General features: G+C 42.3%; 1 protein-coding gene across 2 annotated transcripts; it reads left to right on the top strand.

Moving 5' to 3' along the window:
* Positions 1–67,625: 67,625 nt before the first annotated feature.
* Tbc1d4 (TBC1 domain family member 4) lies at positions 67,626–130,826 on the top strand. 2 transcript variants are annotated; one of them, XM_051160914.1, is made up of 19 exons: positions 67,626–68,253; positions 70,005–70,094; positions 73,447–73,551; positions 78,616–78,748; positions 82,939–83,030; positions 83,252–83,362; positions 85,491–85,610; positions 93,754–93,828; positions 95,109–95,335; positions 102,235–102,258; positions 108,252–108,412; positions 110,505–110,714; positions 114,101–114,259; positions 114,837–114,995; positions 117,875–118,119; positions 120,555–120,714; positions 123,704–123,873; positions 125,260–125,436; positions 129,457–130,826. In XM_051160914.1, exons 1-19 carry the CDS (start codon positions 67,696–67,698, stop codon positions 129,688–129,690), a joined length of 3,210 nt encoding a protein of 1,069 aa, XP_051016871.1. In that variant the 5' UTR covers positions 67,626–67,695; the 3' UTR covers positions 129,691–130,826. The 2 variants fall into 2 exon arrangements, with proteins under 2 accessions (XP_051016871.1, XP_051016870.1); XM_051160913.1 differs by lacking the exon at positions 102,235–102,258 and adding an exon at positions 98,430–98,594.
* Positions 130,827–144,179: the final 13,353 nt, after the last annotated feature.

The following is a 144,179-nucleotide window of genomic DNA, read 5'->3' as shown; positions in this document are numbered from 1 at the left end:
ATTTGCAACTAATAAAGACGGGCCATTACTACAGTAGGAAATTACTATAAATTTAGAGCAACACAAGTCTGTCACCTTACAGTGTTGGAGGTCACACACCTGAAATAGGTCTTACGGTGCCAAAGGCAGTGTGTTGGCAGGACTGCCTTCCTTCTGGATGCTTCAGGGGAGAATCTGTTCCTTGCTTTTCAAAGCTCCTGGAGGTTACATGCACTCCTTGGCTCATGGCCTTCTAGAAATTGCGTCACTTCGACATCTGTGTCAGGGGTCGTAGCTCTTTCCTTGCCTCCTCATGTAAGGATTCTGTGATTGCACTCGGTTTGCTGGGAGTATCTGGGATCTCCCCTGCTTTATGACCCTTCATTTATCCATGCCCATAACGTTCTTTTGCCATGTGATTTATCAGTAATTAGGACATGAAGCTCAGTGTGGTTTCTCACTACTGTATCCTGACACTTTGGAAGTGGAGGCAGGAGACTAGGAGTTCAGGATCATCTTTAGCTGCACAGCAATTTAATGCCAACCCAGGCTACAGGGAATTCTGTTTCAAAAAACCAAAAGCAAACCAAAACTGAACTAGGTAGGTCATGAACATCTTTGGAGGGGACATTAATTCATCAACTCTATGGATTAAATTTATTTTTTTATTTTTTATTTTTTTAAATTTATTTTTTTTTATTTTTTATTTTATTATTAATTTATTCTTGTTACATCTCAATGTTTATCCCATCCCTTGTATCCTCCCATTCCTCCCCCCCCACCCCCATTTTCCCATTATTCCCCTCCCCTATGACTGTTCCTGAGGGGGATTACGTCCCCCTGTATATTCTCATAGGGTATCAAGTCTCTTCTTGGCTACTTGCTGTCCTTCCTCTGAGTGCCACCTGTTTTCCTACACTGACTGTAACACCAAATTAGGAATTGAGAAGAAAACCAAAACAAGACAACCAACCAACCAAATAAGAGAACCCCATAACACAGACTATAGCATGTTCTGTATGTAAGTGTGAGTGAAGTATTTATTTCCATAGAAATTTGGACGTTGCTAGTGGTAGGATACTCTCCATGTGGAGAAATCTCACCACCTTGTATAATTAAAAGTTGCCAGGCAGTGGTGGTGCACGCCTTTAATCTCAGAACACACACCCACCCACACACACACACGTATATATATGTGTGTGTGTGTTCATATATATCATAATCAAAGAAATAGAGGTCTTCAGTTTGAGTGGGAAAGGAGTGGCACCTTGGGAGGGATTGGAGGGAGTAAAGGGAAGAGGAGAAGTCATGTGATTGTATTTTAATTAAAATATGCCAAATAAAACAATATGAAAAGATAGTCAACAGAATACTGTACAAAACATTTGATATTCAAAATATGTAGCTTTCCACCTAACTCCTCTTAAACTGTAAATGCTTTTATCTTGTGTCATATGTCTTTTTATTGTGTAGGTACAAAACTGTGGGAAACTAGGGTTTCTAAAATAGGAATCTCGGGTACATGGATTAGTCACCTTTTATCTTGAGAGGATGAAGTTGACTTTAAATTGCCACACAGGATAATTGAAAAGACATCCCACTTTTCTGGGTGAAAACCATCATATTTTAAGTTTATGCTAGGGTAATGCTTGTACTCTGGATTCTCACACCCATGCTCTTTTAGCGTGCTGCATCGGTACAGGACTCAGGCACAGGACTGTGACTGTGCTTCCCAGGAGGCTGTGTGCTCCGGAGGACACTGTAATAGGACACTGATGGTGTTAGCTCCCTTTTGAGCATCTTTGAGGGAGCTCTTTTCAGCTCTCCATTCTTAGGTGTTTACAGCAACATTTAGGCCTGTGTTAAGATAGGCAGTTCATTTGTAGATTATAGAAATGGAATGTTCTAGCAGAGCTTGCACATGTGCTCAAAAGAATCTCTTGGAATCATTGAGACAGCATGATTAAGTTAACAGAGCTGCTTATCTTCTTTGTTTTTCATCAGTTACAAGTTTTTAGGAATAATGCTTACAAGAAGAGGGCTATTCTTCAAGAAGGAAGTGTATGAGGATTTACAAGGTAAATAAAAGTTGTTTGTTGAAAGACTAATTCACCACCCTGTAATTACTAGGTCTAGCAGAGTGAGAAAAAGGTTGTGCCATGTTGGAAAATGAGAGTGTGGTGGAGAAATCCGTGTCCTGGGCTATGTCTCTTAAGCTAAGAACGTTTCCCTACTCGGTCATAGCTTTGCATAAATGTTCCCTAAAAGTTGTTAGAATCGACTTAAAAGAACTGGATTTATTAAATGTACTGAGCGCACTCTGCTGTTCATGTAGGAACTCTTCTTCTAGCAGTCAAACGTGGGGTGCCCTCTGGTAGCCCACAGTGATGGCAGCACTTCTCACTGGGAAGTTGGGCTACTTAGCAGCTGGCTCAGTTTCACAGAGGAATTAGCTGTTCTCTGGGAAGTAGCTGCTGTGACAGTCACTTACCCACTGCAGAGCTGCCAGAGTTTTGACATCAGTTACTCTTTAGGAGATTAGATTTAAAAAGGGTGTGGGCTAGTACTTTCTGGAGGAGCTAGGAATAACCTTACCTTACAAAGTATTTATGAGACTAGCTGTCAAGGAAAGTGCTCCACGAGAGCAGGTTTCCTTTGTAGGCCGTGTGAATACTGTGTGCAGCTTTGCTTTGTTTTAAAATAAGCTTGGACATATAGCAAGATTCAAAGAACACTACAAGGCAATATTTTTTTTTCTAACTTGAATGAAGTTTCATGTTTGCTAACATTTTCACCAAATTTACCTTTTGAACCCCAGACTTTTAGTTTTCTCTCTCTCTCTCTCTTTTTTTTTTTTTTTTTTTTTTTTTTTTTGTTTTTTCGAGACAGGGTTTCTCTGTGTAGCCTTGGCCATCCTGGACTCACTTTGTAGACCAGGCTGGCCTCAAACTCACAGCGATCTGCCTGCCTCTGCCTCCCGAGTGCTGGGATTAAAGGCGTGCGCCACCACGCCCGGCTAGTTTTCTCTTTTAATTTTGAATAGTACCAGTTAATTCTGCACAGGCATTTTCAGGTGCCTCTGCCTTGGGTTTCAATTGGGCCCTTCCTGTTTCATTAGTGAAGTAAACTGCTGTCTTCGCTGTGCTTAGTTGCTTGCTGACTGTCCATGATGGAAGACTCATCCTGAGCAGGTCAGCTGCTTGCTCTGCTGCTTCTTTGCAGTCTCCTGATGATGTCTGATGCCCCATGATCCCAGCCAGACTGCCAAGGCTTAAGCCTCAGTTGGACGTGCCAGGAATGCCAGCTGAGTACAGAGCTAGCTTGACAGTGCCATGTGGATATGCAAATGCGTAGTGAGTGAATCATTAAGGGCCCGTGGGGTGGTTCAGTGGGTCAAGGTGCGTCCTGCTCAACCATACAAGCCTGATGACCCGAGTCCCATTCCTGGAACCCACATAAAGGTAGAAGGAAGAGAGCCCACTCCATAAAGTTGTCGTCTGTCCCCTGTGTGTGTGTGCCTGACCCATCCTCCTACGTAATACATAAAATAAAATTTAAAGAAGAATGAGATAGGACATTTTCTTATGGCCCAAACTAGTTACATTAGCATACTTTAATCCCTCCCCTCCCCCCCTTTTTTTTATAATGGTCTTGGGAAAAAGAATCCAAGGTCTCATGCATGCCAAGTTCATACTTTCCCACTGAACTGTGGACTCCTTTTCCTGTTCTCTGCTGTTTCATCTCTTTCCCCCACTTTCTTCTTCTCCCCTCTTCATATTCAACTCAGGGCTTCATAGCACTAGGCAAGTACTCTGCATAGTGCTACATCTCAAGCCAGCATCTCATGTGTTTGAAGTTATTAGCAGAATCAAGGTGATGTAATAAAGATTATCATTTGCAGCTGGGCGGTGGTGGCGCACGCCTTTAATCCCAGCACTCCGGGAGGCAGAGGCAGGTGAATCGCTGTGAGTTCGAGGCCAGCCTGGTCTACAAATCGAGTCCAGGATAGCCAAGACAACATAGAGAAACCTTCTGTCTCGAAAAAACAAACAACAACAGCAACAAAAAGATTATCATTTGCTTTAGTACTTTAGTACCTAGTATTTGCATAGACAAAATTAGCAACTTGGCCATTTATTACTGCTCTTCCTTTGAAGGGATGCAGAATGAATCATAGCCTGTCTGTTCAGAAGCACTTTTAAGTCCATCTTGCCTCAAAGTGCTTTCTTCTGTTGTTACTTGTATGGCTTGGTTGACCTCTCCTTCTCTTCCTTCCCCTAATACAGTGGATATAATTGGGAGCAATGAAAACCACTGTTTCTAGGTCTGTGAAATTCTTACAGCCCCCTTTTGCCTGATAGATTTAAATATATACAAGTGTATTCCTTGCTTGGTTGGGCTTACATTATTAAAATATTTACAAATCTTATATATTGGACAAAGAAATGGCTCAGTAGGTGGCATGCTTGCCCCCAGGCATGATGACTGGAGTTCATAATGTAGAACCCATTGTGGAGGGAAAGAACCAACCCTTGAAAGTTGTCCTCTCGTATCCACATGTGTCCAGTGCACATCTGCACTTACACATGCATGCACATAATAGTACTAACTGAAATACAAATGAAAAGTTCCCTACTCAGGAAACACTTTTAACAATATGAAGCTTATTAGTTTGTCGCCAAATCTCTTTTATTTTTTGTATGAGTTAAAATTTGCTATCATGTGAGTTTTATGGGTAGTGACATCGAGGAATCAGTTATGTTAGGAAGGTCTTTTGTCTCCTGGTGATTTATGTAAGGCTCACCAGTACGCGTTGCCTACACTCATTTGCCTCAGCACCTACAATAAGAAAACGTGGCTTACATGGTTAGTCCTTAACAAAGGGAGGCGTGTTGTTCTCATTTTATGACTTTTATGTTCTCTGGGTCTTGATGCTTTGAGTATAAAGGAGCAGATGATTGTGTGAAGAACCCACTGGCTCCGGAATATTCTGACAGAGGTGGCTTGAGAGAGGAAAAGCTGACATTAGTGTATGGGTTACGTTGGGTCACACTCTATCGCAATGAGGAAGACAAAGTGGAATGTGTGTGTGTGTGTGTGTGTGTGTGTGTGTGTGTGTGTGTGTGTGTGAGAGAGAGAGAGAGAGAGAGAGAGAGAGAGAGAGAGAGAGAGAGAGAGAGAGAGAGAGAGATATTACATGACAGCAGGCAGAGGTCACAGGTTGGAACTTGGGGCATGTTTAACCTCCAAAAGCTGGATCCTAGTGCCTTACTTCTGCCCTACTTTGGAAAGGTGCCACAACCTTCAAATTAGTACCACAAGGTGAGGACCAGTGCTCAAAGCATGCACCTTGTGGGGAGCTGTTTCATACCCAAAGCCTAACAGCCCCCTCAAAAGTCATCCTGCCACATACACTCAGAGAGTGATAGGTGAGTCAGAGAACTGTTAACCGAAGTGGACAAGAGTAAGTTCTGTGCTTTCTAATGTGTAGTAAGACTGCACTGTGCTGTGGATGCTGGAGCCAGATCTTCAAGTGGGTGACACTCTGATGTGGGTCACATGGCTTGTTTGTAGTAGATACTCAGTGTTTGTGGGATAGTCAGTGTGACCTGAGGCAAGGTGTGCAAGGCAAGGAGGGACTGTGTTGTCTTCCAGTTCTCTGTCCTGCTCTTTCTGAGAGGCAGGGATGATTGGTCCTAAGATGGGGAAGGTTTTAGTGGCATAGCTGCTTACGTGATTCTCAGTTTACTTATCTACAAGATGAGGATGGTGCTGTCATCTAGGAGTGTCATCTAGGTGCTGTCATCTATAGGAAGGCCAGATACACAGACACATCAGTTGTTATTTTCTGATCCTTCATTTGAAGGTGATATGACCTACGCAGTCTGCATTGCCACAGCTCTCTAGTGATGTGGTACCTTCCCATCAGTGCCAGCAGGTGCTGTCTCCTCACTCCTCAAGAAGCCTTACCCTCTTTCCATCCAGGCATGGTGTTGCTTTCTCTGGGTGGCTGTTGCTGCTGCATTGCGGACCTTACTGTTTTAGCTGCTTAGGACTACACTGTGCCTCAGGGAACTACAGTCTCAGGGAACAATCATGGGGTTCTGTGTAACTTCTGTAGACATTCATCCATGGCCCTGGCCCTTACTGCGTTGCCTCAGTGCTGGCGTGGACATGGAGCAGACTTGATAGACCTACTCCCTTGATGGTTTATTCTTGATCCACTCTATGGTTACCGAGCTGTAAAGATGCTGATTCCAGCTGTCTGTACAGCCAACTCTACACCGGCTCTTTGATTACAGGGAATCAAATACTCTTCCTTTCTTTACTCTTGTTGGGTTCAGTGTCTGTTACTTCTCACTTAAGTATGGACTTGTCAGGACCTTCCTTTTTGCCCATTAACTCATTCCTCTAGGCTCAGCTTCAGCAAAAGTCCATGCTTGTCCCTTAGACCAGAGTGAGCTTTCTTTCTCTTTCTCTCATTCAACGCTTTGTTTTAACCTGTAACATACCGATAATTTTAAGGTTTCTTTGTAAGCCTGTGTTTCTCACCACATTTGACTTCTTGATTTTCAAGGGTATAACTTCATGGTATCTGCACAGATCCGGTGCATTATATTCAGTGGTGGCTCAACACATGGAAACGACAAGGCAGTGGTTCGCATCCTCCTGAACTACATTTGGTGCCAATGGTTCCTTAGTAAAGGTCGTGAGTTAGTGGAACAATGCCTCAAATTTCCCTTTTGTCATTATATTCTTCTTCAACTCTGTTCCTTAAATTGGTATAGATTGTTTAGAAAGTATAGACTGCAAAAGAAACTTGTACAGCAATACTTTGAAAAATTTATGGTATGCGTTTTCTCAAAATTCTCAAGAATGAAGATCTCGGCGGGGGGGGGGGGGGTAGCCAGAAGTCATACTGCCATGCTAGTTCCCACAGATCAATCAGCAGAATGTATGAACTCTCATTTTAAGGCAATCTCTGCATCTGATTCTTTACGAAGGAATTTAGTAAAGCTGTCACAAAGCTCACTTCTCACTCTGATGTCCCCTTTGTTTGTTGTCTCTGAGATACCTCCAGAAATAGCCTAGCTTAAACGTGTCGTGCTGTCCGTTTGCTGGGAGTCCCTGAGGAACTGAGTTTAAGTCCAAGTCACTAGCAGCAAGGATAGTCGTCTCAGTTCTGGGCGGAGCAGTCTGGAAGTCCAGAGCATGAATAGGTGCAGTGTGAATGGAATTTACCTTATTCTGTGGAAGGGTCTGGCAGGGTGACAACAAGAAGCCCTAATTTCATACAGAAAAGCCTTAGGGGAGCAACAGTCCATGCCAATACAGATGAAGTAGAAAGGAGAAGAATGAAAGATTCCAAACAGAAATAGCCATCTGCACAGGTAATAACTATTTGGTGAAGGGCGACTTCCCCATCTGTCTCTCCCCCTAGTTCCCCCCTCCCCCCGCCCCCCTCTGCCGTGAGCCTGGAGCACTAAGTTGGTCTAAAGCAAAGACACAGGAGACACCCAGCGGCACCTTCCCTGTCATGCCAGCTTCCCATTCTGCCCTATAAATGGTAGTGACCTTCTTTCTGGTCATGTTTGAGAACAAGAGACATTAAGAAAGAAGACATCTTTCGGAGTGTAGACTTGGAAGGGTGTGGGGGAGTGGCGTGGACTATTTAATTTAGAATTCAGAGAATAGCCTTTGCTTACTTTTTCAAAGAAATGGAACAACAATCCCCCCCCCCCCCCAGAGTAGGAGCCTCTAAAGCTCTGTGTTTGTTTCATGGCGAGAAAGTCTCTAATTGTCACATTCTCATTTACAGAGCGAAAGCAATAATTTTCCACCACAGAATGAGTCTCTGAAGAGACACAGCTGTATTCAGTGGAGCTGTGGAGGCTCAGCTGACAAACATATGTCAAACTTTGCTTTCTTTTCCTTTGTCTTCACTTTCACCTTCACAATGAACTTCACAGTCAACTGTCCTGATTGACTCTCCTTGTCGGGAAGTTTAGGGTGAAGTATGACTCTCTAATCTTGTTTAAATGCGGATGCTATGAAACTATGGAGTTTCCCTCTTCCAGATGGCTGTTTTGGGGGTGCATTATCATGTAGATTGTGAAATATATCTAAAGATCTCTTTATTCAAGTCTTTCAGGAATCTTCTCTGCTCCAGTAATTGCACAGTTTTTTGTTTTAAATTTCTTTCCACATTCCAGTGTCCTAAGGGTTTCCTGGGAGAAGATCTCATGAGCATTTTCTGTTTTTTATCAACTCTCCCATAGCTTTTATTTATTAGTTTCTATCCAATCTTTTTCAATGTGTTTTGTTTTTCTTCTTCATCCCATCCACCCTTCAGTGGTGTTTGTTATACATAAATCTAAAACATACATATTTTTTACATTCTTTAAGTGATACCTCTTGTTTTGTTTGATTAAACAGAGTGTGTGGTCGTGCTCAACAGTGGGTGTTTTGGCAGGTTTTCTTTTGGTAGAAAAATTGTACAGGCTTTTGCATCCAACAGGGATATTCACGTGCAGGTGGATAATACCATTTTTCAGGTTTTGAAGCCTTGATGTTGCCTTCAGAGCAGAAGACCCAGGCAACTTTAGGTCAACCAGAATCACTGTTTTGTCAATACACCCCAAAATCTCTTTTCCGTATTAGGACTTCAGTATATTAGCTGACCCTTGGAGGTGGACACTTTATGATTACAAAATAAAAATTATTTTCAATGACGGAATGAAGAAGAGGAAGTTTGCTTTGCCTTCAGGTGCCTGCACCTTTCTTTTTTCTATTCTTTTCTTTCTTTTTTTAAAAATGGAAAGTAGAGTCTTCTCTCTTACAATACATTTCAGCCACAGTTTCCCTTCCCTCCACTCCTCCTATCTCATCCCACTTCTCCCCTCCCAGATCTACTCTTTCTATTTTCTCTTCAGAAAAGAGCAGGCCCTCAAGAGACAACAACCAAACAGGACATAAGAAGATACAATAGGGCATGGCAACCCAATAGGAGGAAAAGAGTCTCAAGGTCAGGCAAAAGAATCAGAGATACACGCACTCCTGGTGTTAGGAGTTTCACAAGAGCACCAAGCCAACAGCCATAATATCTACACAGGGCACCTTGGTGCAGAAAGGCCCATGCTTTCTGTTTCGGTCTCTGTGAGCTACTCAGGCCCTGCTTACTTGATGCAATAGGCCACGTTGTCCTGGTGTCCTCTATCTCCTCTGACTCTTAAAGTCTTTCCTCCCCTTCTTCCGTAGCATTGGTTCTTCGATCTCCAGGTAGAAGGACCTGACTGAGACCTCTGACTTGAGCCTGCTCATTTTCATACTGCCTTACCTGTAGAGTAGGATAAAACTTTCATGAACTAATTAGTGTTCTTGCTATGTTACTTGAAAGGGGAAATCATTATGCAAATTCATGTCATGTACATGAATTATTAATGTTATTTTTGATTATCACGCTTGACCCCTTAACTGCTTGTGCCATGTGGTATCCCAGTGTGTTGCTGTGGTTTCCTTTATGGATGGGTATGGAATAACAGTTTAACATTTGCTGTGTCTTTGTTAAAATTGGTGTACGTTTGTTTGATGGACTGTGTCATTTCTAATTGAAAGAAGAAAGTTGAAATAGTGGCTGATACTTTTGGGTTGGGTTTCTAAAGCACTTCATGCCATGTCATGTGACAGTCATAGATGTTGGCTAAGTACTCAAGGCAGGTGTCTTGATCCCAACTTTATATATGTTAAAATCAACAGGTAGGCATCATGGTAAAGACCACACAGCACCTTTACTAATAAGACTGAGCTAGAGCCAGGAAACAAGTCTGATCTTTGTTGCTACAAGCTGTGTTCCTTCTACAGTGGAGACCATTGATTTCATAGAATGCCAGAGAAATTCACAATAGATTGGAAAAAGCATTTCCTTAAGGTATCAGCATCATAAGCCTTGGTAACCTCATTTATCTTCACTATCACCATTTTAAAAAAATTATTTATCTTTATTTCATGTGCATTTGTGTTTTGCCTGCATGTGTGTCTGTGTGAAGGTGTTAGTTCTTGGAGTTACAAACAGTTGTAAACTGCCATGTGGTTGGTGGGAATTGAACTCGGGTCCTTTGGAAGAGCAGTCAGTGCTCTTAACAGCTGAGCCATCTCTCCAACCCCATCAGTGTCACCATTTTTACACTGGTGTTTCAGAGGCAGAGTTGGCAGGTATTGTTCTGCAGTAGTTACAGGGTTGCCTGGAAAATGAGTCCTTGAGACGGGAAATGCCATTGTGTCTGTCTCAGCTCCTGACCTAGTGAAAACAGGCTGGAAGATCATGATTGAAGGCTCAGTTTGTCATCTGAATCTGCTCTGTGGCTTTGCGGCTGCATTCTTCCTCTTGAGAAGAACTGCCTTAGAATGCTTGTCCTGGACCAACAGTTCATTACTTACTAATTCCTTTAAAGGACATTTACTTTTTACCTAATAATTTTCTTAATTACTTCAATATTGCCACTTAGTTTTTTTTAGTATGTATGTATGTATGTATGTATGTACTTTTGCATGTATGTATTTAAGAGTGTGATAATATGTGTATGATATATGTGCACTTGTGTGTGTGGGGTATGTGCATGTGAGTATATACAGAGGAGAGAGGAAGATGGTGTGTGCTCTGCTCTATACTCTCTGATTTAGTTCCACGAGACAGTCTTTCATTGAACTTGGAGTGAGGTAGGCAATCAACAAAATCAACAAGCTAGCATGTTGTGTCTTTTCCCAAGCTCTGGGACATGCCTGGCCTTTTTTTTTAAATTCTTCTCTCCTACAGTCATCCAGACCTCAGCCTTCCATCCTCTCACTCCTCTCAGTCATCCTCCCACCTCCCCTCGCTCTCTCAGATCCACTCCTCCTCTATTTCCCTTCAGATAAGAGCAGGCCTCCCATGGATATCAACTAAAAATAGACAACAAGCTACTATAAGACTAGGCACACCCTCATATCAAGGTTGAGGGATGAAACTCAGTAGGAGTAGAAGGACCCCAGGAGTAGGCCAAAGAGTCAAAGACAGCCTCCCATTCCCACTGTTAGGAGTTCCACAAGAACAGGGAGATATGCAACTGTGGCCTATATGCGGAGGACCTAGGTTGGACCCATGCAGGTTCCATGACTGTCGCTTCAGTTTCTGTAAGTCCTTATGAGCTCTGCTTAGTTGATTCTGTGGGCTATGTTCTTGTGATGTCCTTTGACCCCTCTGAGTCCTACAATCCTTCCTCTCCCTCTCGCTCCGGGCTCCCTGAACTTTGCCTAGTGTTTGGCTGTGGGTCTCTGCATCTGCTCCCATTGGTTGCTGGATGAAGCCTCTCTGATGACAATTGAGGTAGGCACTGATCTGTGTGTATAGCAGAATGTGATTAGCAATCCTATTTTGTTGACTTTGCTTGTTTGTTTGTTTTTTGTTAGTTGTATTTGGTTCTATCCTAGGTCTCTGAGGTAGCCAGAGTCTGGGTCAAATACTTCTATAATGATATTTATTTATAATTTAAAAAATTAAATTCATATAATGCATCCTGGCTACTCTTTCCATCCACCTCCCCAATCTTCCTTCCATCCTTTTCTTCTCCACTAGTTTCCCTACCAGCCCTTTCCCCACATTCATAACTTTGATTTCATTTTGTGGCTTATTTGGGTAAACCAGGGATCAAACTCACACGGTCATGTTTGTGACACCAACACTTTGCCTACGGAGCCATCTCTCTAGCCCACAAGACTCATGGATTTAAGTAAGGGCACTGTGGTGTCATCATTGCATAAAGACTGGATCATGACAGGGCGGCGGGGGCAGGATATAGACCACAAGAAGTGTGTGACAAGGACACTACAGTCCCCTGTATACTTGTGCTCTGTGTTAGTTTAGGACAAACCTCTGACCAAAAAGGCAATAGTTTCTCCAGCTTTGCCTCAGGTGAAGATGAGTCAGTCCATTTCAAAAAGCCATTGAGATGAGATAATATAGAGAGAACTATGTGGCCAACATCCATCTGAAAGAAGGTTGTTTTTCATTTCTCGTGTGTTCTGTTACTGGCTTTATACATAGCACAATGTACCTTAGGAATATTGTTTCCACTTGGAAGAGCTAAAGGAAGTCTTTGATATTAAATCTAGATTTGTTTTTGTGGAAAACAGTAGTAAAATCTCATATCATTAAGTATCATGCTGGCTTGCCAATACTTATTGTGTTTGTAATTTTTTTTTTTTTAAAAGTAAAGGTAGAATAAGAAATACACTGGGAGGGTATATTAAAACATGAGCAGTTCCCAGGAAAGCTTTCAATTTGTTGTTTTTCTTAAAAAGTCTTATTTGGCATTTCACATGAGACAAACCGAGAATTGTACAAAAACAGGTAAGTGATTCAGCAGGTCTCATGAGTACCGTGGAGTTTGAGAAAATTCTCTCGAATCCCTCTGCTCTCCCCGATGCCCCCAAACCAATTGCAAAGCACAGTCATGGTCTTACCTCATATTCTAGTTCCCAGAGAGCACAGATGTCTACCTTTGTTTCTGTGTTCTTACCCTTTAACAGCTGGTTCCGTATTTCAGTCTTTATTTGTTCAAGAGAAACAGAGAATCAGAAGTCAAGATAAATCTCACAAAATAAATTAATGAAAAAGGGAGCACTTTTCTTTTGTCCTTGTAAGCCATACAGAGCAAGAAGACAGAAATAGACTTTAAAGATTGTTCACTTGAACAATGAGTGATACAACGAAAGTGCACGGGGTGCAGGGTGAGGGTCCAGCCCTACCAGAATTGATGTCTAGAGGAGAGAGTCACAGGTGTGGTGAACTTGAGAATGAATTCAGGAGTCATGGGAAATGCTAATGACATCTATGTGCAGTGAAGCCTCTGGCTTCAAGATGGCGCCGCCTCAGTGGTGTGACTATAACTCCCTGCTCTGAAAGTTAAGTCTTAATGATATTGTTAATATTCACAGGTCTGTAAAAAGAAGTGTCTTATGTCTGGTCACTCATTTATTTCTGTTGGAAGATTTTTTTGGGGGGGCGGTGGTGTTAGGGAGGGCGGGGACAGGATCTGGGGATGTCTTTCTATTTCCTTTAGCTTTTGGTATCTTTATCCTTTTGGGATTGACAAGTATTGGCTCATACAAGTTCGATTCCAGACATCTGTAGGTATTTGTGGGTAAGTCGGTGAGGTAGAAATGAATGGATCTTAGGTTCTCATATCAATTGCCAGGAAATACATTAAAATGTGAGGTGAATAAGATCAAGCATTATTCAGTTTCACTCCAATCACTGTAGCATGTCTTGAACCGTAAGCATGGACAGAGCCAATTACCACACTAAGAATAGTCATCGTCTTTTCCAGCTGAGTTCAAGTTTCCTGTGAAATCACTTAGTAACTTCTCAGTTACTATTTTAGATTATGGGAACTTGAATTGTCCCTTCAGCAGTACAAAGAGTGGTTTTTCTTCCCTTCTCACTGTTTTGTCATTGGTTATCACTGACCCTTCTGGGATTGATACACTGACAAGTCTGAGACCATCTCTCATTGTTCTTCTAATTTCATTTCTATGTTGCTCGATTCATGGTGCTAGACCGTTTAAAGTAAGCCCTGCCCGTTCTGTGTGTTAATGACTTGCTGTTTTAAGAAATGTTTATTCAACTCCTCTGTGCATCCTGGAAGTGGTTCTTTCATTGAGTTTTTTCTTACATCAGTTTGGATCTCATCAGAGGTGTGGTCCGCAAATATGTTTGCCATGGCTATCTCTTGGGTCTGTTGGGTGCTTCTTTGGCTGTGTAAAAGCATTTTAGTTTCATGTAGTTTCTGCAATCTGCTTTTACTCTTGATTCCTTGATTTTGGGTTCCAGGAAAAAGAGGCAGCAATCTTATGCCACTAACATTTTACTGGTACCTTGGCATAAAGGCCTGTATAGATGCTGTCCAGATGGATTCTATATTGTGAAGTACTGAATTTTTGAAAGCATTTTCCCTCTAATAAAATTGTTGTAGTAGAAATTCTCCAAAGTGAAATTAGGCTTCTACACTGAGTTTGTAGCTTAGGGCACAACATTTGGCTTAGCATATATGAAACCTCACACTTTAATCTACACTACCATGACATGGTTTTCCATTTTTCTATTATTCAAACTATGTCTAATTTTCCATTTTTTTTCTAGTGAATGGATTTTTGCCTGACACCAAGACAATGCAGCTAATCAAAGAGTTTTCTGTCAGAGATAATTGAGCCAATATCTGTATGTGTGTGTCTGTGTCTCTGTGAGTGCATCCCCTCCACTCTCCTATCTCCGTGAATTGGTATGTGTGTTTTATCTCAGTTGTGAAGAAGGAACACTTTGGATTTGCTTCCCTGACGTGGTCCTTGAGCAGAGGTTTCCTGAGTTGTGGCCTGAAGTATTTTATTTATGTATTTTTTCTTTCATATCCTGAGATTCAGCACTGTGTGTTTTAGGAGCAGCCAGAGAACTCAGCTGTATTTAGGGCAAAATGAGTTCATCTTTGCTCAATATTTTACAATGTGGGACAACTACATTAGCTTCTTGGACTAAAAACTACATTATAGCAGTGTAACATTCAAAACAGTACTCTGAATGCATTAAATGTGCATTTGTGTGTTCTACCTTTGCACACACAGCTAGGGACAAAATGTCTGTAGAACGTTGGTGAAAATGGAAGGACAAAGACCATCAATAATTGATTTATCCCAACATCAATAATTAAGTCACTGTAAGTGACTTGAAAACAAATGTCTTTTAAAGACCTCCAGTGTAGTTATATTTTTAATGAAAGCTGTTACTTTTTAAACTATTCACTTCTTTTTAGTGGTAGAGGAAGGGAGAGAGAGGTGCATTTTTAAGCCTAAAATAGTAGTTGTTGGTTTGTTTTTATTTCTGTTTTTTTGTTTTTTTGTTTTTCGAGACAGAGTTTTTCTGTGTAGTCCTGGCTGTTCTGGACTTTCTTTGTAGACCAGGCTGGCCTCAAACTCACAGAGATCTACCTGCCTCTGCCTCCCCGAGGGCTGCGACTACAGTTGCGTGCCGCTGCACCTGGCTACCATAAAATAGCTGAAGCCTTACTTGATTGGAGGCGTTTTCTCCAAAGACTCTAAAATATGCTGACTCATGTGTTTTTCTTCCAAGACGCACACAACTGTAGGTGTCCCTTTGAAGTTTAATTGTTCTTAGCAAAAATAATTATATTTTGGAGTTCTTGCTCTGGAACATTTTGTTACAGGAAAGAGTGTATAAATATACTCCCAGGAAAAAACTTAGCAACCAAGATCCTAATCCAGCTGATTTTCCAGGAGCCCTCTCTCGCCCAGGCTGGAGGGATAGGAAAGATGAGTGCAACTCAATTTATCATCCATAGCTTTGGTGAACTAAAGTGAGGACTAAGAATGCGGAGGGATACTGTAAGGAGAGAGGGAGAGATCAAAGCCAAGAGCATCCAGTGGGAGAGCGTGTATGGCCCAAAGGACTAGATCAGCCTTCTCAAGAGGGTGATTTACTTATTTGCTTATTTGTGTCTTGTCTCTGCCCTGAAGTGATATATGTGCCCTGGGCAGCACGCTGAAGGTTCTCCAACACTTGAGTCACAGCCACTGGCTCCATTTCCAGGTGGTTACTCGTTGTTCTCAAAAGAACATGGGAGTAATTCAGGCTCTACAGGCACTTGTGGGCCCTGGTGAGTTAGCTCTGTTGGTCTTCTTATGGAGCTCTGTCACCTCCAGGTTCTTCTATCCATACACATCCCCCTGCCCCCCCCCCCCCCATACACACACACTTTTCTACTAGACTCCCTATGCTTTGCCAAATGTTTGGCCGTGAGTCGCAGCATCTGTTTCCAAACGCTGTTCAGTGGAGCCTCTCAGAGGACAACTCTGATAAGCTCCTATCTGCAAGCATAGCAGAGCATCCTTAATAGTGTTAGGAGTTGGATCTCCCCCATGGGGTGGGTCAAGGACCATGCAATTCGTGGACTGGACATAGGTCCTTTACATAGATGCAGCCAATGGGCAGCTCAGGTTTCATGTCGGGGATGGGGTGGGGACGGTGGGGGTAGGAGGGTGGGCGAGTGGGGAGGGGCTGTCTCAGCCATGAACTCTCTTGCCTGCTTTTCCATTACTTGCTCCTTGCCAGGCCACAGAGGAAGAGGACATGCTCAGTCCTGATGTGACTTGATGAGCTGGGGTGGGTAGGGAAGGGGCTCCCCTTTTTGGAGGAATACGGGAGGGGGTGGGACTGGGAGGAGAGGAGGGAGGGGGCTATGACTGGGATGTAAAGTGAATAAATACATAATAATATCTAAAGCAAAACAAAACCAACCAACCAAAACCAAAAAGAACATGGGAGTAGAAGTGGTAGGGCCACAGAGACTCAAAGTATGTGTATGTTGAGCTTCCTTGGATAAGCGATCCACTGCACTTTAAGAGACTGTTTCCTCTGTTCATTGCCCGAGGTTGACATGCTAATTTGTGTGTGTGTGTGTGTGTGTGTGTGCTTCCCTGTCTGCAAGTTTACCACCACATCCCTTCTTCTTCTTCTTCTTCCTTTTTTTCCTTCTTATTTTTTTAGTTAATTCGTTTTTTACATACACTACTTATATTATCACACACACACACTAAACTTACATGCAGCAAGAAGAAGCATGAAATAATCAGGGATTATATATATGTTACGGTCACAGTATTTTGGCTATTTGTATTTGGCAACCTTGAAGAAAACATCTTTCCTATCTTGGTGAGTCTACAATTCTGAAGGCAATCAATATCTATCATATCTCATCTCTATCAACTTAAAACATCCATCTAAATCTAAAAACATCTTAACCCTAAACAACTAAGCTTAATTGTAAAACTAAATTATCTGGTCTTCAACCTCATCAGAGACATGAGAAGGAAGAAAATTAATTACCTGAGTGAACAGGAAGTGCAGGTTAGCAGCTTCCAAAGTGAAAAAATAAAAAATTGACAGAGACAGTTTGCTGCCTGGAACAGTCACCCAAAACTCTCTATAACGTTGGAGCACTCCCATACATTCAAGTGCACAAGACACCATGCACACAGCAAATAAAAACTGAAAAAAAAGGAAGGATACACCTGTACATTTTGCCTGTGGGACACTGTAAAAAGAAATTCAATGATGCTGACCCAGTACGTAAGCTTGATGTACCATAATTTACCCCAGAAGGTTTTTAATTTTTAATTTTAAAATTTTGGCTATTTTCACTGCCCTTTAAATTCTTTAAATTGAAGATGGCATGGAGTTACCACTGGTAGATGGCCCTCATTCATTGGGACTTCGCCAGGGCCCTGTGTCCTTTGTGAAGAAGACTCTTTTACTTTCTCGTTTCCACCACTCTGGGCAGTGTGTCAGCCCTCTCTCTCCCCTTCCAGAGTATGCACCTTCTAGCCTTTTCATCCGACACTGAAGGATTTACCCAACAAGGCTTTATATCATAATCTTACCTCTTCGCTTTGTACCAAAATGTGTTATTCACCATTCTTCAAATTCCTTCCTCCCCTCTCTCATGCATAAAGTGTTCCCACGTCTGCCAAGTAAAATCTTGCTCTTCTAATCTGGCCCGAGCACCTCTTCCTGCACGGCCTTTCTGATCCTTCCATAAACTATAATCTGTGCTAGGGGCATGGTGTTTTCCAGAGCTTATCATGCTAGATAGCCTACTGTGTTATTTGCATCTATCTTACCAGAGGAGAGATATCGTATCACATAGTTTATTTTCATGTTTCCATAGCTTGGAGCAGGGCACCATGCGCACACTGAGTCCTCGGTGCAGAGTTCTGTATTGAGTGAAATGTGTGACTGCGAAGGTGCGGTGATGAGCCAAGTGCTGTCAGCGCGACTGCAGCTAAAGGACAGCAGACATTTTCTCCCCAGCTTTTGGAAGACGGAATTGCTGGACTCAGGGTGGTGCTGCATATTTTTAACTCATATTCTGCTGTGATTTAAGAAACGTGCCTGTCAGACTAGCTGGAAGGAGCTTTCCCTCATTTAACATTATTTCAGCGATGTTTTCCATGTAATTTTACATTTCTTTTTTTTAAATTAATTTATTCAGATTACAACTCAATTGATAATCCATCACTTGTATCCTCCCATTCTTCCCTCCCACTTTCACCCTATTTCTCTCCCCTAAGTCCAAGACTGAGGACGACCTCCTCCCCCACTATGTGGTCATAGGCTATCAAATCTCATCTTGGTAGCCTGCTTATTCTTTCTTTGAGTGCCATCAGGCCTCCCAACCAAGAGGAGGTGGTCAAATGTGGGGCACCAGAGTTTGTGTCGGAGTCAGTCCCTACTATCCACAGAACACATCAAACCCCTATTCTGATCTAGCTAATAATTTTACATTTCTTAAAGCTGTGAATAGGATACTAACATTGAAAAGGTGGGACCTCTGCCCTCTTAGTATGTTTCTCCTTACACAGACATCAGGGAATAAGTGAGAAGGTTGCACAACACTTCAGCGGTGTTTTGATTTTCCCTTCAACCCTGGAATGGGAAGAGGGCAGAGCTATAAAGAGACCAAGGCATTGCTTAACAGCTTGTTTTAGATTGCAACACAACTGTACCAGCATCACAAATACCAGCCAAATTGTCTCAAGCAGTTATTCAAGAAATTGCAGAGAACAGTAGCACCCAGTAGAGGGACTGACTACTGTCCTATTTATATAGTGCTTTGGGTTACATGATCTCCACTTGTGGAGAGAAAGTGTAAAAAAGATGAGAGACACAGAGAGATAGAGAGGGACAGAGACAGAGAAAGAGAGAGAGGAATTAATGTACAAGGGACAAATGAACCTGTGACCCTAGGCTTTCTGTAGCTGTAAATCTATGTCATCCTGCTTGTGGCCTGATCAATTGGATAATGGGTCCTCACTATAGGCAACAGGAAGAATGAGCATTGCCTCTGTAGTAGGAGCAGGGTGTATGTGTATTTTGGGCTTTGGTGGGGTTGGGATTGAGCCGAGAGCAGAGAGTGAATGAGTGAATAAAGTAATTAAAATACAGAGCTTGGGATATAAAAGCAATATGGCTGTGACTTCTGTCACACTGTTGCTCATTGGTGTTGATTGGACAATCTAGCTGGCTAGACAGGTAGCCGTTTCTCCTGCGGCTCTATGTGTATGTATATCTGCCTTGAAGCTACGTGCTAGATAGAAGATGCCCTTCCTTGCTAAGGGAGGACCATTCTTTTTATTTTTTATTTTTTATTAATTTATTCTTGTTACATCTCAATGTTTATCCCATCCCTTGTATCCTCCCATTCTTCCCTACCTCCCCATTTGCCATTATTCCCCGCCCCTATGACTGTTCTGAGGGGGATTACCTCCCCCTGTCTATGCTCATAGGGTATCAAGTCTCTTCTTGGTAGCCTGCTGTCCTTCCTTTGAGTGCCACCAGGTCTCCCCCTCCAGGGGACATGGTCAAATGTGAGGCACCAGAGTACGTGAGAAAGTCATATCCCACTCTCCACTCAACTGTGGAGAATGTTCTGACCATTGGCTAAATCTGGGTAGGGGTTTAAAGTTTATCGCCTGTATTGTCCTTGGCTGGTGCCTTAGTTTGAGTGGAACCCCTGGGCCCAAATCTGCTTATCATAATGTTCTACTTGTAGGTTTCTAGGACCCTCTGGATCCTTCTACTTTGCTATTCTCCCTTGCTTCTCTCATTTAAAGTTCCAATAGGATAGGAGGACCATTCTTAAATCAAATTTAGGAGCAGTTGTGTCCCTGCCGCTTGCCCCACTAGACACTACAGTCAAGCTTTCAAGTATAGCCTTGGAAGTCTTAGAATATCTGGATTTTGGGGATGGAGGTGGGTGTCAGGGAGATCACTCAATATGTAGATATGCTTATCTGAGTAGAAACCTACTGTGGGAGGCCAGACTCAATGACTGAAAGCTGTCCTGTGACCTCCATAGGCACATGGTGGTACACACACCACCTCCATAAGGAGGATGCTTTAAATGACGGAGGGATGAGGCTGTAGACCATAGTTTGAAATGCTATTAAATATGTACGTAGATGATAAGTATTGTAGCCCATCTTTTATCACATCTTACTTGTTTCTTTTGTGTGGCCATGGCTTGCATGTGGAGACCAGAGGACAACTCATGGATGTCAATTTGCTCCTTCCACCTTGTGGGTCTTGGGGATCAAACTGAAGTCATTGGATTGGCAAATGCCTTTCCCACTGAGCCATTTTGTCCATCTCTTTGTTTGTCTTAGACGATGCAGGTTTCTGTGCTGGAAAGATGGCTTAGTGGTTAAGATCTGTGTCGTTTGTTCCATGTCAGGTGGCTCACAACTACTTCTAACTCAACTCAAGGGCTTCTAAACCCCTGTGAGTACCTGCACTCACCAGCAGATATCGCCCCCCAACCAACATACACACATAAGTTAAAATATTGTTTAAAATGCAGGTTTTCTTGGAATGCTTAACCAGCCTATGCTTGGGTTAGTTAGCTGGGTTGTGGCCCGATAGTCCGGTGGATAGCTGCCCTGTACACCTGGGCTTAGTTTACTAGAGCCTCATGTTCCATGTACCTGTTTCAAATCCATCCCTTTTCCAGCATGGGGAATGATTACATCCACCCGGATTCTCTGATTTAGACAGCCATATCATTTCGTTGATTATGAATTTTCCTACCATTCTCATGTCCGTGTAGAATCTAAAGATAAATGCTCAAATATTCCATTTCTGGAATCATTGCTGTTGGCTCTCAGAAAATAAATATATATGGGTAAGATGGAAAGACTTTGGAAATTATACCCGAGCTCTAAGTGAGTCCTACCAGGCTTTTAAATCAGTCTTTGGCAGGTCTGATATTTTTATGATGCCTGGAGATGTGTTTCAGAGTCTCATCAATAATAGTGCTAGTGATGCTAATATATGGTTGTCAACCATGCTGGCTAGTTTTATGTTAACTTAGCACAAGCTAAAATCATCTGAAGGGGGAGGGTCTCGATTGAGAAAATGATCCTGCTATAGGATGTTTTCTTCATTAGTGCTTGACAGGGTTGGGGCGCACAGCTCATGGTACTATCCTTTAGCTGCTTGGCCCTGGGTTCTATAGGAAAGCGGGCTGAGGAAGCCATGAGGAGCAAGTCAGTAAGCAGCACCCCTCCATGGCCTTTAGCTCCTGCCTCCAGGTTCCTGGCCTGTTTGAGTTGCTGTCCTGACTTCCTTGGTAGTGAACAGTGATATGGAAGCATAAAACAAATAAACCCTTTCCTCCCCAAGTTAATTTTGGTCATGATGTTTCATCACAGCAACAGTAACCCTAACTAGGGCATCTATATAAGTGGGGAATTTATTATGCTCCACCTAATGCAGTTTACACCCAGTTTCTCAGACGTTTAACAAAAACCTTGTGGGGGTTGTGTGTAGAACATTGAGAAACATGGATTAGATTATGTGAATTTTTTTGGATGCTTTTTGGACTGTGTCTTTATTAAGAGTACCTCATATTGTAGACAGAAGAACCATGAATCAACAGTTAAGATTATTATTATCATTTTGGGTGGTTTTGTATGAAACTATAAAACATCAGAAGGTGAGGAAGTAACTTTTTTTTATAAAGATTTATTTATTAAGTATACAGTGTTGTCTGCTTGTAGGCTAGAAGAGGGCATCAGGTTACATTATAGATGGTTGTGACCCACCATGTGGTTGCTGAGAATTGAACTCAGGACCTTTGGAAGAGCAAGCGGTGCTCTTGACCACTGAGCCATCTCTCCAGCTCGAAGTAACAATTTTTTAATCCTGATTATTTTTCCCCTAAGTACAGTTCAGTGTTTATGTCCTCAATTCAAAGCAATTGTGTGGCCTCTTTATAAAGTTTTTTCCTCACAATGGAAAAGCTTGTCCACATGCCACATACATAAATAATTGGCCACACAAAGACCTCAAATAAGTTCAAGCAATGAAATGAGTTTTATTTTAGTGTAACTTTAAAGAAAAAAAAAAGTGTATGTGTGTTTTGATCGTATGCATATCTGTGTACCTTGTGTGTATGCCTGGCCCCAGCAGAGGCCAGAAGAGGTCATGTGATCCCCTGGAATAGGAGTTACAGGAAGCTGAGATCCGACATGTGGGTGTTGAGAGTCAGACCCAGGTTCTGGAAGAGAGCAGCTAGTGCTGTTCACTGCGGAGTGAGCAGTCTTCTCAGGCACGGGCCTGCACAAACTTGGCCTGAGAAGCCTGTTGTCGCTGAGGATTTACATAATGGGAATCTCACTTGTCAGTCACTTTTCTGCTGTCACTTGGTCTCAGAACATTGCACAGCAGGTCTTTGCAGCTGGCTAGATACCAGTGTAGATGTCTATACATGGATGTCTTTTGTCAGTCCTGCCTCTATTTCTAAAACAGGTTCATTTTAGGCAGGCATGGAGTCACGTGCCTGTAATCCCAGCACTTGCGGATGCAGAGGCAGGCAGCTCTCTGTGAGTTCAAGGCCAACCTGGCCTACAAAGTGAGTCTAGGACAGCCAAGGCTACACAGAGAAATCCTGTCTCAAAAAACCACCACCAACAACAACCAAAAAAAAAAAAAAAAAAAAAACCAGGACACACAAAAAACGAATAGCAGACTCATCTTGTAAAGGCTGAGACTCCCATTTCAGTGTATAAAAATAAATTTAGGGGCTTATCCTTAAATTTCATACTTTACCTTTGACTTTTCTTTCTTTCCACCTCTGTGTTCAAGCCAGTTCCACGTTACTATTTTTGACCGACCCTGGCGTGCATTCTTTCCCACTTTTCCTTCCCACTCAGCTTAAGTCTGGATAATATACCTGGATTATTGATACATCTTAACTAGTTCACCTTCTTCAGTCTTAGTCCCCTGGCACAGATATGCAAATACACATACCATAGACATACTCCTGAATGGAAATCCAAAAATGAGAAGCTTGTTCTTTCCTTTGCTTCAGCAGCAGCAGCAGCAGAGGCAGCGATGGCAGCAACGGCAGCAATAGCGTTCCATCACCACCACCACAAACCACTACCACTGCCACCCCAGCTACCATACTCAACACACACCTTTAACTATTCTAAGTTAGGATCAGATCACTCAGCCTGAATATCTCCCATCATTTCTGCATACCGCAACACCTCAGGGGATGGTTCCTCATGGTCATAGGATGTGGTCTGAGCACAGTCAAACTGAAGATGGTTTACCCGTTAGTTCCCTTTGTGAATTCGTCCCCTCCCATGCCCTGGGTTTCTGTATGTAGGACAGTTGTGTGTCCTTTTATTAAAGACTAGCCTAGTAATGCACTCATTAAAAAATATAGTGTGGTCCAGAACCCACTTGGGACTGTGCAAGGCTAAGGACTACAGTCTTCTCTCAGTCATGGTGAAGACGGAAATGAACATGACTGTGTAAATGTACTGAACACCACCACACAGACCAGAACACTCTCGGTTGCTCGCTGGGGGCAGGGAGGCATGAGGAGGAAAACCATTCCACGGGCCATGGGATGTTTAAGGAATTACATTTTTCTTCACCCTAAACACAATCTCTTTGGATATCATGGGTACCCCCATTGAGAACCCAACTCTATATACGCTCTAGAAGAACCACATTCTATACACCCACAGATCTTGCAGAAATGGTAGGTTTGGAAATAGAATTTCCGTAAGCCTGAATCTCAATTAGTATTAATGTTTGATAAATTTCCAGTGTTTTGTTTGATCCAGGTTTTGTATCCCTCTGTTAATATTGCTGGTACACAAGATCAACTTGCCTGTTGGCTAACGAGAGTGTTGTCTGTCACTGTGGCTGTCTTGTCAGTCTGATCAGCCACACAAATTCACCCAATACTAAGATATCCTTAGCTGAGTGTATGGACGTAATGGGCCCTATCTGTGGACTTTGTTTACCATCAGCATTCCCGACATCATTATGCATAGAATTTCAAGTACTTAGGGTTGATATTTACCCTTAAAATACATAAAATACAAACCGCTCTCTTTGGACACCAACTATGTTTATCTATAGTTAAAAATTGACAGCTTTAAGTAGTCAATAATTTTTGAGCAGCTTTGGTGCTTTCTGTGACCCCCTCTCCCATGTTCTGTGATAACACCTTTATTACCTCTGCAGTGTCATGTGTCACACTGAACTATATAGCCACCCATTTCCTCTCTGTGTTCCCTGCTGCATTCTAACCTCAGTGGTGTCAGTGGACCATTACTCATCATCGTACCCTTTAGTGCAGTGCTTCTTAGCCTGTGCGACACAGAATAGATGTTGGTGGATTGAACGAGCATTGTAACTACATCTCCTATTTAATTATTGTGTTATTTACTTGTGCAGTATGACAGCTGCTTTCTTTGTCCCAGCAAGTTGGGAAGTGGGTGTACTCATAAGATGGGAGTTAATCCCAAAACTTATATTACTTGCTGAACTTATATGTTGTGAATCATTAACATTTTTTTTTTTCTGAGAACGACATGAGAAGGCCAATGGCTTACGAGAATTAAGAAAGGATTACTAAACTCTGTGTTAGAAATGGAGCCAGTGCTGTTGCAGCTCTCAGAGCCCTGAAAGGCTAAGTGTCCCGTGGCTCCGCCGCTGGTGTTGTCACTGGAGCTTTATACAATATCAGTATTGTTCTTTTGAAATACTTTTTGCCGACAAGTTCCTAAGTCTGGGAGAAGTCCTTCCCTTCAAATCTTAGCGGATGTGAAAGTGGTCCCACAGGCCCACAGGACAGGCATATAGGAAAAGTATGCATTGGGTTCTGTTGAGCCCTCCTGTTTTTCACTATGTGGTACTAGCTCCATTTTATTATGCTGCACTGAGAATGGAAGGGATGGTATATATCTTTCTCCTATCTGCACTGGAATTTGGACTGTGCACGTAGTTCCCACATACTGGCCTCTTAGGTCCAGTAAGCAAAGGCTCTGTTGCAGAGACGAGCACTGAGCCATTTGTTGCAGAACATTTGGAGGGGAACTCAGCATCTTTACATCTGTCCTGAGAAAGCCATCGGAGTTTTGTGTACATGAAGGGTTGGAGATGGAAAATTGGCTGAAATACTTTGTATCAGTGCTTAGAATGTAAGTTATGCGTATTACCTGTAGGTCCTTCTGCAGAAGTAATTTTCACCTTTAGTTTCTATCTCATGAGCTATCTCTAAAACAAATGAGATGGATTTAATAGAGGTCTCCTTTCAGGTACAAAGGCACGGATTTGACGTAGTGTGCTATGACCACCTTCTTAAACCGTTCTGGCCATGTGTGTGGTTTATTTATAATTTGAGCTCTTGTTATTGTTGGCTTCTTCTACTTTATTTGGGGCATAATTTATTAGGGTCAGCTGAGGAGTAGAAGACAGAAAAAGAAACACCATCCTAACCGTTGTGTGCTGCTGAGACCTGTCCTGCTTGGGATCAGCCATGCATGGTAATAGCCATGGTTCAGGTAGGTCAGAGTGGAGGGCAGACTGGAAGTACAGGATCTTGTGGCTCAGGGCAGACATTTGCTCTTCAGAAAAGATTGTGAGACCCAACAAAAAATGTGTCAAATATTAACAGTTGTAGATATCATTTGTTGAATGATTATCCTAAGTGCATACTATGCCTAGGATACCACCCACAGACCATGGGCTTGGAACAGTACATTCAGAGAGATGATGGCAGAATAATAACTCACAGGGCTGGATTGGTGTTTTTGTTATTTAACACTGTACTTAATATTTAGCCGGGCATGGTGGTGCGTGTTTTTAATTCCAGCCCTTGGGAGGCAGAGGCAGGCAGATCATTGTGAGTTCGAGGCAAAGCCTGGTCTACAAAGAGAGTTCAGGACAGCCAAGATACCATAGAGAAACTCTGTCTCAAAACAAACAAACAAACAAACAAACAAAAAAACAAAAAAACCAAGCAAACAAAAAACCACCCCCAAACAAACCAACCAACCAACCAACCAACCAAGATTTTGATTGTGTGACACACCACAGCTTCCACAGTAGGTTGTTTTTGTTTTTGTTTTTGGTTTGTTTTATTTTTGAAATTCTATATGTATATTTGCTTATTTTATTTTATTTTTTGTTTCCTTTGGGGTAGATTTCAAGGACAGAGGGCAGTTATGGAGGAATGGGGAGAAAAGTGGGGTTGGGGTCATGATGTGAAATTCACAAAGCATCAATAAAAAGGAACAGTTTTGATTGCGTGATTGGGAAGCTTCCCCCAGGGTTATTCCAAATTAAATTCTGGAATAAACTAGATTGCTTTATAAAATATCAACAAGTACTTAATACTATAAATTATCTATTAGGGCATTTTAAAGCAGGGAATGAAAACACAAAGGAATTCCTGTAAATAAGCCCACTGTGGAAAGAATTAACTGTCAACCCAAAATGGACTGCTGAAATGGAGCAACAAAAATGGTGAAAGCACCCATTATTCCTCATCTATTAAGCTGAGATCTGAGCTTCCTGGGGGAAAAAAATGAGGATACATGATTTAAAATGGGTAAATTAATTGTGGAAAAAATTCAAAGTCAAATTGGGTAAAAAAGAAACAATTTACCCATAACTAGCCGTTACTGGGATTTGAACAACGTGCAGTACAATTTGAACAATACAAGATCAACATACTATAAGCAATTGTCTTTCCATAAACTAGCAGTAAATAAGTAAAAATTATATTATGGAAAATTCTACTGATACTAAAACATTTGAACAAATTTAACAAAGGAAGGGTAAAATTTATACATAAAAATAGAGATCATTGCAAACATTAAGAAAGATCTAAGTCAATGGAAAGGTTTTATGTGCTCATGGGTGGGGAGCAGTATGTTGATGTACACATTCAAGGCAGTTAACCACTTCTGAATCCGACCCGGCTTTCTTACACAGATGTACAAGCTAACCCATGAATTTACATGGAAAGAGGAGCTGTCAAAAACACTCTAAATAATCTGGAAGCCAGAGAAAGAGCTTGCACTTTCCACTCTCAAAACTTACCATAAAGTTACCATAAATAAGGTGATGTGATAGTTGAATCAGGATAGGCAAAAAATGATATTCCATCACATTTAGCATCCGTTGTTTCTCAGCAAGAGTGTCAAGAAAATTCTATAGGAAAATCAGCTGTCTAATAAGAAATGCCAAGGAAGCCAGATAAAACCCTGTTTTGAGATTTCTTGTTTTTCTTTAAACTGGTCCTCACCCCCCCCACTCCCCCCCCCCCCCAAGTTCCCGTACCTGCTCAGGTTGGAGTTCATGGCTCGTAGACTCTTGTTGGTGTATGGTCTTGTGCTAGGTGGGAACCTTGGAAGATTTCCTGAGTTTGAACTGCTCGGACTTTGCTGTAAGTCATCTTCCCAGGACCCGATGTCACCTGCTTGGCTCATATTGGCCTGCAGGTACTCATTGTGAGTTCTGTTGAGTGATCCACATCAGTCAACAGCTGGTTTCTGGCTCCACCAGGCAACTGCTATTTTCCTTTGCTTCATTTTTCTCAGCAATGCTGAGACTGTGCAAGTTCTAGGTGGTTGGCTCTGTGTGTGTGTGCGTGTGTGTGTATGTGTGTGTGTGTGTGTGTGTGTGTATGTGTGTGTGTTGTGCAAACCCACTTGTAGGTTTACATTCCAGAGGATTTTTTTTTAAGCCTAATTTTGTTGTGCACATTATTTGTGGGTTTTGATCCTGATCACAGTTGTTTTTGCATCTACATTTTGGGAAGATCCAGGATTTAGGCTACCATCCCTACTTCTGTATTTTGGACAATGGAGAATGGTATTTAAAAGGAAGGGGCTCAGTGACAACAAAGAATAACACAATGTCCTAGAAAACGTGTATCTTACTAACATTTTAAAATCCATCATCTGGCACAGGTCTTAGAATTAGTAAATCCCCACATAAACACTTGCTGACAAACAGATATGCTAGGAGGTGAGTAGCTGTCTGGGGAAGCATACTTGAACTCATAGCTTGACGCCTGTGACTGGAGTTTTCACTGACATATCAGAAATCTGCTTTCCACATCTTGGTGTCTCCAGAACTTCTGGAATGTAGCTACCATGTTGGGTTTCTGAGTTCATCTTATGTATGCCTTGCTAAGTGTGCTGTGGCCTTAGTTGACCTTGTTTTCTGTCTGTGTTTCAAATACCTAAAGCTTTACAATTTCCTTTTTATTTCCTGCGTAAACAAATCACTTACAGTCTAGTCATGCCAGAACTTCCAGCTTTGATGTGGCAGACGAAGGGAAACTGCCTGGGTGTTCCTGAGTTCTTTTTGTCTAATTACTTTTGTTTATTATACTCTCATAAAACACATGACTGTTAGTAAACAGAACCACACACTTGTGACAAGATACACTTTCCCAAAGCTCTGTACTTGGAAGCGACTTCCTTACGGCCTCGGGCCAGCAGAGGGATATGCTAAATCCACTTTGTTTCTTGTGTTCTCATCAACTCTTGCACAGTTTTATTTCCTTGGTCCTCTGGTTTTGTTTTATTTTCTTGGAGACAGTTGTGCAGAGGAAGAAATGAAGGAATGAAACATGAGGTGGGCTGTCTGTGCGGAGGATTTGCTGCTGCTGCTGCTGTGACAAAATCCAACAACACTTCAATTTTAAGTGAAGCTGGATGGGAAATGCAATGCCCCTGCCACCTTCCAAATGCAGGTGACACCCGGTGTTCTTGGCCATACGTCATGGGAGCAAATCATGAGATGACATGGAAATTGTCCTCATTGGCTTCTGAATGTGTCTGAAGATGTTTACTGTACTTTTCTGGCTTGGACACTTGGATATGTGTCTTAACAGAGTCCATGGAGGCATAGGTGGACGCAGTCAGCTTGTTAACATGAGAAACAGGGATTCCTCACAGTTGGATGCATTGAAAAGCTTCATGAAAGGCCTGAGTGACCTTGGCAGTGATTGTGAGTCCTCTCTCTCCCATAGTAGAGTTCGTCATGACCTCCTTCCTAAAGTAACGTGGCTGTGTGAAGGAGCAGTGTGAGGAACATGGATAGTTACATTCTCAGTTGAAGAGGAAAAAAAAAAAAAAACCATACAAAAATGGCATAGAAAAAAAAGGTGAATGAAGAATGAGACTTAGTATGCCATGCTGAGGTTATTGAAATGTTTTCTGTTTCAGTATAATCATGAGAATTGTTGCATACAAACACATACATGTGAACATATGTCATTGCTAACTTAATTTTAAATTGAAGTTTTTGCATATATCTTCCTATATACTTACGACCCTTTTAAAAAAGATTTATTTGTTTATTACATATACATGTATGCCTATACACCAGAATAGAGCACCAGATCTCATTATAGATGGCTGTGAGTCACCATGTGACTGCTGGGAATTGAACTGAGGACCTCTGGAAGAACAGACAGTGTTCTTAGCCACTGAGCCATCTCTCCAGCCCTATTTATGACCTTTTACAAATAAAAGGTGATACTGGTAAAGTACATACAATATAATATATAAAAAGAAACAAACCTCCATGCTACTTCTTTTCTAGTATTTGTCCTTCTTAGGAATTATATACCCATATTATGATATGCAGATTATACATTTTTGTGAAGACTCGATCACTATATTTACTACAATGAACTGAAAGCATTTTTTTGGTGTCTGATGGTTTTGTTTCCAAATTGATGGGATTTAATGTGTCCCATCGGACCGAGGATGGCCACGTGTAGGAAAGAAGTCAGGGGCACCACGGCCATCCCACTGTGATTGCCCTTCTCAACCCTTATCCTTAATGATATGCTGGTACCTAGAAGTCGCTCTGCAGCTGTCAAACCAATTGCAGTGCAGCTGCTGGGGACATGAGAGGGAGCAACAGCTGATGGGTAAGTGTGACTACCCTGTGTCTGAGCTTGGCTGGGAGGACAACAGGCAGATACATTTCTATTATTGAGATGTTTTGAAAACAGATTTTTACAAATCTAGAACAGAAAATAATTATCTATTTGATTTATGTTTTTAACAGTTTATTGATTCTTTGTGAAGTTCACATGATGCACCCTAATCCCACTCATCTCCTTGTCCCTTCTTACTTGCCCTCTGCCCTTGAACCCCATCCCCAAAGAAAATAAAAATAAAACAACAACAACAAAAATATCTCGCTGTGGAAGCTGTGGTATGCTGTGAGGTGTCACACAGTAAACCCCTTGGTCCTCCACACATCTTTACTTGCAAATGTTCATTGCAGTGAGATTTGCTGGCCTCTGGCTTCTGCTACACTATCAATACTGGATCCTCACCAGGACTCTGGACTCCTCTAGGTTATCTTGTTGTTGCCCTGTGAAATGGAGATCCTTCAGCTTTGGATCTATGGGACTGGTACCTTTACAAGCCCTAGCAATTCATAGATAGGGCAGATCAACTAACTCAAAGCCCTGAATCTGAGCCTGGGTAGTAGCTGAGCTAGTCAGTACACCAGCTTTCTCACACCCACACCACCAGGGTGAGCTCTCCAGCCCTGCCCCAGAAAGCTCAGCCAATGTCTCAGCTGGCAAGGGGGCAGAGCCAGGTCTGGTTCTCACGCTCCAGTTTTCATGCTCTAGGGGCCTGTGCCCATGTCAGCAGCACTAATGTGCTGACCAAGGAAGGTGCAGGGTGGGGTCTTCTGAGTGCTGCAGCCAGTGAGGGGCAGGGCCAGATCTCCTGCTCTCATGTCCTTGGGGCCAGCACTCGCACCTGCCTCAGGTGGTGTGGGGTGAGATGGGGGAGGACATCCTTGCTGTGCCTATGCCACTTCATGCACAACACCCCACAACCACGGCCATCTCTACTATGCTTCCCCTGAGGGAGGCATGAGGCCAGTTTGTAAGGGTTGCATCTGGTGAGAGGTGGGGCCAGCTCTGCACAGCCCTGAGACATTAACATGGCCCCAGGGGTAGCTCACAAGCATGGCCTTTGATGGTAACTGCCCACTGTGGCAGGGTCACAGACCCACACATGGCCCACTGCTTCAGCATAGGCCAGGACCTTAGGTGGCATTGTTGGCTACTCACATCTGGTCACTCCTCACCTCCCTCCAGTCTCCTGTTCTGCTTCTCCTCACTGTGGACACACAGTTATGTTTCTCTTTCTCTTCCATCTTTCCCCCACTTACTTGCTCATCTTAGTGGTGCCCTGGACCTCTGGGTGTCTGGGGTCATCTCTGGAGTGCTGTGCCTAGCCTGAGCCATGTGGTGCTGGGCAGAGGTCAGCTGGGGCTTGCTATACCTGCCTCGGCTCCATGGCTCTGGGCTGGAGTTGTTTCTGGCATCAGTTATCTGTTTTATCATCTGCCAATTACTTTTCATGATCCAGCTCATACTTTTATACTTCTCTTTTCAATGCCTTTTATTAAAAGCCTTGATTGAAATGGCGTACTGCATGGGCTTCCTCCCCTGAAATGACTATGCCATTTAATTATGGAAGAAGCTAATATCCCAATTGAGGAGTATTCCACAGAATGCCTGGAAAATGACTCTCAGGACTGTCATGTCAGAGATGAGGAAAGTGGGAGGCACTGTCCTAGGCACGGGGATCTTAAAGAGCTGTGAAAACTAAGTATGCTGTTGTGTCCTGGATCAGACATTTGCGAAAAATCTAAGATATCTACGTAAAATAATTGGCCTTAGTTAATAAAAATATATCAACATGAGTTAATTGTTCACACAAAAGGTGGATATTAAAATAGTAGAAATAAGCTGTATTTCAAGGAAACTTTCATACTATCTCTAAATCTAAAACTATTTTAAAATGAAATAAAATGGTTTTTACAAACGTGTAATACTGTGTATACAGTTCTGTATTTGACTAATCTTATTATGAATTTTGTTTTTCATTTTACATTTTAAAAGATTGTTTTTGTTTTTAATTCTCTCTCTCTTTCCCTCCCTCTCTCCCTGTCTCCCTTCCTCCCTCCCTCCCTCTCCTCGCCCCCCCCCCCTTTCTCTGAGGGAGCCAAACTTGGTTCCTCTGCAAGAGAAGTGTGTACTCTTAACCGCTAAGTCATCTCTCAAGCCACTACTGTTGGCTTTAAAAAGAATCACTGGTTGTTTACTGTTCTTGAGAATGAGTATGCTATAATTGATTTAGCTGTTTGTTTAAAATAGGAAAGAGCTTTTATATGTATGTATGAACATATAAATGTATATGCATTTTATATGTATATGCACAATTATGCATCAAATAAATTTGTGTCTTATCACGGATTTTTTTTTTTTGTAATGACACTGAATGTAAGGAAGAGGAAAAAGTATAAAAATGAATTGGAATTGCATGATAAAAGGAACAGAAGTGGCAATGAGCTCTCAATGGTTTCCTTGTTTGATGTCTTGGCTATGTTGGAGGAGCATACAGACCTTGCAAATGTTGAAGCTGATAAACTTACTTACATTTCCTGTTTTCGTCTTAACCTGTTTGCTGGACTGAAAGTTGTAAGTTGCCTGTATACAGGGAAGCCTTAGAATGTTAACAATTAGTTTATTGAAACAATATGAATAGAAGCTTTAATAAAAACATTTTGTTTAGCATGGTCCAGCAATTAACAGAGCTCATTGCTCTTTCCAGCACGCACATCAGCTGGTACACAACCACCTGTAACTCCAGCTCCAGGGAAACCCAGTGCATTCTGCTGGACTACACACACACACGCGCACACACACACACACACACACACACACACACACACACCTCATACACACACCCCCCTCATACATACCCACACACCCACTTCTCATACACACACACACACACACAGACACACACACACACACACACCCCTCATACACCCACTCACACACAGAGAGACAGATGGACACACACAGAGAAGGGAAGGAATTAAAAAAACCAAACTTCCCTCAAAAGGCTTTTTCTAAAATATTTTTTATTGAAAATAGATTAAAAAAATAGATTTTCTACAGTATATGATGATCATGGTTTCTCTGCCTCCAACTCTTCCCGGATTTCCCCCTTTTCTCACCCATCCAAATCCATACCCTTTCTTTCTCTTCCCCTCATTCAGAAACAGGCAGCTGGAGACAAATAATCCAGAATAGACCAAAATAAACAAACAAACAAAAAATAAAGAGCCAAAAAAGTACAAGAACATACAGACACAGAGACACACACACACACTCAACACACTCAAACACGCTCAAACACAAATCTCATAAAACCACAAAATCAGAAATTATAGCATATTAGTTGTTAGTGTGTCACTTTATTAGTGGCTATGAAAACAGAACCAATAGTTACGTTAATTCCCCCCACCCCAACCCAAAATTGAATGAGTTCATAGCTATAAGAAGCACACAGTAGGATGGCTGTGGAGGACAGCAAACCAGGACATATTTCAGAAGGTTGAAAGAAAGGATTCTGATGGTCTCATCATAAATACATGATAATGTTTACAGAGGCAGATATGTCTACCTATGTTTAAGCATGTATAAATCTATTAAACATCACATGACACTATTATCATATGTAATTTATTTTTTTTTTTTAACCATTGAAAGACAAATCTTAGAGAAGGTAAGTTTTGAGCTAAATATGAAATGAATGATATTGTGAAATTTAGCATCTGGTGGTCCAGGAGGAATTAATAGAGCCTTGCTTCAAAATGCACGCACACCTGGCCAGGTATGGGACACATCACGCTCCGTGGGGGAGAGGCAGCTCTGTCTCCTGCTTTAGTTTATTTTGAAACTGTTCTTGAGAGACTGTCCTTAGAGCAGAGAGCTTTGCGTTCTTTCCTTATGACTGCAGATGCCAGACATGCTGTGCTGCTCATTAACTAGGGCCTGATGGCTGTCAGGTGTCACAGCTTTCTCTTGCGTGACAGTGGCAGAGGATATTCTCACATCTGGTGTGTGTGTGCGCGTGCGCGCACGCTCTCTCTCTCATCTTTCTGCTGAGAGTGTATTTACTTTCAGATATAATAATTCTCCTTTATGTTTCTTCACTCATCTTCTTAAAAATTTTTTGTTAAGAATTTTACACCACAATGTGTTTCAGTGATACTCATTACGCATTTTCTTCCTCCAATACCTCCTGGATCCCTGCAGCCCTTCGTACCACTCTCCCGTCTAAATGTCTTTTATGTTTGTTTCTTGTTTTGTTTATCTCACTTTGTCCAATTAGTATTACCCATGTGTGCATCTAAGGTCATCTGACAGGGCAGAGATCACACCCATAAAGAAAACTGACTCTCCCTCCTCTAGCAGACATCATCTGTCAATCATTCCTCAGCTTGGGGTTGGAGGATCACGAATCCATCCCCCATGGATCATGGAACGTTGCCTGGCTTGATTTTGTGCATGCAACTACACCCGCTGTGTGTTCATGAGCACAACAGCCCTGCCATGTCCAGAAGACACACTATTGGCCCAGTGCTTTCAGACTTTTGACGTATGTATGTACATATGTATGTATGTATGTATTTTATGAAATAGTAGTTTCTCTGACGATTTTTCAAGCATTGTTAGCGTCTTGATTAGTTTTTCTTTATGTTTGACACAAGCCAGAATCATTAGGAAATATTAAAACTCAGTTGCGAAAATGCTCCTTGGAGTGTCCTGTGCAGTGTATTTTTGAGTGTTGCCTGCTATTGGAGGGGTTGTGCCCAGTGCTCCTGAGCTGTATAAGAAAGCAGGTTGAGCAAGCCATGAGGAACAAGCCTGTAAGTAACTGTGTTAGTTAGAGTTTTACTCCTTTGAAGAGATACCATGACCAAAGGCAACTCTTATAAAAGAAAGCACTTAATTGGGGGCTGGCTTATAGTTTCAGAGGTTTAGTCCATTATCATCATGGTAAAAAGCATGGCGGCGTGCAGGCAGACATGGTGCCGGAGAAGGAGCTGAGAGTGGTACATACTGATCTGCAGGCAGCAAAGAGGAGACAAGCAGATGTGTTTCACACTGGGCACAACTTGAGCATTTAAGACCTAAAAGCCTCACCTCCACAGTGACACATTCCTCTAACAAGGCCACACCTCCTAGGAGTGCCAGTCCCTATGGACAAGGCTTTAAACACACGAACCTATGGGGGCCATACCTATTCAGACCACCTCGGTAGCCTTTTTCTATGGCCCCTACTTCAGTTCTGGCCTCCCGCTTTCCACTTTGACTTCCTTCCCTGACTTACTTCAGCGGTGGATGTGATTGGCAAGTGTAGGCCAAAAAAGTCCTTTCTTCCCCAAGTCGCCTGTGGTCATGGTGTTTCCTCAGCAATAGAAACCCTAACAAGACACTTCCTATTAGTTCTCCCTCCCCCCAACACTCTCCTCTTTGCTAATCTGAATTAAACTATACATAAAAGTGAATGTATTTACTAAGCTTGGAAGAACACATACAAGTTAAAGCGCTTTTAAATGTAAAATTGTATGTTCCAAATAAAATGTGGGAAACGAGATAGGCATATAACTGTTTAGAAGAAAAATGTGGTCAAAGTGCCCAACTTTATTTGTTCTTAATATGTATTTATCCTTTGAAAAGTTCATACAATGTGTTTATTTTCATCATTTTCACTTCCTACTCTAACTCCTCCAAGATCTTCTCTCCATTTCCCCACCCCTACGCAACCTCATGCCCTATTTAATAACCTGCTGAGTTCATCTTGTGCTGGTCACATACTTAGCAGATGTGGGAATCATCCACTAGAGTGTGGTTGACCGACCAGGGGCTCCACCCTTAAAGAAAGGTGACCCTCTCTCCCTCCCCCAGGAGCCATCATTTGTCTCTAACTCCTCAGTTAGGCTCTGGGACTCATGGCTCCTAACCCATGTTAGAGTGTTGATTTGTTCATTCTTGTTTAAGATTCTTGAAGGCGACCATAGCTGCTGTCACGTCATGAGTGCAGCCATTCTGCCCTGTCCAGGACATGCTTTTTCCTTCTGGTTCTCTTTAACTTCTGGCTCTTAACCCCTTTATGCTTCTTGTTCTGTGATGGGCCCTGGAATTGGGGTGTGTGTGTGTGTGTGTGTGTGTGTGTGTGTGTGTGTGTAGGTATGTGCATTTGTGCCTGCATCCCATTTGTGGCCAGCTCGCCTTTGTTTTCTCTGAAGCTGTTACCTGGGAATGGAAGTATTTGTTACACAACTGAAATTTGTTTATTGTTTTAGAGCTGATCCATTCTTTATTGAAAGCATAGTGAAGCACACTACTTGTGTTATAAACAGGATGCTTCTGCTTATTTCTTTGGAAATTTTCTAAAAGGTTCAGGATGGGGTGGGGGTGAAGGCATGTTCCTCATGAGCAGGTGGCCCACTTGCAGTCTGTCACAAGCTCTAAGTCACTGAGGAGGCCCTTTGTTGTAGATGAATTATTAATGCAGGTGTTATCTTAGTCTATAGTATGTTTTATTTTAATGTGAAATATATTTTAAATTGTTTGCCAGGAAAATGATTTTGGGGCACTAATGGCCAGCAATTAGCTAGCGTAGCAGAACTTGGACAAATAGCCTTGGACTATGCAGAAGAAGAGCCGTTCATGTTTCAAATGTGTGAGGTGTTTCTGAGAGAATGTTTATTTGCAGTAATCTTTGAATCACAGTCTACACATGTTTATGACTGAGACTGTAATTCAGTCTCCCTTCATTTGACAAATGTCCCAGTCTCCAGGACTTAAGAAGAGCCTTCATGTTGTCCCCAATGCTTTCTAGTTCTGACGATAGATAAGACACTAGTTGAATACGTTTCTTTCTTTTCTTTTCTTTCTTTCTTTTTTTTTCTTTTAAAAAAGATTTATTTATTTATGTATACAGTGTTTTGCTTGCATGTATGTCTGCACACCAGAAGAGGGCACCAGATCTCATTATCGATGGTTATGAGCCACATGTGGTTGCTGGGAATTGAACTCAGGACCTTTGGAAGAGCAGGCAATGCTCTTAACCTCTGAGCCATCTCTCCAGCCCAGTTACTTTATTTTCTAGTAGCTGAAATCACAACCAAAACAGACCCTCAGGCCTCAGACCGACAGTGTCTTCATTACCTGGAAAGTAAGCCTGCTACTCTCAGATCATCACTGCTAAAAAGAGACTTTCTTTTTGCCAAGAGAGTATTTCATTGCATTTTATATGTCTTGATAGGAAGGAATTAATTGTACAGTTTTGAGTGAAGGTAAAATGCTGTGGTTGTTTTGTTTTACTTTGCTTTCAGATATTCAAACCAACCAACAAATAAACAAACAACAAAGCCCTGCCTCATGCCAAGATCACTTAGTTTTAGGGACTGAAATAGCTGCACAAATAGTCCTAGGGGGGGACAGTCTGTCTTCAAACAGCTCGTGCAGGTCACCATAGCAGCTGTTCTTGCCCTTCTTATCTTGCCCACTACTGCAGGAACCACAGCGGCAGGGAAGCTTGGGACTTAGGAAAACACCTAGACTTTTGAGGAGGAGCGAGAAACTTCATGACAGATAAGGGAGCTGGTCCCAGAGACGAGCTCTCTCTCTCTGCCCGAGGGGTAGAGCTGAGGCAGGAGAAAGGCAGTATGTGGAACTTCTCCTTTGGAGCACACTTCCTCTGTTTCTGACTTACTTCTTCCAAGTGTTTTGGGCATTACAGTCATTTTGAAGACAGACCAGAGACCCTCTAGGTCCAAATTCTTTTTTTTTTTTTTTTAATTTTAATTAATTTATTCTTGTTACATCTCAATGGTTATCCCATCCCTTGTATCCTCCCATTCTTCCTTCCCTCCCATTTTCCCCTTATTCCCCTCCCCTATGACTGTTCCTGAGGGGGATTTTCTCCCCCTGTATATGCTCATAGGGTATCAAGTCTCTTCTTGATCCAATTTCTTGTCTAATACGTGCTGTGACTTGTGCTTAGTCATGGCAGCATGCATCCATGTAAAGTCTACAAGTCTCTCTTAGCTTTTCCTTTTAGGTCTCAGGTTCGTTTCTTTCTTTAGCTCATTGCTTATGAAACTGGAGGGTGGAAGTTGTGTGGACTAAGTGGAGAACCACTTTATATCCCGTGTGTAATGAAGAGCAAGGCAGGGGGAGTTTCCGCACAGACATGAGTCTAGCTGTGCAATGAATATTACATTAGATTTGCTATACAAAAACACAAATGACAACAATCAAACAAAAACCCCTTTGCCTCTGTAGTGGTTTGAATAGAAGTGGCTCACAGGTTCATATATTTAAATGCTTAGGGAGGGACAGGATTTGAAAGGATCAGGAGGCATGGTCTTTGTTGGAGGAAGTGTGGGCTTGAGGTTTCAGAAGCCGTAGGCAGGCCCAATGGCTCTCTCTACCTTCCTGTTCTCTGTTGAACAAGCTGTAGAACTCTCATCTACCACTCTAGCACACTTCCTGCACACTTCCATGCTTCCTGCCATGTTCCTAATGGACTGAAACTCTGACACTGTAAGAAACCCCCAATTAAATGTTTTCTTTTATAAAAGTTGCCATAGTCTTGGTTTAGTCTCGGTGTCTCTTCACAGCAGTAGAACATTGCCCAAGACAGCGCCATGAATGGACTTCCAAATACGAAGTCATAGTATAAGGACAAGATCAGTGCAGTAGGCTTTCCTCTTCAGAATGATGTGCAGTAGGCTTTCCTCTTCAGAATGATGTGCAGTAGGCTTTCCTCTTCAGAATGATGTGCATGGGTGGCGTATGGCATGGTCCATGGCAAGTGTGAAGAGCACTTCGATTATGGGGTTGGTAATGCCGCAAATTGGGGAGGCTGACAATGGGTGATTTGGGTGAAATGAATTCTCAGCGGTTTATTAAGAAGTTCCTGAGAATTACTCAGAAGAAAATGAAGACGATAATATGCATAGCGGTGGTAAAAAGAAGCAGGAATGAGTTAGCCCTATGTTGACGAGATAGAGATATATGTCATGATCAACTGGGTATTCATAGAAAGGGATGAAAGACACAAAATGGTTTGTGTGTGTGTGTGTGTGTGTATGTGTGTGTGTGTGTGTGTGTGTGTGTATGTCTGTATGTGTTGAGACAGGGTCTCTTTATCTATGTAGTCCTGGCTTTCCTGGAGCTCTCTATGTAGATCAAGCCGGCCATGAACTCACAAAGATCTGTCTTGACTCTGTCTCCCAAATGCTGGGATTAAAGGCGTGGGCCGCTGTGTCCATCCCAGTGTTGGTTGTCAAAGGTTTATATAACAACAGCTTAGAGGTCAGTGGCTTCACCCACCGGTGGTCACGTGCCAGGCAATGGCAGTTCATACGCTCATGGTTCTGTTGTCTGTGTAGCTCTGTTTCATGCAGCATCTGCTGCAGCTGGGATTTTCAGGGTGGTTTCTGTCCTTCTTTGGATTCTTATTAGAAATGGCTGTGTTACATGGGAGCTGACTGGAAGCTCTTACTGTGACCTGTCCCCCAGGGCTAGCTATAGCTGCCTTACAAGGTGTTGGTCTCATCGTGGCTTAATTTTTAATTTTTAATGTGGCGAATTGCCTTCTCCTAGAGATCAAAAGCAAACGTTGAGAGATTTCTTAAAATGGGATTGGAGTAGTCTCCAAACGCTCAATTGGTTAAAGTGGTGTAAGAGTCTCCCAGCTGGTGCTGGTTTTACAGGCAAGAAAGCGTCATGGAGGGCAGCTGAGGCTTGGCACTGTGAGGGGCCGGGAGAGGCCACTGGTGAAGGGCACAGATTCACTGGCAGTTGCAGGCCCAGGATTGAAAGCCTAGGTCCTGGAAAGAAGCTGAGGCTTGGCACCATGATAAGAGCCTAAGAGAGGATATTCAAAGTTCAGCCCAGTTACAAGCAGAAGACCCCAATTTTGGAGATTATAGTACCACGGGATGACCACTAAGAACAGCAGCAGGAGTGGAGTAGAGCCAGCCAGAGCTTAGACAGCCGGCTGTGTGTGCTGCAGAGGGCAGAGCTAGAGAAGTGGCCAAAGGCCCTTGGAGGGGCCTAGAAGATCGTACGTAAATCACAGACATTGGACATTTAATCATTTACACTTTTGGAGTTTTGCCTTGCTTTGATCTGATTGTGACTGTACTCCGTTGCTCCTCCATAATGAAGTCAGAGTTATTTAATTTGTAAGACTGTTGGGTTTTTTTGTTTGTTTGTTTGCTTTTTTTTTTTTTTTTTTTTTTTTAGTTTTTGAGACAGGGTTTCTCTGTGTAGCCTTGGCTGTCCTGGACTCGCTTTGTAGACCAGGCTGGCCTTGAACTCACAGCGATCCGCCTGCCTCTGCCTCCTGAGTGCTGGGATTAAAGGCGTGCGCCACCACGCCTGGCTATTTTTTTTTTTTTTTTTTTTTTTTAAAGACAGGGTTTCTGTGTGTAGCCTTGGCTGTCCTGCCACTGGCTTTGAAGACCAGGCTGGCCTCAGACTCACCAGGATCTGGCTGCCTCTGCCTTCCCAGTGCTGGGATCAAAGGCATGCACCACCACCACCCATACGGTGGGACTTTTTTATGTTGGTCAAATGTTTTATTTTGTGATGTTTTTATTGATGTGTGACTTTGGGGATGAACAAGAAAGGGAAGGCTGTAGTTTAATGTGATGTGTTTGTGTGTCAACTGACGAGGGGTCAGTTGTGCTTCCTGGTTTTATGTGATCTTAACACAAGTTAGAGTTATTGTAGAGGAGTGAATCCCAGCTGACAAATGCCTCCATAAGACTGGGCTGCAGCCAAGTGGTCAAACCTCGAGGATATTTTCTTAATGAGTGATTGATGGGGGGAGGGCTTAGCACACTGTGGGTGGAGCCAGCCATTGGCTGGTGGTCCTGGGTTCTATAAGACACTAGGTTGAGCAAGCCATGTTGAGCAAATCGGTGGGCAGCACTTCTCCTTGGCCTCCTCATTGGAAGCTCCTGCCTCCAGGTTCCTGCCTTGTTTGAGTTCCTTTCCTTTCTTTGATGATTATAAGTGGAACAAACCCTTTACTCCCCAGCTAGTTTTTGGTCATGATATGTCATTGCAGCAATAGTAACCTTGACTTGGACAGGGTGTATATTTACTGAAGTGTGAGAGCCATGATCAGGTTTCTGTGTGTATGCTTTCTTTCTTTCTTTTTCTTTCTTTCTTTCTTTCTTTCTTTCTTTCTTTCTTTCTTTCTTTCAGTTCACATTTCCCTTTCTTTCTTGCTTTTCTGCTTTAATCAGACCTTTAAACTCTTCTACCATCTCTAATGATACTAACTTAGGAAAACCACTTATTTTATAGACACTCGTTTGAAGAGGAGGGGCCCTCTGTGTGGGTGAGCCAGGGCTTTGACTTTACACACAAGGTGTGAGGAGGCTGGAGCCTTGGGGCAAACAGCATTTCAGGCCAGTTCTGTCAGCCTTTGACACAGTTGCTGAGATCGTAAAGGCTGAGATATCAACTCTGTTATGAACATTCATAGCTGAAAGAAACCATTAATTTACATAGAGAATGGGACTTGTCTATGAGCAGTCATGGGGCTTTCTCCCTCCTGTGGAAGTAGGTTTACAGCTTTTATAGCTTGCAGTTTTGTCTCTTTCTTTTTTGTAAAGAGTTGAATTCTTTACTTGTGATATCCATAAACGTTGCTAATCTATGCTTCTAACCAGGAAGGGAATTTTCTCCTATTATCAGTTTTTTTTTTTAATAAACAACAACTTGAAAACTTGAATTGTATTCTCCCCCTTTTTAATTTATTATATTGATTCGTAAAAAATTTTTGGCACTTAAAATTTATTTGGCTATCTTTTTTTTAAATTAAAAAATATTATCGTAGTTTATTTAGATTACATCCCAGTTGTTATCCCCTCGCCTGTGTCTTCCTGTTCCCACCTTCCCTCCCTCTTCACTTTACATCCTGTTCCCACCCTCCCTCCTCTCCTCTCATCCCTGTCCTGCTCTTCCACCAGCTTCTTCCTTCCCCTCCCCTTCTCCTCAGACCCCCCACCCATATCCCCCATACCAATGCACCACAGCACATCGAGTCACATGAGGCCCAAGTGAATCCTCCTTGACTGAGGCCAGACAAGGCAGCCCAGCCAGGGGAATGTGATTCAAAAGCAGGAAATAGAGTCCATGTCAGAGGCAGCCCCTGGTCCACTTGCTAGGGAACCCGCAGGGAGACCATACAGCCTGCAGTTTTTTAATGAGAGAAAGTGAGTTAAACTTTCACCCTTCAAGCACATTATAAGGAGGTAGAAATAACTTGTGGAAAATAGTGCTTGAAATCAGGCACTGTGCTATTAACAGCAGGGCAGGAGACAAAGGAAGGGCTCAGTAGGGCGTTCTGGGCCAACAAGTTGCAAAAACAGCCTGGTCCCATGTATAAATAATGAAATTTAAATAACACAACCAATTCAGATGGACGGCACACACACATTAACTGCTGTGGAGCCACGTACATGCCAGGGTGTCATTTGTTTTCCCTAGCAGATTATGAGCTTTTCAAACTGTTTATGTATTTGCTATTTCTAGTAGCTTATTGAACAATACAGGGGATTTTTTTTTATAAATAGCTCCTGATCATATACAGAGATTTTTATTATAGTGTTAGAGGAGTGGGTTGCATACCATGACCCCAGCAGGTTGCCATTCACTTTCCTTTTTTAAATTATATTTTATTAATTTATTCATATTACATCTCAATTGTTATCCCATCCCTTGTATCCTTCCATTCCTCCCTCCCTCCCAGCCATTCACTTTAAAAAAGACTTGTCGAGGGTGTGTTGTAGTGTGAGCCCAAGCTTTGACTCATCTCTCCTTGTGTAGACAGCACCTGGCTAAGAGTGACAGCTGTGGTGAGCAGTGGGTGAGGATGACACGGTATTCTATGTATGTATGCTTTTCATGCCTGGCCTTGTCTGGCGCTAAGATAGTGACCCCCCCGCATTTCAGGGGAATTCTACTTCTTCCTCAGAGACATCACATGATTACATTAATGTTTAAAGGAATGGCATTTTGTTTAGAAGATAAACTGAAAAATTTAGCTTCACTTCCCATACTTCCAGCAACCACATCTCTCTCTCTCTCTCATGTGGTGCCCATGCTCTGAATGTCAGAGGGCGCTTTTGTGTTCAGTTTGCAGCTTCTGTATTAGATGCTGTCTCTTCAAAGAAGGACAGGAAGTTTATTTTCTCCCCTACTGTGGTCTCTGCCAGGCACTAGCAAGGGTTTGCACACTGTAGTAACTCAGTGGATGTTGATTGAATGAAATTAATTAGGTGTAGTTCAGTTTCTGTGTCTTGGTACCTTGGTGTTCTACTGTACTGAAAACACACTGTAGACCCAGCACTGAGCTTCACTGCCAAGAAGATATTTAATTCATAGTTCACAACAATGAACAAACAAAACAAGTCAACTAGCTGCATGTTTGTAATTTGTAATCTACTGGCTGACAAGTCTGACCTCTATATAATTACTTTGGCTATTTTAATAATAGGTTAAGTTTTCTGGCCAATAGCATGTAGTGATTTTTGCTAAATATATTCTTTTTTTTATTTTTCGTAGTTGTGTGTGTGTATGTATGTATGTATGTGTTTATGTGTATGTGTTCTGTATGTGTGTTTGTGTGTGTGTGCATGTGTGTTTATATGTGTGTATGGTATAGCTGCACTATTGTCAGGCTTCTTAGTAGAGAGCAATTAATGTGGAGACTCAGGACTGTTCAAAGTAGGAAAGAAGTCTCAACCACACATGGGCAGCTATGTGAACTCCTTCTCCACCAAGGCTCAGGGAACAATATGAAACAGAAGAAGAAAGATGGAAGCGTCAGAGGACAGGGAGGAGGGCTCTGAAACCCCGTCCTCTAGACATGCATGACGTTGACATTGCACATAGGAATGGAGAGCACTGTGGTTATCTGCCCAAGATCAGGCTGCTTAAGGATTCTGGCATGGAGGAGGCAGGGGCTCCCAAGTCCCCAGCTCTACCCTAGGAGCTATAGATAGTTGTGGTCTGTTGGGGAAGGGTGCCCATGGTTGTCCAGGCCCACGTGGGTTCCCCCAGACTCATGTATATGTGGGCAGCACTAATTGGATTCAGATGGTTAATCTTTTTTAAAAAAGAGGGTGTGAGATTGATAGCAAGATGTGTTTGTGGTTGGGCTAGGGCAGGTTAGAGGGAGGGAGTGGATTTGATCAAGACAGATTGTCTGGAAAATTTCAAAGAATAAGTTAAAAAAAATATATCAGGAGCATCCGAAAAACTGATTTAATACACAGTTCAAATGACCATTGTTTTTTCCTTTGAATGTCAGTGTTGTTGGAACCTCTTTTTTTTTTTCACTTTTTATTTTATTATAATTTATTCAGATTACATCCTGATTGTTATCCCTTCACTTGTATCTCCCCATTCCCTCCTCCTTCCGTCTTTCACCATATTCCCCTCCCCTAGACGTGTGACAGACAGAAGGGGACCTTTTCCCCTTCTGATCACAGCCTTTCAGGTCACATCTGGATAACCTGCTTCCCCTTCCTCTCAGTGGGACCAGGCTTCCCCACCAAGGGGAAGAGGTCAAATAGGGGGCACCAGAGTTCATGTCAGAGGCAGTCCCCTCTCTCCACACAACGGTGGAGAGTGAGCTGTCTATTGGCTACATCTGAATAGGGGGGGTCTACATTTACTCCATTGTTGGTACAGCAGTTTGTGCAGGCCCCCATGTGTCCAGATCCACCAGCCTTGATGGTCTTCTTGTAGGGTTCCTGGACCCTCTGGGTCCTTCTGTAGCCCCATTCTCCCATACCACTCTCACTTGGTTATGGTAAGTTAAGAAAACTTGTGGAATCTAAACTTGGTTCTGCCAGATTATGTAAATAAATAAGGAAGTGAGATGGCAACATGAATTTACCTTAATTTAAGTGGGTCTGAGATGATGGTGGACTTAAACTTCAAACTTCAGAGTTTGCGGATCAGTTCTGTGTTTGCTAGCTTTGTGACCTTTACTTTCCCAAGCTAATTATATTTGTTCCTCTTCTCCATAAGTTAATTGTGGCAGTTAACTTAAAATTAGTTGAAAGGCACCTTTTAAACTATTAAGCTGTATATATAATCTGTATAATTATAGGGTCGTATTATGTAACCCTTGCCTCAAAGTCACTCATGTAGACATGATGGGAAATCATCTCACTGGGATGGTCTGACTTCTATCTATTCCTCCTTTTGGAAAATGAACATCTGCGCTGCTCATGATTTTTATTTTTTTTCCACTTAAAATAGATCAAGAAAAAAACTTTACTTAGGAATGTGGAGCCTACAAAATTCCCAGGTGTGGGTAACCACAAAGTGCTGTGTTGTTACTGGAAACTCTCTTCACTGTAGATCTGGCCTGTGCATAGCGCGTCTAGTGGCAGTCAGTCTGTAGCGCATTATCTTGTGGGTTTTGTGAAATGAAGGAGAGCTATTCTCTACCTCCAACAAGTTGTTTAGAACCTGTCGCAGCACACCATGGCCTAGGTAGTTTTTGTTATATAAATATTAACTGAGGAACTATGAATTGTTTTTGTGGAACAGTGGATCAGTGTTGGCTCAGCCTGCAGAAAGAAGGTCAAAGGAGACTGACTGCAAGGGCCTCAGCGGTGTCATAAAGACATGACAATTTCATGTTGCCAAGGGTTGAAGCTCAAATTAAAGAAAGACTGGAGGAGATCCTAAGAAAGACCGTGTGTTAAGATTTGGTGTCCTTGTGAAAGGGATGTAGACAGGGCCTTGGAATGATGAAAGGCTTCGTTGTAGAGGAGGGAGGAATATGTCTTCAGGAGTTGAAGAGGAAGAAGAGAAGAGGCTGCGGGGAGTAGGGAACGGGTGCCCAAGACTATTCAGCTTCCCATCAGGGGCCAGGAGACTGCAAGGGGCTGCCTAGCTGTGAGGACTGACCTTTGCTGTTTGTAGACCACAGTGAGTGGAGAAGAAATGAACGTGTAGGCGATGTGCCCCAGGGAGGATGCGAGAGGTAGAAGGAACACTGGACATAAAGTGAGAAGACGGACTCAGTGATTGCTATGGTGATGTTGGGAACACACAGTTATTCTTAAATCAGATTGTTTTGTACGTACCTTTAAATGCAGTAGTTTGCCAATCTGTTTAAATGCTTATTTGCTGAAAACCTTTGCTTTCTTAGGGTGCGTATCTGACTAAGGAAAGACAGACATTAAAAAGAGAAGGAAGTAAAATCTGTAGCATACATGCTTGAGGAGAAATTTTGGAGAAAAAGGGGGAGTAGGAGGGGAAAGGGGAGGGAAGAGAAAGAAAGACTGAAGATGACAGGGTTGTTTTAGGGAGTATGGAGAATGAAGTTTTCAATGGGAAAGACCAAGGCTGAGTAGGATCTAAAGCAGAAGAATGGGAGGGACAGGGTGTTCCTGGAGCTGAGGAGGAAGCCAGGTTGACGTCTATGTAGGAGGAACAGGAAGGAGGCCTGTTGGATAGGCTGACTGTGTGAGGAGAAAGTATAGGCACTGAGCTCAGACGCCACAGGGTGGAAGTGGGCGGTACAGGTTCTTGTTAAGTCAGAAGACTGGATAAGGTGACTAAAGTAGAGAGATGTAAACAGCAAAGAGAAGAGCCCCAATCACTAAGGCCCAGGGAGCTGGGGCAGAAGAAACAAGCTGAGGACACTGAAGAGGGGGAGCCAGGAACATGACTGAAAACTGGGAGGGTGTGTGGGTGGCCAAATGAAGAAAGTGTTTCAAAGGCAGGAAGTGCTCCTGTTCATCAGAGCTTCCTATACGGCGAGGGAGACAGTGGCTGGGACTACATGTTGGACCTACTGAAGCCCCCACCACAGCTGCTTTGCCACATGGCTAGAGCAGCTGCCCAATTGATGTGAGTTTACTAAAGAAACAGAGAAATGACACAGTGAGCCCAGGTAACCAGCCCTCCCAAGGAACGAACGACACTGAGACCAGGAAGAGAGAGCTGGTCGGCAGCAAGGGAGGAAAGGGACATCTAGAAAATTCTATCATGAAGTAGAGATGTTATGCTTTTTTTTTTTTTTTTTCTGTATTGACATTTGCATTGCTGACAGGCTAACCCTAGCTATCAAACTACTCGCATGAAATCAACACAATGGTGTAGCAAACTCTACTTTCGTTGTTGTGTTTGTCACCTTCAAGAATTCACAGGTCTGGGATGGTGATCAACACAGAAACGCACAGCCATTCAGAGTTCAGAGAGTAAGTGACTGTGGCATATACGGCCACAAATGGGATACCTGTAATCACACCCTCTCCCCAAAGCTGAGGGATCATGGTAAAAGAAATAGAACGCAGATCTAGTGACTATTGATGGCTTTTTGGGGGAGGGAAAGTCAGTTTTCTTTAAGGGTGTTACTTGACCATGATTAAGTGGGTGGCCTTGTTCCTAGACATATATAGATCATACAAATAGAAGTTAATGTATTATTCAATAGAAAAAAGCCCCCCAGAAAGGACAGGAAGTTGGGTAGGTGGGTTTGGGAGGAGTTAAGACAAGGAGTTGGAGGTGAATGTGTTCAAAATACTGTATGAAATTATCAAAGAATAAATAAAAACACTTATGTAAAAAATAATTTGTAGGCATACAGCTTAGTCCCAGCACTTGGGAGCTGGAGGCAGGAGGATCATGAGTTTCAAGTCTGCCTGAGCTGCAGATTTAAGTCTTATCTAAATAAATAAGTAAATAACTATTTATAGGCAAGAAAAATTAAAGCCAAGAGCCCTTAAGAATGCACTGAGAAATCACTCAATTATAATTTGACTACTTTTATTAGAATATGTGATAAAACTCAGTTGTATAGCCCCCAACAGCCATTGCCTAGAGAGAAATCACTGTGTAGGTGTATGAATTGAGTGGTAAGCACTCACAGCTGTGCAAATACAACTCTGTGTGGCGCCTGCGCCACTGTGGTACCGAGTCGAGGGCGAGGGACTTCAGATTTAACTCATACACACACACTCACACAGCAGGTCCTTCGTGCTAAGAGAGCAGCAGCCGTGGCAGCGGTTTATTATACTCGTCTTCAGAGTTCCAAAGAGCCTTCTTATAGGCAGCAAAACAGGAATCCTCCTCCCAGGTGAAATCCCTCAAGAGGTGATTGCACACAGGAGGAAAAGTCTCGAGGAAGGGAGGGGCACGTTCTCAGAGCAGTAAACATGACTAGCTAACCAAGATAAACACAGACATGGAAGCTGCTAGAAACAGGACATGAAACAGCAAGACAGGCAGGCAGCCCAGTCGGGCCTGGTTTCTACAACTGTGCCTCCATCCCAGAAGCCTGTGTTGATCTTACTCATGTGGCAGAAGTAATGTGGGGCAGGATGCTAATCCTGGGTCACCTGGGTGGGTGCCACCTAGCCATATTGCTCTGGGTCTTTACAATGGGAGGATGAAGGCAGAGGGATTGACGATGAGATGTGTGAAGGACTCCACCTAATAATGCTAGCTCTGAAGATAGACTAAGGAAGCCATCCTCCATGGAATGCTGAGGACCCACTGGAAGCTAGGAACAGCCTTTGTGTGACAGCCAGAAAATGAGATTGACAGCCCTCGGGGCACATGGAAAATGGTTCTTGCTGGCCTCATGGAAAGTGGTTCTCACTGGAGATTTCAGTGAGGATTTCTGTTATGAGGACGTCAGATTTATACTGAACTCTGACCCACAGAACTGCAAGGTGTCAGGAGAGCTTGGCCCACTCTAATAGGCAGCTGCAAAAAGCTTAACACGAGTGAGTGGAGCAGCCACCGTTTTGTGGAACATTTTTATTTGAAAGGATGACTCAGCAGCAAAGAGTCAGTGGCACTTTCTTGAAAAGGAACAAAGAGATCTTGCCACTTCAAGGAAAACCACTGATGGCATTTAAAATTTGGGAAAAGCTTGTGTTGTCACCACGGGCTTGATAGTTTGCCAGTACTAAAGACTTGAATGGATTATTGGTTAGATTAACAAGTGTGACATTTTGATGTTTCAAAAAAAAAAAAAAGTTAACACTTGCACAACTATAGTTTCTAAAAAGTCAGTGCATAGGTTTCAGAGTTCTGGAGTTTTCAACAATCTATTTGAAGAGTAAGGCCAAGAAATGGACTGCAATGAACAGAGGCGATAGAAAGTATCTCAGTTAAAGTTTAGATTTCATGTTGCCACAACGTTTTAAGAAACCATCACCACATTTTGAGTTTGGAGATGGTACATCAAAAGTGAATATTTACTATTGTCCGAAAAGGATATATATATATATCTCGGCTTCCCTTTGAGTCAGACAGTTTCAATGTAAAACTGGAAAGAACTCACTACTGCAAAATTATGAAACACTATCAGTCTTCTAATTCATTTTTCTGTTTAATAAAATATAGTTATTACATAATGAGTGGTTTTCAGATTAGAAAAAAAAAAAAAAACATCTCCTTGGTTGTATGGGGAGGTAGAGAAATGGCTCAGTGGTTACAAGCCCTTTCTGGTCTTTCAGAAAACCAGAGCTCATTTCCCAGCACCAGCTTCAGCAGACTCACACGCACAAATAACCAGCTCCAGGAATCTGATGCCCCCTTCTGTCCTCTGCGGGTATTGCACACGTGTGACATACAGTCCCAACCTCCCATATAACTCCAAACAAAACAAACAACAATAAAAAAAATCTCCTCAGTTGTGATTTCTTTCTTAAAAATGTTTCATTTTTAACTTATGCATATGATTGTTTGCATAATTGTACCTATGCACACCATGTACATGCCCTGTGCCCATAGAGGCCAAGGGCTGGCTGTTGGATCCCTGGAACTGAAATTACAGATGGTTGTAAGATGCCATGTGGATGTTGGTAGTGGCATCCAGATCATCTGCATGACCAATCAGTGCCATCTCTTCTGCCCCTCAGTTGGGATTCCTAAAATGATAAATATTGTAGCTGTAGTTATATACCTTGAAACTGCAGGGCACCTGTGGGCTGTGACCCCTTTGGAGGTTGAATGACCCTTTGAAAGGGTCGCATATCAGATATCCTGCATATCAAATAGTGACACTGTGATTCATAACAATGACAAAATTACACTCTGAAGTAGCAGCAAAATAATTGTGTGGTTGTGGGTCGCCACAACATGAAGAACTATATTAAAGGGTGCAGGAGAGAGAAACCTGTTTTTTAGGATCCCAAGTGTGGGATCGGAGCCGTCTGGTGAGACAACAGGTGAGGTTAATTCACTAGAAGGCCAACCACCTCGTGCCGGAGCTTGATTGGTGCCAGCTGAAAAGATCCCGTGAACAGACTCCGGGAGGAGATATATAAAGGAGCCCAGATCTGGAGGCGAGGCTTTTGGGAGACTTTGGATAGTTTTGGCTCCACTTCGAGAGGCTCCTAGAGAGAACTGCTCAAGGGAAGGCTTCGGGACTCCGGCTCCTGCTGAGCTTCCAGGTTTTGGTTACTTCAGGTTTCGGCAGAAGAAATCCTGCTAATTAAGCCAGGAGAATCGCTCCTCGGAACTGATATCCTTATGGTTTTGTTATTGTGTTCCTTAGTCCTCTTTTCCTATTTGTTTGGTTAGTCGGGTTATAAGTGATGTACGCTCGGTTAATAAGTTGTAATGAAATATATTGGTTAAGAAAATTGAGCCTACAAAAGGGTCTCAGCATTAGGAAGGTAGAGAAACGCTGCTCTGAGGAGCCTATCAGGCTTTAAAGAGAGTTTATCTAGAAAGTACTTTAAAAACGACAATGGGTATCTAAGTTATTGTCATGGAAAAATATTAAGTCACATTTTGAAGCACAAAGTAGGTCATAACACCTTGTGTTTTGAATGTCCATGTTAAACTTTTTATTCTTATATTAAGTGTTTTAGTACTGATAGATTTATGACCATGTAGCTGAGCCATAAAGCCAAGCACTTTATCAGTGCTTTTGTTTTCTGCTTAATAGTTATGAGTAAGCTCTCTTTGTAACATAGACTCAAGCTGGCAGTGTTTATGAAATTATCCTAAATTATTCAAGACCATAGCACAATCTATGAGCTTTAAGACACACCCAGTTGATCATGAACTAAGCCTTGTACTCGGTGTCTACTTGTGGGTATCTTTACAGACTTTCTCTCGTGTTGGGAAGCATCACATTCACTTTCCTGACTTAGTTAATGTGATTCTGTAAGTTAAAACTTCTGTCATCTGAGACACTTTCTTACCAATAAGGTGAAGAAGATAATAGACTTACCTCAAAGACTGCTGCAAGATTAAGGGAGCCAAAACACTGAGGACACTCTGAGCAGGAGGCCATGACAAGAACTTGATGACCTCCATTAGAGTCCAGAAGAGTACACACTAAGTCCAACAAATAGGCTAGCCATTGGATCCAGATGAGCACATAGTTAGTCCAACAATGGTCCTTACAGATATATTCTCAGCCAATCCCTTGCAGTTTCTTCCTGTATTTCTGTCAGCTGCCATTCAGGCTCTTGCTTCTCAGAGCAGCATCTGATTTTCAGCTGGTACTAGAACTTGGAGACTACTCTCCTGTGAGCTCAGGTGAATAGAACCACCTTTTTGATTCTTCATTAATTTTTCCTTCATTGCTTCCTTCCTTCCTTCCTTCCTTCCTTCCTTCCTTCCTTCCTTCCTTCCTCCCTCCCTCCTCCTCCTTCTTTTTGTAAACATACAATGAGTGTGAGTCACATGCTAGATGTGTGGCCAAGTTTAGCAAGATGAGCGTGTTGAATGAGAGTCTCTAGTGTTTGGAGAAGCTGATGCTGCGTCTTGGCCCTAGAAGTAAGCATCAGTTGGCAGTGACCGTGGAAGAAAGCATCCCTAAAATGGATGTGGGCAGAGGCACTTTCTTCCTACCCTTATAGGCAGGTAGTGATTAAGCTTCCTTCTTCCCCTGCTCCCTGTTCTCTGTGGGCATCTTCTTATTCGCTGCAAAGGTGTCAGGCATTCTGTGTGGAAGATTTATTGGTGACATTTTCATGTTCTTAACTTTCTATTCTCTAGTCTCAAAGGGAGCATATGTGTTTATTCAATATTTATATTTATCCGATATTTGTAGGCCATTATAACTTTTAGGAATATTGAATAAAGGCAAGAAAGTTCATTGGAAACTTTTCCTGAAGTTCTTTTAAGTGTCATTAGGAGTGTTTAAAATCAGAAGGACAACTTTTGTGCATTACTGAGCTGAGTGAATAATCTTTCTCAAATTATTTTTGTAGCCTATAATATAATCACATGAGAACCATTTACTTAGCATCAATATAAATTATTCTTATTGACATTGAGTCTTCACTTCTTTGGGCTCATACTCTTATGTTCCCACATTGACGTAAAAGTTTTGGAAGCTAGAGACTTACTCCTCAGCTGATCTGATGGAGCACTTCCGGGCGTCCAGCAAGGCACATGGTTCATGATAGCTCACTAGAGATAAGGTTAGAAGTGGTTTCCAAACTGGAGAGCAGGAAGTGTGAAAGACTCATACAGGGAGAGGAAAAATCAGTGTGACGTCAGTGAGCCCAGAAACACGGACAGACTGAGAATCCTTAATCTGAAGATTTGCACTCTAAAATGGCCCAGAACTTTTGAGTGTGGCTTGACTGTCCAATTGAAAATTCCTACCTGTGATCTCAGCGATGGAGCATAGTCAAAACAGAAATGCATTGAAAATAATACATAAAAATAAAAGTATCTTCAACTACATATGTGAGGTGAATGAAATGTAACATTTCGTGGTTAGACTTAGGTCCTGTTCCCCAAATGTTTCATTGGTATGTATGATAAATTTGCTAACTTTTCTTAAATTTGATAAATATTCCAAATCTCAAACGTTTCTTGGTGCCAGGCATTTTGGGTTAATGGGGTCCTGAAGTAAGAAAGAATAAAAACTAGTAGTTCAGAGTCTAGTAGGGACTAATTGTATATGACTCTAAATGCGTAAAGCACCGTGAGGATAAACCCCGAATATTAGCAGGTTATTTAATAAATGTTTATGGGGTGCTACCATGCACCATGGATGGACATGAGAATGACGTCACTTCTAGATAAAAGTTTCAGAGTAGGATTTTTATACAATTCATGACATCTCACATGATGTTAAATGGCACATGTAGTTAGAATCCTGAGGCAGTGTTGTCTAATTGAAATACAGTGAAAGACAAGTGCTGTTTACTTATCTTATTTGATATGGTGACTGTGTGTATGTTTGTGTACAACATGTGGGCCAGGTGCCCAAGGAGACCAGGAGCGGGTATCACATGCCCAGAGACTAGAGTTATAGATGGTTGGGAGCTGCCATGTGGGTGCTGGGAATCAAATTTCTGTCCTCTGGAAGAGCAGGTACACCTCTGGTCATGCCTAACTGAGTCTTAGAGACTTACCCTGAATGTGGGAAGTGGGGTTCCAGAGGTTCGGGACCTGGGCTAAGAGAACAGGGAAAAACAAGCTGAGCACCTGGGTTTCTCTCCCCCTGCTTCCTGACCGAGGATGTGTAGAGAAGCTGTGAAAATATTCCTGAGTGTTTGTTATACAAATTAGTGCATGCAGAAACCAGAAACTAGGGCTGAAAAGATATCAAATGAGCCTTATACTAACAAAATGCTGCCCATGGCCTTGCTCTTTACTCCCAAATCATAAGATGATTTTATTTTAAAAGGGAAAAGGCAATCAACATGTCCTAGCAACTAGAATAATAAGTTGCATGCATTTAGTATATTACTGGACACTACTTTTCTGCCCTCATCTGTTTGAGGACAGACCTGTAGTGCCTGTAGAGTAGTGCAGTGGTCTTTGCACTGCATAATTGTTTCAAGTGGGCCTCCATGCTCTTGTTGGACCTCTTGTTCCTGATGGTTTTCAGAGCCACTCCTAAGAGCAAGTATAAGGTTGGGAGAGAATCAAAAAGAAATTTGTGTGTTAGCTTTCTATAGATATACAGAACAACATGTATAAAAACAAGCATATAGTCATGGCTATTACTCTTGCACAGCCAGCTGCGATCAGGGGTGTACGTCTTGGAGAGTGTTGGTGGCGTATTTTGACACTTCACTGTCTCACTTTGGTGTAGGCTTTCTTTCCGCTACCATTTTTGAGATGGATTTAGCAGATGACTAGGAGATGGAGATTTCCCTGCTGTGTTCCAGTGAAGGCATGGCTCCCACGAGGAGCCAGACAGAAAATTCACGATGTGCACAGCACACACTATCTGTGGATACGGATGTCTATAGTGCACACCTCAGAAGATTGAAGTGGCAAGCTATAAGCAATGGCAAGTGACTCTTTACTGCTCAGTAAATTTCTGTGACAAGATGAATGCTACCTACAAACAAGATGCGTTTCCTACATCTGGCTTGTTGGCATGAATTAAATCTGTATTTCCTGTGCTAAAATGCAACTATGAAATTGAAGCTATTACTTTGGTTTATTTATTGCCCGCACTGTTTTGGGATCAGGGCAGAGGAATACATGCCAGAAAGTCATTGTAGGTCGACATGTTTTAAGTGGGTGTCCGTCGCCCTGTGGCTGCCCCTGTGGCAGTGGAGAAGTCACTGTAAGAGCATCAGGCTGATGTTCTCAGTGATGGGCTGTGCGTGTAGCATGCTAGTGTGTGACTGTGGAAACCCCTCCACTGGTTTTGAGCTATGAGGAATAGCCCTGCGATTGTCTTTCAAAGCTTGTCATTGGGAAAGCTGATCTTCCTAACTAAAATTGTTCTTTGATAATGCCATGCACGTATACAGTGCATTCTGGTTACTCTCACCCCTCCTCACTCTTACCCCCGACCCTCGTAAGTCCCCCCCACCCTTCCCTACAGGTCTCCTCGTTATAACCAGGTCTGTCCTAGTTTCTTTCCTGTTCATGAGATAAACTACCCTGGGGGAGAAATCAATGGAAGAGAGGTTTATTTGGCTTCAAATTCCAGGCTACAGACTAGTATGTAGGGAAGTTTCAGCAGCAGGAGCCTGTGACAGGTAGTCACGCCACACACAAGGGAATGAATGCATGCATGCTGTCTGCTTTTACTTACCTGGGCTTCACCTGGTCCCTGTAGTCCAGGGAGCGGTAGCACCCATGACGGGCTAGGTCTTCTCACACCAATGTTTACAGGCTAAACCAATCTTGGCAGTGCAGTGCAAGGTCTCTTTGTAGATAATGGTTCTCAACCTGTGGGTTGCGGCCCCTTGGTTCACAGGAGTTGCATATCAGATGTCCTGCGTATTAGACATTAGCATTATGATCCATATCAGGAGCAAATTTACAGTTGTGAAGTAGCAATGAAAATGATTTTATGGTTGGGGAATCACCGCTAAATGAGGATTTATATGAAAGGGTCCCAGCACTGGGGAAATTGAGAACCACTGTTCCACATGACTCTGGGTTGTGGGAAAGTTTAGAATTAAAATTATGTAACCCAATGTCTTTTTTTGCTCTGTTCTGTGACCCACTGAGTTTAACCTGGGTGACGGGAGCCATGATGGTTTTGAAGACTCCAGTAGAACCCGGTGGCTCACTAGTGGTACAGTCTGAGGATAATGATTCCTCCCCTCCCCCAGCACGTCAGTAGCAAGGAGGGGTAAGGCCCCATCATCCCAGTTTGGGAAGTTTTTGAAGTAGCCAGTAAAATCTCTCTTTACTTCCGCACACATTTCTGTACCTTTTGGTCCGATTTCTTTCTTTTTAGAGTCGTTCTGTGGTGCAGCTATTTGAATTCCCTCTACCACCAGCTTTTCTTGTTGAGGAGCACTGACTGATTGCAAGGCATCACTGGCAATTACGGCAAGAACATATGTCATTCCTCACGCCTCTTCTCCCCTCTCTGGAGATAGCATCAAAACTTGGTGTGTTGCCAGTTGCCCTCTAGAGACAGAAGTATAATTCTTAGCTATTCTTTTGCTAAAAGGTCCTCTTGTGCTGGCCAGTGGGGTGTAAGTAGATTTACTGTGCACCATTTCCTTAAGAAACTTTGCTTAAGAGAATGTCCATGGTATGGTATGTGTGCAGGCCTGTGAATGCATGTATATGTATTTGAATGTATGTATGCATGTATATGTGCACGTCTGTATATGTGCATATATGTCTGTATCTGCATGAGTGTGTGAGTGTGTGAGTGTGTGTGTGTGAGTGTGTGTGTGTGTGTGTGTGTGTGTGTGTGTGAAGGAGTGATACCCCTCTTTTTCTCGTTTGCTTTTCTTTCTATGCCTTGTAGCCTGGAGTATAGTTGCCAATATTTAAGATCAAAGGATCGGATAGAGAAGCTAAAAATAGAAGGAACCAGACTGTCTGTATTTAAGGACAATAAATAATACCCAACTGCCCTAAGCCTTCAACTGCACTTTAAATAAAGAATATTAATTTTTAATTTAATTTTATTTAAAAATTATTTGTAGTGGTCTGTGTGTGTGTGTGTGTGTGTGTGTGTGTGTGTGTGTGTGTGTGTGTGTGTGTGTTTGGTGTGCATGCGTATATGATGTAGGTGTAGGTATGTGGATGCGCTTGTGCAGGGAGACCCAGATATAGGCATCCAGGGTCCAACTTTTATCACTCTCTGCCTTTTCATTTAAGGAATAGCTCCTCTGAGAACCTGGGATCATGTCTAGGCCAGACTGGAAGGCAGACAGCTTGAGAAATCATGTTTCTGCCCCTACTTGGAGCTGGGGTTTAGGTGTTTGCGGGGATGCTCAGCTTGTTATGTGAGTGTTGAGTCTGGTCTCTGATCTTCACAGCTGAAGAGGAAGCACTTTTAACTGCTACACCATCTCCCCCTGCCCTCCCCCACACCATCCTCCTCAACTGTGTTTTGTCCTTAGAGGAACATTACTTATTATTGTGTAATCCCTTATTGTTTTTCAATTTTAATCATGATTGATGAAGCCAGTCCTGCTGATTGAATTCCACAGGTTTTTATAAAATATTAATCGTTTCTTAATGGACATATTCATGTATATTCTCACAAACGGGTGTTATTAGCTACAGCTCTTAGGAAAGAATGGAACCCATCACATGAAGGAAGGAGTCCTGGCGTGGGCAAGGGTTGCAAGAGGCCAGGAGTTCATCAGCTAACCCCCTCCCCCAGGGTGCCTTTATCTTCCATTCAGGGAAATGTTGAGGCCAGGTGTGTACATCAGGATAAGCAAGCTGGCTAATGAGTCTCTAGCATCCACTGGTCAGTCTCTCAATTGCTGGGATCACAGTTTGGCACCCCCATCCATGCTTGGCTTTTGTGGAGGTGCTGGGGATCTGAACTTGGGTCCATGTGCAAACACTTGCTCATAGAACCATTTCCCCAGCCCAAGGCCACTATATTCTTAAAAAAGTATGTTAGTGTCACAAATCAGTATAAATGTCCAAGGACAAAGACATTAAAGAACTTAAAAATCCACAGACAAGTGTGTGGTATTTATAAAGTTTCTTAAGTAGAAGCATCCTCTTGAGATCTTTGATTATACTGTTAATGAAGCTATCAAGGAGGATCAAGATTGAGTTCTGTTGACCGAGAAAGGCACGCTAACAGGCAGCATGCATCTGAAGGTGGGTAGGGCCCCTCATGAGCTGTCAGACATCTCTCAAGCAGTGTGGTGCCATCTCAGAGATTTCAAGGGTAGGCCTTTATTAAGCTGCTTTCAAAACTGTGAAGTACACATAAGTATGTTACTTCTGCAAGCCCCTCATAGTCTCAAGTTATTTTTCTTGTTGTTTTCTGTTATCAAAATTGACAGGAAAAATCATATCATTTGCATTCCCTTTGGTGGAGAGGGAAGGTGAGGTGACTGTGATTTTTTTTTTTTTTTTTTTAATTTTTTAATTGACCAGTGAGGAATCCCCTCTGCTCTGCTTCTGTGAGAGCTGACGTCATAGTTTCTGGTAAGAGCTTTCCCTGGGTGAGGGAAGCTAACTGTGTTTCAGATCTGAGCATGTACTGATAGCCCAAAAGGTAACCTTGCTGGAAGACACCATATGTCACGTTTCTGTTTACTGACAATAGCTGTGTCAGACTTCACTCTCACTCCTGTTCTTTCCAAGAGGGTAAAATCTACTTACTGTGAGGGTTGAGACAGGATGGTAGAGAGCTCCAGGAGGAATCATGTCTGTGGGGAGACCCGCATTCTTCTCTCAGGGGTCGAATGTACCAGCCCGGGTCAGCGAGGCATCTGGATGCCCCCGCCTGCCCTTCCTTCTAGCCTATTTTTGGAGAGAGGCAATTGTTTGTTTTCTTTTTATCTTTCGGCGATATGCAGTTAGGATGGTTTTGTTTTTTGTTTTTGTTTTTTCTTGGAAGAAGATGGACATATGCACCTTTAGTGATTAATAATAATGTTTGCAAGAAACTGCAGGCCCTGGATAATGAAGACTGTTGTGTATTACTTTATCTACAACGTGAAAGATCTCTTGTGCTGTTATAAATATCTGAAGCAATATGGAACGCCAGGACAGAAATAGGTTTCTGAGAAATGTGTGGCGTTTTTGTTTCCTGATACCATTACAACGCTCTCTACTGATCTCAGTGGACTTGTGGTGTCCAGATCCTCTGGGCTTAGCATTTGCCCCCTTTCCCCCATTCCGTTGCACAATCACGCCTTGCTCAAATCTGTCTTCCCCCCTTGAGTTCAGACATTTCATGAGTTGAAATTGATTAACTGTCCTTTTTTGATATTTTGTTTAGAAGGCTTTATATTTTCGTATATCATGATAGAATACCAAGACATAGTTTTCTTATAATGCTTATTATGTTCTCTGTGAACATACGTAACAGGCTCAAAGTCATTAAATCCCAACTTCATGGTAAACATTTTTTCAAAGTAACTTATAAAGATTAGGTTGCTAATTTGATAGGCATACATTTAATTAGTCAAATTTCCAGTTACTTTACTTCTAATTGGTTACTTTATGAGCCTAAAATTAGAGCAATGGTAGTAATATTTTTACAAACTATTGTTTTTTTTTTTTTCCAGTATTACTCTTTTGTAGTTACAGTACTTATGCTCGTCCATGTGAGAACAGTCCCCCTAGTGGTCATTGAAGTAAACGCAAGCAGTATTAAACAGCATTAGGAACATATTTCTACTAACAGAATCAATAGCTTGGTTCACTGTGCTTTGTGTTGGCTGCAGGGTTATGCAGGATTCAGAACCAAGGATCTCACAATGTCGTCATAAATAGCAGCGATTTACAGTGTTTTATAGTATTATACTCTATTTTGCCACAATTAACATTCTTGAGTATACAAGAAGTTTTGCTCTTATGTTTCCATGACTTTGTTTTCCATTTGACTTTTTGTAAATTGTGTCTACATAGGAAAAGAAATAGAGAATTACTTTTTATAGGTGACACAAATACTTGATAGCCAGCCATTTTTGGTAAGATGCAAAATATTCTCTTTTACCCTAAGTATGTGCAGACTTATTCCAAAATGTATTTGTGATGTTAATCTGCACTGTTAACCCCACTGAATTTGGAATTACCTAGGAGCCACACCTTTAGGCCTGTCTGTGGGAGTGTCTCCAAGAGATTTTAATGAAGAGGGAAGGCCGGCCCTGAATGTGGGTGGTACAGTCCCATGGACTGCGATTTCAGAACAAAGGAGAAAGCAAGCAAGGGAGACATTCATTTGTTTTCTTGTTTCTTACTGGCTAAGATATTTAACCCTTCAGTTAAATTATAATTGTCTCCGTGAGACCTCAGAAAGCGTAGCCTTAAGATTTCAAGATAACGCTGGGCGGTGGTGGCTCACGTCTTTAATTCCAGCACTCAGGAAGCAGAGGCAGGTGGATTGCTGTGAGTTCGAAGCCAGCCTGGTCTACAAAGTTAGTCCAGGACAGCCAAGAAATCCTGTCTCAAAAAAAAAAAAAGATTTCAAGATAACTCTGCCTCACAACTTAGCTTATAGTAACTTTGATTAAGTTCAAGTCTTACATTCGATGTTCTGTTGTATCTTCCTGGCCTCAGCTCTTGCATGATCGTGCCTTGGGATTTACAGGAGAGTGAAGGAGTGGAAGAAGTAAGCCTGCGAACTGTACCCCATGCTTGCCTACATCAGTGCCTTTGCAGTGCCCCCTCCCCAGCCATTGAACTGTTCTTGCCTCAGTTGCGCTGTCTCTTCCCTTTTGCTCACGTGAGGACATTGTTCCTGCAATTCTGCCCTCTTTTTATAGCTTACCAGTTTGTCCCTTATCATTGGTCATAATGGGAAACCATCATTTAAACGTTTTTATTTGTAATGCTTTCTTTAGATTTATTATTTTTCTGTGTATTATGAGTGTTTTGTCTGCATGTATGTCTATGCACCAAGTGTGTGCCTGGTACTTAAAGAGATCAATAGGGAGCATCCGATTCCTTGGAACTAGAATTACAGATGGTTGTGAGCCGCCACATGAGTGCTGGGAATAGAACCCTCGTCGTCTGAAATAGCAACGAGTGATAACTCTTCAGCCCTCGCCATTTCCCTCCTATCTCTCCTGCCTTAATATTTATTCTGTTCCTGTTGCTGCAGGCTTCGTTCCCGAAATTGTTTTTGAATCGACCCTAGTAAGACCCAATCCAAGCTCCTGACGCCTTCAGCTGCCCCTCCCAGCCTGTGGCACTGTAGCTGTGCACCCCCTAATTCCTCTGCCTCCCAAATACAAAGTTATCCTGACCTCTCTGTTTCCTGTCCCCCAGCTCAGGGATATTGAAATCCACACTGTATCTCTAGGGTTATGTGGAGATGCTTGCCCGCTGCTGCTTGCTGCCTCCCCGACGGTTGCTCTGGTGTAAGCCACTGGCAGCTTTGCCTGGGCGGGCCCAGGTATCTGTTTTCCATGTGGTAGCCAAAGGGGTCCTTAGAAAATGTAACCTAACTCATGTCGTTTCCCCACTCAGCCAGTCACAGTAAGACTAACTGTGAAGCCCTTCAAGGCTTGTATGATGCCAGTCTCTGCTCACAGAGTCGCCTCAGGTCATAATGCCTGCTCATTCCCTCACCGTCCGTCCCCCCCCCCCCCCCCCCCCCACGGACTTCCTGCACTTGCCTGGACACACCAGGCTCAGAGCCTTGAACATGTTGTTCCCAGTGCATGGACTGTGCCTCTTCCGATATCTGTAGGACCGAAGTCTCTACCGGCCTTGACTTAACCCTCCATCTTTTACAGACAGTCCATTCTTTAAAATTGTGAAGAGTCTTATTCAGATTTCTTCTTGGAAATTTTCATTCTCTAAAATCCTCAGTATTTTTTTTCCCTCATCTCTATCACTTCCTCCTAATTCACGAAGGCCAGATTGTTTATGACATGGCCTCTTTGATTAGCACAGAACAGATTTATACCTTAGCTTTAATTAAACATTATTGGCTATTTTACTGTGCCAACCTTTTCAGGTATGTTCACTCACTTTATTCCGATTTTCCCTTGACTTTACCTCTCAGATAAACATTATGATTTACAATTTCCAGGTGGAAGACTGCAGACCCTTCTGTTGGCAGCAATAGGTACTGGAGTAGGGCTGTCCATGAGGGCAAAGGCTATGATGCTCTGAGCTTTTCTACCACGCCACCCAATGAACTGTATCTGTTTCAAAACAGTGGTTTACTGGTGACAGGGCACATGATGACTTTTTTCTTAGCTTCTTATCACCGACCTCACTCTGTGTCCTATTGTCTTTTTTTTTTTTTTTTTTTTTTTTTTCTTAGTTTTTTGAGACAGGGTCTCTCTGTGTAGCCTTGGCTGTCCTGGACTTGCTTTGTAGACCAGGCTGGCCTCGAACTCACAGCGATCCGCTTGCCTCTGCCTCCTGAACGCTGGGATTAAAGGCATGTGGTTCCCCAAGGTTTCCTTGAGTTACTGCTAGGTATGGTATGTGGCTCTGCAATTTGTAATGGTCATAGGTCGTCTTGGGCCTGGAGAGCTGGCTCAGCGGTGAGGGTTTGCTTCCCAGAGCTCAAACCACCTGTAACCCGCCTCTCAGGGCTTGGATGCCCCTTTCTGGCCTCTGTGGTCACCCACATACATACGCACATGCACAAACACATAAGTAAAAAAACTAAAACATTAAACTCTCCACAGATGGAATTCAACACTGTGTGAGCAGTGATACAGAATCTGGGAAGAACTTGGTAAAAAGTTTAACAGCTCTGCCCCATGCTAACTCAATATCAGGAAAACAGTGATAAGAGAAAAGCTGTGTTGTTACTAGGGGTTGGAGCAACGGAGCAGGGGGTTGCCAAAGACTATAAAGCTTAGGCTAAGAGGAAACCATCTTGGCTTGTAGCCAGGAGATCAAAGCCAAAGCTGCTCAGAGGAGTCTGATTCAAGTCACAAAGCTTTTGGGCTCTGCTTTCTTTGGCGCCCTGGACAGTCTCTTTTAATCTCATTATCTTCTTTATTGCTTTAGCTTTTGATGTGAGAAGTTAGTTTTGAAATAAGATAGAGACTTCTTCAGGGCACCAAGGCTTTGCAATTCTGTGAGGTGGTTTTTTTTTTTTTTTGTGGTTGTTTATTTTTTGTTTGTTTGCTTTTGTTTTGTTTTTTTTTTTTTGAGATAGGGTTTCTCTGTGTACCCTTGGCTGTCCTAGACTCACTTTGTAGAGCAGGCTGGCCTCGAACTCACAGCGATCTGCCCATCTCTGCCTCCAGAGTTCTGGGATTAAAGCCATGTGCCACCCACCACGCCCGGCTCAATTCTGTGATTGTAAACTTGCTCTATTCCTGTAGTCTATTTTGAATCTGCACCCACCCAAGATTAAACTTTATCTTACTGTGGTGGAACATCTACTTTGAGATAATAACTTAGAGTTTTAAGCCAAGTGCAGAGATTCTGAAGGAATTGTGGGAGAAAGTTAAAAGCTAAGCTGTGTGTGACAGCACATGCCTGTCTGTAGTCAAGCTTGGTGGGCTGAGGGTGGCCAGTTGCTTGGGCTTCAGAACTCAAGATCAGCCTGGGCTGCGAGGGGAGAGAGCATCTAAAAGTCGTAAGATGACGCTTTCCAACAGCCTCACCTCAAACGATGGTGTGAACTGCGTGTGCTGCCAAGGCAACAGTGTCTACCTAGGGAAATACCTAAGACTGGTAGTGTTTCTCTAATATAAAACAAGCTGCTTCACGGTGTGTGTGCATACCTCCCGTTAACTGTCATTGTTTGATGATGATGACACTGTTTGGAGCCTGATAGAAGTGGTGCCATTGAATTACCCAATTACTCTCCTTAAAATGCTCGATTTTGCTTCATGCCCTTCTGCTTCCAACATCTCATACTGCCTAGGCGATCCATCTCCTTGTTTTATTCTTTTCTTTTCCCTTCTTTTCTTCTTCTCTTCTTTTTTTTTTAGTGTGTTTGTGTGCATTAGTGGGAGTGCCCACAGAGCTCAGAAGAGGGCATCAGGTCTCCTGGAGCTAGAGCTTCAGCTAGCTGTGTGTCCTTGTGCATGCTTGCTGGGAACCGAACTCTGGTCTTCTGGATGAGGGAAGTTGTCCTTTAAACCCAGCCATCTCTCTACCCATATAACCTTCCTTCTTAAACACAGGAGAATTACAAAGAACTACCCTTCCTCTGAGGTAGTAGTTCTCAACCTCTCTGATGCTGCAACCCTTTAATACAGTTCCTCATGTTGTGGTGACCCCCAATCATAAAGTTATTTTGTTGCTGCTTCATAACTGTAATACTGCTACTTTTATTAATCATAATGTAAACATCTGATACGCAACCCACAGGATGAGAACCTACTGCTCTAAAGGCATATGTTATTTACAAGACACACTCCTTATTTTTTCTTTCTTTAAATTTATTTAATTTTATTTTATGTGCATTGGTATTTTGTCTGCATGTTTGTCTGTGTGAGGGTGCCAGATCTTGGAGTTACTGACAGTTGTGAGCTGCCCTATGGGTGCTGGGAATTGAACCCAGGTCATCTTGAAGGGCAGTCAGTGCTCTTAACCACCAAGCCATTTCTCCAGCCCCTCCTTATTATTTTCTGTGTGGACGAGGCTACACTGGACTGTTATTCCCAGATGTAGATAGCTCTTTCAATTTATTTGACATTGTAATATTTTCCCTCAAATTATATATTTTTTCTTTATCTTAACACTGCTATACTCACTTGTAGTTATTAGAAAAAGATTGATGATGAGCCCATCAACTAAGCTCACATCAACTGTATATATACATATATATATTAGGCCTAATCGATCTTTCAAAAGTGTTATTTTAGGAAGTATACTTCTATGTTCTCGTTAGCATCCATTTAAAAATATTTACTGAAGTCTATCTAATCCCCATTAGGAATATGACCTTTTACTATAGACTAATCTTCTGTTATCTTCACAATTTGTAAATGTTAGACACACGGCTAAAGAGCAAAAGAAAGGGATAGTCATTAAAAATAAGGCATGTCTTCTTTTGTTTAAAAACAGCCAAAGCTTTGGCGCCTTCATCTCCAGCAATCTGTGTATTTCTTGACTGTAGACTCAGGAGATACTTAACTTTTGAAGCAATTACGGTTGGGAAGTCTTTTCATTGGCCACACAGTGATAATGTGGACTTATGCAATAACAGAAAAACTGTAGCTGGCTTTTTCTGATAGAGCGAGACAGAGGGGGAAAGCTGGGTAGGCCGTCAGTCTAGTTTACAGCATGCTGCCTGTGAAGATGCCGACATCAGCTGGCTTCCTGATCAAAGGTATCTTTCTTTGGTGTTTTTTGCACACCAGGGTTTTATTCTGAAGCCTTTAAAGTCTAAAGTTTAGACAGTTGTATGGTAGTGGTAGTATTAGTGTTCTCTTTGTAATGTAAAAGTAAATAATCGTGTTTAGATGGTGATAAATAGCAATACACACCCAAAGGAGCTAGTAGCACTTTTAGGGGGAGCTGGAGGGATCCAGGGTGTGGCTCACTTTAATGTTTGAGTCTTGGTACTTGAATCTGTTGTCTTATTGAGGCCCTGGAGGTGTAACAACGAAATATCAGCTAAAGGTGGCCCTGTGCCTTTTCTAAGTGGCACTAGACACTTGAAACGGCTCCCTTTGTTGTATTGTCTGTTAAATTATTAGGCATTACTGGAAATTAATAATTCCAGTGTTGTAGGCCTTTTCTGGATTAATGTTAAGATGATGTTACATTATGTTGACACTGATCTGGAAACAGAGTCACAGATTTTGGCTAAGTGGGCACTTTTCGGTCCATTTGGTCCTTTCATTCTTAAGTATCTAGAGTGCATGCTGGACAGTTGGAGATCTCTAGTTTGCAGGAGTGGAATAACACTCCCCACTAGTAACTGAGAAAACACTGGCAGAGTCGGCCAAGGAACAGAATCTTCCTAATGTCTAGCTGCCTGGCATCTTTTCTGGTTTTTGTTGCTGCTAGAGTGTAAATGTTGCCCAGAATAAAAAACGGCGCCTTGAACTAACCGTTAAGTCTGAATCAGGCTGTGTGGGCTGCAAGCAGTGTCTGAGCAGTGGAGATGTTTGTTGCCATAACACAAGTAATTGAAATGTAGCATTCGGGGGTGTTCTGGAAACACACAGACACTTTCTACTGTGAATGAGTAATGAAAAGAAGGAGAAGCTATGGTTCTCAATTTTTGAGGGCACACACACACACACACGCATGCACACACACACGCACACACTTGGCAGTATTCATTCACATTTTGAGCCTAAGTGTTTCCTCCTAGTCACAGAGAAGAATTTGATAAGAAGCAAATCACCACAGCTTAGGTTGTTCTCACGTGAACCTTGTATGTTACAGTACAGGAAAGACATGTTGGACAGATGTAACACACGCACAGAGGACTCACATTTATTCATCAATCCTCATAACTGCACAGTAATAATACCATTTAGCATTGTGCTATAGGAGAGTGCTATTCAGTCTACCAAAACAGGTATATGCCAGTACTGGAGAGAACCTTTAATTCTATTACAACGTTTTTGGTGCAGCTCATAAGCAAGTGTAGAAAAAGGATATTTGTATTTGTGTGTGTATGTGTGTGTGTGTGTCTCTGTGTGTCTGTGATAATTCATTTTCTACTGTGGATACCCTACTGTCCTCACAGTAATGTTAATGAAAAGTTTGTCTGTTCTCATGGAGGATGAGTGTGAAGGCAGAGGCTGTAGGATGCTCGAGTTGCTTCTCTGTGCACACAAGGAAAACACAACAGCCAGACCACCATAGCTCAGGGTTGCAGTTAGCATCTGTGGCCCAGTTCACCGAAGCTGTGGTGAGTCACAGTCTGGGAGAAGATAGTAAAGGCAATTGAAGTTGGATTTATGGTGTAAACATGTTAAATTACTGGAAGGTTAAATTACCCACATGGTTTACAATTCAGGATAGCAGGCTCTGCTTATGTAAATGGAACCATTCACTGAATTTCTCTGAAGTGTTGGACCTTTTCTGTGGTCTCAGAGAGAAGTTGCAGTTCAGCCATGGGTGAGGGTTTTGGTGGAGAGTCGAGAGTCTCTATTCTCCACTTGACAATAAAGAGTCGAGACGACTTGACCAAAGTAGAGACTGTACACAGTCTCACTTGTAGAATCTGACTCTGAGGCTGAACACAAATGATTTAAATGATAGAAGTGAGACTTAAAGAGTGCAGCTGATAAAGTTCCTGCAAGAGGCTGGAGAGGTGGCTCGGCAGTTAAGAGAACTTGCTATTCTTGTAGAGGACCCAGGTTTGAGTGTCATCACCTACTTGGTGGCTTACACCATCTTTAACTCCAGTTCAAGGGCTCTGAAGCTCTCTTCTGGTCTTTGTAGGCACCAGTCACTCATGCAATGTGTATATGTGTGTATGTATGTATATATACATACATATATACGTATACATATACATACATACACACATATATCTATATATCTACATATATGTATCTTCTGATTTTGCACTATAGACACCTGAAGTTAGGGATCCTTGGGTTGATAATCCGATGGAGAGTGTTTACTGGGACCGAGTTCATACTGGGAACTAGCTCATTCTCATACGGCTGTATTCAGCGCACTTAAACAAATGCATTCTACAGGAGCGCTGAGTTTCATCCAGCTCACTCTGCAGCACTTTGGACGCTCCAGGTGGAGTAAGTCGTGCACTAAGGAAGGTAGAGGACAGAGGGTTAAGGCTCTGAGTCCCATGGGAGACACCTGACTTTGTCCCCCATGGGGCAGCACTTCCTGGACAGTCACTGCAAAGATAGTATGGGACTTGACTCTCCACAGGGAACCCTCGGGTTTGCTTGCTGATATGTGTGCTGCTTTAAAACAACGGCTGCTCTGGCACTGAATCCTAAGTAACTGTGTGAAGGAGAAGAAATCCTGGTCTTGACATGATCAGTAGAAAATTTAAGGACAACACACACACACACACACACACACACACACACACACACACACACACACACACACCACACACACACACACACACACACACAGAGCAAATATGGAGCAGCCCTGGGAATAGGATGGGTGTTCTTCTTTCCTAAATAGAAAGAATTTTGGGGGGACCGACACCTACATTTGGGATCTGTGTTATGATCCAGGAATTAATTATTGTAGGTGATTTGAATGCTGGGAAGTATGGAAGAAAAAAAATAATTTCTATTCTTTGAAATAATAAATCCTGTCTTCCTTTCATAATCAGTTCTACAGAATTGAAACTATCTAGAGGCATGTTAGTTGTGTCTACATGTGTGTGCACTGAAGAGGTGGACATTTGGCCCTCATCTAGGGAGCAGTTAATATCAGAGTAGCGCTAACTCTGTCTCCCGTGGGTGCCGCAGTACTTGAGAAACTGTTCTGTGTGCTGCCAAGAGGTCAGGTAAACAAGTGATCTCCGAGCATGCCACTAAAAGGACTTCAATTGTTTCCCCAGGTGCCAGATGTGATCAGCAGCATCAGACAGTTATCCAAGGCTGCCATGAAGGAGGACTCCAAACCCAGCAAAGACAATGAGGACGCCTTCTACAACTCTCAGAAGTTTGAAGTGCTGTACTGTGGGAGGGTGATTGTGACCCATAAGAAAGCACCCTCCAGCCTTATTGATGACTGCAAGGAGAAGTTCAGCCTGCACGAGCAACAGCGACTGAGGCTGCAGGGCGAGAGAGGCAGCGAGCCCGGGGACGAGGTGGCTGTCTTTGAGGCTGAGTCTCCTGTGTCCTCTGATGACAGCCTGCCTGAGAAGGCAGATAGTACAGCTAACAACCACCGTGCCCTACCCTCCCTGGCCAGCCTCCCCGCCGTGGCCAGCCAACCTGCCCTGGCCAGCTCTCGGGTTTGCTTCCCAGAGAGGATTTTGGAAGACTGTGGCTTGGATGAGCAGCAAGAGTTCCGATCTCGGTGCAGCAGCGTCACAGGCGTCATGCAAAAGAAAGTTCATGAGAACAGCCAGAAAACACAGCCAAGAAGGAGGCATGCAAGCGCGCCCAGTCACGTGCAGCCCTCCGACTCGGAGAAGAACAGAACCATGCTCTTCCAGGTAGGCTGGCAGGGGGCTTTTGGCTTGCAGCTTCTGAAGATGCTGGGCAGCTATAGCTTCTCCCTGGTCAGTGCATGTGCGTGCGTGCGTGCGTACGTGCGTGCTTGCGTCAATGTCCACACGTGCCTCGGTTCATGTGCAGGCCAGAGGCCAACCTTTGGGTACATTCCTTAGGCATGAGACACCTTCTTCTGGTTTGAGGCAGGGTCACTTATTGGTCTGGAGCTCTGGAAGTATGCAGGGCTGGTTGGCTGGCAGAGCCCGGGTGATTCACTGTCTCTTCTTTCTCAGCACTGGCCGTACCAACATTTTATGATACTCTTCTTTTTTTTTTTTTTTTTAAACTGGGCTCTGGGAATTGTACTCTTGTTTGCACTTGAAAGGCGAAGCTATGCTCCCAGTGGTCCTGACTCACCTGTCTCTCTTCTCTTTCTGTTCATTCCAGTAGCCACAGTGAACACTTGTGCCTTCTTTTTTCTCCCCCCACCCCCCAAAAGCAGAAGCAGCGGACAAAGAAAGAACACAGATGCATTATGGGCCTCAGAGAGGCAGAGAGGATGAAAGACTTTCTCTTAGCTTCGGAGCAGACTCATGGGATGGATACTAGGTGTCCATCACCAGCATCTGGCTTGGGTTGATTCCTAAATGCATTCTTTAATAAAACTATAGTCTTAGCGCTGACTTTAAGGTGTGAATGAATCCTGGGAGGCAGGAGCAAAATGAATTCTTCTAGAGAGAAGGAGTAACTGGGTATATGACCTTGTCTTGGAGACAGCGTGCAGTCAGTCTTTAGCCGTCATCAGATCACAGTGTTTGTTTTTTTGTTGTGGTCTTGTAAAGTCCCCACCTAGGCTTGTGGTCACAGTGGCTCAGGACTTTCTGTGTGATGTGTGAAGTTGCTTTCTCCTCCTCTTTGGATTGCCAGATTTGTTCTCTACTAGTCACGGGTCTTCTTTTTAGTTTTTTGGAATATCTGCTTTCCAAAATTTTACCTGGGCCCAGTTCTGCATATGTCATTTTATTGACTCTTTTGGAGAACATTCTGTAATGCAACTCAATAGTTGATGACTTTAAGATTCATGACTTGAGGCAATGTTGTGCATTCAAAATGCCTTTTGTTGTTGTTGTTGTTTTTCGAGACAGGGTTTCTCTGTGTAGCCTTGGCTGTCCTGGAGTCACTTTGTAGACCAGGCTGGCCGCGAACTCACAGCGATCCACCTGCCTCTGCCTCCTGAATGCTGGGAGTAAAGGCGTGTGCCACTGCTACCAGGTTCAAAATGTTTTTTTTTTTTTTTTTTTTTTTTTTTGGATTTACTTATTGTATGAGCGTGAGTGTTTTGTCTGCACATATGTATGTGTACCATGTTTCTGGAACTGGAGTTATGGACAGCTGTGAACTCCCATGTGCTACTGGGAATTGAACCTGAGTCCTCTGTAGTTAGCAACAAGTGCGTTTGACTCTCCAGCCCCAGGTTCCACATTTTTGAAAAGGAAACCATTTCTTAACTGCAAAAAGTGATTTGTATTCTTTGGATTGAATTGTAAAAAATTAAGGTCGCTTAGTTTTCCGACAAAGGAAAGAAATGGTTTGGGACGGCCAACATGGGGTTGACTTATATGGCAGAACACTTACGAAATAGGTTTGTCTGGGCCACATCATTTGAATTGCCATTGTTGCATACTTCGTTGCCAAGTAAGATGGAGGTCCTCGTGAGCTGAAGTAACTGGAGTCCTTTCCTTTTCTTTTAAAGGTCGGCCGCTTTGAGATTAACCTCATTAGTCCAGACACTAAATCCGTTGTGCTGGAGAAGAATTTCAAAGACATTTCGTCCTGCTCTCAGGTGGGTATCATGTCACAGCATTTGAAGAAATCAGTTGTCATGGCCCCAACTTAGCCACCCAACCGCTGGGCTTACATATATCACGTTTTATTGTTTTAAAATTAGCTATTTTTTTCCCCTCTTCTTTCCCTTTCTCTCCCCTCCCTTTCCTTCCCTAAAGAATGAACTTAGGAATTTTCTTACACATGGTGAGCCTGACTTAAGAAAAATAATGTTTAAAAACAGTTGTCCTTTACAATTAAAATGTGTTCATGTGTTTGGCTCTATGGCAACAGCACCCTTCCCAGGACCTCCAGTGTCTGTCACACCACATTCCCGTCATTTTCTTCAGCTGTGTCTCTTTCACCTGGTCTCTTCTGCTGGTGGGAATTTTGTGGTGGTGAGTTCTTTTGAAAAATACGTCACAGCAAGTATTACTCAGACTCTTGGGCTGTGTATCTTGTGGGTGTCACTAAAATACGTCTGTTCTTTATCCCACAGCAGGTAATAAAAGGAGAAGTTGACTTTTTAGTGTCTGTTACCATAAATGGAAAAATTTGAAAAGTCTTCTGCTGCTTTAATTCTTTTCATTTTTTACTTCACAAGATATTTATGATTTCAAAACAAAAATTGATAGAAACAAATGTAATAATATTATAGTAGTCATAGTCTACAGTAATAGTTAAGAACGTTTAACCCAATGTTTGAACTATCCAAATATGTTGTAAACACGAGAAGAACATTTGTACTCGTCAGAAAAGAAGGCCTATTAAAGTCAAAATGTGGAAAGGCTACATATTCAAAGACATCTCTGTGGGATTGAGAAATACCTTTGTTTTTGGCCTGGTGACTTAAAGTACATTCAAGAATGTGTTCTTTACATGGTCTCTACATTTTGGTGTTGGAAAATCGGAGGAAGCACAATAGCTCAGCCATTAAAGGGTCACACTTCTAAACATGAGAGCATTATGTATATTGCATATCATCCATCTATTTATCTATCTATCATCTATCTACCTATCTATGAGTCCATCATCTATTTGTATTTAGGATTCAATGTTACTCTTGCTATGACATTCAGAATTACTTTCTTCTGGACACAAGGATTTTTATTAGTTGTTTGCTTTAGCTAATATACCTTTATTTCTAATCCTTGTTCTGATATTTTTCCTGTAATAGCAGCGTAGCTATCAGCTTAGAGAGCAGTAGCATTTGAATCTAGGAAGCTTATATTGGGAACTCTGAAGTTCCTATTTAAGGAACACAGAAATTTTGTAGAAAAATTTAACCCCCTATATCTTTATTAAATATTCTTGTAGTTGTCTGTTTATGAAGAGGTCCCTGAAAGGTAAAAAGTTGTTCAGGGACTGGTGACTCACGGTGTAAACATGCCTTATGTACTCAGGTGAAGCACAGCCCTTAGAAATTCAGTGCACATGGCCATTGTGAATGTGCCTGTCTCCATATTTGGCCACGTGCTGCAGGAAGAGTAATATGTAACCTAAGTTTAGCTCATGCCCTACTGGGTACCAAGGAGCATCCATGAAGGCAGCACCTCCTACCTCCACTTTCCCTAAGCTGCCCAGGAAGCATATATCAATGGTTACTGATTATCCAAATGAGCATAAGCACACAGAGAGACAGAGAATAGATCCAAACCAAATATGTGCACATGGAAGCTCCAATAGGATCCTTTCCTCTTCCTTTTATTGAAGACAAGCTCTGAGTTATGATTTCACGTTCAGGAAGCAACCAGACAGCAACAAGGGGGAGATTTGTGGGTAGGCCGGCCATCACAGCAGCTGGCCAGCCCTTTCCGCTGACCCACTCTCACGGTTCCCTTACAGGAGCTGAATGGATACAAGGTGGCTGTGTTCAGTGGCTGGCCTGCTTTTGAGCACTCTGAACTTCTGATGTTTCTTTCTCTAAAAGGGAAGTGGTGTGACTTTTCCTGACCATCATGGGAGTCACGGAGTACTTTTTTTTTTTTTTTTTTTAAGCGTTCCTGGAAGCGTTCTTAGCATCTGAAGATGTACTGAGCTAACAAGTCCCTGTGAGGTCCCCACTTAGTAATAAGCCAGCAATAGAAGTTCTTTCACTAGAGTTGTGCTCGGAGCTCATTTTACATGACCTACAGCCTCACTCTTCTCTGATTCCCCCACCCTTATTTAAAAACAAACAAACAAACAAACAAACAAACAATCAAGGGTTGATTTCTTTTTTGCCATGTCCATTGGCTAGATTGTGTATATTGTAATGAGAAATGGTGAGGAGGAGTCACTATCGATGAAACACTCCTGGAGCCCTCATGGCTCTTTCCCAGCTCTCACACCTTTCTCGCATTATGCTATTTTGTAATGAAAAAAAAAAAAAGGGGAGGAGGGTGGAGACAGTTGGCAGCAGCTCAGCACAGTATCTCAAACCTAAATCATTAGCTGAGCCAAAATTTAACTACAAATCTGACCCCAATGACAGTTTTGCCCTTTTTGTTTGAATTTAGGTGATATCAGGGACACTTAATATTCCCCACCAACCTAGTTTTTCAACTCACTGTGTTTGCTGTTTGAAACAAGGTGCAGATTGCTTACTGAGCCTTAATGGTGTGTGTGTGTTCAGGCTCAATACATTTTTGAGATTTTATTTTGAAGACTTTGTACTTCATTATCAGCGCATGTGCACACAGGTACATGCTCTAGCACACGCAGAGAGGTCAGTGGACAACTCTGTGGAATTGGTTCTGTCCTTTCACCTTCATGTGGATTCTGGAGAGTGAACCCAGGTTTCCAGGCTTGTACAACAAATGCATTTCCTTCCGGGCTGTATCATCGCCTCAGCGACTGAAGTTTTAATGAAAGTAAATATAGCTGAAATCCTTCATCTTACATAAAGAAAGCACAGTGATCTGTGTCTGTGGACAACTGGTACTTGCAATAACGAATCAAGAGCGAACAAGAGCATCAATCCTTTCTTTTGAGTTGACAAATAAATTGACAACTATTTGGGCAACCTCCACACACACTTTATGGAGTTGTATGGTATTTAATTTGAGAATTGCCACTTATACTTTTTCTCAGATTTTATCACTGAGTGCTGCTCTAGGTCAATAAATTGAAAACTCATTACAGGCAAACATCATAAGAAATGGATCACTGTAGCATTGTTTTTTTAATAAAAAAGTGAAGGGTCTGAGTGTGTGTCTCACTTTATCTGCTACGTCTACAGGCCATCCTGTGAGCTTGCTATGACATTATGTCTTCCGATACATTGCCACAGAGGAGACAGTTGTGGAGTTAGGAAAGTGCAGAAATGACGTCAGTCTTCATCAGAAGGTATCCGCCATCAGCACTGTGTGTGTTTCTCTTTCTTCATCCAGGGAATAAAGCATGTCGATCACTTCGGCTTTATCTGCCGGGAGTCTCCAGAGCCAGGGCTGAGCCAGTACATCTGCTATGTGTTCCAGTGTGCTAACGAGGCTCTGGTAAGTGGGGCTGTCGCCTCCTGCTCTGTCTGACAGGGGATCTCTCTGTCCTACAGAAGTATCTTCTGTTCGGGATTCAGTCCTCGCTGAGGAAACAAAAGGGCACCCAGAGATATTCTTAACCTTGAAGGAAGCACAAGAGTAGAGAGCCACAGACAGACCCTCATGGCGCTTTTAAGTGTGGGTTCCCTCTTGGCTTTAACAGACACTATCATGTTACCATGTTTTTGTTTTTTTAAGAGGAGGAAAAGTGTACTGACAGGAGAAAAGCTGGTATGTTTCCTGTTGCTTAAAGACGGTGACAAAGGCACTGATCTCTTCCTTTTTGCCATAGCATCAGAAATTATACTTCCATCACGAGAAGAAAGAACCGTCCTCCATGCTTTTTTCATTACCCTGTCTTAATTTTCAAAACACTTCATTTATTTTCTTTCTTTGGAATTTGCAAGTCAATTTCCCCCTAACATTCCTCACCCCTCTCTATTTGAGAAGAACTGTGTAAGGCAGGCTTGGAAATGCATCTGTCCAAGAACTGTGTTGATTTTTTTTTTCCCCTCTACGTTTTTTATGTTTTGTCACACATGGCAGGCTTCTCATTCATTGTAACCCAAATCTTGAGATGTCAACATCACAATTATTAGATGAATTTATGGAAAAATATGATTTTTGTAATTTCAATATGTGAATGTGTACACGTGCAAGGTGGTTGGGTGTATTTCAGTGTGCACATACACATGTATGCCCATATGCATGGTGGTCAGTGGACAATCCTGGGTGCCATCTTCAGGAATCTTTGTGGCCATCAATTAGGCTAGGCTGGCTAGCCAGTGAGCCCCAAGGACCCTCCTGTCCCCAGCTTCCCAGCACTGGGCTTGTCAACTCATGCTACCATACCCAGAATTTCAGATGGGGTCTGGGGATTTACCTCAGGATTTGGGAGGTAAGCAGGTTAACAAATGAACTATGTCACCAGCTCACCACCCCAGTTTTACTAAGCATATAATCCTCCTATCAGCATTTTCTCCATATACAATTGTTTCAGGCCACACTGTGCGTGCTTCCTGCTGTTTGTTACATTTAACTGTGACCTTCCCAGTTACTGGAAGCATTGGAATCAACTGGCTCAAAAGCACTTTCTGATCCCCGTAGGTCCCCAGTTTTTTCTCTAGGGGATATGAAATACCCATTCGTAGCAATTTCTTATTCTGAAAACTTACATCTGACTGTCATGTTTCACTCAAGATAATTAATGTTATTTAGTAAATATTCACACATACCTATCCAGGTTTCCTCTTAGCTAAATAGAGTCCACCATTTAGAAACTAGAACTGAACTTCAAGAGAGTTGCCCTTAGATGACCATAGTGCATGACCTGATGACCATAGTGGATAGTAGATGACCATCCTTTGATGACCATAGTGGATGGCCTGATGGCCATTCTTACATGGCCGTAGTGGATGGCCTTATGACTGGTCCTCACACACCCTGCTCACAGCTCTTCAGTTAGGCAAAACTCTTTTTCTTCCCGTCCTTCATGATTTTGGACATCTGATGACAGAATGATCACATTTCTCATAAGGTCAGAGGCTGTCATGGTCCAGGGGCAATCAGATATGCTCATTGTATCCCTTGCACAGGAGGGAGAGCTTGGTAAATCCCACTCATTTATGGTCTTGTTTCTAAGTTTTATTTTATCTTTAGGGTTTAGTTGGTTTTTGTTTGTTTTGGAAACCACCAATAGTGGTAGGAGGTGTGGGATATCCAGCCTTTTTGCATCCATACATGGGCCAGTGCACAGGACCACACTGGCTGTGTGTGTCCTCCTCTTCCATGAGGCACTATGTGACTTAGTTTTGGCCTCATTGTTTTAGAGAAGAGATCCAAGCTAAGATTTTTTAAAGGCTCTATTAAAGTTTTATCAGTTAGTAACTGCATTGTGTTGCATCAGGATGCAAGTTATAAGAAAGATATAATGCATGCTTTCTTTGTAGTTAGAGGGTGGCCCAAGCCCTGACAAACGGAGCAGAACAAAATAGTCCTCAGTAAATACCTGTCGGAGCGGCTCGATGAGTGCCTTGGCTTGGCAGCTGTAGAAGGCGAGATAATCCCAAATCACACTTGCTCACTTGTCTTCTTTGAGCACCAGCTATGCCACAGTTACCACTTTCCTTTGCCACTTTGTAAGCATTGCAACGCGTTTGTGAACTGTACCGTTCTAGGATGGGCCCTGCAGGGCTCTGCACAAGTTTAGATACTACACTGCATCCCCTCCCCCACATGAGCTTGACACCCAATGAGATAATAGGAATACTATTTCTAATAAGAAAACATTGGCATACTAACAGAGGCATAAGGTTCATATTCTAGAAGCTATTTTTCCCTCATAGCTGATGTGAATGATACTTGTAAAAAATAAATCTTTAATGTATAAGGAACAAGCAGTGTGTGGAGGATGGATAAAGGGGACAGATCCCAGTTTGGGGGTTATGGTGAAAATGGCAAGGAGGAGAGACTGATGCTTGAAGGGCTAATTTGTAAAAGTTTTGTATTTGAAGAAAAATACAAGTATTGTTATCGGAACATGGCTGGGCATATGAATAGTGCTATGAGCATTTGAACATGGATGGGTGTGATTCCTAGGCTTAAATCTAACACATAGGGAAGGCTTCATTATGTGACCAGTTAGCCTCTCACACTGAGCATTGCCTTTTGTCAGCAGTTCTTAATGCTAGTGTTCATTGGATATCTTGAAAAATTGACAGTGTTTTCTAGCAAAAGGCGGCTCTATGATCTTCAGTTATTTTGACCTAAAATGTAATATAATATTGAAGTTTGGTACTTTATATCTATAGACATTATCTTCAGTATGGATGGTCCTATTATTAATATGAATGATCTTTTCTCTGATCGCATGCTGTTTGGTGAGATGGGAACTGTACCAGGTGGCGACTGCCAGGAATACTTGCATTTTGTTTGTATAACTCACATTTCTGCCTGTCCCTTTGCTTTTGCCCTTTTGACATGAGCTGTGATGTTTGTTCTTGTGTTCATAATGATCTAATTAGAACTTGTAAGGGCACTGACCTTGTGATAGAATTTACAGGCCATCTGAAAAAGTGATGGGTTTTAGAAAATGAAACACATAACATTTTGTAGATGAGAGGGAATTTTTAGTAGTATTTGTGGTAAAGAGAAGTTAGTAGTCACATTTCAGACACAATTGAAAAGGCAGCATTTTTAGGTAACAAATACACACATGCAGAATATAACATGTAAGGTATTTATGTAAGTTATATTTTTATGTACAAATTATATATGCATATACTATGTACTACTAAATCCATTGCCAGCCCTTCCAGTGTCTGACATAAATGAGAAACAAGAAATAGAATAAAGGAGCACATACATAAATAATTAAATTGCCAGATTGCCTTTGATTAGAAAGCTAAGTAAACGAGATTTAAAAATACAAAGGCATTAAATACTTTTAGTTCTACAAATGAGAAATCTTTATTTTTAGTTGCATAAATGACATCTTAGGCAAATCCATCATTATATATGGAGTGCTGTGAAACTATTTCTCTGTTCTTCTTCTTTTTTTTAAATTTTTATTTAAGTAATTTATTCAGAGTACATCTCAATTGTTATCCCTTCACTTGTTTTTTTCCCATTCCCCCTCCCTCCCTCTTTCATCCTATTCCCCTCTCCTAGGTCTGTAACAGAAGGGGACCTCATTCCCCACTATAAGATCCAGCCTATTAGGCCTCTTCCTACTAGCCTGCTTACTCTTCCTCTGAGTACCATCAGGTCTCCCCACCAAGGGGAAGTAGTCAAATAGGGGGCACCAGAGTTTATGTCCGAGTCAGTCCCTGCTCTACACACAACTGTGGAGAACGTGCTGTCCATTGGCTAGATCTGGATAGGGGGTCAAGGAAGGGAGAGATAAACTTCTCTGCTGTTCTAAGTCCATCATCCTACCATGAGGTGCAACAGCAATGGCCGGCTGCTAAGGGTTTGGAAGTCTATTTTCAGTTTTACTAGACTAGTAAAGTTTCTGTATATTCTACACTCCTCTTCCCTTCACATGCAGAAGTAGATTAATAGTTTAATCAAAACAACCTATTCTTAGACTAGGCTATGGGAGACATGGAAAAGCGAAGTGAAAACATGGTCTCTGCTACACACGATAGGCAGCTTAGCTTACCAGACCTGGTTGGGATGAGGTCATTAGGATCCAGCATATCTCCACCAAGAGGGTTTTAGGATGTTACCAGAATCCTACAAAATGTGGGGACATCTCTACTTCCATTAGTGACTGTGTCACCAGAGATGGTGCTGCGGCCTGAGAAAGATGAAGAGCTACTTGGCTTCAAAAGAGAAACTGGGATAGGGGCTAGTTGATTGAAATGCTGGGCCACTGCAAGAGCAATGCTGGTGGCGCCATGGTGAGAGCCAGCTCTTGGGCATTTAAATGCCAGAACTTAGAATCATTATAAGCAAATGGTAACCAATCAGACAGTGTGGAATTCACAGATCTCCCCACCGGTATCTAGCTTGAGATCTTTTCCCCTCAGAACTGTACTCCAACCAAGCTGTGCTCACTTTTACACTAAGAACAATCTGGAAGAATAAGATGCCTATTAAGCACAGTTGAACATTGACTCTAGTTTGTTGTTCCTAGTATGTACCCAAGGAAGCTTCCAGGGAGATGTTTATCAGATAAGTCATTTAATTAAGCAAAGTCTTGACCTGCTAATTACACTGTCTGTGATAGTGTAGAGCCTGTGGGACTTGAAAATAGCATTCGAGTAACAGATCTGTAGTATATGCCACAGACTGCAATCCTCTTATTTCATCCAGCTTTTAATTATATGGACGAAAGATCTGACTTCAAGACTTGCTGTTTGCACTCTGCCAGCTCTGTTAGTCATCAGGATTCTGTTATTTGTTATTTAGTCAGCCGTCTCTAAAGGCTCACACTGCTGTTGATTTTTTTTTTTTTTTTTTTTTAATGTTTCTGTGAAAGCCAAGTTTTATAGACACAAGTTTTGTTTCTTCTTATAGGTGGATGAGGTCATGCTGACTCTGAAGCAAGCTTTCAGCACGGCGGCTGCTTTGCAGAGTGCCAAGACACAGATCAAGCTGTGCGAGGCCTGCCCCATGCACTCTTTGCATAAGCTCTGTGAGAGGATTGAAGGTACCATAGAACGTGGCCTTGGCACGAGAGGAGTTTGCTTTGGCGTTTTGATGGGCTGAAGTCTGTACTGTCATTGAATAGTTCTTTGTTTCGCTGTGAACAGGAACCCCAAGAGCATTTTTCAAGCCTGTCAGACCCAAGTGTGCGATCAGTCGCTTCTTCATGCTTGCCTTTCTCTCTCCCCCCACCTTTTTTTTTTCTGAAGGCAAATTCAGGCAAAGAGCTTGTACTTCCCACAGCTCTTATGACTTGTCATATTTGTGCACAGTGGGACCTGAGCAAACATTTGCTGAATGAATGGAGAGAGGCAAACTCGCTGAAGACTGTTCAGTTTTTCCTTTTGTTTTCTCTCTCACTTGGTGACATATTCCTTTATTCTGAAAGTTGAGAACTTGACTCACTGTGGATTCTACTCCAAACAAGCTCCAAACAAGCGTGCGCTAAACTGTAGATTAAACATTTATGATCTAGCCCTGTTTCAAGGTCATACACAGGTTTTAAAGTTCATAAGGGTGATTTTAAAGAACAGCTATTATTTTAAAACACATGAAACATTACCAAATGGAAGGTGTGTGTGTGTGTGTATGGGTGTGAATGCATGTTTGTGTGGCTGGTGGAGGGAGCCTTCTAAATCTATGTGGGACAGGATAGTTTTAGATTAGCTAACTATACAGAGGGAGAGAGAACCCTTCTACTTATATACCAGCTAGATCAAAGAAAGTCCTCATATAAATAAACAAAATAATAAAAACATTAACAGAGAAAGGCATTTCTATTCCTGAGAGAAAACAATTGTTCAGATATAAAAAAGTAAAGTATAAAACCAAAACACATTAAAAGCAATGACTAAAAACTTGAACCTCCCAATTCCAAGTGTCTATTTAGCAGAAACTGCTTACTTAGGATTAAATGCCAGGCAGATTGGTACCCAAAGTTGCCAAAACTCTACATATAAGGAAAAGGTAAAACTAATAAGAAAGCTGTGGAAGCCATTTCAAGCTGCTTCTCAGGTGGATCGCATGTCTTAATGGCAACCAGCAGTACCCTAATTGCGCTTAAAAGCCTCTCAAACAAGCAGAAAGTTGCGACTGGTACTGGAAACCTTTCTGTCTTAGCCAGTCTTCCATTGCTCTGACGACACCATGACCATGGCAACTCTTACAAGAGAAAACACTTAACTGGAGGCTGGCTTACAGTTTCAGAGATATAGTCCTTTCTCATCATGGCAGGAGTGTGGTGGAAGGCAGGCACACAGGCTGAAGGAATAGCTGAGAGCTACATCCTGCTCTGAGGGCAGAGAAAGAGATACTGGGCCTGGCATGGGCTTTCCCCACCCTTTTTCTTTTTCCAGACAGGGTCTCTATGTAGTCCTGGCTGTCCTAGAATGAACTCACTACGTAAACTAGGCTCACCTCTAACTCACAGAGATCCTCCTGCCTCTGCCTCCAGAGATCTGGGACTAAAAGCAGATACCACTATGCCTGGCTACATTCTGAGAATTTGCTGGTAACTGAAAAACTAACATACTGACAAGCAGAAATAGCATATTTGTTAAAAACACATAGGAGAAACTTAATACACACATGAAGTAGAAAAGCCTTTGATCATCTTTTGGTTTCACGGGATGGTTGTAGAGTTTTCTGAGCCTTGGTCTCCATCATTTATGCTCCCTGAAGTACAGTGCAGTGATTGCAACAGGAAGTTAACCTGAGTATTAACTGTTATCCAATGAAACCCTTCCTTCATCTTCACCACTTTGTTTGTTTGTTGTTGTTTTGTTTGTTTTTCTTCCATCCAGGATCCAGTTCTGGCCCCACAGTATTTATAAGTTGGTGTTTTGCTTTGGTATCCCACAGGCTTCACGCAGCATGAAAATGTCGTCTTTATTCACCCAGGGATGTGAATCAATAAAAGTAGTTAACATGCTTTCTGACAGCCTTTTAAGGAGCCATTGCTAGTACATAAGAAGCCATGGTTATGGGTGTTTCCTACCATCAAAATAGATGCCATCATTTTCTCTGTGATGCTACAGAGTCTTGCGACTGCCTCAGAGAGAAAGGAGGAGCTGAGAAGTTTCTGTCCTTGCTCCTGTTCATGCCTCCTAGTGAATTACAACAGATGCAGTTGTAGCCAGGCCTTTGTAAGCCAGCTTTGTGTGAATCCTGGCAGCCATGATCCAATTCTGTTTTATGAAACCTTTTTTTAAGGGCTTCTTTGCCATGCTATCTGCAGAGATCTGGGTAGTTTTTAAAAAGTAAATGTTGAGAGTAGAAGGGGCCTCGGTGGGTAAAGTGGGAGGGGCTTTGGTGGGTAGAGTGGGAGGGGCTTCGGTGGCTAGAGTGGGAGGGGCCTCGGGGGGTAAAGTGCTGGCAGTGCAATCACATGGACTTACTTTGGATCCCCAGCACACTTATGAAGAGTAGACTTAGTGGCAAAAGACTGCTATCCCATTACTAGGGTGCAAGGGGCAGAGATGGGTGTGTCTTGGGGGGCTAAATGAGAAAATAGTTGAGCTGAAGCCAAAGTGGCCTTTCAAAATAAGGTGGAAGAGGGAGAAAGGATGTCCAGCATCAACCTCTGGCTCCCTCAGCACCTGCAGAGGAGCACTCCTCCCTCACCCCCGCCCCAACACACGCACAAGGCTAAATTGTGAACACATCCCTTGGCTTCAATTAGCTGTCACTTTGTGGTTTTCTTAGAAATTGAATTACAAAACCTTACACTGTGCCTGTAAACCAGGTGTCTAAGCTCTGTTATACCAAATTAAGTCATAAAGAAGTATTTTTAGTCAACAACTTTGTCTTATTCACTGAAACTAAAAGTAAAGATTGCATAGAAAATATTAAAATTATGGCTTAATGTTTTAAATTATATTTATTACAGTCTGAAGATGATAATATTACAATATCATTTTTTAAAGTTTTTAAGTGACATTTATTTCTTTGGTTGCTATGTGTGGATATGTACATGGGTCTGTCCATGTGTGCCATATCACACGTGTGGACGTCAGAGGACATTGAAGGAGTTGTTTCTTATTTTCTGCCATGTGGTTTCTTGGGTCCAAACTTGGCAGCAAGCACCTTTACCCTCTGACTCATCTTTTTTCTTTCCTTTTTGTCTTTTTCAAGATAAGCTTTTTCTATGTAACAGAGCTCTGACTGTCCTGGAGTTGCTTTGTAGAGCAGGTGGACCTCAAACTCACAGAGATCCGGCTGCCTCTGCCTTAGTCTTGAGTGCTAGGATTGAAGGCATGTGCCACCACACCTGGCCTTCTGATCCATCTTGATCAATACAAAATTAATTTTAAAAATTGCTAGCCTATTTAAAAGTTTATTATATATTATATGTAGATAGATGTCTTCTTTATAATCAAAATATAGTGACAAGTAACCTTTTTTTTAAAAGAATGAATGTTCCCTTGAACATTGTAACTATGAATCAAACTTTTCTTTAAGAAAGAAAGAAAGATCCATATGAAAAAAAATTCTCCACAGACCATGTATAAGAATGTGGAATATTTGTGGAATTTATTGGCCAGAACACATGGAAAGGAAGCTGCACAGCATTAGGGGTGCTCAGGTGACAAGGTTTGAGGCTGTCTTGGGTTAAAAAATGAGACTGTTTCAGCAACAATAGCAATGAAAAGACAGATTTATAAACATCACAATAGAGAGAAGTAAAATAGTTCAGGGAATCGTTGTCTTAAATTAAGTTTTATTTGTTTAAAATGGGAGCCCATGATGGGGGATTACCTCTTTTTCAGTAGTCTTGTATTTGAATGCTGTGAGTTTATGTTTAAGTTAGAAGTTTAGCGATTTTGCCCAAGGCTAGTCTTTTGTATTATTCTTCTTTGACTTTCTATCTAGCACAGGTTCTAGGCTCGCATGTTTGTTCCCTGGTGAGTTCTCATAGTGGTCAGTTTGCGAGTTTAGGGAGTGAACGTTTGCTCTGGGCGGCAGCATTACAGAGTCTTCGTAGACCTTCTATGTCTGGGCCTGCTGCGGGATCTGATGGTTTAGGAGGTGTGGTTTGCCATCAGGTTTCATATTTTCACTGCTGGCTCCAGGATCCTCTTCTTGAGAAGACTGAAGTTAGGTGCCCACTCAGGGAAGGGAAAGGGTAATGGCTAACATACACTGAGGCCTCTGCGGCCAGCCTCCACCTCATGTTTCCTTCAACTTTTCTTTTAGGTCTCTACCCACCAAGAGCCAAGCTTGTAATCCAGAGGCATCTCTCTTCACTGAGTGATAACGAGCAAGCAGACATCTTTGAACGAGTTCAGGTAACACCTGTCACCATTCTCCTGTAAGGAGCTACATTGGGTCCTATCAGTGAGTCCTTCCTTTCGTTCCACTGCCCGCAAGATGTCCATCCTCAGAGCTAGCACAATGGGAAAAAGCTAGATGTCTGTTTAGCCTCTTGACATATAAATCAACCTGAGGCTCCGCGAAGATCAGAGAGTCTGCTCTGTCCTACTCTGCTCTCACCTCATCTGTCCAACAGAAAATGAAGCCCATCAGCGACCAGGAGGAGAACGAGCTTGTCATTCTGCACCTCAGGCAGCTCTGTGAAGCCAAGCAGAAGACTCACGTGCACATCGGGGAAGGGCCAGCGGTGAGCACAGAATCCTTCCTGCTTAACGTCCGTAGGTGTGGTAATTTACACACATAGGTAGAATATCACACAGGACATGGAAGACATTTTTTTTTCCTTTTGTGCTTTCATCTCTGTTAGGGTGAAAGCCTACAGTACGCTAGAAAAATTCAGCATTTGTAGAGATCATGGGAAATTTCAGCCAACACTGAGATAGAGTCATTATAATTTCAGAACATGAAATAATTTGGTGTATTGGGTAAAAAAAAACAAATGTATAGGTTCATGATGTACAATGTACTTTAAAAATTACGCTAGTCTATGAATTGTTTTTGTTTTTTAGTTTTTGTTTTTGTTTTTTTTTTGAGACAGGGTCTCTCTGTGCAGCCTTTGGTGATCCTGGACTCACTTTGTAGACCAGGCCGGCCTCGAACTCAGAGCAATCCACCTGCCTCTGCCTCCTGAGTGCTGGGATTAAAGGCATGCACCACCATGCCCTGCTAGTTTGTGATTTAAAAAAAAAACAAAACATCTCTATGACTGTTTTCTCAGAATGGTGACAAGGACAATAGTCTTCCTTGTACATGCCTGCTTCTGCTGTGAACTGAAGGATGGCCTGAGCCTGTAGCTTTGAACTTGCTTTCAGCTGCCCAGCGATTAACAACAACAAAAACTAAAAAACAAGCAAAACCTACCACCTCGACAACATCAAGGAGGGTCCCCTTATATGCACACCTCTTAAGGGCGGATATAAATTCTGGTTTTGTATTTCACTGCACTTCCGGCATCAGTAACATATTTTGATGTCGCAATATTTGAGATGTAGCCCAGGCTTCTCCTAAACTCTGTCTTCCTGTTTAATCCTGGCCAGTGGTGGGATTGAAAGCTCACGCCACCATGCCACCATGCTGGCTTTGTAGTCCGGAGTCGCTGCTTCTGTTTTTAGTACACTTTGTTTGCTGTGAGTGTGCGTGAGGTCGGAGGAGAGTTTTCAGGAGTTGGTTCTCTTTTTCCACGAGTCTCCCATGAACCTAACTCAGGTGGTCAGGCATGCAGAAACTCCTTTCCCAGCTGAGTCTTCTCATTCTTCCCTCCGAAGCTGCCCAGGGTGACCAGGCGTGGCCCTTCGGAGCCTCCTGCACGGGCCTCAAGCTAGCAGCCTGGTCTGCTCTTCCAGGGTCTGGTTTTTCTGACCTTTGCATGCTTTTAAACTTGCCTAGGAGATAAATCCACTACATCACAACGTTCTCACAGATGCCTCTCTTTTCAGCATTTACATCAACATTTTTCACATGTAAGAGTGCTTGAGGGCCCCCTCAGGGTTTCCCCGAGCCTCACTTTCTCATGTCTCCGGAGGACAGCAACAAGATTAAAGAAACAAAACACCTGGCAGTGGGCGCCTCATTGATTCATATTATTGATGGAGTTTATTAATATGAAAGGCACATGGCCATTCAAACAAAAATGAAGAGCTTTTTGTTGCTGTTTGTTTATTTTTAAAAATTTATTTATTTTGTGCGTATGATTGTTTGGCCTGCCTACATGCCTGTCTGTCCATGGGTGTGCATGGGGTGACCACAGAGGTCAGGAAAGGGGATAGATCCCCTAGACCTGGAGTTATAGAAGACTGTGACCTACCATGTATGTGCTGGAAACTGAGCCCGGATCCTCTGTAAGAGCAACCAGTGTTCTTAACCACCAAGCCAGCTCTCCAGCCTTGAAAATGGAGTTTAACAGAGGTGTCATTAGATCACAGCCTGGTTTACAAAGTTTTCTGCTCTGTGACACAAAGCGGACACCTTGGTGAAAGCGATGGCAGTAGTCCACTGGAAACCAGCAGAAAAAAAATGACATCCCGAGTTTAATTTTTGGTAAATGAAGTGGGAGTATGTGAGTGAAATGGAAAGGCACAGAGGAAAGATTTTATCTCTGCCTTCTTTTATTACTTACAATATTAAACTCTTTTCCTTATAATCTTTGTGTTCACACTGTGGAACCCAAATTATTACTTTTTAATTGAGCTACTGCAGGTTGCCTGCTTTTTAAAAAACGGCTTACCCCTAAGCCTACAATTAAGCCTCATTTAACCTCAAGTGTGTCTACACTGTAACTTTGCTGTTTTTCCTTTGTTTTTGTTTTTGTTTTTTAGATTATCTCAAATAGTACAATTCCAGAAAATTCGACAAGTGGTGGGAGGTTCAAGCTTGACATTCTGAAAAACAAAGCGAAGAGATCGTTAACCTCCTCATTGGAAAATATCTTCTCTAGGGTAAGCTCGCACTGGGCTATCTCAGGTAAACACATCGGCTTTCTGCTATATGTGTGATCAGCTCACAGAACTTTCCAGGGGAAGGCTGTTAAGATAACTCAAATTTGGTTAGCCTTGTAATAACATAACCTTGTATTCCTGTATTGTGAGGCAGAGGCAAGGTTGGAATTAGTGGCCAGCCTGGGCTACATAGCAGCACTATGTCTTAAAAATCTCATGAAATAAGTTTGTTTAAGGTCTAAGTTTATTCTCTGACCTCTGAAACCAAAAATCAAGCCACAGAGGTTTCTTGGTAGAGATAGTGTGTACAAAGGAGAAATCGAATCCTGATGTGCAGTTCTGTGAGAATTTTTGGGTTCTGTATCTAATGGTTTTTAAAAAATGTCTGTCTTTCTTTTTTTCTACTATTAGAGCCTGATATAAAATGTTAAAAAGCGTATGAAGTGGTGGAAAATAGTGTATTCAATTTAGAAAATTTATATATTTCATTAAAATGTTTCCCCTTTTACTTCTGTGAATTATAAAGTCTTAGGGCTGGTCAGCCATGCCAGAGGAAGGTGCCTGGTGTGCTGAGCCTCAGTGGCGAAGGAGGGAATAGCCTGCTAAAGGAAGTCTAGATGAGGAGTATGCGAGGCAGAGGGGAAGAGCAAGTATTCACAGAGAAGTGTGCCTTGTGTGGGGAGGTAGAGTGTAACCAAGCCCAGGGCGCTGATTCCACTGGTGATGGAGTAGGCTCACTGGGGTGAGGAGAGTGTTAGATGTCACTCAGGGAAATGCCCAGGCAGAGGATGGTCGCATGTGTAAACAGACTAACATTCTTGGCATCTAGAGGACAAGGGACTTGCTAAGAAGAAAAGGGAGGAAGCCAGAAGGGACTCTCTTTTGTTGGACTTAACTTAGGCTTATCTGCATGAAATTGTGACTGTGCGTGCACACACAGTGTACATGCTCTCTGTAGCTCTGGCTTTGTCCTTTGAGAGAACCTGGAAGCAGCTTTCCTGCCCACACTGACAATAAGCTTGGTTGGGTGACATTTAATTTCTGGACTTTGGTTTCTACATGCCACATGGTGTTGGGCCACATCATGGCTACTGTGGGTTGCGTATTGCCTTCGACCGACAGCTTGGATATAACCTGCTGGTCCAGACAGCTCCTCAGACTTCCTTCACCTTCCGTTCCTTGACAATTCAGACTTCAGTGGGCTTGCAGTTTTATAAGCTGTCCCTCAGCTGTGGGTTTTGCCGGCACGTTCCCTTATTAGACTCAGGTGCGGCCTTTGCTGCGGTTGTACTGCAGAAGTGGCACTATAGTCACCATGGCAGATGGCAAGGACACCAGCCTGTCACTGCTCATGCTGGTCAGGACCCAGCAGGAAGGTCAGTGCTGAATGTGACCTCTTGACCTTGAACTAGAATTCTGAGCTAAAAGTAGACTTTTCTTTATTAGTTATCTGCCCTGAGGTATGGCGTCATTAGTAACCAGAAAACAGAAGAAGACACAAGGAATAAAGTTCTTTTGTTCCAATTCAGGGTGCTGTGGGAGCAGGGGCAGTGGCGTGCCCATTGCGTGGGGATTTGATGAGTAAGTGAGCTGATACATAAGCTCAGAGTTCTGCTCAGCCTGGCTGTTTGTTATTGTATCGCAATGCTGTATGTGCCACTTTGCAATTAGCTCTGAACTATTATGTGTATGTATGCCTATCAGTCTCCCTCCCTCCCTTCCTCCCTCCCCTCCCTCTCTCTCCCTCCTCTCTCCACCCATCATAGGCCATTCCAAGTAGCATTTTTGGGTAGAATTCATTAGCATGAGAAGTTCAGCATTACAAGGCCTCCATTGTAACCTCTGTAACTGAGTTTTGCTACTAAGAATGACGGACGGGTGCTGGAGAGATGGCTCAGCGGTTAAGAGCACTGTCTGCTACTCTTCCAGAGGTCCTGAGTTCAATCTCCCAGCAACCACATGGTGGCTCACAACCATCTATGATGTGGTCTGGTTTCCTCTTCTGGCATGCAGGTGTACATGCTGACAGAGCATCCATATGCATTAAATAAATAACTCAGTCTTAAAAAAAAAAAAAGAATGACGGATGATGACATACTCAAAGTGAACACTGTGCACCTATCAGGTCATGTACCCCTGAGGAAGTGTGACTAAATAGCACAAACCTGGGTGCTCTTGCCCTGTAAGGGAGTAGGTGTTAATAACTGGCCAGAGCTCTCCAGAATGAACGTGTTTCATAGCTCAGCAGAGACAAAACAACCCACTCTAAACTCACAGTGGATTTGCTTATAAGTTACCTTGTTATGTTAAAATATATTTAAATGTACACAATTGGTGTCTCTTGAAAAAACATTACCGTAAGAACTTAGTTTAAAAGACTAGTGTTGTACACAGACAGGCAGGGGTTTAGAAGTTAGTTGGGCCTTTTCATTACAGTGGCTATAGATTTAGACACCACTGTGTCCAGCCAACGTTGCCCATATGTGCATGGATGTAGGGTTACCCAGTGGCACGTGGGCAATTGTTACTTTCATTTTTATTTATTTATTTATTTTTAAAGATTTATTTATTATGTATACAGTATGAATCAGATCACATTATAGATGGTTGTGAGCCACCATGTGGTTGCTGGGAATTGAACTCAGGACCTCTGGAAGAGCAGTAAGTGCTCTTAACCGCTGAGCCATCTCTCCAGGCCCTACTTTCATTTTTAAATCGAACTTACAGAAATAAGCACTGAGGTGGATGGAACCTCTCTGCCAGTCTCCTTGGTCACGATCATATATCAGCGTCTTTTATGGGGCTTTTCAGAAAGAGAACTCTGAGCTCATTATAGCAAATATATAGGGAGTGGGGTTGAGGCCGCTGGCGTAGAAGCTCTACAGTTGATTCTGAGGCACAGTGTGAATTTTTCTCCTTAATTCGCCCGTTTGATTCTTCATGCTCTAGGCCAGCCATTTATTCTTAAACCACGGGCACATTCGAGCAGCTTTACTGTCATCCAGGAGAGCGGTTCTCCTTTAATATAGTTTCTCAGGTTGTGGTGACCCTCAACCATAAACTTATTTTGTTGCTACCTCATACCTATAAGTTTGCTACTGTTATGGATTGTAATGTAAATATATGATATGCGACCACAAAGGGGTTGCGACCCACAGGTCGAGAACTGCCTGGTCCTGGACCTTGTCAGACTGTACAGAATCCTGGCCTGTCCTCAGACCTGCTTCATCAGAAGTTCTGGAGTCGGGTCCAGTAGTGTGGTCCTTCACAACCCTCCAAGTCCTACTGACACAGCCTCAAGCGAGAGAACTGCCGCTCCAAACAAGTGTGATGCTTGCAGCTCTGGCATCTCCGGCAGGGATTGGTATTTGCCAGTGTCAGCTGCAGGAATAAAACACAGTACTTAGTGGCAGGTTCATTAGAATGTTGAAGTAGGAATTGAGGGACCTGAAATTAAGACCTGGCCCTGGCAGATTTTCTGGCTATGAACTTGGACATCTTCACTTCTAGTCACCTGTAGTTTCTCCATTTATAAAATGTGCATTGCAATACTGAGTTACATTGTAAACTAGCATTGCGAAAGTGTCACCCTGTAGATCTGAGGTGGGTGTTCACTGTAGGCTGGAAACCTGCTGTTTACCAGAAAGCGGAAGGGCTGCCTTTACTCTCCACTGAGACCTTGATGCTCTGCATAGTCCTTGCCAGGCTGACTTACAAGTGTCTCTTCTGCATGCCTTGGATGGCTGCAATGGCTCTCAGCAAGGACACAGCCAGTCTTATTTTGGTCTCAGTGAATACTGTCACTTGTGTGCCCTGCAGTGATGCCAGATGCTATAAATGTTGTGGCTTAACAAGGTCTCGGTAGCAGAGGTCACAATGTAGCAGCAGGCTGGCCTGTCCCCTTGTCTGGTGAAAGTGTGACAGGTCTAAAGGGGTTTGTGTTCTACAACGATCGTTTTCCTGCCATGGGTTGTGTAGCAGGAAGTTCACGCCAGCCCGAGTGTAGCTCATAACTGCTTGCCAGAGCGAGGTGTACTTGTTTATTACATGGGATTCGTGCTATAATTACGTAGAAGCTCAGCTCGTTAACACTATAAAGTGCACCCCAGGAAAATGGCTGGCACAGAAGTTACCAAATAGTCATGAGGTAAAACTGAGAAAGCTGTGTGTTTAGAGGTTAAAGACAGAATCTTGCGTTCTCATTGTCTGCTGCTGTTTCTTGGGTTTCCTGTATGATCACAGGTGTTAAGTATGATTTATTTTTAATACGGTCCTTTTTTTCTGCTCTCTTGAGAGTAATGTCCACTGTGTCCCCAAAGAATTGATGTTTCTTGGTAGAGCTTTAAAGGAACTTTGTTTTATTTTACATAAAATCCAATACACAGACATGGATAAAACACCGCAATGAACAAAATACATGACTTAAGTTGTTTTTTCTCATGGAGATGGTTTGTGACATGGGGCAGGTTGGTATATTAGCTGCGACTGAAAGCAGCAGTCATCAGCTCTTCTGATTGTCTATCAGCCATATAATAATGCAATATTTTATCAGTTGTAAATATATTTTATTTTAGATCTTTTCTTGCTATAATGCAGAGCTGAAGGACTTAAAGAGCCCTGACAAGGTCCTAGGTCATTTCAGGATACCTAACTCTATATACCTAACACAGGTTAATTTGTTTTAGTTGTAATTGCACCTTCTGTAAAGGCCAACCGCAGGAGAGCAGCACTGAGAAGGGGCTGACTTTCTTTTCTTCTTAAAAATTAATTAATTTATTCACCTTACATCCTTATCGTAGCCCCATTCCATCCTCTGCTCTTGGTCCCACCCTTCCTCCTTTTGCCTCTCCGCTAATCCTCAGAAAAGGGGAGCTCCCTCTCCTACCCACCCACCCCACCTCATCAAGTCGCATCAGGACTGATCACATCCTCTTCCCCTGTGCAGCCCAGACAGGGGGAGGGATCAGAAAGCAGGCAACCTAGTCCAAGTCAGGGACAGCCCCTGGTGTTCCCCTTACTAGAGGACCTGCATGAAGTCTGAGCTGCTCACCTGCTACATCTGTGTAGGGGCCTAGGTCCAGCGCATGCATGGCCCTTGTGGTCCTTCGTTCTCTGCCAGCCCCTCTGGGTCCTGGTTAGTTCTCGTGAAGTTCCTGTCACCTCCAGGTGCTTCTGTCCTTCCCCCGACTCTTCCACAAGACTCCCTGTGCTTTGAGCAATGTTTGACTATGAGTCTCTGCATCTGTTTTGATCTGCTGCTGGGTGTAGCCTCTTAGAGGACAGCTGTGATAGGCTCCTGTCAGCAAGCATAGCAGAGTATTGTTACTAGTGTCAGGAATTGGATCTGTCTCATGAGGTGAGTCTCAGGTTGGGCAGCAGGGGCGGGAGGACAGAGAGTCCGCAGAGAGAAGCAAAATCGTGGATGGAGAAATCTCTGTGACAACCTGGAGACATAGGACAGGGTAGGCTTCTGGGAGGATATGAGGGTGACTTTAGCGGAGACTCCTAGTAGCAGGGGCCGTGGAGACTGAAGAGGACACCCTCTAGCTAGACAGGACTTCTAGTGGAGGGAGGAGAACACCAACCCTAACCCACAAAAACTTCTACCCAAAATTTACCCTGCCTACGAGATGTGTAGGGATAAAGATAGAGCAGAGATAGAGCGGAGACTGAGGGGATGTCAGGGGCTCACTTTTAACTGTGCTTCCTGCATTCACATTGGTGTCTGTGCTTTACTAGCTGTGAAGTTAATTTGGCCACGATAATCTATCAGAATTACAGGCCCTGAACTTGAGCTCGGTGACCATGCAGTGTGAAATGCTTGCCATCGTGTTTTATGAGCCATGGCCATGACTTTTATTATTGGTATAGCTGTCATTCTACAAGGGGCCTATGAGGACCTAAAACTCTAATACGTTGACATGGATAAGGATGATCTACACTGTGAAGCAAGCTAGGCTACTGTAAGTGTGAATCACCAACTAAGAGTAAGGAAGAGCTCTTAGAACTCTCAGTAGTAGCCAGAAATCAAAAAGTCAATAGAAGGCTACAAAAAGAAATCATCTGGAAATCAGAACAAAACGACAACTCAGTGGGAAAAAAGTTGAACAATGTAAAAATTTAAAGGATATGCCTGGAAATCCAAATGGCAAATGACAGAGCTCCCAAAAGTGAAAACACAGGTTTTCAAACAAAAAAATTAAAGAAAATATGTTAGACCTAGCAAACATGATTTTTGAGATCTAATGGACTTAGAAAATGCGCATTAGAGCAACTAAATAAAATTCAGATTAAAGCACATTGTCATGACCTTTCTGAATGTTGCTTGAAAGGGGAAGCAGCGCCACGCATACAGAAGCCGTAGAGTTGCAAAGCCTTCACATTGTTGACCAAGGACACTGAGCAAGACTAAGAAACAATGAAGGAAAGTTTTCAAACATCCAAGTGAACTATTAACGTAATGAAACATGAACGTGGAATAGTGACATTTGCAACTATGTAAATCAAAACGAATTACATCTCAACCTTTCCTCTCTCAGAAAGCACCTGGTGAAATGTGTGCCACCCAAATGAGGAAGTGAACGGAAAAAAGAGGAAGGTGTGATCTGAATGCCAGGGGGTTCTCAGGAACTTCTTAGGTTGACAGTGAAGAAGGTACCAGGAAGCTCTGTAGATGGAGTCCAGGTTGGGGCAGGAGGACAGAGGGTACATAAGTGGCAAAGCAAGCAAGAATACCTGTTTCACTGTTTCATCTTCCAGGCCGTGTCTGAACCAGTAAGACTAAGGAATAATGCTATGAGTGGCCTCTTGGAAGCATCAGTATTAATCAGTGGTTCTCAACCTGTGGGTCAATCCCTTTGGGGGAAATCACATATTAAGTATCCTGTATATCAGATATTTATATTATGGTTCATATAAAATTATAGTTATGAAGTAGCAACAAAATCATTTTGTGGTTGGGGGGATCACCACAATATGAGGAACTGGATTAAAGCGGTGAAGCATTAGGAAGGTTGAGAACCAATGGTATAAATCATTTCAAGACTTGCTTTTGGGGGTGTGGTTCAAAGTGTGAGAGAAGCAGGCGACAGCCAAAAGGCTAACAAAAATTTTGTACAGGTTTTTAACGCCCTACCTCTTAAGACCATTCCTCACAGGTGCTTCTCAGCCCCCTTTTGTGTTTGTTTCCTTCGTATGTAGTGTGAGAGGATGTGGGAGGCATCTGTTACATCCTTTTTAGGTTGTGTTGAGATGTCTACCAAGAGCAGTGACGTTGCCTGGCATCTAGTCTTGTAAAGTGAAATGATGTATTGGTGTCGGCAAGTATTATGGAATAATGAATAAAGCAAAATTAATAAATCTTAGGAGGGCTTCTTAAAAAGTTGGTGTGAAGGAGGGAACTCTGGTTTCTGTGCACGCTTAGCCAGTACTCACTCCTGACTTTGACACAGGGCTTGTTCAGACTGGCCTGCGAGTCGCTATGAAGCTCCTGCTGGTCTCCAAGGTGGAACTTGCAATCCTTCTGTGCTGGCCTCCTGAGTACTGAGTACATTATATTCTGTTTTAGCACAGTCACTACACTCCTGTAGTGTGAGTTATGATGTCTATATTATATGGTATGGAAGGCATGTGTAGCTTCACTGGTGTTGTTTAATGTCCTGTCCACATTTGCGTTTGCCTGTGTGAGGTGAGAGTTACTGGCCCTCTCACTGATCATGTGGAGGAGAAACCTTTAAGGCTGTAACCAAAATAACATGAGAATCTTGATGTGTGTGTGTATGTTGTCATCTGACAGCTGGAAGGCTGGAAGAGTTGTAGACGCCGTGTTCTGATGGCTCTTAGTACAGCTGGCAAGTTTGAGGGAACCCAGGGGATTAATTTAATGCCTAAGTAGAGAGAATAACCAAAAATTGCCTTCTGTATTTTTCCTGTAAAACTGCAAGCTGTAGCCGGGCGTGGTGGCGCACGCCTTTATCTCAGCACTTGGGAGGCAGAGGCAGGCAGACCAGGCCAGCCTGGTCTACAAAGTGAGTCCAGGATAGTGAACGTTACACAGAGAAACCCTGTGTAGCAAACAAACAAACAAAAACCAACCAACCTGCAAACTGTAGCCGTAATGGTTCTATTTACCCTCTTCACACAGGGAGCCAATAGAATGAGAGGTCGGCTCGGAAGTGTGGACAGCTTTGAACGGTCCAACAGTCTTGCTTCAGAGAAGGTATCTAGTCATAGCTCCCTGGTTCACCAGACACTGCGGCTTAGCCAAAGCCATGGTAAAACATGCATGCCTAATTATCTTGTGATGAGATACTTTATATCTTTCGATAAATAATCTGTGCCCTGTTGTTAAGTAAGACGATTCTGGGTGTTAACAGTTAATTTCTTATCTAGCTAAGTTGGGACAGGATGTGCCCTCATTGGCTAACTCTGCTCCCGTGCTTTGTACTGAAGATTCATTTGAGTACAGTACTTGAGCAAGTGTTGACCTACAGCCAAGCAAACTAAATCGTCCAGTTACTCCCCCCACCACAGCACCCAAGCTCACGAGCCCCCACCCCTGCCCGGCAACTAGTTACTCTTTTTCTATGTTACTTCTTTTCCTCCTTTTTATTTTTCCTTCATTTCGGCTGCAACATCATCGCCTCTGTCTCCAAGACAGCCTTATTGAGGGTTTCCTGTTTCCTGTTTTTTGCACCTTGGGGCACGATCTACGTTTCTTGTCTTGATGGGATAGTGCTAAAACAATCTTTTTATTTTTATTATTTAAATTAGACTTTTGTTGGCACCAGAGACCTAGTCCAGCTATGTGCCTGTTGTACACAGCCAGGCTCAGCCAGCCAGCTGGGTTTGCTGTGGTGTTCATTTAAGTAGCATACCTGACTGGATTGAAAGATTTATACTGTCTCCTCACTGGGTGGGAGCAGCATTCCAAAGGGCTCCCTTTTGTTCATTTCCTGTTTTTCACATCTTTTAAAAGAAATTTGCCACAGAGATCATGCCACTGGACAGGAACAGCCAGCGTGGGGGAAGGTATTATTTTTCCAAAGGCTTTGCACTGAGCCCCAGGCATGGAGGCTCCATGATATTGTTTTGACATAACCGGAAACATGCAGAGCCATAGGTCACGGAAGCTAAGAGATCCCTGAACAAAGGCTCTGTGCCTTTTTGGTCATGGCTTCTTTTGATCTCTCTGGCAACAATGGGAAAAGTACAGTAGCCCTAACATTTTACCACAGCCCTCTGGGGAAGAGTACCTTTTCTTATCTGCCTTTTGCTTTCCTGCCCATCTTTCCGGATGCTCTGTGACTTGTGCTTATCAGCAGCAGTGGGTTGTGGTGAAACAGATTGGTCTTCATGAGGGTTGAGTAAGAAGAGAAAGAAAACAGTTCTGTCACCAGCCAGGGAGAGGACAGGTCCCCTGTCCCTGCTCAGCCCTGTGCGCCTGTGTGTCTGTAGTGAGCCTGGTAGGGGCAGACACTTTCCCTGTTTGTGTTGTAGGATTTCTCACCAGGGGACTCTCCTCCCGGGACACCACCAGCTTCCCCACTGTCCTCCGCCTGGCACGCCTTCCCTGAGGAGGATTCCGACTCGCCACAGTTCCGACGACGGGCTCACACATTCAGCCACCCACCTTCAAGTTCAAGGAGGAAGCTGAACTTGCAAGATGGCAAGGCGCATGGCTTGCGGTCCCCTCTCCTGAGGCAGGGCTCCAGCGAACAATGCAGGTAGGTCCTGGCCTGTCCCCCACTATGGTACAGCAAAGTCTAAGGTCTTCCTGTTTGAGTCACTTTGGAGTCAGTATGGACTATATTTCATGCTTTAGCCAGATTGTAGGGTTCAGAAGGAGCAGAAAAGTAAGGCATACACTTTCTTCAGTCAGTTAAGGGAAGATGGGTGCGGTTAAGATATAACTCTGTAAAAGTTTTAAGACATTTTAAATGGAAGCTTTTTTAGTTTTTACTCACCCCCTACCCATCCCCTCGAAACAGAGAAAACATGACATGTAATCCTTTTTGCTTGAAAATATTCTGGCACACATTGCACTCTGTCTTTTTAATGCTAGCTTTGAGGAAGTCAGGTCAGCATAAATGTCAAGCCTTGAGCTTCTTGACAGCCTACAATAACATATGAGATCGAAGGAGTCACCTGTGTTCCCTTCACACACTGGATACCGTTTGAGTGTTTTTACGACACAGTAAATTAAAGTTACAGACTGGGAAAAAATCTTCACCAACCCTACATCTGACAAAGGTCTAATATCCAAAATATATAAAGAACTCAAGAAATTAAACACCACCAAACCGAATAACCCAATTGAGAAATGGGGCTTGGAACTAAACAGAGAATTCTCAACAGAGGAATATCAAATGGCTGAGAAACACTTAAAGAAATGCTCATCCTCCTTAGTCATCAGGGAAATGCAAATCAAAACAACTCTGAGATTCCATCTTACACCCATCAGAATGGCTAAGATCAAAAATTCAAGCGACACCACATGCTGGCGAGGATGTGGGGAGAGAGGAACACTCCTTCATGCTGGTTGGGAATGCAAACTAGTACAGCCACTTTGGAAATCTATCTGGTGCTATCTCAGAAAAATGGGAATAGGGCTTCCTCAAGACCCAGCTATTCCACTCCTTGGAATATACCCAGAAGATGCTCCAGCACACAACAAGAAAATTTGCTCAACCATGTTCATAGCAGCCTTATTCATAATAGCCAGAACATGGAAACAGCCTAAGTGTCCCTCAGTAGAAGAGTGGATAAAGAAACTGTGGTACATATACACTATGGAATACTACTCAGCTATTAAAAACAAGGAATTCCCGAAATTTGTGGATAAATGGATTGAGCTAGAAATGATCATAATGAGTGAGTTAACCCAGAAGCAGAAAGAATCAAATGGTATATACTCACTTATATCTGCATACTAGCCCAAGGGGCATGTCCCACGAAAGCCTTCACTTACCAGGAAACTGGGACAGAGGGGAAGGCATCCTATTGGGACTCTAAATGAGAGACGCATGGGAGAACAGCAAAATAAAAGGATCCAGAGGGTCCTAGAAATCTACAAGTAGAACAATATGATAGGCAGATTTGGGCCCAGGGGTCCCGCTCAAACTAAGGCACCAGCCAAGGACAATACAGGAGGTAAACTTTAAACCCCTTCCCAGATCTAGCCAATGGTCAGAATATTCTCCACAGTTGAGTGGAGAGTGTGATACGACTTTCTCACATACTCTGGTGCCTCACATTTGACCATGTCCCCTGGAGGGGGAGACCTGGTGGCACTCAGAGGAAGGACAGCAAGTAGCCAAGAAGAGACTTGATACCCTATGAGAATATATAGGGGACGTAATCCCCCTCAAGAACAGTCATAGGGGAGGGGAATAATGGGAAAATGGGGGGGGGGAGGAATGGGAGGATACAATGGATGGGATAAACATTGAGATGTAACAAGAATAAATTAATAAAAAAAAAAAAAAAAAAACCCAAAAAAAAAAAAAAAAAAAAAAAAAAAAAAAAAAAAAAAAAAAAGAATGATTACTACACATTTTATCTAAAGCTGTATCTGTGAAGGAGATCCTACAAGGAGTCTATAGTTACAGGCATTGTCCTATTAGAATGACCTTCCATAGTATTAAAAAAAATCATTTAACAAAATGATTTGTTGTCAGCTATGAAGGGGTAAAGGTAAAATACAGGGTTTCTCAGCATTTAGCTCAGATTCTGGTCTTGCAGCTAATTTTTTTTTTCCCTCTTTTATCTCTGTGTCTTTCATGAAGACAGCAGAACTGACCATCCCTGCTAGTCAGAGACATAAATAAAACCAACTGAAAGTAAAACATCTTATAAAAAGGCCAGTTTTAATATGAAATGTTGACTTTCATGGTATTTTCATGTTCTACTCTCATGATAAGTTTCCAGGGCTGTTTTCTGATTGATTGAATTCTAAAAACCAAGTAGATTATAAAACACACATGTTACAAAAAATAAAGAAAATCAAAGCAATTACTTGTCTTTCGATCCTCTCTCTGTGTGTGTGTCTGAGAGATTTAGTGTTTATAAGCAAACCAAACTTTTACAAATAATCACTTCATTGATTTTTACCTAAGACAATAAATCAATTCACCGAGCGCAAGCTATTGTCAAGAATCAAAGGTCTCAATCATTTTGAAAGACATATGATGTCTCTCTCAATTCCTCTCTGAGTTTCCTATGTATTGTACCATATACATTCAACTAATATTTCCCATTATCAGTATAAAAAGGTGCCATTTTATGTTATTTAAAAGCATTCTACACTAAGCCCCTCTTATTAATAAAAGCCATGTGGGGGATTTAGAGCTCTGGATTAGCAGTCTACATAGGAAATAACATAATGTTTGATAAGCCAGAGATATTGTGTGTGATGACTGACATCAAGCAAACATGTTGTTCATAAATATTCTAAAGGGTTTGTGTCTTTAGAACAGTTAATCTTTATACTAGTCAGAATTAGTTTACCCTCAGGAAATTGTTTGCCCCTAACTATTTGAGGTTTCCTACCCTGACCCTTGAAGTCTCTTTTGCATGTAAACAAACTTTCTTATCCCAAAGGTTAAGAAACACCACCTGTGAAAGGGTAAAGCTTCAGCGTAGCATTAAGCAGATGACTGCATGCGCCTCTCCTTAGTTTCCGAGTAAGCTCCGGCTCACAGCCTTTCAACGCAAGCGTAAATTAGTAGCAAGAACCTATTTATATGCTTTTTCTTAGTAAATGCAGATTTTGTGGAAATATAAATTTTAAGACCAATTTGCTGTATTTTCTGTACTCAGCATTCTCCCGTCAGCCCGACGCATGTACAAGGAGAGTAATTCTTCCTCCAGCCTTCCAAGCCTTCACACCTCCTTCTCTGCCCCCTCCTTCACTGCCCCCTCTTTCCTGAAAAGCTTTTACCAGAATTCAGGTAGACTGTCCCCACAGTATGAAAATGAAATCAGGTGAGACCGGTGTGCTGTTTGCAAAGCGCCATTTTCTCCACTGATGCATTGATAATGTTACTGAAACGTGGCCGGTTAATTTTAGAGTGATTTCTTGTGCATCCGTGTGCTTGTTCTAACCTGCTTCTAATGTATTGACTTCGGTGCCAAATTAATTTTATTAAGAAAAATAATTAGACTGCTTGGTTACAAATAGTTTTTTGATGATATGGTTATATCTTTTTGAATTAAGTTTTTGATCTAACAAATGCCTTTCTTTAATACCATCCCAGAACCTAAGCTTTGTGTGTTGGGAATCACACCCGGTGCCATCATGCCCTAAGATGCCTTTGCCTAGTCTTGCTTCTACTTTTTTAGGCTCTGAGCATATTTCTTGGCACCCCAAAGCCACTGACTAAGGCAGCTTGCTGACAGGATAGGTGCAATATTTCTTTGTCTGTAAGTACATGGAGTATCTCGAAGGCATTTCTTTGATTTTTGTTTTCTCAGTGACAGGTTTACATTTTTGAGTCTCATTAGATGCAATATGATGGGCTCTCAGAACATGAGAGAGATATGAACCTTGTGGCTTCTCTTTCAGCTTTTGTCTTAGGTATAGAAAGTTTATATATCTTTCATGGTGAACTTTTTTAAAAACAGTATTAGATACACTGAGCTTTTGAGAACTGACTGTTTGTAACTTGAGGTTATATTGGTTGTGCAAATGCTAAGTGCAATATTGTCAGTCTCCAGAACACGATAAGACTCTTCAGAGGGATTGCTGTTGGCTTAACAATCTCAATTTTCTGGCTATTTTTGGTGTCTAGTTTGACTCATTCATTTTTACTACTGTCTAGAAGTCTGCTTAATATGGCACAGTTTATCTGCTTCCCTGTTGATGGACATGTGGGCTGTCTCCAGGTGTTTCATGTTTGGCACAGTTGTAGTCAAGCAGAGGAATCAACTCTGCCAACCAGCGTGTGTACTACTGATACCTTCTTGAATAGTCTTTTGTTTTATTTTCTTCTAGTTGTAAGGCCAGCTAAAAGCTAGCATATAAACAGATAGGCCTCATTATGCTTAGATTGCACACATCCTACTGGTATTTCCAGGTACCGTTGGTCCATATGTGCCCACTCACTCACACTGGATGAATGTGATCAGGAACATGAGCTTTTCTCGTTGAATCAGTGCAGTGTTTCAAGCAACATTCCATTGCTGGTGACATAAGGCCAAGGAAATAAAGACCTTTTAGGAGGGATATTGTTGGAAAGGTTTCTAAGGAAGCTTACTACAAAATAGTATAGTGTAGATGAAGTATGCTGGTGAGTTTAGGGAGCCAAGAGTTTCCACCATCACAGTGTCTCTAACACTTTCCTCTCGCGGGGATGCACGACTTCATTCCTGTGGTCCATTCACAGGGTTTAACTGTTGCATTAGTTGAAGTAAACACATAGGGAGAACCCTAGCTTCGTTTCTTAAGTAAGGAACAACGGTTCTCCCCAAAGGACAGTTAGAGATAGCCATTAAGAAGCTACAGGGTTGGTGGTGCCTGCATGTGGATCCCAGGCCATCTTAGAGGTTTTCATACATACAGAGAGGTTACTTCCATTGTTTAGTGTGAGGTTGTTCATTTGTGTTAGTAATTCATGCTTATGTGTGTTCTATTTTTGATGACCGCTTCCCACATCTAATGCTAATGGAAGGACACTGAGGTCAGAAGGCAGATATACATGAGTTTGGGGTTGGAAAATGTCACTATTTAGTAGTTCTGTCATTTGCAGTGTTGTTTTTGAAGGCGTAGAAAAGTCCTGAATTTCTACAACATTGAAGATTGTAAGTGCTTTTAGATGTTTTTTCAGTTGTGACAAATTCTAAAAATTACAGAGTAAGTTTTCCTCCTCAACTCTTAATTTAAGAGCATAGAGTCAGTAGGCCTAAAGTACAGATTGGGAAAACCAACACCCCAAACCGTTTTCACTGAAGAGCACACCAACCCTAAGCACACAGCTCAGTGGGTCATCAAGGAGAGAACACTGTCACGCCACCACTACTCAGGCCACAAGTGGAAGGGGCACCAGAAGCCTGGTGGCAACTCTCACTTCCTGAATCATTTCCTAACCAACCCTCTGACCTCTCAGAGCAGAGCTGAGTTTGCTGCCTGTGAAAGCTCTACAAAGGGGATAACAGAATGTCCTTTATTCCTATATCTGCTTTCTCTTAACACTGCTCTGTGAGACTCAGTCCTGGTTGTAGGTGTGCCTCAGCACATTTGGTTTCATTGCTATGTAGTATTCTACCTCATATCACAACCGTTCTATGCTGTTATGGATGGACAGGTGGTAATCAGATTTTGGGTTTTTTGGTGACAGTTATTGTACATATTATCAGTTGTACATACACGTGCATCATTAGTGGATATCTGCACTGTGAAAGTATTGGACAAAATGCATATTCTTTGGTTTATTTATCTAACAAGTCATTTATACAGTACTGTACTATTATACTCTTGAAGAGAATATATTTTTCCTATTTGGAAATAATATCAAATTTGCAGAGAATTACAAAATATTGCCGGATTCCCTCTAATCCTTTATCTTGATTAGTCCATTTTAAACCTTTTGCTGTATTTACATTATATATTTACAAAGCTGTCTCTGTGCACAAATATTTATGTATATTCTTCAGTCAAGGCTATGTATGAGTAGATTGTATTATGCCATTTGCTCTTGGTACATTAGGATGTCTTTCCCAAGAGTGATGACATTCAAGAGCTCTGAACTCTACATCTCTCTTTAATACTTTTTATAGAAAGAACATCATGTATGTACAATTACTATGATACCTTCAACTACTCATAATAATGAGGGCATGAAGTATATAATATTACCAGTTATAATTTTCCTGTCACTTTGATACCTAATATCTTATTAGTTGTATAAATGAATCTTGACATATTCATAGTCGAATAGAGAATAGGACAGACAGTGTTGTTACTTTTGGAAACAAGGCCACTGTTCTGAATTTTTCAATCTTGTTAGGGTACTGAGAAAACTGAACCAAGATCTTTTGAATGGCACAGTCAATTTGTTGGTTTTTAGCTTCATTTGCACAGATTTGAAATTGCAAAGGAAAAGGAATGAGTATTTTTCTTATTAATATCTTAATTCAAATTAATTTTGAAAAGGTAACACTTTCTTGGTATCTGAGTCATAATTGTGCCTAACTATTCATGTTTTCATAATGTATCTTCACCAGCTATGATATTTCCTTTCCAGCCACAGACTCCTGTGTTAGTGAGGAGTTGCTTTTCAAGTTTTAAGCTTATGTTTAAAAATGATTTATATTGAAGTTTCTTGATCAAAGTAAATGGCTATTTTAAAAAGTGATACTCATTGCTTCTATTCTCTTATAAAAATTTAGTGATAAAGACTAAGGTATTGCTGCTAAAGTATTTATGGTATAGCTTTTATTTTATACTTCTTGTATTCATTGATAAATATATATATATATATATATTTTTTTTTTTACTATGGCTCACTGTTGAATTACCTTGCCTGTGATTTATTGATGATGTATGGAAACGCCTTTTTACTTTAAGTCCTGATTTGGGGCAATTGTCTCTCTCTGTGCTAATGCCATTCCTTCTTCCTGCTGCTAGACAGGACACTGCTTCAGAATCAAGGTGACTAACGCTCCGAACACTTTCACTTAATACTTTTCAGATTTCCCAGTGGCTAACTGCGCCAGCTAAACACACAATTCTGGTTGTCTTCTGAGTGCATGCTGTCATTCTCCGTGCTCTGAGGGCTGTGGAAATGGAAATGCGCCCCACGGTGTAATCAGAGATCACGGAGAGCCATGCACACTGTTATTGCAAGCTGAAGTCCTGTTTCTACTCCGTTCTGCATTGAAATTCCTTTAAAGCTGAGGTCCCCAAGAAAACACTAATTAAAATGTAAAGTTACAATAGTAAATTAGCTGGTGAGAGATATTTATGTGCATGAGAGATTATTATTAATTTTCTGATTTCAGAAAGAGAGAAATGAAGGCCTGAGGAGACACACCAATGCAGTGGGATCTGGGGAGGGGCGCAGTCTGTTTCTCCTCTTCATAGCTGCTGTCATATTGGTTTCTGTGAGCCGCTGCTAATACCTTACAGATGTCCCATTGGCCAAAGTCAGGAAAACACAGAGTTCCTGCTTATAGACAGGAAGGGCCATGGTGACACCTCTTCCTGGAGAATCACTCACTTTCTCTGAAAAATATCCAGAATGATGCAGGCCAATGTCACTATAAGCATCTGCTCTCTGCGTACTCTACTTTCCGCACTCTGCCAGCGCCATCCGTCTCACGAGAACACATGCTGTCTCCCTGTCAAAATCTAACACTTTGTAGTTGCAGTAAAAGCACTAAAGATTGCACTACAATGAGTTATGCAAGGAGAGAAACATCTTCAGAGACTCACGTGGCCACAGTGCTAAGATAAGAGGATACTCTTTTGAAAGTTACAGTTGACAGCACTTTGTGTGTGTGTGTGTGTGTGTGTGTGTGTGTGTGTGTGTGTGTGTGTGTGGCAGGCGGGGGAGGGTAGTTGTACATACGATCACTTAAAGACTCTCTCCCATTTCAGAAGTCTTAACAGAAGCAAGAGCACAGTTCAGTGGCAGAGCAGTTGCCTAGCATGGACAAGACTCTGAGCTTAATCTCTAGCACTAAAAAGAAAAAGAAGTTATAAGTCTAATATAAGCATTTTGCCTATTGTCCTTGGGGTTTGAGCATTGTCTAGCCTACAATTTTGTTTTACTTAGCAGTACACTGACTCTGGGAGAGGTTGTATATTTTACTAGGTATGCTTTTATTTATCTTACGTTTTCAGGCATCTGAATAAACATATATCCTACCCAGAGATATTTTAAACCCATTGTACAAAATATGTTTTCACTATCTGCATTCAGTGTGTAGAGTTTAGAGTACAAAAGTCTTCGTTTTTCTTGTTATTTTTTTCCTATGTGCTGTTTGACTAACTAACCTCTCATATTCGGTTCACACTCAGCTACTGTGGTGATTTCCGCTGCAGTGGTGGAATCTGAGTTCTGTTTGGTTAGTAAAGATTTTCCATAGGATGGCAGATGTTTGCTCAGTTGAAAGCCAGAACTTTCATAGACTGTGGCTGCTGCTGCTGCGGTTATAAGTCAGTGAATAGCGTGCATCATGTAGGAAAGAAGTAAAGTTTCCTCAGTGTGTTGTCCCATGCAGGCTTCTTAAGATGGTCCCTGGGGTGCAGGGGGGTGGTTCAAGTTTTGATAAGTGGCTGCTTTTGGATTAGTGAGGTGTCGTTATTTGTCTCAATTTGCAATGCACTGTGATTTAGGCAACGGTTTTGGCAGCAGGTAAGCCCTGGATTTTAACTTTATGATGGGTGCAAAGAGAGGTGCAAGAGGGCCTAGGAGACAGTTTGTTGCTCAGCAGAGCAAGCTGTGAATCTGGCAAGAGAATTGATCTTAGTGCAAAGTGGACCTCTCTCGTCTTGGTAGGAGACTTGTCCCCAGCACACCTTCATTCCATATGGTAGCCAGTGGATTGATTCTTAATTAAGCAAGCAAGTGTATAGTAAAACTTCTATGTGCACAGAAGCCCAGTGTAACAGTAGTTGACGAGATCAGGGCTACACCTGCTTGCTCGAGGCTATATCAAAAGCTAATCATCTTCAGGCACTAGTTATCACATTCTAGATAAAGTTGAATGAGCGAGCGCTCTGTACAGAGCACTGGCTCCTTGGCCGAGGTGGTGATAGCCATGTGTGTATTCCCCCCTCCTCCTACATCCCTACATCCATAGTGCTCCCCAATTGTGGTCCCTTTTTACTGCATCCTAGTCGTAGGAAGTACATAAAGACTGTACCAACCTGCTAACGGTTGCAAGCTCTCCAAGCTGTACTTCCTTCCTACTTACTCATTTTTAATTTCACAAATTTCTAATAGAAGGAGTCATGGCAAGGAATGCTTTCCCTCACTATCCCCTAGGGAGCACTTTACACTGCACGGGTTGGCAATACAAATCGCAAAAGGTGGTGGCCTGGGGTTACACGGAAAATACGAGGAAAAAAATATATAGTGTGTGTTTCTGATTACTTTAAAAATACTTACATACATGTATGTATAGTCTACCATGATGAGGTATTTTTATCTCATCCTTTTATAAATAAGCATATTTAAGCATATTTAAAAATAAGCATATTCATTTTATAGTTCCCGTATTGCAAAGCAAAGTAATGAGACATTTACATAAATAAATCACTATGGTGCTTTGACATTACTTCTTTGTTGGAAAATTTTCTCAAAAACTGGGTAAGACCTATCAAAACTTTCATGTTAATGAAAAACTTGGGGCCATTCAGAACAGTGCGGAGTGTGTGCTGTGCATTTTTCGTCTTCAGCATCATCACTATCATCGTAGACACCACAGCAGTCTAGTTTTGATGTTATACTTGCCCTAAATCTTAAATATAAGGAAGTTAAAGTGAAAGCTAATGTAATTAAAGCAAAAAGACAAGAGGAATTAAAAAACAAAACAAAACAAAACAAAAAAAGGCATTCTTCATCTCTGTACTACATTCATCCCACATCCCAAGTCAAAGTCTAGAAAAATCAGTGTACAATGTTTCACACAGTTTTCAGTTCCTTAAATGACCACTTTCACTGTGCAGACTTCTGACCACGTGCTGGTCCCACAATGAGCTGTGCTAGCTGCATATACTCACAACCTGGTTAAGCCTTTGCCTAGAAGTTGTCTTCCAATTGCATTTACAACCACATGCATTTCCTCTAGCATTAAATGAAACAGGTAGATTTCACCTCATTTCAGAAACAAACTAATTTTGAAGATGGAGTAAAGGGTCCATATTCTACTACGTACACATTTCCTTCCTGGATTAGTAGTATACAATGTAACCACTGAATTTTGGCAATTAAATTTCAGATATGGATGAAATTATATGCCATCTGCCAGTTTATTCACATTACTGGGCTTGAAGTCAGCTGCCGGGAAGTGTGCCAGTGTGCATTAGTGGTGTAAACACAAACCCATTGTTTGTGTAACAACCACTGTAAGGGTTGCTTTTGGTGGACAGCAATGCAACTGGTGTGGGTCCTGGTCAATTTTGTTTTCAATACTTTCTAAACATTCAGTATTCTCTAAGTAAAGATTTCATGGTGATTTTTATTAAAAAGTATTTTAGTTTCTCCCTCAAAGTATAAATATGTCAGAATCTTTGGGTTGTTTTAGTTTAGTTTTGGTAGAACAGTGTTGAGCAAGCACCCGCGAGGCACTGCCACGGGTTCTCTGTCAGCACTCAGGATTCCACTGAGTGTTCAAAATGCAAATTACAAATTAGAAAATTAGATGCCCTTCTATGGGGAGGAACAGCACCTAGTAGAAAAAAGAAAGTTGCTTTATTTATTTATTTTTAATTAACAATGTTGCCATTGTCAGTGCCTACCATTGCTGTTGATGGCTCAGTGTAGTCTTTCTGGAAGTAGCTTCTAGAACTTCCTGCCAGAAAGACATAAGGTAGATTACCAGGGAAGGATTTGAAGGAGGTAGATCTTTTATTTATTCTTGATATTTTAGATTATTCAATATTTTCTTTGTCTGTTTTACTTAACCTTCTATATAAATTCATATGGTTGTATAAAATACTCATATATTCATTGGTTATTAGTACAGTTTTATTAATTAGTTAATTTTTTTACAGTTTTATTTTCTAGTGGTTGTTTCCTACCACAAGGTAGCAACAGGCCCAGGAACAAAGTGTTTAGTAAGTAACTCCCCAGGGTAGCATTGCAGAAACAAAGGCAGAGAATAGTCCATGAGTATTCAGGACATATGAAGAACATTTGAAGCAAAAGTGCTGAAGGGGAATTGCTTGAACAATAGCTTCCCCAAGCCGATATAAAGGTGAAGCTTTTCAGTATTGCAGAGACTTTTGAGCATTGGCCACCAGTGGGGTCATCACCTAATCCAGGATACATATCCAAGGGGATGTGAGTACATGAGATGTGTGAATCAGCTCCTTCCTAAAGTAAGACAGCCTGACACTTGGAATATGCAAGTTAGCTCATCTTTATGTCCTTTGGTTGAGTGCTTGCCCAGCATTCATGAAACCCTAGAGTTTGATCTGCAGTTCCATGTGGACTGGAGACAGTGCTACACGCGTGCCATCCCAGCATTCAGGAGGTAGAGGCAGGAGCATCAGCAGTTCAACGTCCTCCTTGACTCCATAAAGCGTTTGAGAGCAGTCTGTGCTACATAAAAGTCTGTCTCAAAAACAAAAAACAACTCAAAACAAGATTAGTGGATGGAGAAGGAAGAGGAGGAGAGAGAAGGAAGAGGAGGAGGACACAACTGCATTTCCCGATAACCTTAAGTGTAGAGATACAGAGTATATACGAGGGGAAATACAATGGGCAGTTATTGAAGTTTCCTCCTTTTAGCAGTTGCATCAGCACTATTGAGCTCTGCTGAGGATCTGAGAGCCAGTGGCTTTTCCAGCTGAGTATTGTTTCTGAGCTAAGGCAGCCTTTTGTGGGTATCGCCTCCTGTGAATAGTGCTGTCTTCATCGTTCTGCCAGGACAGATCAAAGACTTGGAAACTTCAAAAAGTAAAATGCTCTCAGCTCCGACATCAGCTATCATCATCTTCTATCTGCAAACAGAGTTGGTCTCAAGAGTAACTTTGAGGCACACTGACTTTCACCTGCCCATAGCCAAGCGAATGCAGAAGTGGCATTTTCTTAAAAAAAAAAAAAAAAAACCAACAACAACAAAAAAACCCGAAGCTCTTAGAACAGAACAGAATTGCTAAATGCGTTTCACAGGGCACCAAGGCACAGTGACGGGACAGTCCTCCCTGCTCCCACGCAAAGCTTCGAGATTTTAGGTCAGTTTGTTTATCTGCGTTGGATAATATCTGTCCGCTATTTCCCTGGTGGGAAATCTCAGTGCCCAGGAACACGTTGCATACAAATCTGGTTGTTGTTATTATTATTATTAATTTATTTTTTTAACCTAGAATATCACTGTGTATCTTTAGTTGGCTCGGAATTCACAGAGATCTCCCTGCATCTGCACCTCTCGTGCTAGTATTAAAGGCGTGCACCACCATACCCGCCTGGTCAGCTGTTTAAAAGTATTTACATATAACTTAAAAATAGCCCTCAAGTTGACCGTTCTGCCTGTGTTTGGGTTATTTATGCCACAAACTGGATGGATGGCAGCTGTTAATCTTAGCAGGCACATAGGGTTAAAGCAATGTACCTAGGATGATCTGTAAGCAAAGCTCTTGGGATAAAAGATAAGTTGTTTTCTTGGCAATGTATGGACTCATTACTTAAGCAGTTGCTCCTCCCCTGCGTAAGGACCAAGGTTCCTCAGATTAGACCAGGGCTGGCTGCCTTCTAAGGAAGGAGTAGAAACAGCCGACTTTCTGTGCCTGAGCTGTGGCCTGGATTGCAGTGTTCTCAAGATGTGGCGGCAAAAGGGCTGGCATCTCCTCTCTCCATGCTGCCTGTGCCTTGTGCTTGCCTGCGGCAGAACTTTTGAATGGCTTGCGCTCCCATCACTCTGTGAAGTGTGTGTGTCTTCCTCACCAGTTACACACTTGTTGGCATTCTGCAGCGATGGAGAAGGGAGGAAAAGGACCTCATCCACCTGCAGCAACGAGTCCCTGAACGCCGGAGGGACCCCTGTCACTCCTCGCCGGATCTCGTGGAGGCAGCGTATATTCCTCCGGGTTGCATCTCCTGTGAACAAGTCCCCGTCAGCCATGCAGCAGAGAGGTCAGTGTGCAGTCCTTCAAGAGCTCCTCCTCACGAGTGTCCCTAAGCTGGGGATGCTTAATGCGTTGTGACTTAGGGGGACGGGGGAATAAGAGCTTCTGCTGTGCCCTGTAGCAGCTTATTAAAGTGATCACTTCAACACACATGAGACTTCATAGCTCATATGTGCTTGGATGGGTGCACGAGTGAGTGAGACTCCTGACTTGAATGTCGTTCTACAATGCTAGGCAGCTATGAGAATGCTGCGTGCTAGAGTCATACAAAGTGACAGACAAATTGAACAATAAAGAAGTGGATAGATGGCACAGGTAGCATAGCAACCAAAAGGGAGCACGGGAGCTTTCTGTGATACATTAGACCTAGTAAAAATCAGAGGAAAAAAAAACCAACTAAACAAAACAGCAGTAAACAAAAAGGCGTAACAGAAAGAGAGCACACTTTAATATGTATGTATGAGAGCCAGAAAAGGATATGTAAGACAAGAAAAGTAAACAACTCAATGGTGCTTTTAGAGGAGCTTAAATTCCTCTCTGACAATTCAGTATAGGGAAGCGAAGTACAAGTAATAAATGAATAATGCAAATGAATAAGCTTTATGTAACACTGATGAAGAATTTGCCCTGTAGAGAAAATTCATCAAATTTGAGCACATAGGAAACACTCACTCAAATTAGTTATATACTTGGCCAAAAGAGACATTAGAAAGTTTTACACAATTGTGATCCTGTGCACTTTATTATCTGATCATGGTGAGGAGGAAAGAAACACACACACACACACACACACACACACACACACACACACACACACACACACACACACACCCGGAGGGAGGGAGAGAGGGGATGAGAGAGAGATTGGTGAGTGACGGCAGGAGTGGGGAAAGATGGAAGACCAGGCTGGGGAACAGCTCAGTGCTACACACTTCCCAGCCCCTGTGAGATCCCGAGTTCCACCCTGATCACTGGGAAAATGAGGTTGAAACATTTTGTGAACTTGAAAAAAATTGTATTGTTAGAATCTAGAAGGAAGGTGACAGTTCCTGCTCTGAATGTCACAATCACATGGTATTTCAAGGGCTTCATGGCCTTGTCTGCATTGACCTAAAACCAAAAAATGAGAAATCAAGGATGCTGACTGTCAAGAAACTAGGAACATTAAGCGTACATACAAACACAGGAAGAGCACTAGCCTAAGAGCAAAGATCAGTGAAGTTACAAACAGACTCAAACACCATTGCTAAAGGTCACATGAAATCTGCCTAGGAGGGCCCCAGGGATTCACAGGAAAAAAAAAAAAAAATTACCCTCGCTTTGGGAGAAACAGGAAAGTTCTAGATTTGTGTTGAGAGATTGTTCAGGTCAGAAATTGTCAGAGACTAAGCAAGACTCAAAGTGGGAAAACCGACTTGAGGTGATCTTGACAGGATTTTAAATGCTATTCATGGAGAGCTACAGCTAGTCTGTCTGTCTGTCTATCATGTATCTATGGATGTCAGCCATAATTGAAATGCTTTAAGAGATAGGATCACTCTGTTAAGAAAAAAAAAAAATAATTGGCATATTCAGAGAACAGCTATAGTGGAGGGAGAAACAGTTTGGGCAAGTCAGTTAAGGAGTCTGTGCCTGAAAGGAAGGGCCTGGGTGCGTTGCTCAGTGTGGAAAGGCCCCAGCACTACTCATCTGCGGTATTCTGTGAGACTCAGCTCATAGACAGGGACCTCAGGAGATCACACCTCCTCTCACAACCCCGTGTTGAACAGGCCGAGAACACACAGCGGCAAATTGCAGAAGTGTCAGCCTCTGTGGAGAAGCCAGTTAATTTTGTAGCCACTTGCTCATATGTCTTTCTGGGTGGAAAGAAGAAGTGGTGACCTGATGTTTTTGTTTCACTGCAAGAGGGAAATCTGGAAGGGGAATTCAGTCTGAATTTACTCAAGTCTCAAGTTCCAGTAATTCAGAGCTACTAGACAAGCAGTAGTGTGAGCACCTTTACGTGTGGAAGCTTGTGCTGTGCAGCGTACATTCTGCGGGGAAGGTCCCCCAGTGTGGTGACCACTGAGGGATGCCTCTTACTGTCTTCTTTTCTGCAGATGGGCTTGACAGGACTGAACTGCTCCCGCTGTCCCCTCTCACCCCCACCATGGAGGAAGAGCCTCTCGTTATATTCCTGTCTGGTGATGAGGACACAGAAAAAGCTGAAGAAAAAAAGAAATCAAAGGAACTAAAGAGCCTGTGGAAAAAAGCTATCCACCAGCAAATCCTGTTGCTTCGAATGGAGAAAGAGAACCAGAAACTGGAAGGTTAGCTATTCACACAGGGCTGAGGGCTTCCGGTGTGCTCATTCGCAGGGGCTACACACTCTGTTTGAAGATTGGTTCGTTATCGTTATTAAGGCTTGAGAAAGATGGGTTTAAGATATTTGCCTTTTTGTATGAGAGAGTTGAAATATCAGTAGCCTCTTGGGTCAATCCATGGGATCCTTGTGTCTTTAGAGTTGTTTTACTTACATTTAGAAAGACATTTAATAATATTGCACAGCACTTAAGAAACTGTGGGACATGAAAAAGCAAAATCTTTTCTTGTTGAATGAGATCTGTCAACTTCCAGGTATATTTATTCATTCTGAGAGAAGTGTGCATGTTTCAAGCAAATTGGTTTGCATTTTATCCAGTTTAACTATTGTCAGTTAAATGACAATTAAATCAAAGTTCCTAGGTTTTATTAAGGTTTTTATAAATTTCACATTAAGATCATTTTCAAATCACTAAATTTATAACCCAGTATTTGTAAGAGCTGGTGTGCTGTTAGTGGCACTCAACTGCTAAGTTTATGTATGCTAAGTGCCTCAGAATGTGTTTTTCAGCCCCATGAGAGAATAATGTTATTTGTCTCAGTTCTAATAGATCCATATACAAAGGTCTCAGATAGCACCCAAACCCAAAACATACTCAAATGCCACTATTTTGGCCAAATTGATTCACCTAAAAGGTTTGTTTTGCTGTCTGTGAAATGAACAAATAGCTTTAGTGGGCTCTTGACTCCTCAGATTTCTGATGTTTGTACAAAGTTTTTTCTCTCCCCTTTGCTTTTATTGTGTTGTCGTCCAAAAGACAGTTTCTAAAATGTAGGTGTTCACCTTCTGAGTTTATTTTCTGCCATAGCATCCTTGCTACTGTACCTCAGTGCAGTGCAGTTATTTGTTTATTTATTTATTTTTAATACCATATATTTAGTTTGTAAGCACATAGTTTATTTTTATTGTTATTTTCTCATCAGAATAAAAAGTACACAAATTGCTAAACAGCTACAAGAAATAAATCTTTTCTGTAAAATTAAAAACTCGATCAGCTGTTTGTATGACCATGGTACACCTCTGCAGCTCTCAAAGACAGGAATTCATAGTTTCAGCAGTTGGTTTTATGTTGAATATCCTCGACATAAAAAAGTAGTTGGCAAAAAAAGGTGATTAGTGTTCTTTTAAACGTCTACCGCATGAAGTGAACTTCAGTTGAGAATGTGTACAAATAGCCTTAGAATCACGGGCTATTTGAGTGGACAATGGCCTTACAGGTTGTTTAGCTCAGGCTTTGTTCTACAGACCCGTTAGTAACTGGGGCAGGGACACAAAGGAGTTCAACATGGTGGCACGTAAGAGGAACAAGTTCTAGAACACGGGCCTCCCTGTTAGAACGCTCACGCTTTGGAGTATGCTACAGTAGTTCTGAACTGTGTGTTTGTATGAGCAGACGGAGTGTTTTAATAGAAATGAGTCCATGTCTACTCTGAGGTCAGCTACACTATATAATTTCACAGGGGCAGGACAGAGATGGTGATAAAAACTCGCAAAAGGTGTTAGCACCTTCATGTTGAGCCTGAGCAGAACAGAGAACACTCAAGTTTGATGGCAGTCATCTCTCAAAGTCTCCTCACACTGAAACAGCCAAGAGATTAGTATTCTTACCGTTTTGTCCTCAGGCACTGTGGCTAGCATATAGCAGGCTCTGAAGATGATTTGGGATGCATAGTGACAGAGGAGGCGGTAGGAAAAATAGCTAAGGAAGTATGCTTAGTTCCCCAGGAAACACACTGTTGGTAGTGATGTAGTAGGGCTGTGGTTACTGTTTGCTTTGGCAGACCTCCTTCTGTGAAACAATTGGGTTATCCCAGACAGGCACCCAGCAAATACCCAGAAGCAAAGCTGACCTGCCCTAGAAAGCCACCTAGTGGAATCCAGGAGGAGTATTTTTATGGTTGATTTGTCTTTTGGGTGTGTCCAGATTTTTAAATGGGAAGCTTTACTGCTCTGCTTGAAGAATAAGTGTGGTTTAAGATAATTTCCTTTTCTGGGATGGTTTCAACTGCGTTAAGTAAAGAGTAACATTCACTCTGCTACTGTTTTTGTGCTGTCGAGGACTTTGGATACTTGACGGAGATTTGTGTTTCAGAAGGTAAGCTGCTCAGTGGAGAACCGAGAGCTTCCGGGAGTGGAGACCACTCCGCTTTCTCTGAAGGGACCAGAAGGAAGGGGAGATGTGCACACCTGTGTCTGGGTCTCTTTCCCTTTGGATTCAGTTATTTAACATAAAGCCAGATCAAGACAGTGGGTGCTTTTGTTGGGCATTCCCTTTATAGAGTCTGGGCTTGTGCTTTTTTAGATCACCAAGTAAGAGATAATTCTGCGTCGTTTAAAACACGCAATAGAGTGTGGACCTTAATAAAATGAATGTTCTATTGTACGGTTATTAAGAATAGAGGTTTGGGTACATAGCTCACTGTAGGACATGTGCTTAGGCTGCACAGGGCCTCGTGCTCAATTCCCAGCACCACAAACAAACAAAACATTATTAAAAATGAGTACAGGAAAGCATAAGCTAGTGTTAAGGAGAGTGTGAATACTCTTCAAATAGTAAGAGGGATGCATGATACTCTTAAGGTAAAATAGTTTTCAGATTAAGGTTAATACATGAGGGGTTGCCTCCATTTATTTTATACAGGAAATATGTATATGTGTATATACATATACATACACACGCATACACACATATATATGTTTGTGCTGTGTTCATGGCATGGCATGACTATGGAGGACAACTCTGAAAATCTACTTCTCTTCTTTCACTATGTGGGTGCCCACGCCACATTCAGGCTTGGTGGCAAATGTCTTGACAAAGAGAGTTATCTTTTTAACCCCAGTTTGCATTTTATACTTAGCAAAATTACTAAGTATAAAATAGTAAAATGTTCTTATTTATTGTATGTACTTTCTCATAGAAATAACTCAGCATTTTAAAAACTTCCTATATTTTCCTCAAAAAAAAATGTAAAAAGATTTTCCTTATTTTTATGTACATGGTGTTTTGCCTGCATGTCTGTCTGTGCATCACCTGCATGCAGTGTCTGTGTAGGCTATAACAGGGTATTGGATCCTCTGGAACTGGAATTACAGGTGGCTGTTAGCTAGCATGTGGGTGCTGGTCCTTCATTCCAGAACTTGAGTCCTCTTAACCACTGAGCCATCTCCCCAGCCCCATTTGCTCAAAATTTTCTCCAGAGTAAATGTCAGTGGTTGATTTCTAAAAGTAATTAGGTATATTTTAATAATGCATACAATAGTTACACTACTGGGTTTTAACAACAGGCTGGTTTTGATTCCTTTTCTTTCCTTCTCTCTTTTTTTTTTTTCAAGCAAGAAGAGATGAACTCCAGTCTCGAAAGGTTAAGTTAGACTATGAAGAAGTTGGCACATGTCAGAAGGAAGTCTTAATAACATGGGACAAGAAGTTGTTAAATTGCAGAACTAAAATCAGATGTGACATGGAAGACATCCACACGTCCCTTAAAGAAGGTAGTCACCATTTTCATAAGCTTCTATTTAAGGAAAGCTGGGCAGATGGTTCTGATTTATGAAGTAGAAACACAATATTGTTCTGTAACTTGCTTATAGACAAAGGAAATTAGTGTGCTGTGTGGATGCATGGGTTTGTTCCTACCAATTGCTTGCTAATAGGATCCATAGAAATGGATGATGCTCTTCCCATTAAGGCTGCAGACTTTATTCTGTTACTCCTCATACTCACTGCAACTTGTCTGATGCTTGGCATTCTTGCCTACTGGGGAAGAGATGCATGCCTTGGGATAAATTTTTTAATTGTTGCCATAAAATAGTGCATGTATTGACTCATTGTCATCATTAGATCAGAAATATCTAGTTACATATATTTATTTATGTATAACTTACTTACATATAATAATGGGACTATAGGGGTGAAACTTGTCAAAATATGCTCTTGTTAGTACACTGAGCTGAGGGTGACATATAACAAGGAGAGGTGTGGTTTTCACTGTGATGTGGCATATCTCCTGTGACATAATGGCTTTATTTCCAAACTCAAGATCTGACTTTTGCATCTCTTGGATTGTAGGGGTCCCTAAAAGTCGGCGAGGGGAAATTTGGCAATTTCTAGCATTACAATACCGCCTGAGACACAGATTGCCCAACAAACACCAGCCTCCAGACACTTCTTATAAGGAACTGCTGAAGCAGCTCACCGCTCAGCAGCACGCCATCCTTGTGGATTTGGGTATGTTTGTCATGGATTGTCATTTACGAAAAGCAAAAGGCATCTTAGTGTTGGTTGTTCAATTGGCATTGATGAAGAGGGTCTCTTGGCATCTGCTGAGGTACTGACTGCCTTGTTTGGTTGTTCTTATATTCTGGTTGAAGAGCCACAAACTATCCCTCTGAAATGGGAATCATGATGAAGGTCATATTATGGGTATTACTAAATTTTGAACAACTGACTTTTGCTTGTGTGTGCGTGTGCATGTGCGTGCGTGCGTGTGTGTGTGTGTGTGTTTATTTATAGTGCTGGAGACAAAACCCAAGGCCCTGAACATGCTGGGCAAATGTTCCTCCACTGAGCTGTCTCCTCAGCCAGGAAACTCTGCCGTGACCAGAGCTGACTTTGAAACAGATTAAAAGAGTATAGAAATACTTAATGGGGGTCTTTGCAAACTTTCTGACATTGCTGAATACAAGCTTTTAGCAATCACTGTAAAAAGTCATTCCATAGTCACCCAAGTAGGAACTCAGGGAAAGTGAGTAGCCCTGATTGTACAGGTGGCCTGATCATGTTCTTTATGAGGAGGAGGGAAGAAGCCACTCTCTACGACCCCCAAGCAAGAGAAGGAATCCAGCAGGTGCTTAAGCTGTAGAAATGGCTAATCCATCCCTATAAGCTGGGTACCAGGTTCGCTGTGTTAACGTTGTGTGGATGGATGGGTACTTCCAATCTCTGGAGGGGTTCCCAGTGACAACAGCATAAGGTGGTCTTTTAAATGTTGGATCTAATATAAAATTAAAATCAGTATGGTTCTCTGTTTGCTTTTTGAGATAAGGTATTGGACAACTTTTTATTCACTACATAGTCAAAAATTACCTTTTGTTCATCTTTCCCTTCTCTTTAATGCTGCAATTGTAGACTTATACCACTATGTCTGGTTTATATGGTGCTAGAGATGGAAACTAGGCTTTGTGCATGCAAGGCAAGCACTCTATTACATCCCCAGCCCCCAAATAGTATGATTAAAACAATCATTTCCCCCTCTAAAGCACACTGTCACATGTATATTTACCATTTAAAGTATCTAAATAGTTCATGTTGGCATTTACATATTTCATCCATTCTTCTGAAAGATGATAGATACCAGGTGGCCAGATAGGTAATTTGAGTACATGAGGGTAAACAGGGGTACTTTATATTTAGGGTCAGTTTATATTAGACGTATGAAAAAAGATCGCTGGCTAAAAACTAGTGTTTACCTCACTCAGTTCCTTTCATTGAAAAACAACTTTTCTTGGAAGAGAGCTCAGTTCAATAGATACGTTTTGATCTATTAATTCTAAAGAATTAAAATGGAAATTCTGTAGGGAAACTGGACACTGGAGTCCTTGTCCTAATTGTCCCTGTGACTGTGGTTGTCAGCAGGCTTCCTTGCTCCTGAGTTTATTCCTCTGTTAGCTGAGGACTAGGCTTGGCCTGGTGCAGAGCTGGGTAAATGGATGAGACCAATGATTGAGGTGTTGCCGCTGGAGTCAGTGTAGATGTTCCTGGTGACAGGGACACGGAGAGGTAAGGCTGCAGAGAAAGACTGTCAGACAAAACAGAGCCAGAATCAAGTTATATACACACTGTATATAACTTTTTCCTAGAAAAAGATTTAAGGGAGAAATTCAAACACTAATTTTAAAAATTGCCTATTTGTCTCTGCTAGTGGCCATCTGTGTTCCTCCAGCCTTTGTGTGTGTGTGTGTGTGTGTGTGTGTGTGTGTGTGTGTGTGTGTGTGTGTGTGTTTCCTCTCATTTCTCCTTACTCGGCAGAAATAATCTTATCAGTTCCTGGAAAAAAGAAAAGGAAAACCAAAAATACTTTTGAGCATATGTGGTAGAAAACATTGCAAAATGTTACACTCTTGCAAATTCTGATTGCCTGGAGTAATCATTTCACAAGGACACACACATCCCCTTCATTTTCTGGTGGCTCAAGGACAATCCCAAGCTAGTGTAAACAGCTTTGCTAAGGCAGAGCAGCTTGCCTTAGTATGGAGCACCAGCTCTTTGAGATGGAGGATTGAGTTTGTTTACTTGTCGGTTTCTTCATGGTAATTTTCTACCCAGAGGTAAATTTTAGGCAGAAGTTTACAAAATCATCCTGAACTTTTACTGTCCTTATTTTCCTTGGACATGTAAGTGGATATATGTATGTACACATATATGTGTGTGTGTGTGTATGTATATATGTACACATACATACATACACACATATGTTGTATATTTTTAAAAAAGAATATACATGGTTTATGGAAACAAATAAAGTTTACCTATAAAAGCAGATTTCCTAAATGATAGACTCAAGGTAAAGCAAAATCAAACAAACAAACAAAAAATTCCTCTATTGTCATATTACAAAGGGGCAAACAAAATAAAAAGTAAACCTGGCCATAGATTACCAAGATTGCCTTAAATAACGACACCTTGTCGAATTTGGGTGTGGTTAGAAGGTGGTCTCTCTATGACTTTTGTCTTTGCCTTGATCTGAACTCAAAAACAAAGCTGAGTTCTGCTCTGTAGTCTATTTTGGATATGCTAGTGATGACAGGTTTCTGTTCAGTGGTATTTATTACTTTGGTAGACAGCAACACTGCTTAGCATAAAATGATAGCCTCTGCATCATGTGTGCCGAGAAGAGGTGATACTCTGGCACACAGGACTTACGTGGTAGTGAAGCAATAGGAAAGGAGAGAAGTGTCGCCGGGGAGGAGGAGGAACGGCACTGGGCGGATGCGGACAAGATGAGCATTCCCAGCGACTCCCAGGTGGCAGCCTGCTGGACTGTCCTAGGGGTCACTGCACTGGGTTTCCTTCCTGATTTCTAAGCACCGTTCTTCTTTCCCTCACAGGGCGGACATTTCCCACCCACCCTTACTTTTCAGTGCAGCTTGGGGCGGGGCAGCTGTCACTCTTCAACCTGCTGAAAGCCTACTCCTTGCTGGACAAAGAGGTGGGCTACTGTCAGGGGATCAGCTTTGTGGCTGGAGTCCTGCTTCTGCACATGAGTGAAGAGCAAGCCTTTGAAATGCTGAAGTTCCTCATGTACGACCTGGGCTTCCGTAAGCAGTACCGACCGGATATGATGTCACTTCAGGTAATGCAGTGGCTCTTGATGAGTCCGCTGTGCCGGAGGCTCTCATTAGAAGTCTCAATAGCAGCCATTTCTGAGTCACAGTTCAGAGTTCAAGATATTTAACGCCCCCCCCCCCCACACACACACACACATACTCCCGAAAAAGAAATTTAGCCTCCTTGTCTTAGAAGTTGGACAAATACATGGGTACATGTTAGTCATTGTTTTAGGGGACAATTTGCTGAACACTCATGTGCTTAGGAAGGCATACAGAGTGAGTGCTCACCGAGGTCTATAACTATAGCAATTCAATTCCTATTTGGCAACTGTATAGATATATTTAACAGGTTAAATGATGTTTTCTTTAAACCGTTTACTAATACTTTATATCAGAGAGGAAACACTAGTATCTTTGTAAGGAATTAAACATTTCTGATGTCCAGAAAACGGTTTCTTTGTTGTTGGAGTTTCACAGAGTAGAAACTGTATGTTAATAGTGTTTGATTTTGGTCCATAGGCAGAAAGATTTATTTATATATTTTAAAAGATGATTTTTTTTCCTCACTAAATATTCCTAAAGAAAATTTGACACAGTATAAGTATAGATGAATTGAATTTATATATTAATAATCACTATGATTCAGTGGACATCATGAAAGAGTCCCAAGTGATAATTTCAAAACGTGTATATATGAGCAGTATTAAATGGACTCAGTGGTGTTTGTGTGTGTGTGTGTGTGTGTGTGTGTGTGTGTGTGTGTGTGTGTGTGAGAGAGAGAGAGAGAGAGAGAGAGAGAGAGAGAGAGAGAGAGAGAGAGAGACAATAACAATAGACAAGGCATGACTCCAAGTTGGAGGGAGAAATGGGACAAGTGAGTAATTGAAGTGATGTAGACAGTGCACTATGCCTGAAATTCTCAAAGGCAACTAGAGAAGTGATCATCATGATTACTAAAGATACTCTTTCTAATTTCGGGAATGCAAATGTAACTTCGTTTTCCCTGGTGGCCTTTCTCCCAGCTGTGACACTAGGGATGCTAGTGTAGGAGTGCTGAGCTCTGTACTTCAGGACGTGACACATAACACCTTTCTACTGTCTGGAGCAGGAAGCCAGGAAGGTTTGCTCCCTAAGATTTCTGAGGATGGCACTGGTCCCTGTTGGTACCTACACCATGAGCTTGGCTTCCCTGAGAGGATGCCTGACTTCTTGCTTCCTCTCGAGTCTGGGCACTCTGGGTTCTCCTTTGAAGACTTTAGCTGTGACCAAGGGGCTGATGTCTCCTTTGCTTCAGTATGTCTGTCTCATCAGATTCTGTCTCTGCTGATGTCTTGGTTGGATGTTGAAGCCTTCTACCTTTTCTCCGAAGTCTTGTGTGGCCCTTTCTCTCTTCTACCATCCACCGTCCTTGTGTCTCTCCCATCTGCAGCTTTGCCATGTTAAATGCACTGCAGATTGGAAGAATGATGTGGATTTTTTTTTTTTTTGAAAATGTAGTATTGTTATTAACACTTCCGTTGTAGAAACCTTGAATTTCTGTATCTGCCCAGATATGCTTCGATGGAGGCAGGATCTCTTATCCTAGGTTTAGAATGTAGGGTGCAGGAGATAAGGTTCTTGAAAACAGTGAAGGGCAAATGTTTGTGTCTTCATTGTGGTCACAACTGAGCAAGAACAGAACATCTTTATCAACATGCTTTCTTGTTACTCTGCTAGTTAGACCAGTTTTGTTTTGTTTTTAGACTTTTTTTTGAGCCTAGCAAAATACTAGTTCTTGGGTTGATGACTGCCCACTCTGTCTAGTTTCTAAACCGGAGCTGGCCTCAGGGAAATGTATGATTTCTTTTCTGACATAGTGTACTGAGATAATAATCTTACTACAAAACCTCTTTTTGTGTTTGCCTCCTGCCAAGCGACTCATTTTATAACCATGACTTCCTGTGGCCCCGGTTCCTTCCTCTTAGTTTCCAAGATTTGTGTTGTAGATAAGGCTCGGACAGAGTCTGGAGTGTTTGTGTACAGCTTTTGTGATTCGTTTTCCAAAAGGAATTGTCTTGTGTTTTGTTTCTACTTTGGAAACAGTTCTTGAATTTACAACATAATTGGCTATTGGCTTGCATTTTTATTAATTTATGCAATTTTTTTTTAATATGAGGCGAGATTGGAAATTTGTTAGATTTACAAGCAATTCCTTTCTATGGGAAAAATGATGCTCTTTCCATGTGTGTACACCATACCAAACACATAGTGGAAACACATGAGACTTAGGTTGAATTTACACTGACATGAATTGTGTCCTAAATGTAGTGACCTTGGATTTGAACATCGTCTTTAATGTTAACCATAAAAATGAAGACATGTTATTTTTACTAAATCTGTGTGAATCACCAAAAGTTGATAAGATTATACCCAAGCAGATTACTTCAACTTTTATTTTTCTTCTCTACGTGAACTGCAGATCCAGATGTACCAGCTGTCCAGACTCCTTCACGACTACCACCGAGAACTGTACAATCATCTTGAGGAAAATGAGATCAGCCCCAGTCTGTATGCTGCGCCCTGGTTTCTCACACTCTTTGCCTCTCAGTTCCCCTTAGGATTTGTAGCCAGAGTTTTTGGTAAGCGATGCCTGTGTTCAAGAGGCATGTTATTGTCTATCTACCCGCACTCCCCCTCACCCGCCCCATCCTCCTCAGTTTACTGCCAATGAAGTTCCCTTAGGGCTAGGAGAATTCTAAGTATAATTCAAATGCAGTTGGAAAGAACTGGGCTCCTATGAGCTGCCCCTGTTTATTTGCGTGGGAAACCCAGAGAACACAGTTTTCCAGTCTGGATTAGGGACAGACTCTTTGTAGCTTTCTAGGTTTCTATCTTTATGTTTTTTTCCCTCTCTTTCTCTCATCATCTTCTTCAACTTTGAATCAAAATACAGAAAAAGGAACACAGCTGCTGTGCTATTGTGGGTGCTATTCTCATGGCATTTCTGTCTTGCTTTTGTTACTGTCTCATTGCTTACTTGGTTACCTTTCATGCTTTTGAAGGAGCCATAGCCAATCCCTAAGAGTATGGCTAAGAGAAAAATCACCCTATTGACGTTATTGAGTACCTACTTTGCTCTGACCACAGTGGTGGCACTGGGGAAAAATATATAAGAATATGGTGTGGTTTGTGCAACCTCTGGGGCCCTTATAAGTCTTTTGTTTTATTTTTCTGTTTTTTCTTTTTTTATTAATTAAAATTTTTTTTTACATATACATTTATATTATTACATGGGATTTTTTGTTTGTTCGTTTCAAGACAGGGTTTCTCTATGTAGACTTGGCAGTCCTGGACTCTATAGACCAGGCTGGCCTTGAACTCACAGAGATCTGCTTGCCTCTGCCTCCAAAGAGTGCTGGGATTACAGGGATGCACCATCACACCCGGCTCCCTTATAAGTCTTAATTGGGTTCATCAAGGTATCCTTTAAAAAGCAAAACATAAGGCTGAGTGTGGCTGTGTACACCTGTAACCTGAGCACTTTGAGAAGCTGAGACAGGAGGATTATGAGCTTGAGCCTGTGAGAGCTATGTAATAAATCCCCATCTGTCTTAGTTATAGTTTCTGTTGCTGTGGTAAAACATCATGACCAAAGGCAGCTTGGGGAGGAAAGGGTGGGTTTCAGCTTACCATTACATACTACAATCTGTTGCCAAGAGAAGTCAAGGCAGGAACTTGAGGCATGAGGAAATGCAGAGGAAATGGGAAAGCACTGATTACTGGCTTGCTCATCATGGCTTACGTAGCTCGCTTCCTTCTAACACCCAGGACCACCAGCCCCAGCGGTAGCACCATCCACTGTGAGATGGACCCTCTCACATAAATCATCAGTCATAGGAAAATGTACTACAGATTTTCCGATAGGCCATCTCATGGAGGCATTCTCTCATTTGACGTTCCCTCTTCCCTAATGGCTGTAGCTTGTGTCAAGGTGACATAAAACTGACCTTTAGACAACATCTAAAAACAGAAAAGGAAAAAGAGACATCGGCAACTATTGCTCAGTAGAAATGTGTTCAGTGATGTTGCCTGGGACCTCAGTAGCCAAGAGTGCTCCCACAGCTGCTGGGTTCTGCACATCTGCCTAAAGGCCATGGTGGGGAACTCAGTATTTATGTACTGCTGTGCTAATTTGAAGCTTTGATTTTTTGGGGGGGGGGGTCAAATTTTAAATGTTCTCTGATTGTAAGTCATTAAAGCATTTTTTTTTTTTTTTTTTTTTAAGATGCATTAGTATAAAACTCAGAGAAAAGATCAGAGATAATAACTAATAGAAAAAATGTTAGGAGACATTTGAATTTTGAGCTCGGCGACCATAATGGGAGGCATAATATAAGTTTGAATTGAAATGTGACTTTCAGCTGCACTGTGTGAGCTAGCTGCCCCTGGGTCTCTTGCTTATTGAATATACAGCACTTCTGTCCAGTGAGAGTTTCTTGAGCACTCTGGATTCTTGTTGTAGGTCTCTTTAAAATCATTTTAGTTGTGTTTGCATACAAGACAAGTAAAGTTTCTTTCACTGGCTTAATGTCAGGGTTCACGACATCAGTGTCCCTTCCCTAGTAGTCTGAGAATTCTTCAAACAAAACTACTTGCCTGTGTTTCAGAATGGTTGCGTGCTTGTGATGTAGTCCAGCTGATCTTAGAGTTAGGATGGCTTTCTTATTCTCATCTGGGGTGTGTGTGTGTGTGTGTGTGTGTGTGTGTGTGTGTGTGTGTGTGTGTGTACACATCTGTTAATTCTTTGAGAATCTCATACAATGAGTTTTGATCATAGTCACCCCCCCGTCCTTTTCCGGAGTCAACCCCACTTCCCTACTTATTCAACTTTGTATTCCCTCTCTCTGTTTCTCTGTTTCTTATTTTTTTAAGCCCAGCAATTCAATTTGTGCTGCCCAGATACTCTTGGGTGACCCTGGAGAGTGGGCTACTTCCCAGGAGTCACAGACTTAAACCCGACTCTTCTCCCTCTCCTATAAGCTGCCAACAGCCAGTGACTCCCCAGCGAGGGGTGGGGTTTTTGTACCTAGCCCACATTCTTCAGGATGGGATTTTGCCCAGCTTGAGCTTGCACAGGCCTTATGTATACTAAAGTTTTCTTCTTTAATTTCCTACATGGATATAGATTTAATTACATATTAACTGGCTCCTTTACTTTTTGATTCAGAGAATTTGAATAGTTTACTATATTGATTTATTGTTACATTCTGTTGTGGAAAAAAAATCCCACACAACCAAATGTTAGTTGAATAAATGTTTGAGCTCTATCTAGAATCCATAAACTTACCATCAAAACTATAAACAATATATAGTTAGATATATAACATCTCCTTTCTTTCGTTAACCATATCCCTAGTAAGAAAGAAGAACAGACAAAACTCTGTTCCTTTGTTTCAAGCATATTAAGCTTGTTTTTAAAAAATAAAACCTGGTTTTGACCAGTTTTGTTTTACAACATGTTTTCTAGTTCCACTGCCATAATAAAACCCAATGCTTTGAGAACGAGGCATGTGCTGTTTGCAGTAATAAATACACAACTTTGATCGTGAAAATTTTATCTCGTTCCAGATATTATTTTTCTTCAAGGAACTGAAGTTATATTTAAGGTTGCTCTTAGCTTACTGAGCAGCCAGGAGGCACTAATAATGGAGTGTGAAAACTTTGAAAATATTGTGGAATTTCTCAAAAGCACATTACCTGATATGAATAACACTGAAATGGAAAAAATTATTACCCAGGTATGATGTAAATGATTCAACACGTACTAAATTCTTCCACATAAAAATATAGTTTGCCTAACATCTGTTTTTTTAAGCAAGGTCTTCTTTTGTCTTATCAGGCACTTTTTACTTAGAAATTAGAAAAAGTATGAGACTTCAGCGTTGTAACATTGTCTATCTGCCTATGCAGACTAAAAAAATATGTCTATGTGCCCACCCCCCAGGGATCTCTTTTATTTAAATAAATTCTGAGACCTAGGTCATAACTTGAGGAGTCAAGATGACCAGAAAATAAAAGGAAGCTTATTGGTTTTCAATGTCACTAACTCTTTCAGAATTTATTAGAAAGGCCAGACCTGTGATCCCAGCTACTTGGGAGGCTGAGGGCATGCAATCTCAAGTTTAAAGCCACCCTGGTGATGTAGCTCAGTGATTTAGTGTTTGTCTAGTGTTTGCACAAAACTCCAGATTTGATCCTTAGCACCACAAAACGTAACTCATATGCCCATTATAATATAAATAGTTCTCAGTAGTTTCTAGTTATTAAAATCTTTAAGTCAACAACTATGGCTTTTGTTTATATTTTATCATTTGTCAAGTCTCTGGAAATAACTTCTCTGGTTTGTTTTGAATCGTGTTCTCACGGTGGAACCGTGGCTGCCCCTGAACTTGCTTTTCTCCCACTCTGTCTCCTACGTGATGGCCTTGCAGGAATGCACTACCATGAACTACTACTGTCTGAAATAAATTATATGAATTTCAAGTCATTATATATTATGCTTTTAGATATTTGAAATCAGAAATGTTGTCTGAACCCCCCTCCAAACCAAAATAATGAAATTAATAGAGGAATTTCCTGACTCACAGCTCACTACTAGGATTAGAATTAATTAACTGTGGAATCTATCACTGATCTTGAGAGAGGCTTACAAGGAATAACAAGTAAATAAAACCATTTATTAAAACCTTTCTGTTCCAGTTAATGCATACATTCAAAATATTCCCATGTAACATTGCTTACTAACCAGCAGTGATCAACGCTAACACAGACAGTCATTGCTCAACAACAGTGTTGGTGAGGTATTCTACATTTCAGGACACAGTTATTAGACTACAGTCATCTTGGTTGCCACATACCCTTGGACATTAATTTATTCTTGAGACTTGGTCTGATTCTTAGGATGTTTCAGTTGTAGAGAGATGCTGTGTGCTATCGTATTGAATAGTTGAGTCTGTCTTTCATGTGTCCTTGTGTGGATAGCCAGGCTTAATTCCCTATTTGGTATGTTTTAGTGTTTCCATTCATACTGGGAAATAAACATGAAGTCTACTGATATACACCACTTGTATCTTGCTGTAGTAGACACTGAAGGCCAGACTAACCAACCCATGGTGCTTCAACAGGTTTTTGAGATGGATATTTCCAAACAGTTACATGCCTATGAGGTAGAATATCACGTGCTGCAGGATGAGCTTCTGGAATCTTCCTATACCTGTGAGGATAACGAATGTCTGGAGAAGCTGGAGAGAGCCAACAACCAGTTGAAAAGACAGAACATGGACCTCTTAGAAAAACTCCAGGTACAGAGACAAAGATCCTAACAATGATGGATGTGCAGCCCTGTACGCTTGGAAGTGTTCAGAATGGTTGTGATATGTGTGTGAATTGAATCACTGATGACCAAGGGCCTAGGTATCTCGTTAGTTTCATGTGCATGGGGGTCTACAAATGTACTTAGGAGCCCAAGTATCGCTTGGGTGAAACACACACACACACACACACACACACACACACACACACACACACAAACACACACACATTCAGAAAATAGTAGAACAGCAATTCAAAACAGAATTGGGTTTCATCTTATTGGATGCTATCTAATTTGGATAAGTCCATGGGAGGAAGAATTAAGCCCGAGTTGTCAGAGATGTGGTTATGTGAGCTTGGCCTAGACTCTGCGGGCTGAGCAGTGAGTGAAGTGAGGAGGTCACCTCAGTCAGAAGCTGTGGCAGAGCAGTGTTAGCTTGGCATTAGGTCAGGCCTCATGCTGGGGAGGGGAGCAGGTGGAGAATAGCAGACAACAGATTTTCTTTGTTGTCTAAGAACACAGTTTTGTGTGGCCCTTTTTGGAAAGAAACATCTCAAAAGGACTCGAGCCTTGTGTTTGAAAGAATACTGTAAACCAAAGACAGATTTGGGTGGGAGAAGAAGGAAGAGAGACAACTGGGGAAACACTTGTGAAAATCTGCTTAGGGATCATGGTGTTTGTCTAGAGTCCAACAGAGGTGAAAAGGGCTGGAAGTGTTTCTGGGTAAATTGAAAGTGGACGCATAACAAACGCTCCGGCTACTCAGGAACCCACGGTTACTTTATTCCCAGGTAATTTACTGTAATTTATAAACAGACAAAAGTGCAATGGACAATCTGTAAAGTAATATTCCGATCATTGGAGTAGTGTGAACGATAGGTGCACTGGTGGTGCTCCATGCTCTGTGGGCTAAGAAGTGGTCAGCAGAAGAAGGAAGCACGAACATTGGTCGCTGCAGTCCCCAAGGCTGGGTCACTTACAGAGAAGAGAGTTACCTCACAGTTCTGGAGGCTGAAACATCATGCTGCTCACTCTAGCAAAAGCGCTTGGCTATGTCCCACGGAGATGATGTCATGATGGGAGCTCGCAATAGAGGGAGAGATGATGAGGGAGGGATTCAGGGGAAGGCTAGTTTCGCTCTTTGGGAACAACCATCTTCGAAGAGCTGAGAAGGGTCTTGTGAAAATTATCTTAATGGCATTCAAGGGAGGACCTCCTCCACGATCTTGGAAAGATGATACCAACATGTAACATCATCACTTATACTAAGGTGCAACAGCACCAACTTTCTGACACAGGTGCCTGGGTGTGGGGAACATAGCCACACCAACGCCATATTGCAGCAGGAGTTGAATTCTCTGGGAAGGATGGACTCCATGTTAGAGCTCAAGTTCCTAATGCCTCCTTTATTCTCAGCCACACTTCTGCCCCTACTTCCCAATGCTGCACCGGCTCCAACCTGGAAATCCCCCAAACTCTGATTCTATGAAGTCCAGCTAGGATTTCTATGAAGTCCAACGTGAAGAGCAGCTAGGAGGGAAATAGATTCACACTGAGCTGTGCAAGGGGACAAAAGGCCTTCACGTTGTCTTACCTAGCTTTGGGTCATAAGAAAACTGTTTAAAAAATAAAAAGGATGTGAAGTTGGGAAGGGAATGCGGGGGGGAGGGGCCCAGAGAAGTTGTAGGTGGGATGTGAGGGTAGATATGATCTAAGTGGGATGTGTGTGTGTCAATGAAAAAAACACACAATAAAAAATTTTTAAAATTTTTTTTCAATTAAACAGTAAGCAAATGTGATTTATTCACAATTTTTTAAAAAAGTGGCTCTACTGGATTTTCTTTTTCTCTTTTTCTTTTTGTTGATTTTTAAAATTTATTCACTTTGCTGGGCGTGGTGGCTCATGCCTTTAATCCCAGCACTCGGGAGGCAGAGGCAGGCGGATCGCTGTTGAGTTTGAGGCCAGTCTGGTCTACAAAGCGAGTCCAGGACGGCCAAGGCTACACAGAGAAACCCTGTCTCAAAACCAAACAAAACAAAACAAATTATTCACTTTACATCCCTATCACAGTCCCCTCCCTCCTCTCCTCTCTACCTCACCCATCCACCTCTTTCCCCTTTCTCTTCTCCATTTCTCCTCAGAAAAAGAGAGCCACCCCCATCCCCACCACCAACCTGCCCTGGCACATCAAGTTTATCAGGACTAGGAACATCTTCTTCTACTGAGGTTCAACAAGGCAGCCCAGCTAAGGGAAAGTGATCGGGGAAAAAAAAAAAAAAAAAAAAAAAAGCAACAGAATCCATGTCAGAAACAGTCCCTACTATAATTGCTAGGTGACCGTCATGAAAACCAAGCTGCCATATATGTGGGGGCCTAAGCCTAGTCCATTCATGCTCTTTGATTGGTGGTTCAGTCTCTGTGAGCCCCCGTGGTCCTCAGTTAGTTGACTCTGTTGTTCTTCTTGTGGAGTTCTTGTTCCTTCCGTGTCCCTCTACCTTTCCCCCAACTCTCCCACAAGACTCTCTGAGCTTTGCCTAATGTTTGGCCGTGGATCTCAGCATCTGTTTTGATCCACTGCTGAGTGGATCCTCTCAGAAGACAGTTATGATAGTCTCCTGTCTGCAAGCATAGCAGTATATTGTTAATAGTGTCAGGAGTTGGCTCTCTCCTATGGGGTGGGTCTCAAGTTGGGCCAGTCATTGTTTGGCCAGTCCCTCAATCTCTGCTCCATCTTTATCCCTGCAAACCTTGTTGGCAAGGTAAATTTGGGATTAAAGGTTTTGTGGGTGGGTTGGTGTCCCCCTCCCTACGCTGAAAGTCCTGCCTGGCTACAGGAAAGGGTCACTTCAGTCTCCATATCCGCTGCTGGTAGGAGTCTCAGCTAGAGTCACCCCTATATCCTCCCAAGAGCCTACTCCATAGCGGGTCTCCAGCTTGTCCCAGAGATCCCTCTTTTGGTTTCCCTTCTCTCTCCTAGCCCTCTCACTTCCCACCCATGGGAAAGGCATTTGCACCTGTCTTCCATGGCTGATGGCTCTTAGTTCCTATAGACTTTCTATTGACAGTTCCAGATAGTCATCCTCAAGTTTCCCAATCAGTAGAAATGAATGGTATTCGAAGTATATCTGGAGAAGCCAAACCTATTGGAAGGGTCCTAGTTTGTTGAAGATGCTGCCCATGGAAGAAATTAGAGAGTTTTCCTAACACCCGTTTGTTCTTCTGGGAGGATTGTTATCAAAGAGCATGACTGCCAAGAACCACCAATCACTTGGATTCTTCTTGTACATAGGAGCTTTTCCTCACCAGTGCACTAATACTATGATGGGTCAGGGAGGCCCTGGCCAGAGGCAGCTCCATGCTGCTTAGATTAACATCTACCAAAACTATGATCAAAGCCAACTCACATAGCACAAATAGTAGAGCATCCTTGTTCTGCATTCAATCAGACTGGACAGAGGAATACACCAGTGGGTGTGCGTGATGATCATGGGGCAAAGATATAGTATTGCATTGCTGCTGCCATTAGTGAGAGGAGATAAATCATGTGAGTATAATGTATGTACATTGTATGCCTGCACACGTATGTCTATTAAACATATACATACACAGGTATGTATATATACATTTAATGTGCTCCTGGGATTTGAATCCAGGATCTTTTGAATGATAGAAAAGTACTCTTGACACTGACCTGCATTTCTGCTTCCAGTACTTGGATTATTAGGCACTTGGGAAAAAAAAAAAAGAAACAACAATCAACCAACCAAATGAACAAACAACAACCCTACAAAACTCCATTTCAGAGGACATTGTATACTGAAATATGCTTGAAAAAAATGAATGCATTTTTTATCAGTGTTTATTTATATGATATTATGTTAACTAATGTGATATAATTATCTGACAACAAATGTAAGACATGGATGCTACTGTAACACAAAACCACAATCCTCACATTTTTAATATGGAGAATGCTTTTTTTTTTTTTTTTTTTTTCTTGACAAACAGGTGGCTCATGCTAAAATCCAGGCTTTGGAATCCAACCTAGAAACTCTTTTGACCAGAGAGACCAAAATGAAGGCTTTAATCCGGACACTGGAACAAGATAAAATGGCTTATCAAAAGACAGTGGAACAAATCCGAAAGCTGCTCCCAGCAGATGCGCTGGCCAACTGTGAATCGCTGCTGAGAGACCTAACTCACCCCACTAATGACAAAGCCAAGGCAGGAACTAAGCCATAGTTTCAGAAGTGGCCTCAGTAGAAAACTTCCTTCCACTACCTGGAAGAAGGCCCCCATGCACTGCTGGTCTGACGTTGACCAGAAAGCTGATAGGACAGCTACTTCAGGTGTTGAGGTCATCAGTAGGCGATGTAGCTCTCCTCAGAGCATGCCATTCTAAGAAAGCCATCACAGATATCCAGACTGTATTTTCTTCTGGTTGTTGCCAACTATGTACATAAATATGTATAGGTGGACATAAAGATTCATGCTTTCAAATCAAACAGTAGATATGTATTTGGGGCAATTTTTCTTTTTCAATCAGAACCTCATGAAATCCATACCCAAGGGAAGTTCAAGTAAGATTTCTCTTGGGCACACATGAAATCCTTTTGTTTTTCTAGTGAAATGAATCTAGAACATCTTTGCATATTGAAATATACTTGAAAAACAATGAATGTATTCTTCCCTCCGCCCCAAGACTAGCATGTTTCTCTCATCATGGCAGGCAGACACATTTCCATAGCTTTATGTGTCAGTGTCTATGTTAGCAACATGACTGGCTACTAGTTTCACCTCAGTGAGTCTCTTACAAAGGTGGGGCCCTTCTGCGCTGCCTGCTGTGTGACAACCAGCACATCAAATCTTCACTTCTTTTGAGTCTGGTTAGGCTTTGCTTTAGATGCACACGAGAAGAAAGCAGGGTGTTGTGGCTGAGTCCACCCACCTCAAGGTGAAGAGGAATATTGCTAGTTTTCTAGCAACTTAGACCAGCACTGACCTTCAAACTGAAAATATTGGCCCTCAAAAATACAATTAAGCTCCTGAATTATCTAGAGAAGCTTTCCTGCCTTTTTATTTAAGTGACCTCTACAGTGGTAAACAGTTGCTTGGTGCTGTATTTACCAAGTGACAGGGTTTGCTATTTTCTCACAAAATTATGGGAGCCTTCCATGTAGTTCTTGTGACCTTCGGTTTAGAATAGGGAAGTAAAATTAGGATTGATTTTCCAAAGATGATATACCATGTTGAGTTGCTTTTTTTGATTTTTGCTCAATAACCAAACACATTCTTAATCATTTTCCCCTTTCATGTGAAAAATGTAGAACTGTGAAATATCTAGGAACAAACTGTGTAAAGCACACTGGAAGGGAAGAGAAATATCTCCAGCCCAGTTAAAACCTACAATTCTGTATTTAGACTCCTGGCTTATGCCACATACAAACAGCGTATCAGAGAGTGTTCATGCATGCGGAGGGCATGCATGGAAAGTAGTTTTCCTCCCTACAGCAGAGATGATTTTACGATAGTGCCTCTGAACATTAATGCAGAACTTTTGCCTTTCCAAACAGTGTTTATTGTTACTGCCTTTTGCAGTCCTTGTCTTTTTTGCAGATGAGTAAATTGGGGGTAATTTTCCTCAAAGAGGGTTTGTTATACATAAGGCAGAATTTTACTATAGTGCTCGAGAGTCAAGGTGTAAAGATTTCCAAAGCCATTGATGCGTAGATGTCAAGCCGTCTAGGCTGTCCCCCATCCAAATGTTACACATTTTGGGGCATCAGAGTGTCCTTGAATCTAAGGAGTTTTCTCCTAAAACAAAAAGGTCTTATTAGCTGGGAGAGTTGATGAAACTTCCAGATTTGAGGAAGTGCTCATTCTTGATTCTCCATTTGGTTGAGGGTCATTAGTTGATCTGTTGCTTGGAAATTCTGAAAATGGCTTCATTTGTAGCATCATGGTCTATTCTTCGGATGAAGCAGAGTCCAGTGTTACTGTCTGGTGATGGCAGGTGCCTTGTGGGTGTGATACACAGGTGGTGGCCGAGGGATCTTCATGCGGGGGAAGGAAAGATTTTCTTTCTGTTACTCCGTTAAAAGTAAACTGTGTTCTGGATGTTCAGAGTCAGCAGTATGGGTTGTATTATTGCTATTCAGTGATTAAGACAATGTGGATACAGTGTTTTCTTGTGAAAAATGGTTTTTCTTTCTCATCTGTGATTTAAAAAAATGTTAGGCCGGTTTTGCTTTGTCATTTTACATCTTCATCGGGTTCATGTAACGTCTAGTTCATTTCCAATAAATGGGTTGCTGCCGTTTCCTGAACTTTGCTATTCGTAAGTTTTGGGGGGAGTGGGTTGGGTCACAAACTCTTGTGTAGAGACTTTAAAACAAAACCTGCATGGGTTGGTTGAAAATGTTCAACAGTCTCTTGAAGCCAGGACAACAAAGATAACTTAAGACAATTGTGCAAATATGTTGTTACCAAATTTCTACTTCTTTGATAATGAAGCCTTTACTAGTAGAGACTTTCTACTGTAGAAAGAGATGGGACGCTGGGCTGTTGGACTTATATTGCACCTCTTTCCTCCTTCCTCGCTCGATATTGCCCTCCTTCCCACATATACTTATTTCTTTCCTCTTTCCCCCCAGTGCTACAAACGGGAGCTAAGACCTCATACATGTTAGGCAAGGACTCTATCTTGAACTGTGTCTTCTATTTTTAGGTGCTTTTTTTTTAAAGAAAGAGTATATAAAATTGCCAATTTTTTTCTATTAGGTTTGTTTCCAAATAGTTACAAATAAGCCACTTGCTCTCAGATACAATGTGAGTATACTCCTATGAAATATTTCTTTTAAATTATCCTTAGGTATGTTTGTAATCTACCGAAAGGACCCTAGGTCTCACTGCTAACACTACCAATCAGTGTTTAAGTATCTTTTCGTTGTATATAGGAAAAAGCTGGAGGATGCCACATGGCCCTTCGTGAAATTATGTATTTGTTATTTGTTTGTCTGTTTATATGTGTACGTGTACATGTCCAGTTGTCTGTATGTGACCAGATGCATGCATTGCCAGAAGAGGGCATGCAACGCCCTGGGCTTGAAGCTATAAGCATTAGGAGCTGCTTGCTATAGGTGCTGGAAACCAAACTGTGGTCCTCTGCAAGAGCTGCTAACCACTCCCCAGCCCCCAGGGAGGACTTAGTGGTACTCTTTTAACATCCACACTGATTTATAGTTTTGTTGCTATTTTTCCCTGCACAGTGATAAGTCGGGAGTGAGAAATTTATACCTTACAACATGAACTATTTTGCCCTCTATCTAATGTGACACTCTTTTTTTTTTTTTTAAATGTGACACTCTTATAAGTGTGATGTGAAGAGGGAAAGCAAGGCCAGAAGGGTTAGATAAGAAATTGGCTTCACCACTATTTATTTACTCGCAAGTAGGTCTTATCGTCCAGTTCCAGGCTGCTTCCAAGGGCGAGAACTCATATTCTTGGTTCTCATAGAGCGCTGGTCTAAGTAGGAGGAAGGGGATAATTAGAAAACATGAGAAGTCATGCTTTAGCACGCAAAGAGATGAACAGTAGGAGTCACTGAGTTCAGCTGGGACAGATGAGGTTGCGCAGCTCCAAGAGGTATGTGTGACGACTGTCCCGAGGAAGAGCAGCTTCGTGGGAGCTTGACAATGTCAGCTAAAGTGCCCTAGGTAGTGCAGGACAACAAATAAAGAGAAGATACTGTGTAAATCAGACCTCAGCCAGTGAGTGCAGCCCCTCAGGGCTGTGGTCAGAGCTGGGCCTCCACTGGCAAGAAAAAGACTCATGAAGGTCTCTGTGGACCCTTGAGAGGCTTAATCCTACCTCCAGGGCAGTTAGAAACAGGAAGACAGGTTTGCTGTAACCCATGGAGACATTTGGACAGGAACCAGGGAGTAAGAAAATGCAGTAAAAGCCCAATTAAAGAATTAATGAATGTCAGATTTAGGACAGTGGGTTCTGGGAAAATCAGCTTACAACTGCATCTTTAGTGTAGATAGTCACCAAATCCTGCTAGCTTTGTCTGCGCAGACTGCCCATCTTCCCAACCCCACAGCAACTATCTAAATCCTTGCTCTTGTTGTTAGTGGATTAAGATGCAATCATTTGAGCTTCAGAGATGGCTCAGTGGTTAAGAACACTGGATACTCTTCCAGAGGACTAGGTCCAGTTCCCAGAACCCCACATGACAAGCTCACAACTGTCTGTAACTCCAGTTCCAGGGTATTCAACACCTTTACACAGACATGCATGCAGGCAAAACACCATTACATATGAAATAAAAATTTAAAAACTCAAAGGAATACTATTTTTAAAAAAGTTGCTACCGTTCCCTATTTCTAGGAGAATACTTGGACATCCAAAGAGAGTAAGCCACTTGACTTTTGTTTTGTTGAGTAAGAAATGAAAGATGATCCAGTTGAAGAGAGATCTAGGATTGAGAAAATAAACTAGATGCACTGGGGGGGGGGGGGACGATAAAAGTGTGGCAAGTAGGGAGCTTTTGCTGTATACTGGGTACAGATTGTATTCTGTGGAGTACCTTATACCCTCTAGCCAGTGTATCATAGTACACAGTAAGAATCTAGTAGGTGCATCACACAGACTGAGGAGCATTATTTACATAGACTGCAGTGTGGATAGCTGTTGAAGAATGGTGTTCTCAGAGCAGAACATCCACTGTCCTCTTCAGATGGATCTCTGGTGGCCCATGAAAGAACAGCAGGATTGACATTCTCTTCCAGAAGGTGAGAACGGCCACCAGACTCCCACCTGAGATCTTAGCCATACTTGCTTGCACCTTCCTCTGCACATGGCATCCTGTGGTCTCTGGAGGTAAGAGAGGAAGTAGAGTATGGAAGGTTAACTGCTTCATATTGACAGCTGTTCAGAAGCCATAATTGATGCTGAGGTAAGCCTTTCTGGTGGGATAGCTGCTGTGGAATCATCTACATTCCTGTGAGTGACCCTGACTCCGTGCTCTGCAAGTAAACCCAGTAAATTCATTGGTTAACGCAGCCTGATTTGGTTGCACTGGTCTGCCACTGGTACTTCTGGGAGTGTGAATAGGTGCTTATTCACACCTCCCCAGGGAAGGGGGAAATCACTCAACCATTGTTCTACCTGGAGTTATGTAATATAGCAGTTGATCAGGCATATTACACATTACGAAGCATACATGAATCAATACACTAGGGGTGAGACCATGTATCCTACATTGCTTATAATCTATATTATCATAATTTTATTATTAAATTGTCTTCATTGAAATGTTTTATAATTCCAGAAGACTGGTCCAGGAAAAGCAAGTTATTGTTCGTCATAGGAGCTTCCCAACAGAATCAATTTCAATAGGTAATGTACATCCCTAGACTTTTGAAACACTTCTTATCCTCAAATCCCCATGTTGTCCCTTCCATCACCCTTGAAGTAGTGCATCATGATCATCACCCAAACGTAACCTAGCACTGCATAGAAATACCAACTTTAAACCAACCGCCCTTTGCGATGCAGTCAAAACACTGAGGAATATGTTTTCCCTGCCCACCCTAGGGAACCCACACAGCCTTGTGCTATCAATGGGATACATTGGGAAAATGTGGGTGACACCTGGCATTTGATAGTAGTGTCATCTAATGTGCACACAAATAGTAACCACACACATGCTGTCATAACCTCCCTTTCTTTCCTGTATGTCATCATTTATTATTCCTTCTATACTCTCCCTTTCTCTGCCATCTGTTTCAGACTGCTTGATCATTCTTAGCAACCCATAATTAGTGAATCCTCGGAACCTTCCTATTACAAATGATACAATGCAGAAAAGACCTGAGCTAAATGTTTCTTAATATCACGCAAGGAAAGGCTATAAAGGTTAATACCTGGGACTGCCATGCAGTATTTTGAAAGTTTGAAAGTAAGGGCAATGTGAGATTGTTTTTGAAGGGACAGCAACATACTTCGATTTCATCTGTGAGGTTTCTCCAGGCAGCATAGCCTCTGGACATGAATGCTTCACTATGCTACAATTGAATATATTTGCATATCTAGAAAACGATTAGGTTAATCCAATAAGAATTGGTTAGCCTTAGAAGAAAGAAAAGAAGGCAAGTTTTGGCAGATACAACTCGGAACCTTTGCCAAGACGCTTGTCAATGTCCATATTGTGAACACGGAGAATTCTGGCCCCTATAGTCCATGTGGTCTGGCCCTTTTGTGACAAGTCTGTCCTCATTGTGAGACCACTGTGCCGTCTGTGTTGGACTGGTGCCCTAGACACCGACCTCACTGCTGTCCCTTTATTTAAAGTCTGTGCCCCACAGCCATCTTTCCATTTATGATTCAGCTTTGTTTTTTGTCACTGAGAAATATGAAGCTATGCATACCCAACGCAAATATCCAAGCCCCCGTGACAAATGCATCCTTAGAAATGCATTAAAAACAAGAAGTCCTGCTCTTAAAAATCCCAGTGAAATATATGTATTGTAAAGCTTTGTATCTTAACTTTTGAAGTATAAAGTTCAATGGCACCAACAGCATCCACACTGTTGTGTAACCATCCTCCATTTATTATTTCCTTTTTACAAAGCATCAACTGCTTCTGTTAAGACATTCTCTCTCAGGACCCCTGGGCACCAGCCAAGGACAATATGTGCAGTAAACTTTGAACCCCTACCCAGATCTAGACAATGGACAGGACATTCTCCACAGTTGAGTAGAGAGTGGGGTATGACTTTCACACGAGCTCTGGTGCCCCATATTTGACCATGTTCCCTGGATGGGGAGACCTAGTGGCACTCAGAGGAAGGCTAGCAGGCTACCAAGAAGAGACTTGAGCATATAAAGGGGAAGGAAGTTCCCCTCAGGGGAGAGGGGTAAGGGGAAAATGGGAGGGAGGGAAGAATGGAAGGATACAAGGGATGGGATAACCACTGAGATGTAATATGAATAAATTAATAAAATATATTATATTTTAAGAAGATATTCTTGCTCTGCCATAGCCCTTGTTAACCACCATCTATGTGGTGAGATGTGTGAGAATTTCCTCTTTACTTTGCGTGCATGTGTGTTGGGTGTGTGTATGGTGCTGTGAATGTGCCATGACATCTGGGTGGATGTCCATGGACAACCTTGGGTGTTGATCCTTATCTTTACCTCGTTTGCTACAGGATCTTTTACTCATTGCTGTGTATATGGTACTAGTTGGCCCATGAGTTTTTAGGGGCATTCTACTGTCTCCGTCTCTGCCTCCTATCTTGCCATAGGGAGTGCTAGGCTTACAGGTGCACACTGTGCCCAGACTATCATAGATGTGGGGATCTGCATTTATTTCCTCATGCTTGTGCACCAAACACTTTACACATTGAGTCGTCTCCTTGGTCCCAGAATTTCTTTTCTTTTAAAGACTAGTAGCCCATAAAATACTTATCTGCCATATTTTGTTTCTTTAATTTCTCTATACTTGGATACTTGTTTTTCTTATATTCTTTTGGTTATTATGATTAATGCCGCTATGATAGTGTATGTACAAATACATCTATCTTAAGAAACTTGGGTTTTGTGAGTCTACCCATGAAGAATGAATCTGTGGTTTGTCCTCTATGAAATCAAATTGTTGAGCCTTCAAGGTCTGAAACTGCAGCAAATGTGAAGCTTTAGGGTGACTTGTTGTTACATGGAAGGACCTTAGAATGTATAAGACTGGTGTTGGCAAATTAGTTTTCACAGTAATAATGGTGCTTTGTGACACATGTGGAATGTTTTCTCTTCCTACAAGCTATTCAAATGCTGCAGAGATTCATGTTTATCTCCTGCAGAGTAGAATCCTTATCCAGCCTGACATTGTTTCCCTTCCCAAATTGAGTTCATTTGCAAACGCACAGTTGTTAATCTCAATAGAACATGATGTTATTCAGAAATAATTACCGCCATTAGAATGCATCTTTTGCTCTTAACGCTGAAGGATGTCTCTGAATTAGGGCCCCTCAAACGGAAATGAGAGCATTTTCTGTGCTGACTTTCAACAGCTCAGATGTGCTCTTTTTCTTTTCTTTTTATATTTGTGCTTTATTCTGTCTAGCAAATAATTTCTCAGCCTCAGTCCTCACTGAACCCTCATTTACCCTTTCTACAGTAAATTGGGTACTCACGGGGGATTCACTGTTGAAGTTTATGAGAGCTTATGCAATTCCAGCCAACACTGGGACTTCACTGGCACTCACGGTTAAAACCTCAAGGCAAAGCTGGAGAGGGAGGTAGCAGTAGCATAGGTGTATTGATAGGTTTCATATTCCTTCCATTTTTCCTAAAGCTAGACTCACAATCACCTGTGTTTACTTCTGAATAGTATTCTCACACATTCAAAGAACCAACGCACTAGAGTTCTCATGCTTGCCCCAATGTTTGGCTGTGAATCTCAGCATCCAGGTAGAGCCTCTCAGAGGACAACTCTTAATAGGCTTTTGTCTGCAAGCATAGCTGAGTATCTTTAATACTGGCTCTCTTCCATGCGGTAGGACTTGGTTTGGGCCAGGCTTTGCTTGGATATTTCCTCAATCTTTGTTCTATCTGTTCCATCTTTATCCCTGTACATCTTGTAGAAAGGGTAAGTTTAGGATCCACATTTTTGTGGGTAGGTTGGTGTTCTCCTCCCTCTACTAGGATGAACTCAGTCCTGATGGGAATTGATGAGTTGGGGTGCATGGGTATGGGGGGCTCCCCTTTTCCAAAGAATAGGGAAGGGTGGAGGAAAGGAGCATGGGACAAGAAGGAAAAGAGGGAGGGGGCTATGGCAGGATGTAGAGTGGATAAATAAAATAATTAATAAAATAGAATCAAAATATTTTTCTCATCTAATTTTTAAAGCTATACCTATAAGCCGTTCTTTTTAAAATTCATTTTAAAGATATTTTTATTTTATTTATTGCATATGAGTGCTTTACAGAAGAGGACAGAAGATCTCATTATAGATGGTTGTGAGCCACGATGTGGTTGCTGGGAATTGAACTTAGGACCTCTGGAAGAACAGGTGGTGCTCTTAACAACTGAGCCATCTCTCTAGCCCCTAAAACTCAAAATTTAAAAAGATTTATTTATTTATTATTATGTATACAGTGCTCTGCTTGCATATACAGCTGCAGGCCAGAAGAGGACATCAGATCACATTATAGATGGTTATGAGCCACCATGTGGTAGCTGGGAATTGAACTCAGGACCTCTGGAAGAGCAGTCAATGCCCTTAACTTACTATATTTATTTTTGTGTGTGTGTTTGTGTGTCTGAGTGCATGCCTGTGCCATCATAAACTCATGAGGTCACAGGACACCTTGTAGTTTTCAAATCTCTCCCTTCACTGTGTGGATTACAGAGATTGAATTCAGGTTATCAAGGTTGGCAGCAAGTATGCTTTCTGGCTGAGTCATCACATTGGACTTGATAAACAATTTTTTTTCTTTTAAAGTGTAGTGATATCCTTATATCTGCATACTAGCCCAAGGGGTATGTCCCATGAAAGCCTTTACTTAGCAGGAAACTGGGACAGAGGGGAGGACATCCTACTGGGACTCTAGATGAGAGAAGCATGGGAGAATAGCAAAGTAGAAGGATCGAGAGGGTCCTAGAAACCTACAAGTAGAATATTATGATAGGCAGACTTGGGCCCAGGGGTCCCGCTCAAACTAAGTCACCAGCCAAGGACAATACAGGCGGTAAACCTTAAAATCCTACCCAGATCTAGCCAATGGACAGAACATTCTCCACAGTTGAGTGGAGAGTGGGGTATGACTTTCACACGAACTCTGGTGCCTCACATTTGACCATGTCCCCTGGACCTGTGGATAACGAATGGGCGAGAGAGAGAGACAGGGCTTAGGGAAACTTTGCTTGTCAAGAGCCGTTTATTGTAAGGGGGTATTCAAATTTGAAGTAAGCTTCAGGGAGGGCGGGGGCAGGAAGGAATGCCGTGGAAAGTTACAAAATCTTCTGGGCCAGGCCCCACGGGCAGCAAATGGGGAGGGGGCGATTATTCAGAAGTCGCGATACACCGAATGTTCTCTTTCTCAAGGTCAGGCTGGATCTTTTGTGGTTGCCAAACAGAATAATTATCTCAAGTATGCAGACAGCTGTGGCTTTCAGCCAGCAGGGCCTCTCAGCCAGCTGGGGCAGGTCAGGCAAGGTCCTATGGCTCCTAACATCTCCCCCTACTCTAACTAATACAGTGACGGGCTGGCATTTGTCAATTATCATAGCCTAGTCTCTTGCCAATCAAGGTCTTTACCTGGAGAGCGCTTGCCGTCGGGATGGCGGAAGGCGGAAACCAGTGCCAAGTCAGGGCGTGGTACTTCGCATCTCTCTGTATTTTGCCCATGTTTGATGAAACGGGTGAGAGTAGAGGTCTGATCTCCAGAGGGCACTGATATACCCAGGGCTGTCAACCCTGTGATCGGCCCCTATATGGCCACTGATATACTCAGAGCTTAACTGGGTGCTCGGCCCCAGCCTGGCTCTGGATCCGACCGACACCTTTTGTCTGGAGGTGGGATATTGGGTGTCAACCTACATGCAATCAGACATGCTCCCCAGGAGGCCATTAACAGCAGGCAATGTACCTCCTGTGCAGTGCTTTGCCTCGCACCCTGAACGTGATGAGAATTAGGGCTTAAAGGCTGTCAGCCAAGCCTAAGGAGTCTACCTGGCCTTAATGGAAAGAAGGCATGAGTAATAAGGGCATGGTCTCCATCTGTGTGGACACCAGCCTGTATTAAAAAACCTGACTGTACAGTAGAATGAGGGGAGATTTCAGGGAGGAACCACTAAGAGGTGTTTTTATGGAGCCCCGCCAGCCAGCGGCCTTCCAGCCACTGTTTTCTGTCCAGGGACCTGAAGTTGAGGGGGCAGCCAAACAAGATTGGCCCAGGGTTGGAGGAAGCCCTGGGCGTAAAGTCAGCTGGAGGGTCTTCGGTGTCCAAGTGATGATAATGGACCTGAACAGGGTTGGTAGCTGCATCCACCTGTGCCTTAACAAAACTGGAAAGGCGGTTAAGGGCCCAAGGACCAAAGGAGAGGAGGAGAATAATGCCCACAAGGGGTCCCAGAAGGCTGGGCAAGAGGGTGGTGAGCCAGGGGGAGGAGGAGAACCAGTTTTGATACCAGGACTCCTGTTTTTCTCTGGCTCGCTGGCATTCCTCCAGGGCCTTGGAAACTTTGTCAAGGCTCTTTTGTGCTAAGCCTGTTTTGCTGACATAGAAGCAACATTCCTCTTTAAGAGCAGCACAGAGCCCCCCCTCCTTGAGGAAAAGGAGGTCAAGGCCTCTGCGGTTTTGAAGAACTACCTCTGCAAGAGAATCGAGGGAGTCTTTTATTTCCTGAATCCCATCTCTCATATCAGAAATATCTTTATCAATAACTGTCTGGAGCTCAGCAAACCCCTGTTTGGAGGTCACCAAGGAGGCAATTCCTGTACCTGCCCCCACTGCACCAAGGCCCAAAATAGTGGCTATGGTGAGGGTCGTAATGGGCTCTCTTTTAGATCTGGGGTGAATAGAGATGCCCCTATCTACAAAGTTTAGGAAGTCTTCAGGGTTGTGGACGGAAAAGCGAGGGAATAGGAGAACTGTCACACACCAATTATGTTTTGCACAAACAAAGGGGTAAAGAGGTAAGAGGCCAGGCCCGAAGAGCAGGCAAAATAAGTACCATTAGGGGCCAAGGCGAATTGGCAGGGGGGGCAGAAGACTTTGTAGTGGATGGAGAGGCGGTCTTGGAATTCTTACTGTTAAGAGGGATAACAGGCACGTAGAAAGGGGAACAGCCGTGTTCCATAGAGGAGACAGGATCTTCATAAGCAGGGAGAGGCAGAGTTGGGTAGAGGGAAGAGGAAGGGGGGATAGAGACAGGGCGGGTTTGCTGTGGAGGAGCGGCCAGGTCCGAGGTTGGTGCTGAAGAGGGCAAGGGGTCGGGCTGGGAAGTGTTAGAGGGCATATCGATCAGGGTGAAAGAGGACCGTTGAAGAGAAGAGCAGGAGGGGGCACGAGAAGATTGGCGAGAAGGCGGAAGGGACTCATGCAGGCATAAGTCAGCAATGGAAAGAAGTTGTTTTTGGCCACTTTCGTTTTCGGCCGATTCAATCACATCTCTGATAAGTCCCCAATAAGAAAAAACACTATGTTTGACTGCTTCATTACCTTCCTTTTCAATTAAGGCGTTCAGTTCCCTGCCCACCTTTTGCCATTTTTTAGAGTGAATAGTAGGACCATCGATCATAAACCATGGACAAGTATCAGCAATGAAGACAAAGAACTTTACCAAGTGTTTTTTTTTTTAACCCGAACGCTGCTCTCTCTGAGAGTTTCCTTTAAGTCCTTAACAAATCGGACTTCCTTGGACATAGAATGGCCCATTCTTGAGAAAATGCGGACGGATGACTCACCTAATGCCAAGACCAGCCTGGCGTGCAGGATGAGTCATGAAAAACCAAGCGGGATCCCTTAATCCATCCGGGGGCGACCGGTACCTCGTGCCTCACGTTATGGGCGCCACTTTTCCCAGCCCGCGGGTCCAGTTATTTGGAGGGTGAGCGAGGAGGGTGGCGACCTGTGAATAAAGAATGGGCAAGAGAGAGAGACAGGGCTCAGGGAAACTTTGCTTGTCAAGAGCCGTTTATTGTAAGAGGGTATTCAAATTTAAAGTAAGCTTCGGGGAGGGCGGGGGCAGGAAGGAATGCTGTGGAAAGTTACAAAATCTTCTGGGCCAGGCCCCACGGGCAGCAAATGGGGAGGGGGCGATTATTCAGAAGTCGCGATACACCGAATGTTCTCTTTCTCAAGGTCAGGCTGTATCTTCTGTGGTTGCCAGGCAGAATAATTATCTCAAGTATGCAGACAGCTGTGGTTTTCAGCCAGCAGGGCCTCTCAGCCAGCTGGGGCAGGTCAGGCAAGGTCCTATGGCTCCTAACAGAGACCTGGAGGCACTCAGAGGAAGGATAGCAGGTTACCAAGAAGAGACTTGATACCCTATGTGCATAAACAGGGGGAGGAAATCCCCCTCAGGAACAGTCATAGGGGATGGGAATAAGGGGAAAATGGGAGGGAGGGAAGAATGGGAGGATACAAGGGATGGGATAACCATTGAGATGTAACAAGAATAAATTAAAAAAAATTTTAAAAAGTGTAGTGATATCGAATACCTGTGAAATATTATTTTAAAATGCTTAGCATCTCAGTCATTGGATAACTCAAAACCCTTCTGAGATTTCACCTTACCCAGTCAGAATAGCAAATACTGAAAAATGAAGATCCAGAAAAAGATACTACACAGGTGGGCATGTAAATGAGCCCTGCCACTATGGGATTAGTATGGAAGTTTCTTTAAAAAAAAATAAAAAAACAAGTAAAAACAGATCCACCACAAGACACAGCTATAGCACTCCTGCTCATTTATCTGACAGACTCTTATCACAGACATACCACACAGCTTACAATAGCTAGGAAATGGAATCAGCACAAGTATCTATCCATGAATGAACGGACAATGAAAATGTAGTACATACATACTGTCGAGTTTTGCTTATGCATTAAATAAAACAATCAGAATATTTGCAGGGAAATTGATGAAATTGGAAATTATTATACTGAGGTAACTCAGACAAGTTACTCAGACAAATACTATATATTTTGTCTCTTATGAGGACCCTAGAATTTAATTTTTATATATCTGTACATCCTAGCTTGTTTTCTATTGCTGTGGTGAACACCATGACAACGCAACTTGGGGAGAGAGGGTTTATTTCATTCTACAGCCCTAAGTTAATCCTGAAGAGAAGTCAAGACAGGAACTCAATGCAGGAACCTGGAGGCAGGAACTGAAACAGACACCATCGCTACTCAGTGGCTTGCTCTTCATGGCTTGCTCAGTTTGATTTTTGATGCAACTCAGGCCTACCTGCCCAAGGGTGGCACAGCCCACAGTGGGTTGAGTGCTCCCACATCAATCATTAATTAATAAAATGCCCCATAGATTTGCCTACGGCACATTCTGATGAAGCTAATTTCTCAGTTGAGGTTTTTTTCTTTCAAGATTACTCCAGCTTTTGTCAACTACAAAAACAAAGCAACAACCACAACAACAGCAAAAATCAAACCACACCAAACCAAACCAAACACCCAGTCATCACAGTGTGTACATATATGTGTGGGTATAGGTCATAAAACTAGAGAGATAATGCAAGTGAGATAATAAAAGTTTGTGTAGTTTGCCCCACATAGACCTCAAATCCTAAATGCATGTATCTGACCACTATTTTCAAAAATTAAAACTAATTATTCAATTTATTCACTTTACCCTCTGATTGTTGGCCCCTCCCTCATCTCCTTCCAGTCCCATCCTCCCTCCCTCTGGCCCCATCCTACTGCCGTATTTCTCAGAAAAGGGGAGTGTCCCCCTATCACCCACCCTAGCTCATCAAGCTGCATCAGGACAAAGCACATCCTCTTCCCCTGTGGCCTGGCAAGGATGCCCCACAAGGGAGGAGTGATTAAAAAAAAAAAAGCAGGCAATTGAGTACATATCAGAGACAGTCCCTGCTCCTCTTACCAGGAGACGCACATGAAGTCTGAGCTGCCCATCTGCTAGATCTGTGTATAGGGCCTAGGTTCAGTCTGCATGGTGCCTTCCCTTCATTGTCTATTCTA

This window comes from Acomys russatus, chromosome 18 (assembly GCF_903995435.1).
Source record: "Acomys russatus chromosome 18, mAcoRus1.1, whole genome shotgun sequence".
Taxonomy (NCBI): domain Eukaryota; kingdom Metazoa; phylum Chordata; class Mammalia; order Rodentia; family Muridae; genus Acomys; species Acomys russatus.
The sequence above is the reverse complement of the archived record's forward strand: the minus strand, read 5'-3'. Positions and strand labels throughout refer to the sequence as shown.

Bases quoted from the DNA above. Each gene is read 5' to 3' on its own strand.
- Tbc1d4 (XM_051160913.1), top strand. From the start codon at position 67,696: ATGAAGGAGGACTCCAAACCCAGCAAAGACAATGAGGACGCCTTCTAC. The intron at 85,611-93,753 runs GTAAGCTCGCAC...CTCTTCACACAG, and splicing joins TGGAAAATATCTTCTCTAGG to GGAGCCAATAGAATGAGAGG. The intron at 110,715-114,100 runs GTTAGCTATTCA...TTTTTTTTCAAG, and splicing joins AGAGAACCAGAAACTGGAAG to CAAGAAGAGATGAACTCCAG.